At 40.5% G+C, this 118,659-nt stretch overlaps 2 protein-coding genes across 7 annotated transcripts; one reads left to right on the forward strand and one right to left on the reverse strand.

The window, feature by feature from the left end:
* Window positions 1–2,018: 2,018 nt before the first annotated feature.
* Window positions 2,019–111,467, reverse strand: LOC309711405 (transcription factor SOX-6-like). 6 transcript variants are annotated; one of them, XM_082541701.1, is made up of 16 exons: window positions 110,580–111,467; window positions 95,594–95,664; window positions 78,566–78,785; window positions 73,142–73,352; window positions 57,518–57,607; window positions 49,503–49,675; window positions 46,873–46,941; window positions 33,849–33,969; window positions 32,823–32,902; window positions 25,796–25,945; window positions 24,472–24,649; window positions 22,436–22,632; window positions 10,686–10,794; window positions 9,592–9,762; window positions 7,903–8,116; window positions 2,019–4,953 (listed from the first exon to the last, which is right to left on the reverse strand). In XM_082541701.1, the coding sequence occupies exons 3-16, from the start codon at window positions 78,782–78,784 to the stop codon at window positions 4,605–4,607; spliced, it is 2,331 nt and encodes a 776-aa protein (XP_082397827.1). In that variant the 5' UTR covers window position 78,785; window positions 95,594–95,664; window positions 110,580–111,467; the 3' UTR covers window positions 2,019–4,604. The 6 variants fall into 6 exon arrangements, with proteins under 6 accessions (XP_082397827.1, XP_082397828.1, XP_082397826.1 ...); XM_082541702.1 differs by lacking the exon at window positions 110,580–111,467 and adding an exon at window positions 109,229–109,239; XM_082541700.1 differs by lacking the exon at window positions 95,594–95,664.
* Window positions 111,468–113,567: 2,100 nt separating this feature from the next.
* On the forward strand, window positions 113,568–118,166 carry cUnh11orf58 (chromosome Un C11orf58 homolog). Its single transcript, XM_082538518.1, has 5 exons — window positions 113,568–113,768; window positions 114,849–114,932; window positions 115,067–115,127; window positions 115,338–115,447; window positions 117,612–118,166. The coding sequence occupies exons 1-5, from the start codon at window positions 113,715–113,717 to the stop codon at window positions 117,834–117,836; spliced, it is 534 nt and encodes a 177-aa protein (XP_082394644.1). The 5' UTR covers window positions 113,568–113,714; the 3' UTR covers window positions 117,837–118,166.
* Window positions 118,167–118,659: the final 493 nt, after the last annotated feature.

The raw sequence follows: 118,659 nt of genomic DNA on the forward strand, positions 1-118,659 counted from the left end.
TTAAAGCTTCTTAAATCTAAACACTTCAACAGAATTTTACAAGCTACAGCAGAGAAATAACATGAGAGAGATAAAATACTCGACTCGGAAATGTTCATGGCTGCAAACCAAACCCAAGTGCACCTGAACTTTCAGAGAAAACAACTTTCCCCCTGACAAGGAATTTTTCTTGGGGGGGCGTCCTCTTTTTGCCAAAAAGTGCAGTGGAAATATACCGAGTTGCTACAAATACTTGTAGTCCATGAGGAAAGTTTTTGCAGGGAAAACGCTGCTGCCTAATTTCACAATGTAGTTAAAAGAACAGTTAGGAAAAAACAACCTCTAAATCATACGTAGACTTCTAGACGACTTTTTACCTGATACATCACACAAGTGGCACCCGTTGTGAAACATGATCAACTCGACAGGAGTGAAAGGGTCAATTAGTCTCCTTTAAATCAAAAGCATTTCAATGATTAAGCATCATGAGCTCAAAGAGGATGTAGTGTGCTGCAGCACCGTGACCATTCTGTGTGCTTTAATGAGTAGTGGAGCCTCAATGATCATAAACGGGCTGGCTTTGATGCCTCATTGAAAGAGCCTCTCCAACACGTCTGAAGGGGGCTCCTCCTTTGTAATAACAATTTATAATTCTCTTGATCTAAATGCCCAATTGGTGGGGAGAGGGGAAAAAGAAAGGATGTGGTTCTTTCTAGTCTTCAAGACGGTTTTTAAAAATCAAAAAGTGAATTTGCCTAGAGGGCCCAACCAAGACCAGGTTTCCATGAAGAAAGCATCTCAATATGTCTCATCATCCCCCACACACGAAACCTATGAGAAAAGAAAGGTAAATTCAAAGTCTATAATCACACACTTTAAGTTTACTAATAAGTACATTTCTGCCTTATATGAAAGAAACGGTTGCCAACGTTATTAGCCAAGGTGTAGAGCTTTACTGCAAAACATTTAGTTTTCTTTTGGTGTGTGGCTGTCAAGTCATTTTAGTTATGTCCATGAAGTTCTTTGATTGATATAGTACAACTGATCCTGTTATGGAGGACACAGTTTGTGCAAATGACCATAAAATATATCACTGCAACCCACTGTTGCTAGTTGTGCATTTAGCTACCAGTAGCTACAACAACTGGGAAAAGTTAATGGAAACAGAGGATTACATCATTTTCCTTCAGGGATGAAATGTTAAGGGATAAATAAGTTTGTATACATTACTGCAGGAATGTACTTGAAATTATAACTGTGCTGTAACAAGCTACACTAACCTTTGTTGAGGTGCTGAAAGCTTCGCTTATGCTCACACCAACTGTGCACATACGCCCAAAAAAAAACCCTGTCAACTTGAAAACAACTAAATGTTCATCTTGAAGAAAGGAAAAAGGAAATGTAAGTTATGATGACTCGTTTAAAAAGCTTAGCATGGCAACAGTGCAAGTATGATTTCAAACACCCCTCCCAACTAAACGCTATAGCATAGCACACACACACATGCTCACAAAGGAGTGTGTGACAAACTTGCCGGCGCCCCTTGCTGGGTGACGCTACAGTTGATTTGGGAATTACAATTAGATTTATGATGTGGCTGCATATGGCTAAGCTCTCTGTTTCTCTCTCTGAAATGCTGGGATTGGCTGCAGCGAGCACCGGCGCCGTGCCGTATACACCACAGCACAGTCAGAATGTGTGGCGTTACCTCACACACGCACGCACGCACAATGGAACAATAGGCCACATTTACCGTAATGGGCCACCAAAATATAAAGAGCGAGTGGAATAGCTCAACTTTGGAAACAGACAGCCTTGTGTTGGAAATTATTAGATCCCTGGAAAGTAAGGGTACTATTTAGAGCAATGGAAATAAAAATTCATGCAGCACTACCTGTAAAGTTGTGCGCATCGCTTTCATACACAGAACACAATATGTTGGTGGGGGGTTTTCTGCAAATGAACAATTTTACAAAGCATTCAAAAATATTTTTCCCACCCAAAATTAAATACATGAAAAAAATAAAAGCAAAAATCTCAAGTCTTTACTTTTTTTTATTTATATATATTTTTTGATTGTCTTTCTCACCAAGTTGTACTGACACTTTTTAGAGCCAAAGCTGGCTAATAAATACAATGAAATGTTAAAATGCACAATTGGATTTCAAATACAATACTCATCACAAAAAAAAAATGTGTGTGACCAGGAAATGCTATGTTCTTCCTCTGCGGGTCACAACTGACGAGAGCATGAGGTTACCTTTCCAAAGAGATCAGAGGCGATGAGACCCCTTCAGGTGATACTAGAGCTGCGGCAACAAGATCTGCTTAAATAAATGAAATGCTTCCAAAGAAATGGCAATTTACTGGTGCCTCGCATGTACCAGGCTTCAAAAATGTGACTTTTAACTGACTAATATATCATGTTTAAAAATCAAACAACAACTTCACATTAGTCAATACTAAAAAACAAAAACAAACAAAAAAACAGATTCATATCCAGTGCTTAGGATGTGTATGAGACTAACAGAAATGTCTATGCACGAGGCTTTTTTTTATGTAACACAAGCAAAATCAGTGTTCAGTCCCAGCTTGTGAAGCATTTTCCAAGTAAAAACCGCCAGATATGGTCGTGAAGAGAAATTTGGGATCAAGATGACCGAAGCAGCTGAACAGAGCACCCAGAAACCACCCGAGGTCACACGTTTTAAGAATGGAAACATTAAAAATTTCAGAGAATGCTTTGAAAAGAGTAAAACTAAGATTCGTCTGCAGAGACATTTGAGTAAAACAGAGACTCATCTTCAGATGAGTGGAAAAACTTGTGTGCTCTGACTGGGGCGGTGGTTACTGAGAGGCAGACTGGTTAAGCACCTTTCCCCTTCGCTAATGTTCTCTTAATAATTTGCTCATGTTCAAAATACAAATGCAGTGTAGAAAAAAAGGTACCCTTTTGAAACAGCAGACCTATTAAACCCATTTTCTATATAAATAATTTTTTAAAACACAAGTTTGGCATATATTTCCAACATAATGCTAAGAAGACATTTAAAAATTAACAAGCTAATAAAAGAAGTAATATTTGTTACATTTTTGTACCAATGCTAAACACAATACAGTGAAGGGATTTATGATATTACAATTTCTTATCCTACAGTAGGGTCATCCAGGGGTGCACCTTCATCTTCCTATTCCAACTGAATGAACAGATTCAAAGGTTCACTTTTAAGACTAGGGGGATTCCTAAAGTGATATTAAGATAAAGGCTACCTTTACCTTTAGCCTGATTTAAAGGGACAGAAACATTTCTAATACTGCACTGCACTTAATGCATTTGGCCTCAAAGAACATTGGGCAGTGTGGTTTATGGAAGCACTAGTGCAGTGGAATAAAGGAATAGGCGCCTTCGATGCTGCTCTTCTAACTACGTCTCAGAGCCATAGGGTCTGCCAGAGAACGACATTCTGTGTGTGTGTGTGTGTGTGTGTGATTAAGCAAGTGTGATGAAAAAATAACCTCCCTGAGCACTGTTTGTGTTTGGGCCAGGAGGGGAGCCAGCAGTTGATGAGTAGGAACCCACTTCATCAAATAGAAAAAATTGATTGTATAAGACTTTTGCAGCATTGGAAATTAAGACTACAACATCCCGAGTGAATGTGAATGTTTGGCACATTTGAAGAAAATCTGTACAATTTATGGGTACTTACTTACTTATTTAATAATAATAATAATAATAATAATAATAATAATGTAAGGGAATTTGCTCCCTTTATTTCATTGACAGTCTGAAAAGTCCTACCACTCTTTTTGTATGAAAACAAACAAAACAAATAACACATTCACAAGCTGGCACATCATACCTGAGCTGGGATATTTTTAAAAAAGAAACAGTAATGTAAGGTAAGCAGTTTGTCAGAAAAAAAAGTGTGTAGCAAAGAAATCGTAAGAAACAAAAGTAAGACTATAAGGTTACAAGAGCTAGGATTTATATTAAAAACTTTCCAAATTTCAAGTTCCGACAGTCTAGAGTTTGTACAGGCAGTGACCTGTCAGAAAAGAAGTCTATAGAACAAAAAAGCAAAAAGGAAAAAAAAGACAAAAAGTAAATACATAACAATGAAAACTAAATCACTCCTTAAACATTTAAGACCAAATAGCTGTTGAAGACCGATTCCTAATTCTTCGACATCCATGCATGCCCTTTCACAAACTACACAGCAATGTGTTCGTCGCTCGTTTGTTCTTTGTCCCATTCTCTCTCATCCTCTGTTGTCTAACTCTTTTTTTTCTCTCGCTCCTGTTAAGATTGTCAAAGTAGAGGAAAGTGAAGTTCACTGTCAGCTGGACATCTGAAGATTGATCAGACTGTGTTCTTGGGTCACGTTTTTCCTATTCCTTCGTTTTTCCATTTCTTCAAATGGGCGTCCATCAAAGATACTATCCCAGAACTTTCTGAGCATGTCTGAGCTGATTTGAAATCCTGTTGGGGCATGCTCGGTGCATGACGCAACATGTCCTGAAAAGTTAAACTGAAGGTCTCAGTAATAAAATGTCTTTTTAAGAAATGTCTCTGACTATAATGGGAGTTGTTCTCTTTTTTTTTACATCTGACACCCTGAGCTTACTCAGTTGGCACTGACAGCCTCATGTGTCTCGTGGTCGCTGCTATAGTCTGACTTGGGCTCATCCTCAAAGTCCTCATACATGTCCATGTCATTGTCTCCATTATTGGGGTCGCTGGGCAGATCCAAGGCTCCGATCACACTGCCATTGCTGCCTCCTCCACTGCCAGGCTCAGACTTTACACCGTACGTGCTCTGAATGACGGGGATGGCAGGATCAGGACTGGCCGAGTTGCTGGAGCAGTCTGAGGTCAGATGTGGGGATGGTGTAGCTGCTGTTGCCATACTTATGGCACCCGGGTAAACTCCTACACTTCCAGGACTGTTGCCCAGAGAAATGGGTGGCTGAGGCCTGAGTATGAAGGAAAGAAGATAAGGAAGAATTATATTATTTACACAACATAAAATGATCGAAAAGCTTTGTAACTTTTACAGTGTGATTTAAGTCTAGCAGCAATGCTGGAAGCAGTCGAAAGGTGCACAAGGAGATGACCTTGAAGGGGAGATTAGTTCAATTAAAAAAAATGTATTTATTCATTTAAGTCTCAGCAAGCATGATCCAAAAATTACAACGTTGAAGAATGTTAGAAATGATTGTCACTTCATAATGAATGATTGGTCCTTTGAAGTTAAAGAAAAGACACTACGTCCCCGAGCCGCTGAACATCACAAGAAGGACTACTTGTAAACTTCTAGCTGACTGATAGAGATCCATTTGTATTCTTCTGGGAGGTCAAATATGGCAATGAATCCTTAAACCAATAAAAACTGACCTAACTCAGTGTTCAGAACAAAAACTTAGGAAAGAACCAGCTTTTAAAAACACACAATTTGTTAGACTGGCATAAAATAGTATTTTTGTACTAATAAGGTGATTCCCAAAGTAACGATATACTCCACAGTATGCTGTGTGCTCTTTAAAAATAAAATGGACAAGTGGAGAACAAAAACAGGCAGCAGATGGGCAGTATCTGCAAGTCTGAAAGATTTAAGAAATGGGGAAAAAAATCAGCCAAAGACCTGACACAGAACTTGGGAGATGTATCTGTTAAGCATTTTAGACAAAGGCTCATCTGTATGCATGCATGTTTGCTCATACGAATATTTTTCTGAACCTATTTCTCCATTTTCCCTGCAAAGTATAAAGAAACGGAATGGCTCAAGACCTTTGCACAGTTGTGTTTTGGTACAAGCTAGACAGATCAGACACTGATTCGTTAGCCTTTGAACAACATCTGTGAACAAAACATTTATTCTTAAGCCATTTAAGTTCAACCACAACGCTTTTCATCTGGCTGAGCATGTCCTAACATAGAGCTCTACCTGCCATATCACAGCAGCATTAGCATTGTAGATGGAATGGGGGTAAATGCACATCATTCAAACAGGCCCCTCAGGCTCCTCAAATGAACCGCATAAAGTGGGAAAATTACTGTCACCTTTTTCACCTAACAGTTTTCTCTCCTCTGTCTCCTGAAACAATTACTGCCGTGTGCTCTGACAGACTCATTTTCACATTAAGCATTTTGAAATAACACTGGTTTAGCAATCTGGAATGTGCCAGAAACTAGTTGTGTACTGGCTCCTGTAGATGTTTGATTTAGCAACAATTGAAAACCCAGGCCTGGAGAATCTAAGCTTTCCTGCTTAGCGTACTTGACCACACACAGTAAATGTGGCATTCATCCTGTGACGTGTGCCTTGCGCTCATTCCCTCTCGAGCATGTGCTTACATTTCATATTCCACTGTGTCTGTCTGTGTCCAATTTCACTGCCCACAAGCGCCCAGCATTGTCCTAATTTAATAAATGACAAGCTATTAAAAACCGCTCCTATTCAAAGCTGTGGCCTCTGGTAAATCCATCTCACTCATAGGCCACTGTGATGGCTTTAAACACATCCATGACTGGTTCCCATTAAGACAATGCCACTGTTTTTCCCCTTGCTGCACCGACTGCAGTTGAAAAAAAATATATCAAGCTCTTCAGCAAATGTTTAAGAGCTTTAGCAGATAGAACCACAAGAGGTTCCCAACCTTTCATAAAGGGCCCATAAACCTTGATGATCACTCCACTAACGTTAAACAAATGGACGCGGCTAAGAATTCTTTTCTATTCAAACTGAGACATATTAAGGAGGGGAAAAAGACCTCTCGTGAAATGCAAAGTTGGTTTTAATATATTTCTATACAATCAAATAAACTCAAAGAAGATAGATAAAATTACAAAATGATAAATTGTCTTTTTTTTCCTTTTTACTTGGACATATTTGGGGAGAGATGTCCGCTGGATTGAGAGACGACTTTATCGAAGGCCACAGGTCCATTGTAAATGACTCAAATCCATCTAGAGTTAGACACAAAGACTGTCTGTTATCCAAGGCTTAATATCGTCAATGGCTTGTGGTTCTTGATGCAAATGGACCTCTTTAAAGTTTTAATCTCTCAGTTTTAATCAGTCATAATATACACTCTAATGAAGATGTAACAGTGTGAAATAACCCTGCAACCATGCCAGCATTCCTGTCCAAATAATGGCCCAGTATTAGGTCACGAGGTCAAGCTAAATAGTGACATGACATGGCTTAACCTATTTGGGATTATAGGACTGAAGAAGTACCACCGACAAAGTCCACAGGGCTTCAAACAACGATCAGTCTATGAGAAACACCACCATGTTAAATTATGTGGTTTAACTTCAGTTTACAGGGCAATTTTCTTCAAATAAGCATCAAATCACACTGTTATAAAGAAAAGTTATGTCAAATTATACTATCACTGTTATAAAATCTAAGTTCAACATAATTTGGTATAATGCTGTCTAATATATTTTGGATCAAATGACACTAATTGCATTTCCTAGTCAAGCCATAATTCACACATCGTTTAATTAGAGTACGAGTGCATTTGTGTGCTGTTTTATTAAATGTCTCTCAAAATATGGTTTGTTACATCTTACTAGTGCTCCATAAAATAAAGTGTGACCCACACAGCTCTCCTCTGAGCAGCACTGAATGCTGCATGACCCTGAGGGTGCCAACAATGCCAGAACCTTTTCACCACCTCGATTCATACCAGTCACTCTGAAAGAAGAAAATCTCTTCAGTGAGAGAAGGTTCACTTTTGACATGTTTAAGTATTTCAGGAATTTAAATCACAATTACACAGTACTGCCATCTGAAGGTCCTTCCATGAAAAAAAAAACTAATTCGAAATTCAGTTCTAAAACCACGTAACTCGCCGACACGCTGCAGCTTTCCTTCAAACTCGTGCGATTACTCACTTTTTCAGCTTTGTACTCACCCCACAAAGAACTGCCTCATTTCCTGACGTCGTGAACGCATCATCTGCTTGTACTCCCCGATGCGTAGCTTCTTGCCATCAATGATGCAGGTTCTCTTGGGCCGTGGCTTGTACTTGTAGTTGGGATATTTCTCCAAGTGGATCTTGCTTAAGCGGGCCTGCTCCTCGTAATATGGCTGCTTTTCCTGGTTTGTCATGGCTTTCCAGCGAGAGCCTAGAGCAAAAAAAAAATTTAAAAAGCAATTGACACTTTAACTTAGGTTATATTTAAATATTTTAGTGTTACTAGTTAAGAGGGTGACTGAATTTAAATATCTGCACATTACCAAATTTTAGTGAGTGACTAACATGGTTTCAGTGAGTTTTTTCAAAATAGTTTCAGTGTGTGGTGAATCAAAGCTTTTCATAAAATTCCTGCAAAGCAAACATACTGTCACAGCTACATTATTCAGTCACACAAAAGAAGCACCGCTTTGACAATTCTGGTTTCTTCCCAAGGTTGGATGCCTTCCTGTGAGCAGGCTCCATTGAGTGTTTAGCCTAGAAGGCTGTTTAAAACCAGGAGTGGATTACACTCTGCTTCGCTCAGGAAGAATGATACATTGTGTATGGCTTGTTTTCCTCGGTAAGAGGACCTTCTGAGCAAGTGAACAGGGCCATTACTGCAGGAACGCAGCACATCTGTGAAGCACTTTGACAGCTGATTATACACACTCTTCCTTGCTCTTCTGTTTATCGAGGTTTATCACAAACTCTTCTTGTACTTTTGTGACACAGGAAACACAGAAACGTTTTTCTTTCTTTTTTTTAAACTTGCCACCCACCTACTCCCTTAAGTCCAGCTGTGTTATTATTTTAGAGATGGATGCATTGTATACATACAGTCATATACACACTCATAATTCCACTTTTCCTTCTCGTCTTGTCACTGAACCCTAATAAAAATCCAGCAGGAGCGCGCGATTAGGCAATGTACTTAATCAAATGATTTTCCCCTGTAATATGTTTCCACTGTAATAACAAAAACAAAGAAAAAAAAAGCACTTTTGAAAGCACAAAGATTAATCGTCTAAATTCAGGATGCATGTTAAGAGCGCAAAACATCCATTTATAGGACCCCTTTCAGAGACCTGAGTCAATAACACAGATCCACCTTAGAAAAAGCAATTCATTCACAATTCTCAGAAGTAGCATTTACGGCATTCAGCAAGCCTCAAGCTCACTTGAACTCTGCATTGTACGGTAGAAGTCTTAAGAACATTTCAGGAACAACCGTTATGCTCAGCATCATGTGAATGGATATCTGTGTTGAGGAGGTATTTTAACTGAATGCATCCATCACACTAGTCAGGCTGACACAGGGGAGCTCTGTGTGTGGAGTGTTCCAGGCTGAAAAACACACTAGTCATTCTTACAGTACCCACTTGACGGTAAGAAACCCTGTGAACTGCATATAGCGGTAGGGTAACCTAATGAGCAGACAAGCTGACCTTAAACAAATCTGCCGTGTCACTTTACAGTCACTTAGAAAAAGAAAATAAAAAATTAAAGCAAACACTGGCGTATTCTTTTGTACAAAATTTAAAGGAAAGCAAAAGTACTTCGCCCTTACAACACCAGAACAACATATCGCCACAACACTGAGGTTTAGCTTTCTCACTCATCAAACATAAACCCGCAAAATCTCACCAAGGATCTTGCTGATGTTGGAGTTGTGCATGTCGGGGAAAGTCTGCAGGATCTTCCTCCTCTCATCTTTGGCCCACACCATGAAAGCGTTCATGGGCCTCTTAATGTGGGGCTCGCTGTTGTTCCTGCCTCGTGCCTCTCTGAACACCCGTGCCTCTGCGATGTTACTCCCTAAAAAAAAGAGAGATCACTTTTGCTGTATGTTCACCATTAACGAGTTAGCTGTTCATACTTTCACACTTCAAATGCAGTGTATAACAAGGTGCCTGCTTCTTTGACTGAGGCACTTTTCTGTCTTCTTGGAAAGCGTAGCAAAGGTTTGGTGGAGTATTGCGGGCATAGTGTCCTTCATATCATTCCTACACACAAACACACGTGAACTTTGCACATTATGCTTAGTTTGCTTCCTCGTGATATTATCTCAGTGCTTAAGCTCCTGTGTTTACTCCTCTGACTCTAAACTAAACCACAATGAGCACTCCTTGGTGCCTGTAAACAGAATTGCTTTATGACAAACAGGTGTGCTTGAAAAAACATCAGAAAGACAACATTACAAGGAAGTACTTTAAAAGAGCGCGTTTAATGACTACATTTAATTCATAGTACGTAAAAATCAGCTCTTGTGACCGATTCATAATTATCTCTGTGACCATTCGCTACAGAAAGCTTACTGCCCATTTTTGGTTTGCATACTAGGACTGGGTCACAAAAACTAGTGAAAAACATGAAGACAATTCATCCTCTTTTCCTACACTTGCAGTAATATTGACATTTGACATTTTCAAGTGAGCAGAATGTTCACCGTAGTGTCCTGACGTCCAAGATAAATATTTGTATTTTCTGAATACCTGCATTTGTGAGCTTTCTGGTAGATGACTTATTGAGTATTAGTCTTAGTAGGAAGGCCCACAGAGGCCTCTTCTACATTTAACCATGTGAGTTACTGTCACTGGTATCAGTTTTATCTGAACAGGATGTGACTCGCACTCTATTTCTGAAAAAAAAACAACAAAAAAAAACATGCCATTTTGCATGCCAGTAGTCAGAAATGTAGGTAAAAGAGTAGCAACGGGGTAAGAGACAGAGGAACATACCATCTAAATCTTCTGGTCTTGTCAGGTCAATGACTCGATGAACCATCTTCCCAGCATCCTCTCCGAGCTTCCCCAGGTGCTGGCTCAGTGTCTCATAGTGCAGCCGCTCCTACAGTAGAAAAGAAAAAAAGGAGTGGTGAAGTCTGAGGAATACTTTAAAAGCTGCAATTCTTTACTCTGCATTCAGTTATTATTATTTAACCCAGGGGTCGGCAACCCTAGGCACGCATGCCAGGGTTAACTGATGGCACGACCATAGCTGGACTGGCCATCGGGCATACTGAGCATTTGATCGGTGGGCTGGTGGTGATTTTTCGTTTTTATGGGCCGATGATTTTTTGTTGTTGTTGTTTTTTCGTAAAGGTATAAACAATGAAAGGTGGTGGATTGGCCAAATGCTGGTCGGTGTGTAAAAATAACTCAGTTATTTGGTGGTGGCTGTGGCGGAGCTTCCACAGATTCAGTAACATTAGCAAGTGGTGGAGGCCAGCAGGTGGATGAGAGAAAGGGGAGGCAGGAGGAGAGCCCCGAGGCAGCCGCCGAGTGTCAGGTGAACTGAACTTCAGGTAAGAAGTTATGACCTGCAGTCTGTCTGGGTCAGATATAAACCAAGTTTAGGTGGAGTTTATTTTCGTTGTGCTGACTTTTTACCGTCAGTTACAATAACTCATACTGCGTACTAGCTAGCATGACAGAGTTTATATACAGCTGGGTGGGTGCTTTGATGTTATTGATAGTGAACTTTATTTTATTCATAAGGTTAGTTAGTAGAGTTGCCAACCGTCCCCTAAAAAGAAGGAATCGTCTCGTATTCAGAGAAAATTTTACGCGTTTCGTGTTGAGGTGAAAAGAAACACAGTTTGTCCCGGACTTCAGCTAGAATGGAGAGACACAAAGCTGGAGTTATTCTGTCGTTATGCTGCACAGCTGCCTCTTCTTCTCTCATTCTCTCTCTCTCCCTCTCCTGTTGCTACTTCAATCATGAAACTGATCAATGATCAGCTGATCGGCTTTTCTCTCTTGTTTGTTTATCGCCCACTTTGCGCCAGAAAGAGGAAACCAGCAGATGTCGCGCTAAACAACAGCAGCACGTTTAAGCTTGATCAGCTGTTGTTAGAATTTATTTAATATTACTTTCTAGTATCAGCTGATGTTTGCTGGAGCCACAGCTGTAAAAGCTGCTGGTCATGAGGTTTGTATATCTGGTGAGAGGGAAACATGAAGATGAAACCAGGAGATGTCCTTACTGAATCATCAGAGCTGAACAGGTGATGGAGAAACAGGTTTACCTTTTAGTTAACATGAATGAGTTGAAGGGAAGTTGTGAACTGTTTCTGAGAGACAAATAACACCAGGATCCTTTTCTAAGTAGCTGACAGCTGGTAACTGTGCAGGGGCGGGTCTAGCAAAATGTTGCCAGGGGTCCATGTAGGGCATTAACAGGAAAAGGGGGGCACAAAGAAATACTTTCTTATTCTCATTTAAAATGTCTGGTTTTTATTAAATAATTATCTGAAGCTTACAATCAAAGTTTTTATCTGACGTATAAAATCATACATATACCGACAAGACTGTACATCACTGTCACAACAGCATTTGTTTTCATTCAAAGGCTTTATGGCTTTAATACCTGGTGGGCCGGTCTCTAGTCAAAATGCCCGGGCCGATTTTTTGTCCCAGTCCAGCCCTGGGCACGACAATCTGAGAAGGTGCATTAAAAAATACATGGCCGCGCCAGCAGTGCACATTGCAAATTAGTTCACATAGACACATTAGTTGTGCCGCTTCTTAATGATGGTATCTTAGCTAACAACCCAGAGTACCAGATTCAACTTGTAATTGGCTAAAAATCACTTCGCCTATCGGTGAGAAGGACGTTGTTAGCTTTCCACATTCCAACACTTCAGAAGCTTCAGGAGCTTTCCGCTCAGCACAGCATCAGCACCACGGAAATACAGAGATATATCTGTAGACTCGAGACAGAATTCACAATGCGTTTTCAGGACTTTCAGGTGTATGGACCAATGTTTCTTTTCTGATCAAACCAGAAAGCTTTAATGAACAGCTAGATTTGTTTCGCATTAACTGGCTGAGTTAATGCCAGTTAATGCAACATTGAAGCAGCTGGAATCCACAGCTGTGCGTGTTCATGGAGCTGCATTTTCACCTGCTGGACATCACTACCTGACAAGTTTAACTGTCTTCAGAACATTGCAGAGGCCTTATTGACAGTATTTGGCTCTACATATCTGTGTGAGCAGATTTTCTCTCACATGAGTGTCCACAGGTAGCCGTCTGAATGCTGGACACTCTGAGACCTGTGTCTCTGAGTGGGAGACCAGAGATCAGATTAACATGTGTATTATCAAACATGCCATATTGGCCCAGTTTATTTTTCTTATCATTGTTGTGAGGACACCATAAATAGCATTTGCATTTTCTGTTGTACAGTTCATTTGCTGTTATGGAGTTCTTGTTATGGATAAAAAGTGTCTTTTTTTTGTTTGTTTCAAAACAGCTGATAACTATTCGCTGATAGCTGCCAACATCTGTGAACAAATATAATTCTATAAAGTGGTTCTATATAGCAGAGGTGTGGACTCGAGTCACATGACTTGGACTCGAGTCAGACTCGAGTCATTAATTTTATGACTTTAGACTTGACTTGAAAAAATGTTCTAAGACTTGTGACTTGACTTGGACTTTTACACCAGTGACTTGGGACTTGAATTGGACTTGAACCGATTTACTTGAAAAGACTTGATATTTTACCCCAAATATAAAATTTAACATGCATATTACATAGAGATTGAAAATGTGACGTCATTCAGGGGTAAACCGCAAAGGATTCTGGGAACTCATGGCAAGAGGTACTAGCGCACGCAGGCTTTCAATTGAAATCAGTTACACAGCGATAAAAAGAAACACAAAAATGTCAAGAAGCCGTTGTATTATTAACTGCAATAGCCGGTCGCATGACAGCCACGGGAAGCCGACGGGTAAAGAGATCGGTTGTTATCGGATTATGTCGTTGAAGAGAAATTGTTCGAGCCATGTTTCCGAAGTAACAAAGAGGCGACGGGTGTCCTGGATTGCAGCCATTCAAAGAGCAAATATAACGTCCCAGAACACTCCAGCTCACAGGTTAGTCTGCTCCAAGCATTTACACAAAGGTCAGTGTTTAGTAGTTAATACGTCATTTTTCTTAACATAATTGGTGATATAGGTTACAAGCAAGTCTGGCGCTGAACAGAAATTGTCGCGCTATGCTCCTTTATTTATTGTGCATAAATAGTAAATTGTCCTGACACAATATTGTGTTTCGCTTCTGTTATTATGGCACATTGACAAAAACATATACTTTTATTCACAGGATAAAACAGTTGTTACCAGAAATTATTTCCACTACTGATTAATTACCGTTGAGCTCAAAGGTCCTATTAATAAACGGTTAACGAATGTGTATTTATGACGACGATTTGTGAGACTGGTAAACTTATGATACGTACGATGGTCTTTACTTTCTACACGGTGCATTTCAAGGTCCTGTACCCATCCGTCGGTAAACTGTACCTGGGCTTGTTGCAGTGACCGGAAGTTACTAAACTTCATGAGTGTGTGCACTCACTCCAAGAACCGTATGATTATAAATATGCATATAAATATGCTACAATGAGATAGCTGACTTCATCTAACTAGCAAATGTTTTCCAGGCTACGTTGGTGATACAGTTTTTTTTAATATGTATGATATTTTTGTCATGCGATTTTAAAGCCGGTCCTACAACCGCATCCAAGAATAACATGCAGCTTATCTCAGAACTGTCGGTGAAAATTATTCTTGGAGCTAGGTTTAATTGAGCTGCATTTTAAAGAGGTGCAATTTCACAATTTGTGTATATTTTCTAAGTTCACTATTTTGTCATGTGTTGAGAAAAACACAGATTTTAAAATTACATGGTCTAATATTTACATTTAGCATATAACTGCAACATTATTTTTTCATTTTTTTTTTAAAGACTCGAAAGGACTTGAAATTCAAAGTTTCAGTGACTTGAGACTCGACTCTGACTTGCCTGACATTACTTGAGACTTGACTTGAGACTTGAGGATAAAGACTTGAGACTTACTTGAGACTTGCAAAACAATGACTTGGTCCCACCTCTGCTATATAGTGTGTAACCGTTAATATAGAGCGTTATTAAATTTATTGCTAATGCAGTCATATGGCACACTGACTTCTGAGGAAATTTTAGATGGCACTTGTCATCAGAAAGGTTGCCGACCCCTGATTTAACCACTAGATCAAGTTTCCTGCCATCTTTTGAATTGGGCAGCCATCGATGACTTTTTGATGGTAATGACAGTAAAATTAATTGCTGGGTTCAGCTAGCATAAAGGAAACGTCCAGCACTTTTAGCTTTACTTTTTTTAATGGAACCTGAACAAAAATAAGTGATGATGAGTTTTAATTCATGTAATAAACTAATAGGCAAGGCAGAACACCTCGAAGGCTGCACTTATCCTCAGTGACTTGCCCACCTTCCGTTATCATACGCTCCTCATCTGTCACCACCTCTAAGACAAAAAACTCCTACAAGCAGCTTGCCTTGGAGTCTTACAGCTAAAATTACCCCACCACGCTCTCAAACTGCAGTGGAAAACATGGTACGCTCCGCATAGCTACCATACATCCACACTCCTCCTCTTCTCCTCCTTCCCTCCCTCCCTTCCTCCCTCTCAGTTCTCCTCCTTTTTCTGGTGACAGAGGCATTTTGTTTGACGCAAGGAATGGTTGCTGGGTGAAGTCATGCCGCGGTAGCCGCTGGCAGCAGTGGTGGAACTTAGGGGCCGCGTGTATGTGTGCGTGTGCATGTGTGTGTGTGTTTATAGACAAGAGTCAGTGCGGGCCAATGTCAGCACTACAGCAGGGCTGTAATCAGGCCTACCACAGAACATGTGCCTGGGCAGTGCCATGCTCACCGCAGGAAGCAACCGCCTAACAAAGGACTAAAGAAAAGAAAGAAGGAGGGAAGGACGGAGATAGAGAGAGAGTCAGAGAAAAATAGAAAGGAGGAGATGGAAAACGAGTGTAGAGACAAGAATAAGATCTCAAGTCCCCTGAGAGCCATCCTGTGAGCCCAAAAGTCAAAATGAGTCACAGTTTGACTTTCTGTTATTTGAAGGCCAATGTCCTACAGTACATAATTCCTCTGCAATCGAAGTGAAGATGTTTGAAATGTTCCCGGTGATTAGATGAGACCAAATGGAAAAGTAATGCAGAATAGAGTTGGGGATTTGGAAAATGGAGTGGGACAGCATCAATAGAGGCAGAATGATCCAAACTACAGATTAACAGCAGATCTGGGTCACAATTTGCAAATATTCCCTGTGGTTGGTCTACTTTTGGTCTTCTTAAAAGTTCTTGTGGCAAATGCAATAAGGAGCTGTCTTTCCTTTGTTTAGTCAAGATTGAAATAGGTTTGGCCTGTGTGCCTGCTGGTTTCAAACTGGACTGCTGCCTTTTGGAGCAATATTACAGACTTTCTTTCCCCCTCTCTTTAATTGGACTCCATTTGTACTTTGTAGAATTAAACTGGAAAAAAAATAGCAGAAAATAGGCAACAATCACTTTTAAACATTAAAGCTGTGCAAACAACTACCTTAAAAACAAATCACATTAGTGCTGCCACAGTACTTTTAACACACGTTTGCTTTTGCTGGTCTCTCAAAGTGTTGCTGCTGGATGTATGCTTCTAAATTTAAGAGACACCCGACTCTTTTTGTTCTGCTTGGTCTGTTCTCTTCTTGGCATCCAACTCCTCGCGTCCCTTCACTGTTGCTAAGGTAACACTCCAAACATTTTATTTTTTAATCCATACCGTATTGAGCTCATTACCACAGTTACAACTCGCCTGCTGCCAGGATGGCCTGCCTCCAGCTGACCCGCAACCGTTTACTGTCTCCTCCCGGACCAATCAAGTTTGGCAAACTCCTCAGTAACCCTCCCCACTGCCCACCAACCCCCCTCCTGGGGTTTCCTCTCTACTCCAATTTTCTTCATCTTTCTTCCTCTCTTTCCTTCTCCATGCCGATAGAGCTGTCAGTCAGCCCCCTGTTCTGTTTTTTTCAACCATGCCTCCTATTCATAGCCCTTAACACCCCTCCGCCAGACCTCTACAACTTGAGCCTTCAACCCCCAAAAGAAGTAGACACTCAGCTTTATAGTATTTATTATAATGTATATCACTCAGACTATAATTGCACCAAGATTATGTCGACGTTTAATCAAAACTTGGAACCATCTAAGCTTCTGGTTTCACAGGCTCACTTCCTTCAAAGACCAAACTAACCAACAGCGGAGCCAATATAAACTTCTATACAACCATTTCTCTCCTCTCTTTCTCTTTCTTCCAGACTTATTCAATGACAGAAAGCATGCTGACCAACTTTAACTTTGTGTAGACAAAGGGTGTTCTTCTATAATGGGATACTGTTAAATTATAGTCTCCAAAATTTAGATTTCTGGTCCATTTCAAAGCTGTATAAATGCTATGTGAAAGTGTCCAAATCTACGAGGAATGTGTGCAATAAGTTAAAGGGTTCTGAACCATTTGTAGAAAAATATGCATAAAGAGTGTATGATTGATATAAAGTATTTTCAAATTAGCATGCTAGAAATGAATGAAACTCAGTTTGACTGATGTTGTTTTTGTTCACTGAAATGTGTGTATATTTATTTTTGAGTACTGGATATTCTAGATTGTCCAGTCTCCAAGCCCACCTTTGCATAACTGCTCAAAGATCATCTTACAGCATATGACTCTGTTGGAGTACAGCACAGACTGATGCCCCTTAGCCCATCAGCCAATGTAGCAGTTAAATTATACTAGCACCAGAGACACTAGAAGAGTTCATGTGTCCACATTATTTACATCATTATCTCTCCACAGCATCATCCAAACAGAGCAAAAAGGCTATTTGTGCTTCTTCTAATGTGACCTGTACATTTACCATTTCCTTCACCTCCATTGGAAACTTAGAAAAGTATCTGCTCAGAATTCAGTGTGTTTTTTGTACTTTGTATCTTGTGAACGTTACTCTGGGTTTTTTTTAAGCCAACTGAGCAATACTGTAACTAATGTAACTGTGTAGAGCTTATACATGTTTTCCTACATATTGCAAAGAGACAGATACATGATTTGGGGGTTCATCATGTAATATGTAGGTTAAATAATTATAGTATAGTAATTATAGTAATAATAATTACTGTTTTTCTTAATGGCATGTTTTGTGCCTACTCTGATGAAAAGAAAAAACATATATATACATATATATATATATATATATATATATATAAGTCTTAAGCGTCTCTCTCACACACACACACACAAACACACGCACACACACACATGGTTATACACAGTGGCTATTTCAGTGAGCTCTGGCAGCCGCAGGCCAGCTGGAAGCAACGTAAGCGTAAGGTGATACTCAACAATGCCACTAACTGGCCAGGCCTCTCGTCTGTACACCAGCTATAATGACATTAACATGGCCAAGGCCAGTGCAGAGCCAGGACACGCATGCACGCACGCACGCATGCACACACACACACACACACACACACACAAAAAGGAGTCTAGGATCACTTTCAGCTCATAGCGAAATGTCTGTGTCGCTTATGTTTGAAACGAATACTGTGGGACAAAAATACACAAACAAAAAGTGAAATACAGACACAACACACACACTTAGACGTCACCGCGACTCCCTTTTGAGTGGAATCAGTGCGGGTAATAAATAGCTCAACATTCAACATTACACTGAGATACCATTCACAGCACATGCCTCATTCCCTCCAAGGAAGCTGAATATGTTGTGTTAGTACAGTGTCATAAAACAAAAAAGATTTGGGAAGCGCTTCAAAGTTTCGAAGGGGAGGATTTGAGTAACAAATTTATCCATTGAACTAAAAACTACCAACAAATCCAAGGTAAAGAAAAAGAGCTGGTCTCGCTGCCTCCTGAGGTGGAACGGTTGAGTCACACTTTCAGTATCCAGCAAGTTCCATCCATGAATTGTTTAAGACAGAGCAAAGCTTTTGAGCACTTCAGGAGAAAAAAAAAGCACACACACAGACGAAAAAAAATGTTACGTCCCAATGAAAAAAATGATGCATTCAAAGCAAAGAGAAAGAGTCTTTGAGCTCCTGTTGTTAGGTAACGAATAACAAACTGACAACAAACAGCGAGGCTTGCTGTCGTCCTCGAACCGGAAACAATTACTTTGAGAGTTTCCAAGTGAGCTTTTTATTAGGAGGCATGCAGCTATAAACCAAATTACTGCATTGCTTTGGTTTTGTTCTTCTAAAGTTGGAAAATATAGAGCTTTAGAAACACGGAGGGTTCTCCTTGCAGCGCACTCACCTCAATCTGTTGAGCGTTTCAAAGTGAAATTTGTGCAAAAACAAAAAATTAAAAGCATAAACTTATTTCAGAACACTGGTGGTTTATTTCACTGGACCTGCAGCAGGCAACTCATATTAAATCTTAATAAACAATTTATCAGTATAGGCTGTTGTCTAATTTATATTTATGAGTTTCTCAGTGTTTACTAGTATAATGACTTATAAAAAAAACAACTTGGGACTGAGGATAAGTAAAGCAGAGATATATTTTGCCAGATTTTGAATGTTTTCTTCCTGAAGATGCAAGGCAAACAAGTCCAAAAAGAAAAAAAAGAATCAAAACAACCTATCCTTGGAGTGCACCAATCATGACCTACTTGGGGTTGGTGGGTTCAAAGTCTCCCCCCCTAAAATATTAATGAGTTCTGCTCCTCCTCGTTCTCCTTGTAAGCAACATGGGATCAATTGCACAGCAGAATTGGTCTAATCATGTTCCGTATTTTACTTAATGTTTGATCCTCAGAATTTATGATTGGTTGATCAGACCGATTGAAGATGTTTTGGAATATGAATTTCCCCCTGGATCTTGGTACAAAGGCCCTGTCTCCTTTTGCCCAAGGGAAAGAGATGAGCTGGGCAAGAGGTGAGTGTGGACAGGGGAATTCCCTGAGAAAGGGCCTTTAATTGGGCTAAAACCCTGAGGCCGGGATCGCCCCTCCAGGGCAAGTGGAGAGCTGAACTCCATTAAACACACATATACACGCACGCATGAACGCACACACTTACACATACACACTAATCACCTCTTCTCTTAAAAAAAACACCCACTCAGTCAAGGCAGGCACACTAACACGCCAAAACCATCACTTGTCATTGGCCCAGCTGCTCCCTCTTCAAAGCTGTTGGCTTCTGGGTGGCCGTGGAGATGAGAGGAGAGAAAAGAAGTTCTCAAGAGCTGCAGCCCGAGCCAAATGACACCAAATATCATCCATGAATATTCTTCAGACTCATGTACGAGCTGAGAAGAAACCTTGAACTCTGAGCCAATGAAATAGTAGAGAAAATGTGACACAGGAGCAAAGAGTTTGTAGACCCACAGAGGTGTGAGTCTCTGTTTTCAAGTTTGTGTTAAGGAGCAGAAGAGAATACTTAATGGATCCTAATAGCTAGTAGCTAGGGAGCAATAAAAAAATTATTGTCCAGTTCCCTCTCTCCTTACCACCTTGTCCTTCAGGCTGTTGCTGGCAGTTTATGAAGACAGGTTCACATCTTTTAGTGAATGAAAAAATACAACAAATTTAAAAGTTTGTCTGTTAGTGTTGCACCATGAGTGATGTTATGTGCATTGTTAGTAATCTCAATTGGTGGCAAGGTATCAGTATGTTGTTCACGTGTTCTGCATAGTTAGCAAACAGTATTTGACCTCAGAGTCAATGTTCTAGGAAAATAACTCCTAGATTCTTCCAATATGATTTAACAAGACTACTGAGCTTTAATTCTATTTGAACATAAATTAACTCACAAATTGCCTTTTTCTAATCATTTTTAAATTTTAGTTTATGATGTTGTAGAGTTTTTGAGTCCTATTTTAATTCTACGCCAATGTATTCCTAGGGCTGGTCCTAAGCCCGGATACATGGTGAGGGTTGTGTCAGGCAGGAGATCCGGCGTAAAATCTTTGCCAAATCAAACATGCAGATGATTAAGAATGAGATTTCCATACTGGATCAGTCAGGGCCTGGTTAACAACAAGCGCCTGAAGTGCTGGTCGCCAACACGGTGCCAGAGGAAACTGCTACTGCTGGCCCAAGACAAAGAAAGAGGAAAGGGGGAAGGCAGTGAGAGACAAGGAAAAGCAGGAGGTGTAAGGATAGCTGGCAGTGGATTTAACCAATGGAATGGAAGTGGCTCTGGTGAACATGTATATCGAGAAGAGGGCAGAGCATTACAAGAGTGGAGGAATGTGCACACAGGTGGGACAACATGCTATGCAGAAGAGATGCAAGAGATAGCAGAATGCAATGTGTTGGCAGGGTAGAATGTAGCTAGACACATTTGGATGGTAGTTTGCAGGATTACTTTGGAAATCAAGAAATGGAAGGAATTTTTAACCAGACTGCTCAACACAATCTTTTAAATATACTTATTTGGAACCAGCTTAACACAATCTTGAAGAGTCAGAAGATGCCTTGGAAATAGAGAAGAAGTGTACTTGACAGATGATGGAAGGGGTGGAAGGGTGGAATATGATGTTTGCAGATGATAGTGAGAGTAGGGAGCAGGTGGAAGAGCCTTAGAAGAGGAGAGGACTGAAAGTCATTAGAAGCGAAACAGAATATAATTAATGAATGAAATGGAGAAACACAAAGTAATAAGGTGATTATGCAAGGAGTGCAGATACCTGATACCTGAGGTCAACCACCCAGGCAGGGTGGAGTGGGCGGAGACGACTGTCAGGGGTGATTTGTGAAAGAAGGATAGTAGCAAGAGTGACAAGTAAGATTTAAAGATGGTAGTGAGGCCTGCTATGATGTACGATTTGGAGACAGTGGCACTGACAAAAAGCCACGAGGCCGAGCAGGAGGCTTAAGATCCTAAGAATTTCACTGGGACTGAACAGGATGAAAAGGATTTAGAAATTAGTAAATCAGAGGGACAACTCAGGTCGGAAGAAAGTTAGAAAGGCAAGGCTGAGATTGTTTCAACATGTGTAGACGAGGGATCGTGCTGGACAAAGGATGTTGAATATGGAGCGGTCATACAGGAGGAAAGAGGAAGACCACAGAGAAGATTCATGAATTCATGAAGGAGGTTATGAGAGTTGGTGTGACAGAAGAGGATGTCAGAGAGATGGAGTCCCATCTTCCTCTTTGTCCCTGCTAAATCATTTGTTGATGCTTGTAGTTATGCTGCTTGTGGTTTGTGTACGGTCCTTGTTTCCAGTTTGTTTGTACTCTGGATTCCTATTTTGTTTATTTCATTTATTGCATTAGCCAAAGACCGCTTTGTTTTTTTTTTTGTTTTTTTTGTTTTTTTTATATATATATTTGTGTTGAATTAACAGTGCTGATTTTATAACCTCAAAATCTGAAAAGGTATGACTGGAATTGTAGCCAAAAGTATTGAGTATTTAAAAAGAACTGAAAAGTTTATTTAGTTATTTAGCAAATCTTTATGTTATTTATTTGACAGTATTTTAGGACCAGAGCCAAAATTTCTTTTTTAGAAGAAAAGTAATTGCTATGAAACTGCATTCAGTTCATGTAACTCTTTCAGACCTTATCAGTAAAACGTGTGTGTGCATCCTATTATGCATCCAGATGTGACCTGCATGTCCTTCTAACCTTGTTGCCGTTGTTGAGGTTCATGCTGCTGAGGGCAGATAGCTTTGCTTCCAGACTCTGGTGTCCTGGCTGCTGCTGCTGTTGGTGGAGCTGCTCCCTCTGGATCTGCTCCCTCATACTCCTGGCCTCTTGGATGGCCTTCATCACTGCATCCTGGTCCCCAAACAGTGCTGTGGAGTTGAGACTGGACAATATGTCTGCAGGTGGAGAACAGACGAGAGACAGTCGTATGTCACTTAGACTGGCAATACAGCATCGGGGACATGTTCGGGTAGCATAAAAATGAATTGCACACATTTAATACTCTTCTGGCTCTGATGTGAATAACCACTGAAAAGAAAAGGTTATGCCCTTTTTTGACACTTTGTGTAGGGAAAGGGATTTCCAATCAAGCATACATAAATAAACAGATAACTTTTATGAATATACCATATGTACAAATGTACTGGCCTACCTACAAATTGCCAACAAGAGCTGCTCAGTCATGGAAATCCATGCCGTGAAGTTCCCAGCTCACAGATTTTGTGCTGACGTTAATGTCAGAGAAGGTTTGGAGCTCTGCAGTTATTGAACAGGGACCCAAAAACCCAGATCTGTAATTTTACGTGGTCTGCCACTTCGTGGCTGAGTTACTGTGGTTCCTAAACACTAGCACTTTGCAATCATACCACTTATAGTTGATCGTCGAGTATCTAGGACTTAGAAAAATTCACAAACTGGCTTGTTGCAATGGTGGCATCTTACACACATTACCACATGTGGCTAGGAGCTTGACTTTATAAACCTGTGGAAATAGGACTGAAAAGACCTGAATTCAAAGATTAAGAGGTGTGACCCAAGACTTTTGTCCATATAGTGCGCTCATATTTGATCCGTGCTATTACCCAGTGCTACAAATTTCTATTTGAACAAACCAGACTCCAAACTTTTTAGAACTCAGTTTAGTGCTTTTACTTTACTTCGTAAGATTCTACTGATACTAGAATAGAAAGTGTAAGTCCTTATAGTCAAACGTTCAGAAAGGCTGAATACAAATTCCCATTAAATAACATTTCAACTGTATAAACATGAGATTTCCAATCTTATATCAGCTCCAAATGTTGTTCAAGTTTTGTTCCAGGCCATTTGTGTCAAAACATGACTGAGCCTCCTCCCCCTTGTTTAAGCACCACGCTTCACACTTTTGAAGCCGATGCACATTTGAAGAATAAGAGGAAATAAATAAATAAAAGGATGCAAAGTTTCCGTCGCCCTCCTCATTTAATTAGCAGACAAGTAGGAAGCACTGTATGCTTGGGTGGCCGTTAAAATGGGCAAAAAATAACTTTGCAGGAACACAAGCGTCGCGTCCTCAAAGCCACTCCAGACAAGCTGGTGAAATTGTTTTCTGGGGGGATATAATGAGAGGCTTTAGATTGGCCTTAATAACAGATAGCAGAGGTAGGGGCATAAAAGGTCTAGTGCGGGCAGACAATGATGTGAGGAAGCTCTTAAAAACCAAATAACGTGTGCTGGGTTTCACTGCTTCCGCTGCCAGGGTTTTCATTGGGGCTAAATACAGGGCTTTGGACTCCTGTAAAATACAAACACACACACAAAACACACACATACACAGGTCTCCTCATGGGGTTTAGGTGTCTGCAGCCTATCAGGCACATGCGACGCTTCTTGGTTTGTCTGTGGGTGGCTGTGGGAGTGGGAGGTGTTTGGGTGGGTGATGTTTTTGTTTTTCCGGCTAAGTTGAAGGCAAGGTTTTTTTTTTTGCTCGACGTGTTTGCTTTGGGCGGATGTACACTGCAGATGTGAGCGATACATTCGTGCACAAATGCATATTAGTGTTGGTTTGTGTGTGAAAGAGAATCCATGAGCAAAAGTACATCAGTGTTTCGCCTCAGTGTTTTTTCTTTGCAGCATTTACTCTGTGTCATTGTAATTGTAGATGAGTGTAAGGATAGTGTTATTGAATGTTAATGAAATGTAGCAGTGCTAGTAGACTGGGTGGCCCACCCCAGCTAGCCCGTGGTGTTGTTACCTACCCAGGGAGGTGTTCCGGCCCATGCTGGGAATTGGGCTGGGGATGCGGCCTTTGCCCATGCCTGTGGGGCTGGTCTTGTTTCCAGAGAACAGACTCTGTGTTGGGGATGTCGGGGAGCGAAGAGGTTCAGCTGTCTTGGGTCTAGCTGAGAGGTTCAGTGGCTGTGTGGATCCTTCCTCCTGTTAATGAAACAGGTGCAGCATCCATTTATACAAAGTCCTTTCAACAGGAGCTAAATTACTAAATTAGGGTTAATAAAAAGGCTGTAAAGTAAGCGTTAGAAACTGATATAAAGCTGAGCAAACCTGCTGATGTTCTGCAGTGTTACTTGAAGAGCCTTTGGTGATCCTTAAGTTTTTGGCCTTTAATAAATGAATTCGACCGAACAGCTCTTTAAGCCTCCTTACTGCATATAAACAATGGTACATTTGTTTGTGTGATTTCTTATTTCTGATCAGATCTTCATGACCACACTAATCCACATAAAGAATTCTTGGAAAAGGAAAAATAGTAGCATAAAGTAAACTTCAGCACGCCAGCACAGTCTGACTGCGGCTGTTTTGTTGGCAGAAAACACTTAATGAACGTGGCTCTAATTTGGAGTTGAGCCGCAGCTGAGGAAGTTTTGAGAAGGGAAGGAGCACAGAACGAGCTTTCGCGTGGGGAAAGGGGGTAAGTTGAGATGCGGGTGGCGTGCTGAGGGTGGGATGAGTATGCGTGGGGTTTGCTATGGAGGATGAGGAGTTTGGAGGGCACGGCACTACTGTTTGAGTGCGGTGAGCTCCGACGCCGGTCTATTGTGACGCCGGTTGCAGCTGTGCCCCACACACACACATGGCTTCCATTACTGCCTCGTCACCGAGTAAAGATCAGGCGTACGCTGCCAAACAGCAGCCAGCGCCAGTGTCAGCTTGTGAGTGCACATGTGTTTGTGTGTGCATCAGCCTGTGACATTTAAATAAGCTGTTTCTAATTGACAGTGAAGAACACAGGGGCCAATGCACAGCTCATTGTTTCAACAAATTCCATATTTCCAGCTTTCACTTTTACTTTCAGTGACCATCAACATTATTATTACAACATTCGGAGCCCACTTTTTACTTCTTCTATTATGTTGTCTCCGAATTTATCACCATATTTCCCTGCACATACCCATAACATGAAAAGTCTAATTCACTATTGTAGCAAAAGTCAGCAAAGCCATTTACACATATTTAAATATAACATCATCAAGAGAACACACAAGAAGCTCTCGGTACATCTAGACCGGCTCTATTCTCTTGGCAGCGCGCACTCATTTAACAACATTTGAACAAAGTACCTACCTTAATCTGAGAGACAGGGCTGGATGCTCGCTTCTCGCTCTTGAGGGTGGAGGGAGAAAGAGGACTGGAGGAGTTGGGAGCTTGTGGGAGGGGAGCCATCTTGGCTCCTGGTGAGATCTGCATGCTTGCCAGCTGGGCGGCATACAGCTGCTGCAAAAAAAGGGAAGAAACCAGCAAAACCGACAGGCTATTAACATCGCGCGCCAGCAGCTAGTCAGTGGCTTTCCTCTTTCATTCTCTCTCCTCTTTTCTTTTTCATACACACACACGCGCGCACACGCACGCGCACACACACACACACACACACACACACACACACACCTTTGATCCTGTCAATTTCATTTATTTATTTATTTTGGTTTATCCTTTCCCTGGTACTGGCTGCATCCTTTGAGCCAAAGACACACTGTAGTTAGATGGAAACAGGCACGCACACACACACACACACACACACACACACACACACACACACACACACACACACACACACACACACACACACACACACACACATCTACATCTGAAGTTGACAAGAGCATCACACAGATGTAAGATTTGTTTGAGGTATTATTTATCAAGGAGGGATTCCAGCAAATTATTTTTTTATGCTACATTATCTGCAGAACTTTTCTAACAGTTATTTTTTCAACAGATGCTTGGAGCAGCTTGCACATAGATCAGCATCTTTCAGCTTTTAAATAGGAAACAAATGGTACCTATTCTGAAGTTAGGTTTAATAGCCTTGCTTCAGTTTTACTTGTAATAAAAGGTTGGTATTGTCCTGATGTTTCAATGTTTAGTCTTGGCTTTCTTAGCAGAGGAATAACAAGTCAAATAATGTAAAATGAGATTAGGAATATTATATGAGGAACTGCTTCATGGGTCTCTAACTAATCTTGTCACCTCTGGTTTGTTCTTGCATTAATGCTTCAGGCAATTTCTTTACTTACTTTAATCCAAAGCAAGACGACAGTGGCTAATCAGATTTAAGCAGGTGTTCATAGTTTACACCTTGGACCAGTGTTTCAATTGAAAAAATCCTTGAACATAGCAGAGAAATAAAAAAGAAAACCCTCAAAGTAAAAGCCTTTAGTGTTGGATGAAAACATTAAATGACAAAGGGGAAAAAAGGAGAACTGACTTTTCATCCAAGGTACTTAGCAAAAATCAAAGAGTCAAATACTCGGCCCACAGTCCAGGGTCTTCTAAATCAAAGCTAACTGGCCAGACAAACCACTGCCTGAAACCACTGTCAGCCCCTGTCTAAATGCATTGGAGTGTGAGTGCTGGAGTATCAAAGAGCCTGTCCTCAGGAAAACCACCCAGACGTGGCTGGCCTTCAGTAGATTCCCTCTTTTCTTTCTGACTTTTTTTTCTCTTTTTTGCTTTCCTCTCATTTTTCATTACTCTCACCTCATCTGTACTCCTCCCTCCTTCTACAGTTCTGTCTTTATTTTGTCCCGCTTTCTTTTGATCTCCCTTTGACTCTCTTCACTTGTCTTCTGACTCTTAGTTTAGGTCCAGAAATCATTTCTCATATCTTTCCACCCCATCTCCAGCTCTGTTTTTTTTCCCCTTTCTTTCTCTGTTTTTACCTTCTGCCCCTTCAGCCTAAATGACCCCCAGTGTTGTGAGATCTGATTTCCCTTCAGTCAAAACTGCAAAGCCTCCCGGGACCAGAGATCCAAAGTAAAGAAAGCACAATGGAGAAAGAGAGAGAAGGACAGAGTTTTGCAACGCAGACACACGAGACCACCGTCGCTTCACCGCCAAAGCGCCAGGCTCAGCAGTTGGGGCCAGAGAAATTGGCTGGCCCTCTCTCCACTTCTCTCAGAGCGATATTAAACACAAACAGAAGGGGCCTTGCCGCTGAAACAAAGCCCTGATGTCACGCCGCTTATTTTCCTTGGAAGGTACCGGGAGTGCTCGGTCCAACCCCTGGCGATATGAGATCCCTGTAAGAATGTGCCTTGAATGACTGGTGGTGAGGCCTCTCGCGTCAATCAAGCCGACCACAGAGTTACTTCTGGTGATGCCTGATATTCTTACAGCTCTAAGGGGAGCAGGGGCTGGGGCAGACACATGAGTCCTTGAGGTAAAACACACAGTTAGGATCTCACACCCATGTCTGCACAAACACACACACACGCAGTGCTTTTTTCCCCCACAAACACACCCACAGCTTTTGTGCTGCGAGCAGCGATTCTGTCAACGGTTACAAATATGAGGAGGGAACTGTTGAACAAATAACAGACTGACAATAAGAGCTTTTACCTAATTTTTTTTCTCTGCTTCTTCAAGACACTCAGAGATTGATTGTGTACTGGGGAAACCAATCTGCAGCGTAAACAACACCAACCAGAGTTCCTGCCATTCAGCCAACTCCCGAGGGAAGACAATGCTGCAATTTCCTAAATTGCAAATTGACAAAGAGGGCCTCGAAGTGTGTCTCAGCTGTCCAGACTATTTGACTCTTTGGATATCAGTGCCCATTTGACTACAATACAAATCATTAGTCTGTCACTCTTCACACACGTGATTATTAGCATTTTTGCTTTCTCTTTTTTTGGAGGGGGGCTACATCACTGTAATTCTTTAGAAAACAAAGAGAAGGTGATGATGTTTTGGGTGTCTGCACCTCTGTTTGGACTATCAGATCGTAGTCCACCAGCAGCCTCCTCCATGCTCAGACTGCTCTGTCCCATTAGGGCTGAGTGGAGACTCCCTTCAGCTGGCCTCTTTTAGTGTCCAGCTGCTATTGATCTCAGGAGTGCAAAAAACAAATGAGGTTCTGTCTTTTTTTCAGCAGGTTCGTTTGTGTGTGTGTGTGTGTGTGTGTGTGTGGGGGGGGGGGGGGGGGGGGGGGGCATGGCCCGGACAGAGGGCAGACTCTAAATATTGCACTTTTGTGTTAAAAAAGATGGTAAAACAGATAGAAAGAGAGACGGGCTGCATAAAGACCTCTGGTTCTCGCTTTTATCAGTCTGTATCAAACATGTTTCTCGTGTATGACAGAGAAGGTCATTCACGCTTTATGTACAGTGTGTTGGCAGTCGGGCAGAAATCATTACCAGGGGCCACATTAAGTTTCCTCACCTTTGTGTCCGTGCCTAACACTCACTAAGCATGGAGACACAAAGCTAGAGATGCTTATGATTTCAGCAAGAATGTCTGCTAAGCAACTGTATGTCCCTCGCATTAGCGGCACACAAAGAGGGCCTTTCTTCAGCAGAAATCTACTGTTGTGAAGGGTCTATTGCAATGCTCTGGAAACAATTGGATGGATCAAGTTCCCACGCCAATAGTGGAACATTTGTGCTATCAGAATTGGTAGGTCAGTTCATGATGGGTCAAGGCTTGCTTAACAGCCTTTACCAGACAGCTTAGTAATGCAGATTTAGATGATTTATAAAGGTGTATAGATATATATATACAATATAAAACTTTTCAGACGGCACTTTCTGATGGTGACTTTTCCTGTGTGAAATTATTCTTTCTGACCTTCAGTGCTAGCCAGCTGTTTGAATGAGGGCTACAGGGTTCAACTTTGAAACATCTGGAGCAGTCTGACTACAACATCTGTCTATCCTGAACTGAGCATCGATTTGGCATTACAAATGTTTGATGCCAGCTGGTGTGTTTTGACTACAGTATGTAGCAGAGGAGGTTGATAACACAGAACAAATACAATATCATTGTCTGTTTATAGTGCTAACACGATGATGCACAGTTTCCCTTTTTCACAGTTAAAGCTGCATCCAGACTAGAACTGATTTGCCTGTCGTGCAGTACTTTAAACCTGACAGCTGGTATCTGGCTACCCAGGTAACCCTCTAATGTATTTACTACAAGGTCACATGTTAATTAGTGGCATCCTGCGTTTTCAGTGGTGGTCGCTTCAGTCGCTTGCCTGCAAGTTTATCTACGGTCCCGCTCACTTCGCTGTGCCAGTAGTTATCTGTAGCCATTGTAGAGAAGTGCCGTTCGGTTTATATAGTCTCTGGTTGCTACGTCACTCCTGCAAATTTACTGAGACTATCTAAAATTAATAGAATAGGTAAGGCCTCAGTTTGTGGCCTGTCAAGACATCACATCAATTTTACAGTAAATGTAAAATTGATTTGATGTGAAAGAGTAAAAGTAACTACTGTAACCAAAAATAGATTCATATTTTATATCCATACAGATTTTTAATGTATGCATCATCATCATCATAGGTGATGGTAGCAGTAACAGCTGCTCAAATGCAAATATGGATCGATCACAACAGGACAGATGAGCAACAAAATGTGTCAGCTGTCACTGCTGGATGATCATATGTTCACTGCATATTGAAATATTGAAAGCAATATGCTGCAATGTTGGGAAGAGCATCAGAAAGCTGCAGCTTATATACTGAACGCGAATACTGCAAATACACCCAGGTCTTGTAAAAATACTAACTGATATCATAACACTACGCAGGTCTTTTTGTACATTCTGCAGCCCACGTTACTGCCCCAAACGGTGCACCTTAAACATTTTATTGATGCAAATGGACTAACTAACAAGACAAGTACCATTATTAAATCTCATCATCAGGATTTCTTTTGACATTATTGTCAAAACAATATTCAAATATGCTGGAAACCAGCACTCCATCTCCTAAAAAATTCCTCAAATAATTGTTTTTTTCCCAGCCTAAATACTTCCTCGGTCTCGCTGCTTTTTTTCTTTTTTTCTTGGCAGTCTCTGACTTGTTTTCAACCGATGCCTTGATGAGAAACTTCCTCTTTCATTCAGATTGCTCTCTCTGCCTCTTATTCTCTGTGTCTCAGGCAGTGTCTAAACGTGAATGAGTTTGCGTCTCTGACATCACTCATCCTCTTACCTCTCACTCACCGTACAGCTCTTTTGATAATTTCAAAGCCAGGAGTGGAGCCAGGAGTGGAGCCTCCCGGCTCCGATCCCCTCAGCGCAGCACGGCGCTTTGCTAAGTCAATAGCGGCTAATGAGGGCCTCGATAAGCGAAAACCACAATACAAATTGAATAAACTGGGATAAGGATTCTTGTTATATCCAAAAGGCACGCTATGGTAACAACTGACATGATGAAGCAGTATTGTTTGCCAGTGAAAAAGCTCGTGAGGGCTTTTGTTTTTTCAGCTGACGGTAGGTAAAGCAGGAAGTGTTAATGATGTGTGATGTTATGTTGTGAAATTCCAAAGCATCTTTAGGGAGTCGAGGTTTTCTTCGTTTTTATTTCACTGATTTGCCCGCTCCCCTGGAAATGTGCTCTGTGATAACCATTATGGATAAGTGCTATTCTCAAAGCACATGTGTCAAGCAATAAAATATTTGATGAATTGTGTGGGCCAGGTGTTGTGCTGTTGGGTTGGGAATTCCTCTGTGATTCATCATAACAGCTTTTGTCTGCCACAGCTGACAAACAGCGGATAAGAGGGCTAGCATTTTGGCAACCTATGGAGCATCATCTTCAACCAATGTGTCACGTTGCTTTATTGAAAAAAAGAAATCAAATGTACAGGAACTCTATTAAAAGTATGAAGAAAGCTCCTGTTCCAGCTTCTGTTTGTATTTCAAGTTCTTTTAGAATAATGATTTGAGCTTGTATGGAATTTTTTTGGAGGTAGTTGCGAATTTTTTAGAGAATAAAAAAGGTGGGAATTATGGTTAGGTTTATGAAAAAGCAAAATCAGAAAACAAATAATGGCAGCAGACAAATTACTGTGGTTGCAGGTAATTCGTTTGCTTCATTTTTTTTAAGGTCAGGACCTACAAGCTGCACAGAGGACACCTCCAAGTGTGGCATTTCTCTCTTTCTCCCAGTTCTTTTGATAACAGTAGACCTTCTGTCTGCTTATTTAACTATGCAGCCATTGTACGTGAAGTTATCACTTCACATGCAAAGCATCTAGTTCTTTTCTATATTGTAGCTTTTGCCAGAGGCTCTTCCAAGGTTAGGTCTACCAGACACTCAACAAGTTGCACAATAGCCTTGGCTTCTTACTCATGACGTTCAAAACAGAAAAGATTTCAAGCTAGATATAGATTAATAGACTGCTGTGTTCTCTAAGACCGCAATTGATGGGAAGTATTAAATTTTTTTATTTTAATCAACATGTCATGTTATATTTTTTTCTCATTTGGAGTCTTTTTTAAATTTATCTTTTGGTGTTTTTCTTTCTGTTCTTTATTCCTTCTCACTAGACCCTCTCCTGGGTTAAAAGAGGAAACACACAAACAAGGCAGAGGTGTGTCATTCAATACACATCACAAGTGCATAAATGATTTACATATTTCACTCAAAACCCATCTGAATACCACCAGCCCCATTTCTAACCCATCCTAAATAACAGCAAATAGATTCATCTAAACTACTCAGCTAGTTCAATTTTTGCTCTCATCTCAGCTGCTGCTTTTATGTACCTGTCAGTCAGCACTCTGGTATGTTCCCCTAAATGGCGAACAAACAGTCACCCTTTTTTCCTTTGTCTTTTTTTCCAGACGTCATACTTCTGCTGCAGTTGTTTAACTGATTTTTAATGCATTCACTTAAAGACTAGACACAGACTCTGTTCAGTGACTGAATTAAAAGAATTATTAGTGGCACTCTGAAAAAGTATACAGCACAAGTTGGACAAAAACATTTTAATCATGTCATGTCAAGTAAAGTCAGACCTTTGACAACAAAGGCAATAAGATGTTTGAGTCATCGCCAAGTGTGCGGGAGGTTTCACATAATAATACTATTATTAACTGAATCCAGGTGAAAATGAAGCATATCTTACAGAAAAACAGTCACACCCACCAACTTCCACACCCTCACTTTTCATCACTTCATTGTCAGACAGCCTGTTTCTGGTCTTGTTTCAAGTATGTGATCATTTTGTTCTGGTAAGCCATTACTCACGTGTTTTACACAGTTTTAATTTAGAGGAAAAATATCTCTCTATATTCCAAGTAGTATTAAATCACACACACACATTTTTGCTTGTTTGTTTTGATAAATTAGTTTGTGTCTTACCTGTAGTTGTAACGGGCTGAGTCCAGTCGCTGCTGCAGCTGCCATTGCAGATGGAATGAACTGCATTGGGTAATTCTCACCTGTTGAATAACCAAAACAACACATATTGTAGAGCGAGGTCGTGGGGGGTGTACTGCACAATCACTAACCTGCTCTTTACCTTCAGTCAGGCCTCTCTGTCTCTTTCGCTCTGTCTCGCTCTTTGTCTCCTTCCTTACTCTTCTCATGTTTTTATTCATGCCAAATGAACCATGAAGGGTCACAGAAATTTTATTCAAAGGTTATTAACGCTTGCTGTCGGCGCACTCGAGTGCTTGAGACCAGAGCGAGCAGAGTTCAAGTCCAGAGCTTCCTCATTGTGATGCACTCATAAATTCATATATGAGTATGTGTATAACCCCTACTGTTTGTCCTTAAAAGGCTTTCCATGTCCAAGCCTTTGTTGAAAACAGACCAATGTCAAAGGAGAGTATACAATAATAGCTTTTTAATCCCTTTCTTCATTTCTGCCTCTCTTTGCGGCCTCACGGGAGTGAATGCTCATGCAGTAGGAGTAATATTCGTATGACGGGTCAGTGCTGTACTGTGTCAGGCAAGCACCTGGAGGGATGTTTGCAAGAAAGGAATGTGCAAAAGACTTGATGAAAGCAGGTGGTGCAGACAATCCAATGAAGTGCGGTGCATTTCTTTCTGTGGGCGACTTTAAGTGTTTTTTCTTGAGCCTGTTTGTGCAAAATCCTTACGGTCTGCCGAAACGTGCAGTATGCATGCCCTTATTTAAGTGCAACGTACGTGATTTTTCTGAGTGCGTCGCCCTTATGTCTATATTGTTGGGTTGGTGTGCAAAAGGTGAAAACTCTTGGGAGAAAGAGACAGAGAGGGAAAGCGTGAAATTCCATGTTGCAATACATTGGATCTCTGCGCTAATTTTCAGAACATTCCTCACCTGACACATTTCATTAACATAGACTGGGATTCCACTGCGTGTGTGTGTGTGTTTGTGGTGGGGGTGGGGTGGGGTTATACCTGGCTTATAGGACATGCCTGGTGGGAAAAGGAAGCCTTGCTGTGCTGCGGCAGCTGCAGCCAGAGACCGCTGGTCGTGAGGAAACACTGGTATCATCAGAGGAGGCATATGACCCTGGACCTGGGAGAGAGAGACAAGAGATGAGAGATATCTGCCAACTGCTGTATCCATTAAATAATACTGACACACAGACACAGATTCACAGACAACAACAGCAAAAAAAAAGCTCCAAGATTTACCAAAAAACTCAAAGATTTGTAAAGAAGAATAAAAATCATGAGCAATGATAGAAAAGGCAGATGAGAAACGAGAAAATCGCAAATAAACAAGGTAAAGAGGTAGAAACAAAAGCAATAAAATAAAACAGAAAGTCAGCAGAGAGAAAGAAAGAATGATTTAAAATGAGAAATCACAAAGGAAGGTTAAAGTGAGGAACGATAAAGATCAGGATGAAAGGAAGGGGAAGACAGGGAGAAGGGAAAAAACAATGCAGGCAATGACATGATCAACTGGTGCATCGAGTTGAAGAACAGAAGCCAAACAACAAATTAAGACGTATACTCTTAAGAGACAAGTGTAAAGATGCCAAGAAAAGGCCTTTAAAACAAGAGAGAGGTTAACAGCTGCCTTTCATGTCAGCTTGAAAGGCTCTTAAAATCTGTGGGTTTGACTAAGTCAAGACGCCGAGGGCTTGAACTGAAAAGAAACAAATCAAAGATGAGCCTGCGGGACGAGACTGCGTTAAACCACCGGACGACCCCACTTTCTTTCCTTCTATCTCTTCCCTTTATCGCAGTCTTTTCTCTTTTTGCATTTTTTTCCTCTGGTTGCCTCTTCTTTTTCTTAAAAAAATGCCCCCAAGGATTGTTTGTTCAAATGGCTTATTAAGAAATATAATTTCTCTCTTTATATCATTAATAGAGCTCTAGAAGTTACTGGATAACTAATGTTTCAAGTTTAAAAAAAATAATAAAAACAAAAACCCTTGAAAAGGAGAAAGGAAGAAAAGAAGGCAATGTCAAAAAGCCAAAAAGTCCATATTAGGGAGGTCAAAAATCAAAGTCAATCAAATAAATGTCTGATAATAACTAACTTTACTATTAATATTACTATATTTTCTTCTCTGTGATTGATTCCTCAATTAATCAACTTGTGAGGGAAAAAAATCTCAAAGTTTCTTGTCATTTCATGTCTGCTCTTCATTATTCTGGCTTTATCCTGTTTTCAACTTTTCTTTTGTGACTATGTTACACTTTCAGATAAATGTTTTTAGACACTTCCCTCCTCCTTCCATTTCCCTCCTCACTTCAATGCCCTCTACCTCCATTTGTCTCCTTTACTACCAATTCATTGACAACGCTGCCCTCTCCCCTCCCACTGACCTCCCAGGGAAGGTTCATCGCTGGAGCTCAAGCATACACAAGCAGCATGTCGCATGATTACTGTGCATATGTGCAGCGGGATTGCCTTGCTGAATTAGTTGAATAAGATGACCGTCTTATGCGCTGTTCGTGGTTAGTGTGTGGATGGATTGAAAGGCTTGAGGTAGAAAGGTTCAAAGTTCCATAGAGAAGGAAAGAATTATTTCTGAACTTACTGTGTTTGCTCAGGCGATTAATTGATCAACAGGAAGTACATGGACAGATTTTTTTTTATATATACCTGATTTTTTTTTTTTTTTTTCTTTTTTGCCTGTCCCGTTTGGCTCTTTTGCCATCAGAATTGTTGTCTAAAGGCAAAGAAAGATGCCCAACGGATTTACTTTACCAAACTGACCATCCCAGCCTTGCCGTAATGGTCCATTTGATTCACCTTTTATTGTTTATTTTATTTTCACTTACTGAATACGGGACAGACTTGACTGGGCAGCAGGTGAGTAGGGGCAGCAGGTGAGTAGGGGCAGCAGGTGAGTAAGTGACGGAAGTGACGGACAAGGTAAGCGACTCATGTTGTAACTGACGTCAGACGCCGGAGATTTTGGCGGAAAATTAAAGCAAATGGTAGTTTAGATTTGAACAAATTCATTTAAGCTTCAGCATTACCAAATACACTTATCAATTGTCTTATAACTAACACTATTTGTCTAAATAATCTCCAACACCCTGGAGAACAACGAGGAGAGTTTAGAGACTCTCCAAGATTACATCGATCAGTGCTTTCAGGATCTCGTGATGAAGAAGACCCCGTGTGCAGCTTCCCCGGCCAAAGCTGAGACGCCGTCGTCGAAAAGACAACGCCCGGCAGATTCCCCCGGCTCAACATCGCCAGCCGGCAAAGATATTGCCGACATATTGGAGTCAATCGACAAGCGATTGTCCAGTTTCGACGCAAGGCTGTCCTTGGTGGAGATTCTTCACCGAGAATTTAAATGCTTGCGAGAATCCCTGGAGTACAGCCAGCAGCAGGTGGAAACGCTTGCTGCTGAAAATGCCACGCTAAGGGAGTCGGTGAAATGTCTCACAGATAATGTTACCCAGCTCAATAAAGAAAATAAAAAAATAAAAGAAACAGTTATCGATCTACAAGCTCGTAGCATGCGTGATAATCTGGTATTTTCTGGTATTCCAGAAGCCGCTGGAGAGGACGCGGAGACCACGGTAAAAAGCTTCATCAAAACCCACCTGAAGCTGCTGGAGGACACTGTGAAGAACATCGTCTTCGATCGGGTACATCGCCTCGGCCCCATTCGGGCTACGGCCGGGAGACCACGTCCTATCGTGGCCAAATTCGGCCACTTCAAACAAAAGCAACATGTGAAAAGCCGCGGCAGGGAATTAAAAGGAACGGACTTCAGCGTGAACGACCAGTTCCCCAAAGAGATCTTGGAACGACGCAGGGTCCTCTTCCCAATCTGACGCGGCTTCATCCAGAAGGGCTCCCGCGCTGTCATCGCTGTGGACCGGCTGTACGTGGACGGACAGCTCCACCGCGACCCCAACATCACTCCGTGGCTGTATTAACCTCACACCAGATACGAATCAGCTACACCATTTCCCTATCCACTCACACTAACTTGCATTAACATCTGTTTAACTTACCAGTATCAAATCGCATCTTAAAGTGTGATTTCATAGCAGAATTAACACCGTCACTCTCCGTCAGTGATTTAATTGGAATGTTTACGTTTTGTTTCTGTTTTTTTTTTTCTTCTCGTTTTTTTTTTTTTTTTTTTTTTTTTTCTCCTCTCTTTTCCCCCTCTTGGTTTTATGCTGCTCACCCCTGTCCTTGGTTTCTTTCTTTATTCCTTTCACTGCCTCGATCACCTGCTTCGACACTCATCCACAAACATCCTTTATTTCGACACATACGCACCATGCGCTCAACGGCAGCACATTTACATCAGTCAGACAGCGCACACAGTCATATAAGATACACACACACTTAAGCCAAGCCTACTCATATTAGTAACTATGCATACACAAAGTCAGACTCAGGGAGCATCTCGCCACACATTTTTTCTCTCTCTCCTTGTCTTTATTTATGAACAAGTGACGTATTCTCTCCACCTGTCTAAGCGACGCACACAGCATACATCCCTAGTTATACACAAACATCTATGGGTACACTGAGGTTCATTACATGGAATATAAATGGAGCTGGCTCCAGAGAAAAGAGGTTAAAAATATTTAACCAACTCAAAAAACTACAGGCGGATGTTGTCCTATTACAAGAGACCCACAGACCTCTTAGAGGTTCGAATGAACTTAAAACACCTGAGTTTCCCAATGTGTTCTCAGCTTGTTATAATTCTAGACAAAGGGGAGCAGCAATTTTAATACATAAAAATATTAATTTCACAGTACTCGATACAGTTATAGATCCAGAGGGCAGATTCTTAATCATTAAACTATCTATACGTGATAAAAAGCTATGTATTGCAAGTGTATATGGTCCAAATGTTGATGATCCCTCATTCTTTCACGGTTTTTTCAGTGCACTCTCTGAACACTTAGATGGCACACTTGTTCTTGGAGGTGACCTCAACCTTGGACTAAATGAAGACATGGATAGGCTCAATACAGCGGGAACTCAGCGTAATTGGCAGTCCACAAATATAATCAAACAGTATATGAGTGACTTTGGTCTTTGCGATGCATGGCGCTCCCTTCACCCCAACAGTAAGGAATATACTTTTTTCTCACATGTCCATCACTCCTACTCTCGTCTGGATTATTTTTTGGTCAGCAGCTCACTGCTGAACGACATTTCAGACACTGAGATTCACCCTATAGCTGTCAGCGATCATGGTCCTGTATCTTTAACACTAATGCACAAGAATAATACTACGCCAAGAAAAAACTGGAGATTTAATATATCACTACTTAAAGATGAAGACTTTATTAAATATTTTAAAAAAGAGTGGACTTCATATTTGGACTATAATGACACTCCCGAAACATCAGCTTCTGTTCTATGGGAAGCAGGGAAAGCTGTGATGAGAGGTAAAATAATTTCTTTCTCATCACATAAAAAGAAAAAAGAAAACAAAAATATTCAGGAATTAGAAAAAAACATCAAATCACTAGAAGAAGCCTACGCGTCCCACCAAGATCAGGAAACATTGAACAAAATACGCAAAACAAAACTAGAATTAAATGAGATAATTGATTAAAAAAAACAAAATTCTTAGTACAAAGACTACGCCTACAAAATTATGAACATGGTAATAAATCCGGTCAATTTCTAGCAAACCAGCTAAAAATAAATAAAGAAAAAACAACTATATGTGCTGTTCAAGATTCATCTGGGAACACATTATATGAACCGATACAAATAAACAACATTTTCAGGGATTTCTATAAAACGTTGTATTCACCACAAATAAACCCATCTAAAAAAGAAATTGATCAGTTTTTGGACAACATAACTCTTCCAAAATTATTGGACACTCAAGCAATGGCACTGGATTCACCACTGACACCAGGTGAACTCCAGGAAGCCCTGATAAGTATGCACAATAATAAGGCTCCAGGTCCAGACGGCTTTCCTGCAGAATTCTACAAAGAATTCTGGTCGATTCTAGCACCAGTTTTCTACAGAACGTTGTTGGAAATTAAAGAAAAGGGCAGACTTCCATCAAATATGAATTCTGCAAACATTAATCTCCTGCTAAAACCAGGCAAAGACCCTGTATATCCCTCAAGCTATCGTCCAATATCCCTTATAAATGTAGACCTTAAAATAATCTGCAAAGCTCTCTCAAAGAGACTGGAGAAAATAACCCCCCTCTTAATTCATCCTGACCAAACTGGTTTCATAAAAGGTAGGCACTCATCAACAAATACACGTAGATTACTTAATTTGATAGACTACTCATACAGTAAAAACCTAGAAACTACAATATTCTCTTTAGACGCAGAAAAAGCATTTGACAGAGTTAACTGGAAATTTCTATTTGCAACTTTACACAAATTTGGTTTTGGATCCTCTTTCATAAACTGGTTAAAAATATTATATAATTCTCCAACAGCTTGTGTTAGAACAAATGACCAGACATCCTCCAGCTTCTGTCTCTTGAGGGGCACCAGGCAGGGATGCCCACTCTCCCCTTCACTATTTGCAATTTTTATTGAACCACTAGCAGCAGCAATTAGACAGAATTCAGTAATTAAGGGCATAAAATGCAAGAACGTGGAACATAAAATCAGCCTTTATGCGGATGATGTGTTACTCTTTCTCCAAAATTCACAAACCAATATCTCTGGGGTGATTGAATTGATAAACTCTTTTGCAAGAATATCAGATTACTCAATTAACTGGTCAAAATCTACAGTCCTACCGATTAATTGCTCCTTCCATAATTCCTCTTCTACACCACTGCAATCGGGAAATATAAAATATTTAGGTATTAATGTTTCTCCCAAGCTTGCAGATCTAACTAAATTAAACCATATCCCACTTTTAAAGAAGGTAGAAGATGATCTGGCTAGATGGAAATGTCTACCCATATCACTCATGGGAAGGGTTGCCGCTATAAAAATGATGGTCTTACCAAAAATAAATTATTTATTCTCAATGATCCCAACTAAACCGCCACAAGATTGGTTCAGATCTCTAGATTCATGTATGTCCAAATTCCTTTGGAAAAATATATATACCTGATTAATGCTGAAGAGCATTTTGCTCCTCAGAAATGCTCTCAGAATTCATGAGAATTTTCTGAGAAGAGTTCAAAACTCTTTTTTATCATTGTTAATTGGATATCAACTGGCTTTGGGCTATTGAGTAAACCAAATAGAAATACACTGCTTTGTCCATTCCATCCATCCTCTTCCCCTTATCCAATTCAGAGTCACATGGGTGACTGGAGCCTATCTCAAGTGCCACAGGAAAAGATGCAAGCTAGACTTCGGACCGGTCACCAGTCTGTCGCAGGACTAACACAGACAGACAGACAGGCAACAATTTGCACTCACATTTTCACCTACGGTCAATTTAAAATCACCAGTTGGTTTAAAAGTATATAATTGGTTTAAGAGCAGGCTTCTGCGCACCACTTCAGACAACTACATGGAACAGAGCCGTAGTGCAGCAGCCCTGGTTCAAGTCTGACCCGTGGCCCTTTTCTGTGTGTCTTCCCCTTCTCTCATCACTGTCCTGTCTATCTTCACCACTACACTGTATAATGAAGATAAAAATGCTCAAATGTGTGTGTCTCCACACATAGCCCTGCCAAAACAGAGCATGAGCCACCAACTTGCATGCTTGGTCTGGTATGTGTGGAGCTACAAGTGCCACCTGAGCAGCTCCTCTGACAGCACTGATAGGTCACACAGATAAAAAGCCTGATATCTCAGGAGGCAGTCATCACACACACAAGCAAACACACTTGTAGGTCAGTGTACTTTTGAGGCATTCCTATAAACACATGCAGGCAGACAAGAGGGCCGACGTCTTGTGACACAGACAAAAGAGAATGAAGAGAGAAGAAAAACAAGTCTGTGTGTCCGAATGGCTAAAAAAAGAAGGAAAAGAGTGAAGTTGGGGGGTGTAGGTTATAGAGTGGGACAAAATGCCCCCATTCATTGTATTCCTCTGGGAACACTGGGACTGACTGGGGCTGCTTCACTAGCGCAAACACACAAAGATCTCCTTTTACCAAGGAGAGGGGGGGGGGGGGGGGGGGAGGTTGGATGAATGGACTGGGGAAGGTGGTGCTGCAGGGGCCCCCCTCTGCTCAGCCACTAAGAAAACACGAGGTCCCCTTCCTCTAACTGCCCACCAGACACATCGACATACACACCTAGGCAACAAGGAACATGTGTACACACGCAGACACACACAGAATTAATGGTCCTCTTGTGTAAGGGCAGCAAGGTTAGGGGGCAATGAGTATGTATGTGGTCTGTCTGTACACTGATCTGTTTGAGAAACAGAGAAGACAAAGAAACATAGTTGCCTGATTGCAGCAGGTATGCACAAGTGGATTTGAACCAGTGCAACACTAAACTTGACATTCACAGCATCATCCACCGCTGCAAAGTATGCATGTAAAGTATGTAACCAACTGAAAAACATTAAGTCCTGAAGATTTTGGTGATGTTGCTCTTTGAGTCAACTTTAAAATGAACAAGGAAGAGCCAAATCAATATGTTTTTATTGTTATTTTTAAACTTAGGTTTAACATACTGCACATCATCTCACTACCGTTCTGTCAATATTTAATCTTACCTTATAAATATTGCAAAAATATTTCCACCACTGTCCAGTGCATCCCCAAAACAGGCTTAATGTGTAGAAAATTGCACACTGATGTTACTGCATAATACAATAACTGCAGGTTACTGCAATTACTGTAATTTCTGGCATCATTTGGGAAAATTTCCTGCAACAAAAGCTGCTATTCCAGGACTGCCAACAACTGCCTACAAATTAAATTAAAAGAGGATCGACTTATCAAAAAGGCATGCTTAAAGAAAGACAACACTTAGTTACAGCCAGCAAATATGGCTTCAGAGATGCAAAATAGCTTACACAGAGAATAAAACTATAAAAAAACTGGGGGAAAAATACTGGCTGAAACACATAACCACACATATAACAAACTCTACAAGAAGCAAGTGCTACAGCACATGTACACACACACACAAACACACACGCACACAGTAATTAACCATAGGCCTCGAAGAATAGGAAAGTTTTTGAGTTTGATTTAGAATGTGGAAACAGTTGTGATGGACCTCAAATCAGCACACAGCTCCCTTCAGAGAGCAGGACCACAGTAAAGTGAAAGCACCCTAACCAGACTTGGGTCTAATTCTGGGCACTACTATATATTCTCATGGACAAGCTCCTAACCTAATTTTCCTGTAACATCTGAACGTGTTGCACCAGCTGAATAGGTTATAGGTATATTTACTATGAAAGCAAGTAGTTAGTGACTATGTCGAATATTTCTAATAGCTCCGTTTTCAGCCAACTAACAGTCACACTGTGGTTCTGGCTAATTCACTTCTGTGTCGGTATAGGACAGATAACTGTGGGGATAAAGGCTGGACTTTAAAAATCCAGATTTATACTGAATGCAGTTTTAATCAAATGATTTAGTGTAACAAAAGTTTCACTAACATAACTGAGAGCTAACCAAGTGTGAAGCTCATCAGTGGCTATAGCTGGTTTTGGACAATGTTGTGCTTCATTTGGATTATCCAGCTGATATACAAACTCAAGTTAAGATTATACATTATGATTTATATATTACGAAAAGTAGCAATTTTGTTGATGATTTGTTAGCTATAGATACTTGAGGAGCTAATGGTGCATTACAAAGGACCAAATATCAGATCACAACGTGGTGCATCACTCCTTAAAACGAAAGCTGATCAGTAGCTAAGGTGGCCCTGAGAGGCCAAACGGACTGCAATTTAAGAAAACACCAGCAATAAGAAAAACGCTGCAAAAGCACACAAAACACAACCCAAATAGGAAAAAACGAGAACAGAAATAGGAAAAAACAGATTTCCAAAAGCACAAGGGAAGTGTTTCTGGGGAGACAATAACCCGACGGACCAGTTGCAGGAATCATGCTAAGAATTGCGCTGGGAGACACTTAAAAGAAGTGGAGGATCTATCGGTTTTGTGAGGAAAGAACAGATGAGCGGTAAGTATGTTAACCTAGCTATTAGCCTAAAAATCCGACATCAGTATCATATGAATCATGATAAAACACACCTACCATGTTTTGGGTTCCTGCAACTGGTCCGTCGGGTTATTGTCTCCCCAGAAACACTTCCCTTGTGCTTATGGAAATCTGTTTTTTCCTATTTCTGTTTTCATTTTTCTATTTCTGTTTTTTCCTATTTCCATTGTGTTTTGTGTGCTTTTGCAGCCTTTTTCTTATTGCTGGTGTTTTCTTAAGTTGCAGTCCGTTTGGCCTCTCAGGGCCACCGCATGATAGAGTTTTCCAAGGTCTTTTCATTACCACCTGGTTGTTGTGCATGCTTAAAAAAAGTTAGGGTATACACAACAGTTTTAAAGCTGTCCATAAACTGCCTTTTTGAGACAGGGTGTATCACGTGATAAATGCAGAAGTGGGGCTAACACAGTTTGGCCTCCAAGCCAAAATCACCACGAGAGCAGATTTTTTTTTCTTTCACTATCTTGTTACACCCACTTGAGCATAATGAAAACACACTATAATTAAAGGACACAGAATTACTGTATGCTGCTTATAGGATTTTTATTTAGGCGAACACACAGGTTAATAGATTGGAGGGAGGGCCACTGTAAAATCGGGAATTAGGCATTTTCCATAGCTGGTGAGTCCAATCGACGTTATGGGCTTTCCATGGCTTTCCGAGTCATTGTGTCTGAAGCTGTATTTGCTGATGTAGGAGCTGCCTGTCTATCTAAGCCATTTCCTTGCTCCATTAGTTCTTATGCATGTGTGTGAGTGTGTGGATTATTGTGTTTGTGCCTGTTTGTGTTAAGGCAGGTTTAACACCCCGGCTATTTGCGATCTCACCTTACATCAGCACTTTATCGACAAGGGAAAAGCTTTAGGTGATTAAGAGCAGCAGTGATGAATGTAGAGAGGGGAAGATCAAATCTATTGTGATGCATAAATAATTACATCTGAAACTTATTTAGCTGTCACAGACTGCCAGTACTGTGTCAAAATCCTAAATTATGAACGGCGATCAAAACCATATCGTAGCTTGTAGTTCATCACTGTGTAAATAGAAGCCACATTTCAGCAGAGGGCAGCACACAGAAATCACGGCACAGGATAGAACAGAGTTGAAAATATGAAGCAAAAACAATAAGAAAGCAACACTCGGAGACAAGATCTCAAAGAAAGAAAAGGAGGAGGAGGGGAGGCGAAGGAGGAGACAAGAGTTATAAATGAAGAACAGAGAGAGAGGGAGGAGGAGGAGGAGTGCGGCTTTGCAGTCATTAATTAGCCCGTTAGCTAGGGCCCAGGCGGTGCGGTTAGGGCCTGTGCCTTTGTGGGCCTGAAGGAAATGGGCCACATATGAGAGCCATTATAGGAACCGACTTAACAAAGACACATGCCTGTCAGCCACCAGGCTGGGCTGGGCCACTCTGCCCACGGCACACAAAGAGCCCGCCACCACTGTTTGTGTGTCTGTGTTTGTGTGTTGGTGTGAGCACACGCACATGTGAGTGTGTGTGCGTGTGTGAGTTTTTGCACATGTGTGTATGTGCACATGTATGTATGTTTGACTGTGTATGTCCTAATGTAGATAATTTGATATCAAATGGCTATAATATTGTTATTGCATAAGTACCATGTGTGAGTTGTTATGCACGTGCAGGCATTTGATCTAATAACATCTGCTGTGTAACATATTTCTTCATACTTGTGTATATGACTCGGCGTGTGCAACCATATCAGAATGGGGCCTTCGGAAACGTTTCTTTAACCCGTGGACATCCCCCGCTGGCCCTCCACACCATTTAAAACCACATGACAGGAAACCTGGGTCACTTTGAACTATGCTCCCCCACCACACTAGCTGACAAACACACTGACACCATCCTGAAACAGAATCCAGAGAAGCAACAACAAGTTGCAGAAATGGAAGAGGGAAAAAAAGCAGTGGAAAACAGCTCCCACTGACTTTTCATTGTCTTCCATTCAGAAACCAGATACACATAAGTCACAGTTTTTCACAAGTCAGCGCTGATCTATAAAACTTTCAGAATCTATTAGGCGTCCAAAAAATAAATGCTAATTAATGACTGATGGTTGGTTGGATGAAGCAATAGATAGCATGAGCTGTTTGAAAGTAAACCCCATGCAGTTTCAATTTTTGCACTTTTCTAGCAGAAACTTTGTTTAGGTTCCTTATTTTTTCCATCTGGACGGCATCTAGTGTTTCAAATTAAGATATGAACAACAACTGGCACTTCTAAAAAGTGGTTTTACCACACTGAGCCCTATTCTTTCAGCTGAAACAGTAGCATTTGGTCAGCTCCTCAGAGTATTGGCCTGAGAGGAGCTCAGGTCTGGATTTGATAAGTGGAAACAGACCAGTGCACCGCCGCCTGTGTGTTTAAGGCCAACACACATCCGACACAGCGTAAACAGCCCGTACCCCAGTGACTAAACCCTGGAGCTTAGCCATAATAATTCTAACTCTCTGTACAGTAGATGCACCATGTGCTGCTTTCTGCGCTTGGTTTGTTTGCTGACAAATGCTATTGCCTTAAAAATAACTTAAATAACAATAAGATGCAGCACAATTTTTTCAGTGAAAACAAATGTTTTTTTTGTTGCATTCATTTTTGTATATTTATGAAAAAGCAGATTGCAGTAATTCTGGCCTTTTCAAATTCAATTCAACAAAGAAAATAAAAGTGAAATACACATTATGCCCTTTACAACAGATGGTTGCAAAGCTCCACATGATAACACTCTGCTCTCAAGAGCCATCTTCTGCATATCTCTTCATTCTAAAAAAAAAAAAAACATGACACAGTATCCATGCTTCACAGTGTGGAACAGGATCAGAGTAGGAGCTGTTTTTTATGGTCTCACTCTCCCTTGGGGCTAAGAAGGCTAATGAAGTCCAATCCGAGCTTTATTAAGATCCAAGGGTGAGGCCTCATAATAAAAAGATGAAGAGGAAGACGACCAGGGGGGAAAGTAAACCCTCATTAACTATATCACACCTCAGGAGAGTAGGGAGATCCAAAGCTTGGGACCAACAGGGGGTCAAAAGTAGCACGGGATGGACGGATGGCAGAGGATTCAGATTGTGAGCCAACCACTTAAAAAAAATAAACCTGTTAAATTCCCATGTGACAGTCAGCCATGCTGAGCAAATTGATCAGCATTTGGTGCACAGCTGGTGGTAATTTCTTGGTGGGTATGTAGGTAAACAGTGAACACTTCACAAATCTCAGTGCATCAGATGGCTCACTGAAACAGATGTAGGAATAAGAGGAGAAGGAGAACACTGAAAAACTGAACAAGAAGCAGAAGCCAGAAAAGTGAGTTCACACATCTCCCTGCAGGTTTCTGTACACGCTCCACAGATGTTTATCCATTTATGTGCTTAATGGTTAAAAAACGTTACAGTTATCAGGAAATGCTGCAGAGAAAGAGAAAAGAGGAAGAGGATAAGCCTTGAGCACCTTTGGGTATCAATTGCTGAGTAATCAATGCAACAGTGAATGATCCAGCTATAACCAGGGCAATCACTGAGTCACCACTGTGTGTTTTATGTGTGTGTCTGAAGGCTTTTGGTGCTGCTTTCTTAACAGCAGGCAGAGCACAAAAGTAAAGGCCATGACCTCTTGTATTATTTCCGCTTTCCAATTCCACATGATAAGATGATCACGGAACTGCTTGGATAGACAATAATTAGATCATCTGCACAAAGGACAAAAGATAAGAAGTTCTTGGCATCCTCACAGAGATGGACAAGAAACAAAACAAGAGGAGTCTGCAGAGGGCAGGAGGAGTAAACGCAAAGAAAGGTCAAGACTGAAAAAAGGAAGTGTGTGTGTCTGGTTGTATATACGTAGATGTTTAAAGTGTGTTTGGCTACTAACCTGGATCTGTTGCTGAAGAATGTTTATCTTGTGCTGCTGCTGCAACAGCTGCTGCTGCTGTCTGGCAATCTGCACACACACACACACACACACACACACACACACACACACACACACACACACACACACACACACACACACACACACACACACACAGAGCGGAAGAGTGAAAATGATGATAAGAGAAGAAGGATAATCTGTATTTCTGTACCGTGTTCATGTTTCTAAAATATTAAAGAACAAACAGTATGCATACAGTGTGTGTGTGTGTTTTAATTGGAAATGAAAGAAAAGCAATACAGGAAAATGTCCATAAATGGCTTGTCAGAAATGGTATGTTGCTCTTAGAAGTCATGGAAGTAAAAAATAAAAAATACAAGGGTTCAAGATGATGATGATGAAAAATGAATCCAAATCTCTTCCCTTTTATGTTATATCATGTTGATTTACACCGTCTTCTCGTGCCATTTTACATTTTAAGGTAAGTGCCTTACAATACTAAAAGGCAAAATTGTCATCTGGTACTCAAGATGATGATGAGGATGTATCTGTCCTCGACAGGTGGCAGACAAAGTGATTTGCTCTTGAAAACTCTCAGTGAGGTCAATCATGTCTCAAATGCAGTACAGTAAATCAAAAACAGGTAGAGAGACTCTGAGTTATGTGTCAGTTTGACCTCAGATTATTATCTCTAAAAAGCCTCGGCTGGTGTGATGGATGGTGCATCCAATCCAAGCAATTAGCAGTGCAGAAGGTTTATGAACAATTCTCTTAACTGACACTGAATCTGTGAGATTGGCATGTTTACTACATCAGCCAACAACACCCAATGTGCCTGTGGAAGCCTCCCCCCTCCCACACACACACACACACATAAACAGGAGGGGTGATAATTTTCTCTGTTGTTGTTTTGATGTAAAATTCTCTAATGAAAAACATTCAATGTCAGATGTTAAAAGGCCAAGCATCATCTAGTGATTGACATCTGGGAGCGGCCACTCATGAGAGGTTAAAGTCCTAAAAGGGACAGTACGTCCTCGACGTGATCCCGCCCATTCTGAACCAGAAAAGTAAAACAGCTGCCCCTCTTTTTTTTTTCCTTGAGAAGTCGTTTAGTATATTTATTCCGAAATGTAATTACAGGCTGCTGAATGGGAGGCGGCGCCCCATTTGCACACATGTCATATTTCATTAAAGGCAGATTTCTCGGGTTTGTCTGTAGGGCATTATCCTATCAAGTCTCAACAGCCAAATGACTGGCTGATATTGGAATCTGTCTTTCTCTTCGCACTCTCCACTTTGCCTGTTTCCTTTGTAAAGCTGTGAAAGGTGGAATGTGTTGTGATGGGAGGTGTGGACTTGTCCAAACAGAGCCTGTCATATGCCAACCTACAGTAACGTGTCGGCAAACAGTAAAAACAAAGAGCAGCTCACCTAAACACTTCTCTTCGTAGGCTCTCGCTTTCTTTCTCTGTCACACAATGTTTTCGTTTTTTTTTTTTTTAAATTGCCGTCTGGCACCCTAAGAGACGCTTTTGTTACAACTTTTGAAGGTGCAGTCAAAAGACATACAGATACACCTACACGCGTTTTGTTAGGGACATTTTGTTTTTCCTTTACAAGTTGGGTCTCCTTTGTGGCCATTATGTCAGTTATGATAACATTTTTACAATGCGACTTTGGAAAAAAGAAAAGCTTTGGAATTTGAGGAATTACAGCAAAAAATTACTAACTTGTTACTGGAAAATTATTAAATATCAGGGGGTTTTGTGTCGGATATTGTACACTTTCATAGGTTTAGGACCTTCACATTCAATAGATCAAACAGTTTAAGAGGAAGGCATTCACAAGAAGACAATGCTTTGTGTTAAGTCCTGTTGGCTTTCTAACCTCTGTAATTTGAAGTGTATCCAATAGTTGCTATAGGTTAATGTAACCTGGTAATGTTTAACATTTGTATTTAGTTATATGTGCTGTTCGCCCTGTTGGACTAATTTTCTGTTATTTTTAATAATGATAACCTCAAATTTCAGTATTTAGTTGAATGAACAAAATAATATAATACCTGAAAGGAATCAACAAAAAGGAATTACAGAATATTAAAAATGAACTGTTGACAGTTTAAAGCCCTGCCAATCATATACTCAATTTTGTATTTATTTATGTATGTCTTTATTTATTGATTGATATTTTTCATTTAGTCATTAGTTTGCTTCTAAATATGATGTATGCACAACCAGGGCTGTATCCAATTTCTTTTTTTAAAAAATGGGGTGGGGGGGGGACATTAAAGAGACACATCTCTTTAATGTTCCAGCTGTGGATCATTTTAATTAATTATATATTGCTTACTACAAAGTGCATTAAGTATGTGGAAATACTTAAGTACATTAGAATACTTGAGTAAGTGTTCTGGGGCCCTGGTGAAACTCCACCCCCACCCCCCTTCTAGATGCACCCCTGCATAAACACACAGGAATGAACTATGTGCGATTCATATCACCAAACCCTATTCATTATCCTGCACATAGACCAACACATGTACACTATTAATATTAATGTCGTTTTCTTCTTTCTTTTTACCCAACTCTCATTGTACAGCCCCAAACACATCCACGGACCCTTCCTACCTGCTCCTGCTGCTGCCTGGCCAGCTCCATCTGTTGTCTCTGCTTCTCCAGCTGCGAGGCGGCCATCTTTTTTTGCTCATCATGGGCGGCAAGAAGCTGCTCCCTCAGGCTGATCAACTGACCGATCATGGTGGAAAGCTGGCGCTCCTTCTCTTCCAGCGACTCTGGTGTACCTGGGCATGAAATTAGCAAGAGTAGCAATTCAAAGTTGATAACACTGCAAACTGGCTGGATGTTCATAAGAGGTGTTCAGATCCTGCTCAGCTGAGGCAGAAAAATTTATACAAAATCTCAAGTGATCAGTTAATATAAAAAAGACTGGGAGGAAATTTAACGAGTACAAAACAACTCATGAAGGTCATGACAATGTTTCATGTAGTTCTAACCAAAGAGCCATGACTGAAAATAAGTTTTCTTCACTGGCTGAAAGCACCTTGAACATTTTTCATTTATACAAAATGTCCAAACCTAAGCATAGCCTACCCTCAATCACTCAGCCGTTGTTTGGCTAACACAAGCCCTTTACAAACTCTCATTCCTAAAACTCCTGCAAATTAGCAGGCTTGCAGTTATATCTTACTACTTATTATCTTCTATCTTGTCACTGCATGCCACCACTTAGCATCTGCTCCTGAGAACAATTAAATTACTTTGACTTAACCTTTTTAAAATAAGTAGCTGTTACAGCCCTTTGTCGGGTTTATGAGTTTGATACTCATGGGAGGTTTTTTGGGCATACTCCAATGAGAATGCTTTTTGTGTTCCACATTCCTCAGATCTTTTTTTAAACAAAAGAAACTGATGATTTGAACTTTTATCTTAGAACCACATGAATGAAGCAAACAAAATCCACTTTTAATTTTTCACTGGCATTTCCTCATGTGCTTTATTTTCAAAATCCTGATAAGTTATGTAAAAAAAAATCACATTGATCAACTGACCTACTGTCTGTTAACCAGTTTATTGGATGCTATAACTGCTTCTTCTTCTTTTTCTTTTTTTTACATAAGTATAAGTTTCTTTATAACTGCTGGCATATTTTAAACCTTTTTCCAAACTTTGGAACACCCTGTCCTCCACTTCAAAGTTTGTCTGACTTTCAACTCTACTTTTAACCTACTGCTCATGACACCAAGCTCTCATGCGGTTCCCAGTCTTTCACAGTACCTCAAAAACTAGCAAGAGTTTCTCAAGGAGCAACACAAAACAATCCCTCTCAGAAATCCCATTAATAACATCTTTGGGGTGACATTAATAGAAAAAAGGATGGGTACATACAATTTGTCTTTAGTTGGTTGGGCTCTATTTGTAGGGAGTTGCCACAAGCACAAAGAGTGTTTAAACCATCTCCAAGAATTTGTTCTATGGGAGAGACAGACTTCTTGAAGATTTAATTAGGGAAAAACAGGCAAATTTGACTTCACTCTACGAAGTAACAGAAAGTAACTAGAGTGAAGCGTAAACTAAAGCACAACCACACTGAAGTATATCTTGTTTATATCTTGTTTAGAAGTTCTTGCTCTTGTGTGTGTGTGTGTGTGTGTGTGTGTGTGTGTGTGTGTGTGTGTGTGTGTGTGTGTGTGTGTAAGGTCTTGCCCTGGGGCCATGTAGGGATATTGCAGGGTGGCCCCAACACTACCTGCATACTAACAGAGTCTTCATTGTAGTCCTGTCAGGCCCCTATTGTACCACAGACTGCCCCCCAACACACACACACACACACACACACAGAAATTACCCCTCAGCACCCCTGTATCAAAGGCAACATTCTCCTCTTCTTGTCTCTTTTCTTCATGCTTTCATTCTGTCCATTTTTTCTATTTTTTCGGGTTTCCCCCAAAAGACCTTCCCATCAGTTACTCCGCTTCCAAGGCCTGATCCTCCCTATGGTGTATTCTCGCCACTCATCATTTTCCTCTTGTTTCTTTTCATTGTTTTCTTTTCCCACCTTTTTTTTTTCAGTCTTCTTCTCTTACTTTATCACACCTCCTCCTATCATCAGCTCCACCCTCCTTTTATCCCCTCTTCTCTTTTTCCAACTCTCTTGTTGCATCCTGCTCCTTTCTCGCCAGCTTCCTAATTCTTATTCTCCTCCCCTCTTTTCTCATCAGATCCCTGACTTTTTTTCCTCTCTTTATCTCATTCCTCACAGCATTTCTGTTGTTATCACCACTTTTCTCCACCTTTCTTTAAAGTTTATTTTTCCCTTTTCACCCTTCACCAAGAATCTCTGGCGATTCAGTCTGGCAACACTGATAGGTACTTTATAATCTTGTCATGTCTTCAAACTTACACGCTTAACACAGATTCCTTCCTATTCCCTGGCATTCTTTACAGTCAAGTACAGCTTATTGTGTAACAGCAACAACTGCGATTACAGCTCCATGATTCATGTGGATTATGGGTTGTGCATTCCACACGCAACGCCTTGCGTTCCTCCAACACTTCTGGCACCGATAATCATCTCAGATGTTTCCGTTTTCCATCCATCAGGATTATTCCTGACACCTGCCGAGGGGTCCAGCCAAAACAGAAAGCCATTAACTGTTTTCTCACTATGTTTAGATGATTGGGATGATGTGTTGATGAACCAGAACTCTCTTACTTCTGTATGAGGTGTCTGTTAATCGCTTACGTGATGTTTTCATTCACTGGAATCGCATCCCAAGCTTCAAGATTTCATCTGATTATCATATGATGTTTCATTACATCACAATAAATATGAAGGCACTGCTACATCAGAACATGCGCAAATAACTATTCAGCTGAATAAAATTCTTTCTTTTATTATTATATATTCAGTAATATAACGGCTATCTGTGAATCCCCAAACCATATGACACAGTTGTGTCTCAGGCCACTTTTTTAAACACACAAATGCACCAACAAACACATTTGAACACAAAAGCCACACATAAAAATACACACAAACCATCACCCACTCACAGGCTCACACCTCTGACTAACATATTGATGTCTCTGACTGTGCTGAGCTTCTGCCAAACCATCATGTTTTACCACGGGATCTATGTGCCAGACTCCCAACGTTGCTCTCTACAAGACTAAACAGTCTCCTCAAACTTACACCACAACAAACACTCTGACTCTTGACCCCAAGACAAACACAGTCACTCCATGTTGTCCAGAGACGTGCTCGTGCTCTCTGCAAGCCAGCGGCGTGTAAAGATCGCACATCCAGTCTGCCAAATTTCAAGGTTTATTGTAGACAAACAGCTCGCTTTTCCAGACAGACGGTTGCATATGAAATAAAGAAAAAAAAGAATGAAATTGCAATGTGAGAAAGATGCCTTATTTAACTGACTGCTGAATTTGAGTGTGATTATTGCTGCCAGATGTGCCTGCTCATGCATCTGACAGTAGAATCAGACACTTTCCATCCATCTGTTAATATGAGCTCTCTGACTTTGCAGGAAAAAAAAACATGGAAATGTCAAAACCAGGAATCCTAAGAATACCCAAATGTCAAAAAATAGAGACGAGGTAAAGCTGGAAAAGAAAAAAAGATGAAAATGTCCACATACATATCCCCATTGCAAACAGCTAATTCATCATCTGAAACTTTGGTGACACTGCTGAGCTGAGAGGTGTCCAGGTTTTATTCTTTTTCCATTGCAGTTATTTTCTAGCCAGCATCTTCTTAATTTGTTGTAGTGTAGTCTCATGAAGGTTAAGAATATATAAAAGAAATAAAATCCTTCTTCTCATTTTAATTGATCATGTTTTGATAATAGTGTAAATCATAACTGCTGTATTCAAGGCAACGACAATTACAGGAGAAAATCTTTTTTTAAAAAATCCTTCAAAATAAATCGTTACAGTTTTATAATTTTTCAGAGTTGCACAAGATTCGCTAGCATCATCTAAAAGAATTGCACAGCTCTGCTTGATCCGTTCATCTTTTGTCTCTTTTTCTATTAAAAACGAATTAAAAGCAAAGCTATAGGTTGTAAATGGGGAAAAATACCAGTGAACTGCTGCCCTCTGTGACTAAAACAACATTTTTTTGTGATAGGAAGAAGAATAAGAAATTGGAGAAGAGTTGTATTTAAAGCTTAGTGCTAGAATATTATTAAGGAGGATATCAGGACACGGTAATGAAGAGCAACTAAGAGCAAATAATTAGACGAAATGTCACGCACCTCCTTCTAGAGCTTCATAGTGTTTATATATTAATCCTGGGCACATTCCCAGTTGTTTTGCTGTGAGTCATGGTGTAGTGTAGCTAAAAAGTATTTACTCACACATAAACATAAATATATTGTACACAGGCAAACTGAAGCCATACCTGACCGGTAATGAACATTCCAGTAAATAAAAGGAGGTCAATGGGCTTTTTTTACCCTAAAAATAACTGCGACTGAACAAATAGGTCCAGGTCGCTGTGTGAGGAGACACAGAGCAACAGTTGTGTTTGCGTATTTAGGTCAGCCAGACCAGGCTTCTTTTCAACCATCGAGAAATAAAACGCTTGAATTCAGCGAGAGTATTTTCTTTAGTGAGGACACAGCTGGATGAACAGAGACATCTGTGTGCCGTGTTTGTGTGATCATTTGTGTGCGTGCGTGCTGGCACATGCTATATTTATTGGTGTCTTCAACTAACACATAAGAATTGAGTCCAACTTTGTGGATTAGACAAGCATACTCTTGTCTTGTCTCCACTGAAGTGCTATCAAATATTTAAAGAGATGGTAAAGGAGGGTTTCTATCACAGAAATGACCGAAATAACTTTTAAAAGTCACCAAAACTGAATTGCATGAAACACAGATCCATAAAGCTTTTATTTGTCATTATAAGATTAACTTGTATTTTTCAAACATAGAGCATCTTGTAAATTGTTAACCTTTATTGGGTGGGATTACTGTTGGCCATCAGTATCATGACAATAGATTGCACACTAGTGTCTTTCTTCCCCAGGAAAACGTATTTGTATGTTGTGTCCGCTCCAACAAACAAACTAAAAAAAGAAAAAAGTTTAATCCAAATCTATCAAATAGGTGTAAAGTAGTGATATAAAGCACTATGCTTTTAAAAAAGAGTAAATTTATTGAGGAACACACAAGCACTTTAATTGAGGCTACTGAATGATCAGTTAAATGCTATTTAACTGTTATTCTTCAAGTTACAAGAAACTTTTCCTAATCATCAAAAGTGTAATAATGCTGTCATGACTCCAGGTGGATATCAGATATATACTTATTTAAAGCAAATGAAAAAAAAATATGTCAGCTAACGTTCTGCTAGTTCATGCAGTATTAGACAATTAGAATATTTGCATACATCTTTATCTTAATAATAATATTTCCTCCTCTGTGTCATAAAAAAATTCCATCTGAATGCTGCTTTTCATGCAGAAATATAGTCACTTTCAAAGAGGCCGAGATGCTTCTGCATATCCTTTACCAGAAAAGTGGTACGTTTAATAGATTAAGACACATGTGACAGGCACTAAATCTGCAAAGCACATCAAAACAAGTGGAGCATGAGAGGCTTAAATCTGAGCAGGAACGTGCCCTTGAAAATACTTTTTTGTACCTTTTGTAGCTGTCAAAAATGTTTAAATTTAATTAAAATGAACTGATTTATTCATTTTTTATTCCTAATTTAAGTTTTCTATCCTGTGTGTCTCCTCACACAATGACCTGAACCTATTTGATATGGCAACAATGGGACTGATAGTAATACCAATAAAAAAGTAAGTAACAAATATTCATAAAAAGGTTGATTAAGAAAGGTGAAAAGAATCGCTAAATGCTGATTGGCCTTGGACTTGGACTTTGGTTTGAGATTAAAAAAATTGGAAAATCTGTGCAGACAAGAGTGCGTATGTAACTTTCAATTAACAACCTTTTTATATAAGAAAGATAAAAGCATTTGAGGGAAGCAGAGCACGACTTTTGGCTTCTTCTTATAATTTCTCATTTTAAGCAATAAAAGAGGACAGCTGTTTTTGTCTTCATGTACAAAATGTGCCACACTATAGCAACTACACTGTGATTGAATTGAATGTCTCATTTTAATATTTCACAGTGAAAATAGAAAGAATCCAAAGATAAAGATCATTTCTACTGATGGAAATTACCTTCACTTCACTCTTACTTGAATTTCATCTTACTTGCTTCTTCTAGTTTGAATAACTTTACTGTATCCCTGCACTTATCTGACACAAGAGCACTCTCAATGAGTTGTGTAACCTATGCTAAATTATTACTATGCAAAGGGTGATTAAGGGTGTTTATTTTATCTGAATAAGAAGGGTGCTTGTGTAGATGGAGGTAGTCGGTATGACGACAGAGAAAAAGCGTCTGATATGTGTCCTACAATAAAAGTCAATGTCTGTTCTGCTGAAGAAGGTTCTCTGTAGTCCCCTTTTCCCACTTTCCACAGAGGAAATACTTGCCATTTCAGCTGGAGACGATCACAAACGGTTCCTCTCACTGAAGGCAGCTCGACTGCTCTGCCGTTAACAACTTGCGTTACGGCACACAAACAGAAAATGCTGTAGCCCTCGAGACAGAAAGCATTTCCCTGTCTTAATATATCAGTTTTTAAAAGTCATTTGTTTTTCTACCTCATTCTATTTTTATTATATAACTACCATAAGCACATTTTAGAAATTTAAGAAAGCAATTTTTCTTCTTATGTGTGAGTAGTTTAGTCAGACGCGGTCACACACACACACACACACACACACACACACACACACACACACACACACACACACACACACACACACACACACACAAACTATACAGTTCTGTAAATTCAGAGTAAAGACTCTCATTGTTTTTTATTGTTCTATTACTTGTTGTACTAACCAGTCAGCCTCACTGCCTGCAATCGAGGCTCCACACGGCTCTAATATATTACAGGCCTCCTTCTTACGACAGCTCAAAATATGCATGAACTTTACAAAGTCAGGAGATGTAAAACACGCCGGGGAAGATAATTGTAAAAGTAGAAAACCATCAATAATATCGGATCTGCATTTCCGCGTTGAGAACAAGCACTATTTTTCTAAGTGGCTTTGACTTCATTCCTTTTAATAAGCGCTGTCTGCGTCACAAGTGGTAGAGCAGCACCACAGACGGGCAGAGGGTGGTTTCTTCATTGATTTTTAGCCAACATGTAACCTTTCTGTTTTTACTCCCTAAAAACCTGTTTAGGTGTCGGCCGCCAAAATCCTGTGTCAGCAGTGTGTGATATACAGTGATGTCAAGAGAGGTAATACTTGTAATTTCATATTTTACTTATAGTATTTAATGTGTAAAGAATAGCTATTCACACCGATCACCTATACATGATCTTATAGCTTTATTAATTCTAAATTGCATATTATATTGCAGTTCTAAAGCAAAATGATAAGATGTGCATATATATATATATATATATATATATATGCTGCTATTTTCACTTCTGAACACCAGAGCAGGTCGAGAATTCATTGGTCTTGGTTATTTATGCCTTTGTAAATGCTATTTGCTGATGTGGACTACAAAAATATAGGACCATGTGCAACCTCTCCTCTCATACACACCCTTTAATCAAAGGTACAATTTGGAGTACTTAGTGCCACCCTCACTGCTCGACAGGTAAGCCTGGCTACCATTTACTGTGCTGCTTTCATATGCAGAAACATGCAGCAAGTATACACACAGAGCAGAGAATTGCAGCGTATCTAACCGTTTCTTACCCTTGAATTTAGCGTTGCACAACAGTGTCTTTTCTGCGCACGTACCATTAGCTTTTATTTATAACACTCTTCATATTTGGGTGAACCAAAAAGAAAAATGAGAGATTCCACAGATGCTGCAGGTTTTGAAAAAGGCACTACTTATTGTGGGGGGAAAAACACGCTTGCTGTCTTTCTTTTGTTTTGCCAACTGTGGCAAAGGGCACAGTTAAAGCAGGAACAGTATTTATCAGCATACACTTAGCATCTCCCTGAAAGAGAATGTAGATATAGTAGTAGCTGCTATCTTTCTCACTCTTACCTTTAACCTCCCCCAAGAATTCAGTGGCGTTCAAGCGATCCACGCGCTCCTTCCAGTCTTTAGAGAGGAGTCTTTCCATGCAAGAGGGTTCTACAAAAACAAACAAACAAACAAACAAAACAATTAGTTTCTTTTTATCAAGTCTGTTTCAATTTGTAACTTTCAGACAATAGCATCATATTTAAAATGAAATATGCATTTTACAACAGTCCACCTGTTCAGATACTAATGCTGAGGTCTCACAGGAGGCCTGACTGTCGCCCATAAACATAAAACTGGGGAAGTAGTAGAAAGAGGAGAAAATTGGGTGATGATAATAAAAAGTATGGAGAAGACACAAGAAAAAAAAACCTAAGAATGAGTACATTTCCCATCAAGGAGAAGAAAAAATTTCCTCCTACTTTATCTAAAAAAAAAATAAAATAAAAAAATGCAGCAGCTGACCAAATGAGAATGTCTGCATTGTTTAGAGATGGTTGTCTTTTTTTCTCACAATGTGTCTCATGGCCTCAGGATAATAGACATCAGAGACACGTGGTCTCATAAGATTCATAAGGTCCCATTTATTCAACTGGAGTCCTGCTGTGAACTTTACTTCAACAATGGGAACTTTTCAATTCTTCACCAGGCAAACAGTAGAGAGACAAACTTGGTAGAGACAGATATCTGCACATGTGCAAGCGGGATTGTTTGTGTGCCTCTGTCTGTGTGTGCGACCTGCGAATGAAGAAACAGTAAAGTGTGCACATTCTCAGGCATCAGCAAATAAATGTAAGCAAGTATAACCTGTTAAGTCTTGAGGTATATTTTGTGTTGTAATCGGTCTCCACTATAAACCCTTTAAATTTAACAGTATTTGTTTCCAAATGGAGGCAAAAATATAGTTGCTATATCATCCTCATTTTAAAGGGTACCTATGAGGATGGGAGAACATGAAACCCAGTGCAAACACAACTTTTGTAATATTCAGAAGTTGACTTTGTCAGAAAACACTGCTGACAGCTCTCAGCCCTCAGTGTAACAAATTTTTCCAGCGTGTGCTAGAAACACATAAATACGAGCTGTTCTTCTGCTTCAGTCACCACCACAAACCAAAGGTGACACCAGAAAAGCCTGAAATCTTTAAGCATAAGCACTACATTCAGAAATACAGCACCTGCATTACTCACTCTGTATGTCCAATTTCTGCACACGTTACGACACAAATCTTTAAGGTCCTTCATTTGTGTATACACTCTTGTTTTTCTGCCGGCAGGTGTGTCATAGATGGTGTCATGGTCATGCACGGACCCATGAGGAGGCCTCAGTCACCAAGGACATCAAAAAGCGCACACACACACACTCGTACAAAAAAAGGAGACATTCTTGGGTGCAGTGTGGAAAACATGCCCCTAAGGGATTGCCTGATTTAGAATGGTTAAGTCAGACAATAGCTTATTTGTGGTGCCTTTATCCTGACAAAAGACGCGATAGGCATTCATAAGGGCACATGGTCTATTGTGAATGGCTTAATGTTTAGTTTGTGCGTATGGGCCCATTGTGTGGTCATGAGATGCCGTCCACCAGCTGAGCACAGCTTCCTTATTAGGTCCATTAAAACCTTGCATGTTTACAGTCGGATTATGATTGTTGTAAATAAGCTGATGCAGCCGTCCTCGTCACATGGGTTCAATGTAAACAAAGAGGGGGGCGGGGGGCAATGGCACCGACGTAGGGTGGCAGATATATACAGAACAAAGAAACAATTTAAAAATGACAGAAATTTTTTGTGGTGATTTCCCAAATTAGGCAATAAACAGCGGGTATTTCCAGGCAGGCGGACCACATTGAAGTAAAGTAATGTAATGAACATAGCTTCCACCCCCTCCGGACAATGGAATCCACCTGATTTTTTTTTTTTTTTTGCAGATTTACTGTACAAGTGGCTCCACAGGATAAGTATGTGTGTACATTTGGTTCAAGGGGTGATATTTATGGCTGGTAAAGGAGGAAGGCTGTGGGACAGAGGCAGGATGAGGGGCTTTTCTTCTAATCACAAGACCTGAAGACGCCAATGTGCACTTGTGCAGTGCGCCTTGTATCAAACAATATCAAGGAACCCAATTTATGAGAGCACTTAGTGAAGAAAATACAACCTATAACTCCAAGACACATCTGCATAAGTCAACTGTATGTGTACTCTATTGCACAATTTACACTCCTCGTACTGATAAACAGATCAGATGAGGAGACTGTGGGGGGATGAGAGCGGTGTGGTACGAAGAAAGAGGGGACGAGGAAGAGGACAAGAAGAGAGGGATGAGAGAGGATGGAGGGAGATGTTTTACCCTAGATGGCTCTTTATCCGTCACCGCAACTGAGTCAGGGTTCAAGTGGTGTTTAGATTGGTGGGTGGATAAAAATTCCTTGCTGTCCAGAAACAGGCCTCTTTATCAAACGAAGGATAATACGGAAATTGGATGGGTTAAAAAGACGAGGGAGCGGGTGGATGTTTTGGCTGGTGAGGGAAGTAAGGTTACATTAAAAGAACAAAGGGGAAAGGTGGAAAGCAGGGCAGGCGGAGACAATGTTGAAGAGGGAATGATGAAGATGACTGTTTCAGCAATTTGGAAGAATTATAAAGACAAACTGAAGTGGGTAAAAACAAATGGGAAGGATGACATAGAAAAAGTAAGAATAAGGAAAAACTTTGTAAACAATATCAAATAGTTGCTGATGTGTTCTTGATGCTAGAAGCACTCCGAGAGCGCATACCTCCAGCAAGTCAGCTCACTCTCTGGGAGGTATTTACTTTTAAGGGTTTAACAGTATTGGATTTTGCATACATTCTTTTATTTTCTTTGTTCTTTAAACAAACATACTTTAAGACGTCTGTTGTACAGTAAAAGTGCAGCGTGCAGGCTTCTAATTTTAAGTACAAATATTTGTTATTATTATTATTTATGTGGATATAGTACATGTGCACCATGTATGTCACTGTTAGCAAAACTGCTTTAAATGTTTAGTAATAAATATAGAGTGAAAAAAGAGCACAAGTTTATATTAACCGACACCCCAAAAATAAAACGCATTTAAGTTGTTATAAACTGTTAGTGTAATGTACATAACATTACATTATACTGTTAATCAGCTATACTCAAAAAGTATCCCATCCCAACATTATCCCTTTCACCTTCAGGTTAGTCTATTGTCCATGACAGAGAGGTCAAAGGTCAAAAAACACTTGTAAGCACAAGCACAAGTTATACTTCTTTTTTTCAATTTTTGACCAATAAATCCTTCTTGAGTTGAACTTGAAGACCTCAATATATGTTAGTCACATTTTAATGGACCGTTAACATGACCCCCTCTACACGCCTACACAGTTTAACCAGAATTCATTCAAAACTTTTTGAGCTACTGTGTTTACAGACAGAACGACACACAAACACTACCAAAAACATAACCTCCATGCTGGAAGTAATAAAAACTTACTCTCCCAAATCAAAACACTTTAGACATTCCACATCTGGAAATTCCCTTTTTATTTGTTGTAAAATAAAAAATATTTTCAAAAAAGACTTTGTCACAAGCAGGAACAAGTATGGAGAAGAGACAGACAGGTAGGGTGAATGAGCGATAAGATCAAGTGAAAGCGAGCCAGAAGGAAGGCGATGAGGAGAAGAAGCGGCTGAAGAGACGGAGTCGTAGTAAATCAGCGCTGAGGCAGCTAGCAAGCTGGCGAGTGTTTAGGGTAAACACACTTTTATCACCTGTCCCCACGCCAACCTGCCAAGAGACAATGTTTTGGGTGTTTTACATGAGCCACAGGCAACTTACTGTGTGCTTTGCTGTGTGTGTTTTACTTAGTGTATGTGTGGGTATGTGGCAGGCAAGCATCAACAGTCCAAAAGAGCAACTGCCAAGAAATACACAGTGTGCCACAGGCTTCTACTATATGACTGTGTCACTCTCTTCTCACTCTTTCTTTTAGCCTACTTGTTTTTAAAAGTTGCTCATGAAATGAACTTTTCAGCAAAATGTTGGTAAGTAACAGATACGTATGAATAGGAGTAGAGAGCTATTTCTCTCAGCCTAGAAGAATGGCTGTGTCGGAAAAACCACCACTTTCTAACAAGAGAGCTCAGTGTGAAGCCGTGGAATAATCTATCCTGCCAAATCCTTCATTAGTGCAATATTTATCTTAAACATGCTTACAACAGGTGTGCAACATATTCCAATGAAGTTTGTTTTCTAACAAAAATGTTTAGGAAACACATATATTTTGAAAGTTTAGTTCACTCACGCTGAGCAGATTTTAGTGTGAAAGCTTAAAAAAAGTTCCTTTAAATTATCCACATACATCGTCTCTTTCAGTCTCTCAAACAAACACATTATGCTTAGTGAGAGAGCTCGGGAACTCGGAGCCCTGGAGTGTGCAGTCTAAGGCCAATGTAAAGAGAAAAAAAAGCATTAATCTGAAAAATTACTTAATGTAAAAAATAACAAAATCCAGTGTTCTAACCGGTGCCTGGTGTTTGTGTAACACACCCACAGTTAAAAAAAAGAAAAAAAAAACATTTTGTGTCTTCACTTCACTACTGAATGTGTGTAAATGGAAGCTGACAGCTACACTTTGCACTTCCAAATTTATGCCAGTGCTATGACTTCAACTGCAGACCCCACAGGATCAGAGAGAGAGGACAAGAAAGAAAGAAAGAAAGAAAGAAAGAATTTGAAGAGACACAAAATTTAAAAAATACTGTTTAGAAGAAGCAAAGAGAAACAAAGCATAACATTTTGATGTTAAAGAAACATTAATGTTGAAGAAAAAACCAGAGTGAGAGGCAGACCAAGAGAAACAGAGAGCGCGAGCGCAAGACGGCACGAATGATAGAGTAAAAGAGAGAAACAGAGCAGGAGAGGCACAGAGAGAGCAGCTGTCCTAACAGCTGGCCAGCAGGATTGATGTCTGAGTGAAATAAAACTCAACATATGTCCAAACACGAGGAGACGGGCTAGCCAGGAGGAGGAAAGAGACACACACACACCCACATATACGCAAAAACACACAAACGCAAGCATACACACACTGATATGAGAACACTGAAGCACTCCGAAGCGCTCAAACATACATCCACACCTCACACACTGATTAAAGAATGTCAGTACACTGCTGAGACATTTAATTGCACAGAGGGGGGCGCGTAGATAACAGACGCATGTACACACACACACACACACACAATGACCTAGCACTTCTTGCTCAGTGTTGTAAAACCATTAAACTGCAGCATGGTTAGCCTGGCTGCGTGTTAGCACGGTGTCCATTTCACACAAACTATTTTCATCTGTCAGATGACACCCGGACTCTCTTGTCAAAGAACATGGCCTGAGAAAGCAGCCATTGATCCTGACCGGGGGGGGGGGGGGGGGGGGGGGGTGTCTGCAAGTAGCCCTGTGCAACCCTCTTCACATACATCACCCTCCTTGTAAGAAAAACAGACACACACACACACACACACACATTCTTTTGCCGTCCAGCAATATGCTTGCAGAGGGCCACTTGTAGGAGGAACCGCATATATTGCAGATATCATTTAAATCTGTTACATTTATAATCATAATCACATTACAACTAATGCTACACAACAGGACAACAGGACTTATGAAGTCATATATACATATATGAACTTTATTTTTTTTGTTGCAGGAGAAAAAGAAAAGACAAGAAATTCCTTACTTATTGCTTTTACCAGCTCGTCTATCAAATGTCAGAACACTGTGAAAATGAAAATTCACAATTGAGAGACCTAAATTCGGTATTTAGAAACAACCATAGAAACAAATATTGAAAAATGTATTTGACACTCCACATCCAGCGAGTGTCAAAACTCATGCTAAAGAATTTTTATTATCCTACGTCATCATCAAGAAATGCATTTTGCTCCCTGTCTGGTGTAAACCTGTGATGTTGCAGGAGCCTGTAGATTACCTAAACCCCTTTATGTCTACAAATTCATATGGTATGAAGCAGATCTTGTATGAACAAATCAGCTGACTAAACTGCAGTCTAAATAAAACATCGATTGCAACGCAAAATTTAAGAGGTCACCTGAAGACACCACTTTAGTAATGTGTCGTAAATCTACTTGGAATTTAATTGGCATGAAATTTGTCCTTTGACAGTTAACAACAAAGTTTTTATTCATTTACTTTACCTGCAACTTAGACAACGTCAGCGTCCAACATCGCTCGGGTGGGGCTTTGAGTCACATGCTAAAAATACTCATGAACTACTCCCCCCAGCAGTGTAAAGCACTTTATATGATATAAGAGGGGCGTACTGCTGAAGACTGTGGGCTGAAACCGGGCACTGAATTAGATAAAGTATAGTGTTTCTACTGAAGGTGTGACTTTAATACTAGAAAAACCCAGCTGTTGATCCCGGCGGTGCAGTCAGAGAGGTCAGGCCTGCTCTGAATTACTACACTGATATCAACAGCCGCCGCTGCCGCCTGAACGTGAGGAAACAACAAGGTGAAAATTTGTCCTCGAAGAAAAGGTACTGCTTTCTACAGCCTGCTGCACACTGATGTGACAGCAGGATTTGAAGATAAAAGTGAAGGTGGTAGAGCTTAGCCACTTTTGGAAAAGACTTGGACAGATGTCACATCTTACTTGCGGATGATTTTATTATTTAACTTTCAGTTATTTTAAAAAGTAATAAAATACACTTTATTTATTTATCTCCACTCTTTATCTGAGTGATGGAGAATAATTAAGCAGGTCTCGTGGGCAAGTGTTTAAAAACCACCACATACGCCAGAGCTTTGGATTTAACTACACAATTTTGTACATTTAAATAAATCTGTGACCTGCTTTAATTTAAACTGCATTGACTGAAAAGTTTGTAACATCAAGTTCTGCGGATAAAAGAAAGAAAAAGAACGCGTTATAAACAAAATAGCTGGGCTTGACCACACTTAATAGGACTTTGGTTAACAAGAAATTTAGATCTGTATTTTTTTAAATAAATAAAAGAAATTTGAAAATGAGGGCACTTATATCCAGGCAACAAAATTGCTTCTTTGTCAAACACACAGTCCCAAAAGATCAGTTCAAGATAAGATAAGATAAGATAAGATAACCTTTATTAGTCCCACACGTGGGAAATTTGTTTTGTCACAGCAGGAAGTGGACAGTGCAAAAGTTATGACGCAAAAATTAGAATACAATAAGAATAAATACAGTACACAGCTGTACAGAATAGAATAAAATAATATACTATATACAGTAGAATAAAATAGAATAAAAATATACAATAAGATAAAAATAGAATACGAATGCTATATACAACTGAGTAAAAATACAACGATGTCAGAAAAGATTATTGCACTTAGTGTTATTGCACATGTGTGGATGTGTGTGTTTGTTCAGTTAAAGTCTTTGTTGTGGAGTCTGACAGCAGTGGGGAGGAAAGACCTGCGAAATCTCTCCGTCCCACACCGTGGGTGCCACAGTCTCCCACTGAAGGCCCAAGCTTCTGGCTCCACTTTAGATTTAATATATGAAATCTTATCCCTGCTAGCACACACACACACAGACATGAACAAATGTATACACACAGAAAGATGTGTTGTTCAGGCACAATAGAAGTGCTGTTTTGGGTCGGGCCCCCACGGGAGCTGGTTTGGGTGGGGCCTGTGGTTTTGGTGGAGAGAGAGGGGGCTCCGGGAGCTGACATTGAGTCTGGGCTACGTCCTCATTTATTTCACAGCAAACCAAAGAGAAGAAAAGGCAAGTGAATCCAACAGAGCCGTCAGAACTCCAAACCATACCCACCTGCCCCAAGCAGATACTGTCGCATCACAAAAACAATAAAAAAAGGGGGAAAGGACTGCATATGCATGTAATGCAGCTGCTCCTCAAAACATCAATGACAGGAGAAATGATCAGACATACCTCTTAAGAGGTACTATCAGCACGCAGTTTTAACACACATTCAGGGTTAACACTGCCATAAAAATTTTGCTGTGAAAATAGTGGCTGGTTTCTAAGAGTGATGAATCCCTCTGCATTAAAATAATTAAAAACATTTAATTTCATAGTCAGCCTTATTTGAATTTTTTTCCATAAATGTTCTTTGGAAAATGTCTAATATGTCTGTGGTTTAAAGCAGAGCGCAGAGTTCAGAATATGAATTCATTCTAAGGAAAATGACAGAAATTGAAATGAAATTTTTTTTTAAAGTCAGTCTGATTTTACACAAAAACTGTGTTATAAACAAGCGAAATTAATAGATTAGATCATTTTTGTTTAAGAAGAAAATAGCATTCAAATACAAATCAGACTGGAAACGCAGTATCCCGCATATTAATGTGTGTGTGACGGTTTAGTCGAGACAAACAATTTCCATCGCAGTTTGTAACGCAGTGCACAGTCCACATCTTTGAGAAGCCACGTCAAACATGCTCCACAGGCCTCAATTTATCTTGGCTGTGACACAGTCGGTATTTTTTTCCATTACGGTTATATCATGCTGGCCTTCACCAAATTATCAGGATCAAATTGGCACTTTGCTGAAATCCTAGTAAAAAAGGAGGACTTGAGAAAATTGCAATTTAACCTGATTCTTTTGGACAACGTTCAAAACTGTTCCGACAAACCACATTGCATGCGCTCATACCATATGTTGGCTGGCCTACAGCCAAAGTGAGCAGGAGAGGGCTACTGGGCATATCCCACTGACTGTATTTGCACTCAAGACTCACAGGCTGTGCCTGATCATTAGTAAAGAGATCCCTATCAATTACAGACGAATAGATTTAACCCAACCACAAGAAGTCCAGGGGGAGTCAGCCTGTTGCCAGAAACAAGGAAGTACTGACCAGGAAACACAGCGATATGTAAAAGGAGATCAAGTTCAAGATTAAAGAATGACGTTTACTGAATTTTCAATAAAAATCTAGCCTTTTCACAAATGCTGGCCATTGGCTATAATATGGCGAGTTCAGATGAGATGTTTATTGGTGTGGAAAGCTGAGCTACATGCACATATGCACAAACAAAGCCTCTACCTGCACACAATCATATCTCAAGCTGCCAATCCCATAGAGGAAGGCAAACATGGTGCCAGAGCCAAGGCTTTGTTAATTAGCTAATAAGCTTAACTCTCAGGGCCAGCCCAGCTTGCTTGTTAAGCTGTCATCACTACTTCCACCTGAGTGTATGAATCCATAAGCCTTCACACACACACACACACACAAACACACACACACACACACACACAGATGAGGCACATGGGGCACTGGCTCACAGGGCTCACGCTCAAAGTTCAGTCACCATTGCTTCTTCTGCAGCTTAGCTGACGGAACATACAGAGTATTTAACCTTCACACAGTATTGCTGACGAGCAAGGGTAGCACCTAAACTGCTAATAAGATCAAAGATTCATTCATTATAGTTACAAGTGAAATCTCAGAGGGAATGTTTTATTGAACATTATAGCACTCCCAAAATGCCCAATAGTCAGAGCGCACACTCTCCCTCGGGTGGAGGAGTGCGTGCTGCACAGTTCGAGTGGCTGTAACAACAGAGATGTTGAAACATCTTTCAGCAGTCAGAAAGAACCAAGGCAGAATGTTTCTATTGTCACAGAAAAACGGGTTTAAGTGAAGGTTTGACCTTGCTCTGACCTCCTCTTCCAGCTGGGGATGCCATTATATTGGTGATTGAGTGTCCAGCTCTGGTCTGGCCTCAGCACAAGACATAGTGCAGACACCTCCAAAGTGGACAACATAGGCTTAAGCACACAGAACAAGGCTACTAAAAGTGCAGCTTCAAAAGAGCTGCAAATGTTGATGTCACTGTGTATGCGTGGAAGATAAAGTAATGTTTTTTTGTGTACTGATTACACTTTGCATGTAGGTCAGAGTTTGCTGTTTTTACTATGTCTAATTAACATACAGTGGCTTTGACTATTTATTTTTGTGTAAAAGGTTTTAAGCCCTTCTGTAAACTTGGGTTTAAACCAGTTTTTCACATGAAAAAGGTTGGGGACCGATGATATAACGCATTCAAAGCCGAAACAGGACAACGAACCAGAAAAAAAGACTCGAGGAAGTTCCGGCTCCACAGAAATAAATCAATGGAGGCAGACACAGTGACTCACAAAAAGAAAGACAGATTTGTTGGATCGTAGAAATGCATCATCATCTTACCACTAATGTTAGTTTGGATGTTATGCTTTTGCCCATTTCCATATGATGTGAGGGGCAGTTAGTGGCAAATCTGAAACTGCACCACCAGTCAGTACCAAACAGGCTCAGAGTTTACATGAAAGCTAAATGTGTACCTTGAGGTATTGGCTACATCTGGTGTTTTTCTTTGTTAAACTGCATGGATGCAAATATAGTATGGACATGCTGCCCTAATGGAGCATGTTAAATGCATTTTCACAGCAGATGGCCCCGCCCCTCCCTGAACCTGGTTCTGCCAGAGATTTCTTCCTGTTAAAAGGGAGTTTTTCCTTCCCACCGTTGCCACGTTCTTGCTCATCGGGGGTCATTTGATTGTTGGACTTGTCTCTGTATTATTATAGGGTCTTTACCTTACGATACAAAGCACCTTGAGGCAACTGCTGTTGTCATTTGGCACTATATAAATACAACTGAATTGAATTGAATCTTTTGTTGCTAAATTCAACTCCAGTTCGGGTCGGGTAATAAATTAGTCACACAGGTGTCTGTTTTGTAACCGCTCCGGAGTAGTGCAGTGTTGCCGTAATTGGACCTGATCTCATTTGCAAATGAAAGACATGGATTGTACAGTAATTCATACAGGCTCAAGTGTAAGCAGGGATTAGAGTGATGTTAAGTGTTTGCCAGGCACCAAAGCTGCAGTAGGCACATTTAGATGCCTGACTAAGTTGGCACCAGGGCACTTTCCCCATGCCAGACTCCAACACTGCCCCCGGGAGGCATGACAATACAGATAATCATAATTCACTCATCAAAACGAAGGGAACTTCATTGCACACTTGAATGGGTTTAATGTCTGCCAGGCAGTAGCCCAGAATGGCTGGGTTTGGCATTCAGTTAAATGTGTCCACTTCTGAGTGTTGTTTCCCTTTTTGTAAAGAGGCCTCAAGGAGATGAGGTGAATTCAGATTAATAATGGCTAAGAGAAAGGATGTATCAGTGTTCAGAGACAGAGAATTGTCTGGGTTATTACCGTAATTGTTTATTCCAAGCTTTTATTTCCCAACCTCTCCATCTCTTATTTTTAGCTGCAAAGCGACTGAGGATGGAGTATTTCCATTCAACAACAAATCTAGGACCTGCTTTTTTCTGTTTGTTTGTTTAATTCTGATCTTCCGTCACCCTGGCCGTGAACATTTTATTCAGCAACCAGCCTACTAGTCTAATAAGTGCTCTAACGGTATAGAGAAACCCTTTTGTATGCAGAAAGCTTTTGTAGCTAAATCTTCACATAAGACAGGCACAATTCAGCATAAATACAAAATTCTCCAGAAAACACCAGACCTTCACCCTCTTGGCTCCCATGTTGTGAGAGTCTAGTTGAAAATGATGCATTTTCAGCAACTTAGCTGTGTGGAAATACTGCTACCTGACACAGTCTTAAAGACTTCTTGATAAAGCTTTTAAAAGCTGAGGCTGTCTTTGTGTGAAGATATAAATAAATAAATAAATAAATAAATAAAGTCACGCATAGCAAAGCGAGGCCATGTCTATTCAGTAGAGCTGTCACAGGCACTTAGGGCACCTCTGAGAAGCAGACTGCTAACAGCGTGCCGACAGGGGGTAAGCGCAGCACGAGGGCTAACAGCGACATCATCCACACTTTAGCTCCGGGCCACAGTGCATAGGGGTCAGCCACGTTAGGCTAAGTGAGTGCTCGGTGGTTGGATAGGGTCTGTTCCATTTGATCACACAGCCAATCTAACTTGGGAGAGCTCAGCTGACTGAGCCCTTAGCAGCAGGAGGCAGAGGACAAGGTGAGGGGCAGTATTGTTCAGAGCTTAATGTGCTTCCCATTTGAGTGGCGATGATCAAATCTGCTGTGCCGTAAGAGCATTCTGAACAAACTCCATTTTAAGTGTGAGTCAAAGTTAACACACGCGACTAAAGAGCCAGGGGAAAAAAAAGACTTGGCTCAAATGCAGAATTCCTGAATATTTGAATTATACAATAACGCAAAAAATTATCTCTGATCTACTCCACACAAGACCTCAGTATATAGGTCTATTCACCACAATGGCCTTGCACTCCTTTCTGCTTTACATTCTTTTAACAAAACAAACAAATCAGACAGCTTATGCATTTGGAATCCTTCGTCCTCACCAGTGACACAAACGAAGATTTATTTTAGGATGTGAGCAAGGTTGCCTCTTGCAAAAGGATTTTTAAAAAATGTGCTAGAAGTGATTTGAAATGCTCCAGGAGTTGAAGGATAGAAAGAAGATGAACTGAAAAGATAAATGGAAAAAGACAATAATCAACTAGAGAAGAGAAAGAGGCAATTAAAATAGGAGGCAGTATTCAAGCAAATTAACAAATGAGGGGAAAAAAAGAAAAAGGATGTGGAGCGTTATTGCTCATCGGGTTTGAAAGCTCACTCGATGAAGCATTCAGCCTCTATCAATCACCTCATTTTTGACTAAATTCATTAAGAAAAAAAAAAGCAGAAGTACCCGTCAGTCTCCGCAGCTAAGCATTACCAAAGCGCTGGATGAAAGACATTTTTACAATGCTTCTACAAGGATCACAGCAATTCGCATGAATGATTACAAGGCCCTGAAACACAATTACTATTCAAGCAAGCCCTGTATGATTCAGTGTGCCTGGTTATACTGCACACGTTTACCTTGTTTGTTTTTGTGTAAGTGTGTGCAGCATGATCAGTGCTAGTACTGCGGATAATTAGCAAAGAACGAGATGCTTAATATCAAAGTGATTTTGAAACATCACTGCTATTCTTACTGTTACTAGTATTACTGTATCTTTTAGCATAAGCATTGCTTCCATAGTTAACCATCATTGTTGATGATGTTAATTAAACTAGCCTTTTTATGTTACAAACAATGATATAATTATTAGCAATGTTTAATAATCATAAATAATTACATTTCCTTGTCATATTTCATGGAGCATAAAGTATTGAATTTATCAACAGTATATTATGCATCGCATCATGACCCTGTGATGATGCTGCTGACCTGCCCAGGATGTATCCTGCTCCTCGCCATATGAGAGATCCAGCTGCCCCACAACCCTGAACTGAATAAGTAGTTAGGAAAATGATGGACGAATGGATGGAATTGCATCATAGAGGTAGAAATAATTACACTAAACCGCAATGTGTATTTCTTAATGATGAGGAAATGTTATTTTTGTTTTGTGATCAAGTTTTGGGGGTTTTTTTACCAATCAGTAAACTTGTCCTCAGTCGCAACATCAAAAAGTCCATACTGCTGTTTTGTTGAAGTGCCTGGTCTATCAGAGATACACACAATGGTGCTCTTATCACCTATTACATCATCTCATCACATATGGACACTTGGCCAGGACCCATTTTGTTTTTCACATTTTAACACACTGGGAGTTTCATTTTTCAACATGCAAGACTATTGTTGTGAAAGCAAGACTAACTCAGATCCTGATCTTGTAAATGTACGTCAGCAGTCCTGGTGTTTAAACCAACCCAAACACTGAGAGAAAGCAAACGAGTAACAAAGCTACACAGTTCATGAACAGGAAGTGGACTGTGAGCTCCAGGATCCGTCTTGTAAGTTTCATCACACCAACTGCATACTTTAAACATCATTTTAGACGTGCCTTTCATCATGGTACTAGTCATCCCAATGTTTTTACAGATGATCTGCACAGTAGTAAACAACCATGTATAAAGTTTAAAAAGCATCAGTCTCACCTTTACAAGATAGTTTCCAAACCAGTTATTGTCAATTAATCACCATTTCATTTATTGCTAACTAAAAAACATGTAAATTATTTATCATTTAATCATGCTATTATTAGCTGTCGCCCTGAATCACTCATCTGTAGTAAAAGGTCTCTTTGTATACTACTAATATAAGATCAAACAGACTTTACTTTTTTAATATTGTTATATTTCTCTAAGCTGAAAAGGGGTGGAAGTGGTTGCAATTAAACATACAAAAACACTTCAAGAGGGGCCAAGAGCCACTTGATCACAACATCAAGAATATCGGCTTCAGAATGCAGCACACCATGCTCATATTCCTCTCATACAAGGGATATGAAAAGTAATTAAGAGGGAAAAAGGGGAACCTAAGCAAACTCAATGAAGACCTATGTTTACTGAAAGTCTGTTGTGTTGCTGCACAATCACTACACGCAGTAAACAGGAATTTAAGTTTAGAAAACTTCAAAACGAATTAAAAATGGCCAACGTCATTGTACAGTAAGCAAGGTTGGGTGTTGTTGATCAGAAGTATACATGTGGTTCTGAAATCAAAAAGAGCCACATTTAAAGGTGGGCACCTAGCATTTTTATCCACTTGTGTCCTCTTTGATTTGAAAGGAAGGTGTCACAACACTTTTGAAAACACACACTCACAGATGTGAGTGTGTGTTTTCTGCTGCTGAATATGAGAGCAGAATATGAGAGGCAAAGCTTCCTGTCTTGGAGCTTAAGACACCGTGGACTGTATAACGCCTCAGGCCATCCAATCTGGCCCATTTTACTGTATCAATAACAAAGCGAAACCTCTAAATGAGAGAGATCAAGCACTCCTCTGATATTATCGCGATTACTATGTGCACATAATAGTAAAGAGGGGTGTTAGATGGTTTTAGATCTGGTTTGCTTTGGGGAGGAAAAGGGCAAGCTGAGGCACGCTGGGAGACTCCAACCCTTTCCCATGTTGGAGGTGTAGATCAGAGGAGCAGCGGAGAAAGGGAAACCTGTGTTTTCACTGATTGATACTGTGATCTAACGAGTGAGGGATCTGTCAGTTGTAATTTTAGACGTTCAAAGATCTTCTGGAGAGGAAGTTTTCAGAAAAAAAGAGAACAAAATGGTGAGCAAAGGTTGTTGTTGCTTTATGTGGAAGGGAAACTGAGTAAAAACTGCATCACTTCTGTGAAAAGCTAGAATGAAGATGCAGTCCTGCAGTGTGTTAATGTATCACTGTGATATATTCACTCATCTAGATAGCTCTTAACCCTGCAACAAATGAGGACCTTTGCTAAAGTTTTAAAATCTATTTTAATGGAAGACAAACAGTTCACCAATTGTAGGACTAGAAAATGGACAATATGGAAAATTTGTTTGAAATAAATAAAAAAATGTTCCACTATGTGTTTAGACCATTTCTCTAACTCATTTAAGCTACTAAAACTCCCCCAAAGCCCTTCAGGTGAAACCAAAAAACCCACCCAAAGCAGCGCTGTTTCTTAGATGTATAAAGTTATCTTCAAGTTAGCTAAACTGAATGTTTATAAGTGGAAGAGCAGTGTTACTCCACAGCCTGCAGCTTCGAATAAAAGGCTAGCCTGAAATGTAAAGATTCAGGTCCACTGGTGATAAAACATACACACACACATAAACACACATATACACTGAAGACCTTTTTCTTACCGTCTTGCTCTGTCTTGGTCAGCTCCACGAGCTTCTTCTGTTTCAGTGTGTCCACCACGTCTGCCAGGCTCCCTTTGCGGCGCTCTGGCGTCCCAAAGGCGAGGCCAATCACAGGCTCCCCGCGATCCCTTGGACACTCCTCTGGCTTGGTTGGAGAGGTAGAGGTAGTCCGGTAAGAGTAGACTGAGCCACCTTTACTGCTTTCATTGTCCTTGGAAGAAATAGAAAATGAGAGTTCAAACCCACGAGCCATAGAAAGTAATTAAGTACTGCATATCTGTGAGAGAGCATTTCAATTCATGCAACAGTTTATTTTTAACACAGCTCAGACAAATGCATCCCAAAGCTCTTTAATGTATCCCTGTAGTACTATTTGGGAGTGAGCCTGTACTTTATTTGCTCTACTGCGCTTTGCCTGGGCATGGGTCAGCTGGTGCTACATGCCAAATATCAGACTTAGGATTGCATTTTGCAACTGACAGAACATGACGAGCACAGTACTTGATCTATCTGTCATCAAAAACAACATGGTGATACTCCATTACATATCTTTATACTGCCAGGGTCACGTGTGTATAATCCACTGAGACACACTGTGAGAAGGCCAAGCCTGGCAAGTGTTTTTTCAGTTGAGGGTGCTTACACGTAAGGAGCAGCATGACCGCAGAGACATGCAATCTGGTGCTGGTGGAAGTGGATTTGTGGAATAATTTAAAGCCAGTAAAGTGTTATAGTAGTCTGAGAAAAACCTTGATTTGTGTCTTTAATAGATTCATAATATATTCATTAATTACACATCGAGGTTTAACCCTACAGTCACACACAGACATCTCGGGTGATGCATATGATTGTTTTATACCTCTCTTTAGAATAAGAATTAATTCCTGTTTTGGTCAAGGTGACAAAAATCAGACCTTTTGATAATGAATAGAATAGAATAGAATAGAATAGAATAGAATAGAATAGAATAGAATAGGGCCCTGGTTTTCCTGAGACAGGAGGAGCTGGCGATGGCCTCCAGGGGTGGCAGAGGACAGCCAATTATTTTTTTGGGTGGTGTTGATTACCCTCTGAGAAGGCTTCCTGTTCTTAGTAGTGGCCCCTGCATACCCAGCACCAGTAGGAGAGCACACACTCCACTGAAGAGGGGTAGAAGGCCAGCAGCAGCTGGTCCAGGTTATTCTTCCTCAGGACACAGAGGAAGCGCAGCCACTGTTGGGCCTACTTTACCACTGTGGTGTCATCGACATACTTGACGCTGATTGGGTAGGTTGGTGTACAGTCATATGTATGCAGGGGGGACCTTTAGGTGGTCCAGTTTGGTAGTGAGGATGTCTGGTATTATGGTGTTGAACACATAACTGTAGTCCACAAAGAGCATCCTCATCAAGCTCTTCCTGTTCTCCAGACAGCTCAGTGCTCTGTGAAGGGTGATGGTGATGGCATCCTTCGTGGAGCACAGGGGGTGCGAGGAAGGGGTGGCCTCAAACTGAGCAAAGGTGTTGAGCTCCTTTGCAAATTTGAGGCTGCTGTCAGGGGGTTGGGGGCTCTGGCCTTTGTAGTTGGTGAGGGCATGGATGGCTCTCCACACTTGGAGGAAGCCCTCTATCCTCCTCCTGTAGGCCTTCTTGACCTGTTTGATGTCCCTCCTGTCCAGTGTCACATTCTCTACATAGCACTTAATGTAGAAAGGGACAGACTGAGTGAAGGTCTCTAGGTCCTGCTGGTCTAAGATTGACCATGGACCAGATCAAAACAGTCCCGTAGCTGGAGAAGAGCATCATCTGGCAATGTTTTAATGACCTGGGTGCTTGGAGGAGTTTGTTTCCTGAGGGGGATGTAGGCAGAGGTGCGGAGCAGAGAGAGGTGGTCAGACTGTCCTAGGCTGTCACTCTGTAGCCATGCTTGATATTACTGTACACATGGTCCAGTGTACTGTCCCCCCTGGTAGGACACTTAACATTTTGGTGGAATTTGGAGAGCACAGATTTCAAACATGCCTTATTGAAGTCCCCAGCAACAATATGGACACCCTCCGGGTCGGAGGTGACTGAGTGCTGAGCTAACGTTATATCTGATGGGTTTTTGTTGTTTATGGTGGATGACCCCAGCGTGTGTGTCCCACTGTTGTCTGCTCTGCAGGGTTATGAGTTAAGCAAGAGGCACAAGGAGTCTATAATTATCTAAAGATAAGCCCTTCAGGATGACCACATTGTCCCACACAACATCCGACACTTTAGCACAGGTGCTCTAACACTGGGGTTATTTCTGGATACTTTCTCCTCCCCTTACAGAGTGGGGGGATCTCCAAGAACTTTAGGAGGCTTATGTTTCAAAGACAAGGGGCTTTGGCTAACAGCGGGATCTTAAGATGCCCTTGAAATGGCTCCAGGAGGCTCTGTTGTGCACTTTGTCTTTAAGCGGAAGATGGCTCTGTAATGAGGATTACGAGATAGTGTGTCACTCACAGATTGTTCAGGTGTGTTGGCTTTTTTTTCCAGGTCTGCTCAAGAGTTATACAAGCAGGGTGGTGCAAGCTGTAATGTTTGATTCTCAGATCAGAAACTTGAATCACAAAGTTTTGTTTTAAGTTGACCCTCACTGTTGGAGGCTGGTGAGGCAATGAAGTTAAGAAGGGTTGTTTACCCTTCTCTGTCCACAGCACAAGGACCTCCCATGTTTCACTGGTCAGTGGCTGCTTTGGGCAGTGTTGCAGCTTTACCTTATGACTTTTTACAGTTTGAAACATTGCACTTTGTTACTTTCTGGCCCAGCACCACCTGTCCTCTTTCTGAACACTTGAAAAGATTATTTCGTTATAGGTTTTCACCAGTGTCCTGTGCTGGTCCATGAGGGACAATGGTTACACATGTGAGTGTGTAAGTTGGAGATAAATAATAGAGAGAAAAAAGGAAAAAATATAGAGTGAAAATTCAAATATTCATGAAAAGTTTTGCCTTCAGGCAACTTTGAAGTCTGATACCGATGTTAAGTCAGGTTTTTGAATATTGTTGTTAATGAATTACTGCATTTACAGCTCTTATTGTGCACTGGGCATGGGTCAGTATAACTGAGTAACAATTTCAAAATATCTAAAGAGCCATAATCATGATTCAGTAACGCAAGTAATTTTAAAAAATGGGACATTTTTCACCAAAATATTCAACTCTACCACAACAATGATACCAGAGGAAACTTTCCCCTTTCCTCAGAGGGTGAAGCCAAACACATTTTGTCCATTAGGGACCCACAGAACCTGAAGCCAAGTAACTAACACCTTAACAGACACACTCAAACACACATACAAACACACACACCAAAGCAGGCTGTGGAGATGAGAGGAGGCCAGGGGTATAACTCTCTAAACGAGATCCCTCACTGGGCTGCCTGCAGCACTGCCTGTAGCACACAGGTCAGAAAGAACTACCGGTGCATGCGTGTGTGTCTGTGTGTGTGTCCACTACACCTTGTGCTCACTCAATAGTGCAAAGATATCATTAGGCATGAGAATTTGCACACCCTATGTATTCCTGCATCTCACAGGTGTTTTATGATTTGTGAGCCCCGAGTGTGTACTCTGCAGAGGTGTGGACTCGAGTCACATGACTTGGACTCGAGTCAGACTCGAGTCATTAATTTTATGACTTTAGACTTGACTTGAAAAAATGTTCTAAGACTTGTGACTTGACTTGGACTTTTACACCAATGACTTGGGACTTGAATTGGACTTGAACCGGTTTACTTGAAAAGACTTGATATTTTACCCCAAATATAAAATTTAACATGCATATTATATAGAGATTGAAAATGTGACGTCATTCACGGGTAGAACCGCAAAGGATTCTGGGAACTCGTGGCAAGCGGTACTAGCGCACGCAGGCTTTCAATTAAAATCAGTCACACAGCGATAAAAAGAAACACAAAAATGTCAAGAAGCTGTTGTATTATTAACTGCAATAGCCGGTCGCATGACAGCCACGGGAAGCCGACGGGTAAAGAGATCGGTTGTTATCGGATTACGTCGTTGAAGAGAAATTGTTCGAGCCATGTTTCTGAAGTAACAAAGACGCGACGGATGGCCTGGATTGCAGCCATTCAAAGATCAAATATAACGTCCCAGAACCCTCCAGCTCACAGGTTAGTCTGCTCCAAGCATTTACACGAAGGTCAGTGTTTTTTAGTAGTTAATACGTCATTTTTCTTAACATAATTGGTGATATAGGTTACAAGCAAGTCTGGCGCTGAACAGAAATTGTCGCGCTATGCTCCTTTATTTATTGTGCATAAATAGTGAATTGTCCTGACACAATATTGCGTTTCGCTTCTGTTATTATGGTACATTGACAAAAACATATACTTTTATTCACAGGGTAAAACAGGTTTTTTGTATCACTAATTGCCCAGTGCGATTACAGACTGCGGTAAAGTGAGCCGTCATTTGTGAGCCGCGGTCAAGCCAGCCGCCTCCTATCCGCGCGGTGATTACAGCATACAATATTGTTGTCACTGCTACATTTCTGTAATGCTACCAGAAATTATTTCCACTACTAATTAATTACCGTTGAGCTCAAAGGTCCTATTAATAAACGGTTAAGGAATGTGTATTTATGACGACGATTTGTGAGACTGGTAAACTTATGATACGTACGATGGTCTTTCGTTCTACACGGTGCATTTCAAGGTCCTGTACCCATCCGTCGGTAAACTGTACCTGGGCTTGTTGCAGTGACCTGAAGTTACTAAACTTCATGAGTGTATGCACTCACTCCAAGAACCGTATAATTATAAATATGCATATAAATATGCTAAGATGAGATAGCTGACTTCATCTAACTAGCAAATGTTTTCCAGGCTACGTTGGTGATACAGTTTTTTTAATGTGTATGATATTTTTGTCATGCGATTTTAAAGCTGGTCCTACAACCGCATCCAAGAATAACATGCAGCTTATCTCAGAACTGTCGGTGAAAATTATTCTTGGAGCTAGGTTTAATTGAGCTGCATTTTAAAGAGGTGCAATTTCACAATTTGTGTATATTTTCTAAGTTCACTATTTTGTCATGTGTTGAGAAAAACACAGATTTTAAAATTACATGGTCTAATATTTACATTTAGCATAACTGCAACATTATTTTTTCGTTTTTTTTTTTTTTAAAGACTCGAAAGGACTTGAAATTCAAAGTTTCAGACTTGTGACTTGACTCGGACTTTTACACCAGTGACTTGAGACTCGACTCTGACTTGCCTGACATTACTTGAGACTTGACTTGAGACTTGAGGATAAAGACTTGAGACTTACTTGAGACTTGCAAAACAATGACTTGGTCCCACCTCTGGTACTCTGTGCACACACCCACATTTGTGTGAATCTGAGTTATAGTATTATGGTCAGTTTCTAAGCTCTTAGCCTAATTCACTTCTCACCATCACAGCAGGACTGACACTCTCCCACTCAGTGTCTGTTGGTTTCTCTCTGATTGGCTGCAGTTCATCTGGGTGGGACTGGTCATGCAAAGAAGGCGACACCGTCTCCTTTGGGCCGTCGTGCTCATCACCAACCCAGCCTGCACTGTCCTGACCAATCACTTCTGCTTCCTCGGGCGGTGGATGAAAGGGAGGCGTTGCTCGCATGGAAGACATCATTCTGGGAAGGAAAAAAAATTAAGGGTTTAACTTTGGTTTATGAACTACAGTTATGTCTACCAGGATGGATGCTCACTGAAGTGACACATGAACAGCTGCCGACTAGTGCTGCTGTTCTCACAATGATAAAGACTAAAAGATATTTGTCACCAGCCAGACTAAAGCCAAAACCTTCCTGGAAACCGTGATGCATTTTCTGTGGAAAACTGCAAACAATGACACACCAGCACGGGAAAATAGAGCAATGCTCCAAAACAAAAGACACAAAGTGTTTTGTTACATTTTGTTTTGACAGACATTCTTTTCATAACAATATTATCACGATTGGACTCTTCTTAAGTGCTGGAGGTTATTTCGTGTAAATTAGCAGTATCATCAGTATCAAACTGTGCCAAAAATGCAGTTTTCTACTTTTAGTGTGTTAAATAATTTTAGATTTTATTTTTTTCCACCACTGACTGCACAAAAAAAGCCACAAAACACTGTTGGATGATTTCACAACCATGCATTTGAATCGATAATTCAAAGCCACAACTTTATTTAAATGCAGAGACATGAATGTGAAACATGTAATTATGGTTTAGTCACACACAAACAATTTAAAGTACATATCATATTTTTGGTATTTACTCAGGCACTCATGCAGCGCGACTCACATGTTTTCATCCTGAATGTACATCAAGCGTGCAAACACACACAAATCCACTCTCGTGGGGATAATCTATTAATCTATTATGCAGCATCAAGGCCTCTCATCACCTCGGAGCTGTTACAAAAGCAGACGCTATAGGCTGCCGAGTTTAAGTGGAAAAATCTCACTTTTTTCTAATATTAGTCTCAGACTGAGTCGCCAGGCTAATGCATCATTTTCTGTAATGATTTCCTTTCATTTGACTTTACTTGTGAGGACATTTGCTGACCACAGCTAAACCCTGCCTTCCTACGGGCTTAGACGAAAGGAGGTCTAATCTAAACACGGGCTCACTTGTCCTCAACATATATACGAGTACACACAAGCGCAAATACACTAAATACATAAACAATTCTACATTAATAAACACAAATCTAAGCTAAACTGTTAGGTGACAACTGATGGATCAGCCTGCTCTGAGCTGCTTTTGCTGTGATTACTATAGCCGGTGCCACCCACCCTTCCACACACATGCACGCAAATGCATACACACAGCTTCAGTGAAAAACTGATTACTACTTCAGCATCGGCTGCTCAGTAAGTCAGAGCAGGCTGTCTCTGACCCTCAGTCAAATGTCTGAAAGGGCGGAGCGGGGGTGCAGTCTGAATGCACGAGGAGGGAGAAGAAGATGAAAAAGTATTTAATAGATAGAAGCAGTTAATAAAGAGTGAAATGAATCGAGGGAGCAAAAAAATAAAAAATAAAAATGCAAAGACCGGAAAAAGGATAGAGAGGACAGGAATGGGAAGCTCAGTTCCAGCGCAGGTCCAGACTGATTATTTGAGAACTGCTGTGTGTCCATTTGTGTGTACAGTATAGCTGAGTGATTTGCTCAGTGAATGCGAGGGTCGTAATGTTCAGTGCATGTTGTCTCTTACTACCTCTGGTGGAACGCAGCTTCCACCGACTCTGCGATGCAGGAAAAATTAGAGGAGGGTGGATAGTGGCATGCTGTGAAAAGTGAGACCTGAAAATGTTAATAACCATTAATAGTCCATGATAGTCCTATAGACTGAAACCCATCAGAAATACAATGTAACCAATTTTACTGAGAAATTCTATACCTGTTCTCATTTATGTTGCTTTTTTCTTGTTACTTTTTACTTTACTGAACCTTATTATTGCAGTTTTTACTGCAGTAATGAAATGCAGTTTATTTGATGCATGTAGGTTAATCCAGGTGATTTTTTTTTTCAAGCTTTCAAACCCAATTTTAAGTAAGTCTAACGAGCCTTCTTTACAAGTCATCCAAGTTTCAAAGTACAGGTTTTTATTCGTTTTTACAACTGGCCAGCAGTGCCATCCATTCACAGCCAGATTTAAATTTAGTAGAAGAGTGCGGGGTTTGAATTTCTCAGGCCTTCGTTGTATTACACAGCGATATGAGTGTAAGAGCCCAGACAACCAACAAACAGCAAACCATAATCCACGATCAACTCAGGTTATCCAAACTGGAGCGATGAGACAGCGATGGGCAACTGGGGAAGGAGAATACAGAAGACAGCCTATATTTAGCTGACAATATTGCTGGTGCTGTGTTTATGAGGGAGCTTAAGACTTAGTTTCTTGGAACTGGTGTCTCATATGGCCAGGAATGCCCAGACTCTTAACTGCCAGTGATTGGGTTTCTCCATGCAACAGTACAAGGGTTTATTGGTAAGCATGGCAAGCAGGTCTTTTGTGATTAGAAAACGGTGTATTTCGGAGTAGCATGCTATACCAAAAAAAAAAAAAAAAAGATTCTTTTAGTGCATGACAGAAATGTGGCTGATTTTTTACATTTTTCACATTACCTTCTAAAGCTACACTATGAAACTATGAACACATTTTTATATTTGCAATAAAACCATCACAGTGAAAGAAAAGTGTTGAATAATGAAGCCAGAATGAAAGAAAAACATGTGATCATTTTTCTTTGTGTCACTGTTTTCTAAAGACAATAAGAGACTTAGAGAGTTAGGTGTATTTTTTTAGGCATGTTAGACAGCTGGACATGACAGTATATGTTAAAAATCAATTATGCTCTATAACTAATAACTAATCCTTGTTGTCTTTGAGCTGTATGGTCATAGTCGTCTGCACATTTATGTGTCCTAATTTAAAGAAGAAGCTTTTTTTTTTTGGTCTCGACACGACTCATTAACAAAATGTCGCCTGACACGTAGGCAGAAACTGAGTTATTATGACTGAAAAGAAACAACCTTCCCCCAGTGAGACGGACAAAAAAGAAAGTCTTCCTATGCCGAGGCCCTCTCAGGAAACACTAATGTGATGGTAATGTTACACCAGTACCTGAAAAACAAATTCATTTTCACAGGCATCACTCCGAGGCTCTCCCAAAGCCTTTTCATATTGTCAGATATCTAGAAAAACATCAAGACTTTCCCCTGGAAACGGTTCTCCTGCCTAAGATGTTTCTTGGAAAGTGATACTGGTTAGATTGCCTGTTTGATAACTGAACAGAGCATGCACTGTTGAATGAGAAGTCTTAATTGTTCATCCCCGTGCATTTATAGTTTTTCTGCTTTGTTTTCCGTGTTTGCTTTGGTTGTTGTTGTTTTTGTTTTTTAATGTGACTCCAGGAATCCAACAAGCTGTTAATAGCATCATTATTAAATCTTTGTAATATGCACGTTTTTCACCTACTGTCTTTAATAATCACAATAAATGTATGCCCAGCAATTTTTCCTTTTTGGTTTATGGTCCTTTCTTTCCTTTGCTGTCGATGGAAATTTTTACAACCTTTAGCTCTCAAATGCACTCGGCAAATAAAGTGCTGGTGGTGGACAGCTATCTAAGTCTCCTTCTAAAACGTGGACAGTAACTTAGAATCCCTTTGTGTGTGGAAGAAAAACGAAAACCAGGGTCGGTATTTGGCAAGAAAGCGTTGTTCAGATCTGGCCTGGAACCTGGCGACTTGGCAGAAACAATCAGGCATTGTGGAGCGTGGACGGAGAGGGACCTGTGACAGATGAGAGCGGGAGAGAGAGGGCCCCCTCTTAGAAAAACAGTACACAAAGCGCCATTCAGAACCCAGGTCCCTTCTGCCACTTGTGGAGCTGGAGAAGGGCTCCGACAAAGGCCCCCAACTCAACCAATTGGGTGTAAAATCTCCAGCCGTCCCAGCTTTACAGAACTAAGGAAGTGGGAAATACCAAAGAGACAGAGAATAAGAAGAAAGGGAGAAAAAATCAGGAGAAATTGTTAGTCTTTTGGACAGGCCCAACAAGAAAATAAGGTGAAAGAGACCAAACCGAAGATTTTAAATGGAACACTGAGGCCCTTCTCCAAGTCTTTCTCTGCAAGAAAGATGACATTATCAATGGCATTCGCACAATACCATTTTGCATGTCTACACATTATATGCCACTTTTAAACTCAACAAAGTAACGCAGGGAGACGTTTGCAGAAAAAAGTGCTTGATGCTAAGAGCAGAGCAGTGGGCTAGTTTAGCCATGATGTTTAGCATTTTATTGGAGCATTAAACCACACTGCCACTGTCATTAAAAGTTCTCCATTACGCATGGAAAACTGTAGAAGCCATGCATTTCAAGTTTCTCAAAAGTTGTACATTATGACTGGTGTTTACAACAATAAATACAAGAACACAACAAAGCCCAGCAGAAGTGTTTTGGAGGAGACGTTAATGGGACAGAAACTAAAGCATATCAGTAATGTGTGTTTCGTATAAGACTGTAGATACATGTTTTTTATCACCCGTTTACTGTTAGTTTGTCATTTCTGCAACTTTTTCGTCACATTTTTGTCTCTCCAGAAACACTTGGGTCGTATTTCGTGAGGTGTTTGTGCACTTGTGCAGCGTTTTTTCCTATTTTCCGATGTTTTCTTAAGTTCCAGTTTCTTTGATCTGGCATACGTCAACATGAAATTCTGCATTGGCTTTCCAATAGAACATTCTCATAATGAAATTAAAAGTAGATGTAATATAAAATGAGCTGATATGAACCAGAAAAATTTCTTAAAATTCATGAACAACAAACAATATCCAAACATACTTGATTTTGTTCGTTCGCTTTGCTGAAAACGTAAGGAATTGTTTAGTGACCATCAATGAAGTTCATTGAGAATTCACAGGTGTGAATGGGTGATGTGGTTTCTTTCAATGGATAAATAAAGAAAAAGAGGGAGAACTGGACTTGATGAGAGCAGCTCCCCCAACTCCTAAATCTTATGTCTGTCTGGACTCTCATTAGATCATCGCAGAGCGCTGCAAACAGAGGGCACTGTCATAGGTCAGACATGTGGAATGTGAACACACACATGCTGCCCTGTTTTCTCCCAGAGATTTCTCATCATGGGTCTTTTGCCCAAAATAGAAAAGTTCAATAGCAGCAGCAGTTACCCCCCCAAACCAGCCAATTTCATCACTGGCTTAATAGCAAGAAAAGCAGTTTTGTTTTCTGAAACTCCAGCTCATTGGATTTCACTTACAGAGGCAGCTCTGTAGCTGTGCAACCAACAAGTAGCTGTTCTATTTCACTGCTGTAGTTTCGTATCACACGCAAAGGCAGGTACTCTCTGACCTTTTCATGACTTAGGTGAAACAATGAAAGAAGGTATACAGTGGGCGGATGCTGTGCATGACTGTTGGGTCCCAGCAGTGTCTGCATCAATCAGCCATCACAGCCAAATCCTTCCACAAATCTCAGGTAAATAGAACTTATTGTGCGAGTATGTTACACTGAGCGGCTCTGTCAGAAAATATTTACAACCACAAGGCACTCAGAGGGGAAGGGTAGAAGAAGCATTTAGGCAAGGTACAAAGTACAAGTTTAGCTCTTATTTAACAGACTGGTGTGATTCTAAACTGTAAGAATATAATCTAATAGTTGAAAGAAAGCTTTTTTAAATTTCTAACTTTATTTAAACAATGTCATTTGCCTCTGTGAGGGCAGATGACGTCAATTTTTGTCTGCAACAGACACAACATGTTGAAGGTTTATTCATATAATTGGTTTAACAACTTGGTGTAACACAAGTGGTGAAGATGTTGGTATACAGTTTACATACCAGATATGAAATAGTTTGGAGGCAATGTTATAAATGTTTTTTTTAACAGTGCCAACACAGAATTTCCACACTTTCACAAATGAACACAAAGAACACAGGGAAAACCCACACAGGCACAGGGGATAATGCTGCCCAACTAACTTACATAGAAAACATTTTATTTCTATCACGTCTGGAAATAGACCAAACAAACATATTTCTCTACATGAGAGACGGCCTTATTAACTGCTGATTGGTTATAAGGTGTAGTTTGTACCTTCAGTAATATGGTGGCGATGTTAAACTGGTTCCACACAGTGAGATCAGAACTATAAAATGTTCAGTCTGTCAGATGAGCCACTGAAAATCAGTAAAACAAAAACAAAGACAGAAAAAGAAGATTTGGTGGATTTCTGTCATTTAATTAGCATTAACATACCATATCAGGTGCAATATGTTTATATACAATATATTTTAAAATCATGTTAATGATATAAAATTTTACTTGGAAAAAATTGTTGTTGTTTTTTTCCAAGTATCAATTTACAAAACAAAAAGCAAAACAAGAAATCCTTCCTACTTTATGAGAATGTGGAAAGAAAATATTTTTATACTCCCCAGCATGAAAAAAATGCAGTTTAAGGATTTCATCTGTCATCATACGGACACCTGGAGCAAACACAGGGTTTGATGTCTCCATTAGTCCTGCTGATGTAAAAATCTTAATCAAAGCCAACGGTGGAACGGTTACCAAATTATGAATGCATCGTTTGTCAAGTGGGCGTAAACACACTTCATTATGCTCTGGGCCTGTGTGTTCGGCCTCTGTACCTCGATGATGCCGGACTAAAACCGCAGACCCCCAGAAATCCAGAAGTGGCCTTAGTGACCAACACTCTCCCTTGTGCTTTTTATTTTTCCTGGCATGTGAACACACCCCTAGGTAACACAAATACAGTACACATATACATTTATCTACTTCATGGCAACGATACAGCGTAAACCAATGAAGAGACCATTGAAAACCAAAGTCAACACTCAGTGGCTCAAAGGGACTGTTTGTCTGCAGCCCCTCGCTCACAGTAGTTAGAAGCCCTGGTCAGTGTGAATATTTTCTGTTCTAAGGCATGCCTCATAATATGTCGCATTAACAAAGTCAAACAGCGGACGTAATTATACCTAAAAATTTATAGTAACAAATACTGAAGGATTATAGAAGTACAAGGTATCTGTATAAGTTGGAAGCTTCCAAAAACTATTAAGAAACAGACTGTTTAATGAAGCACAATGTGAGGAATACAAAGTAAAGTATGTTTTTAATTGCTAATCGTGCTCAAAGGTGTAATTTCTTGTGAATATATGCATGCATATGCATAATAAATATAAGGCCACATCCAAAAGTTGAATCAAAACTATGAGTCTGAGTATTATGTAACTTTTAATAAAACTGAACATTCATAAACGAGCATATTTTATAGTCGGGTGGAAACAAGGCTTACATTATGATGGCAATTACTTGAGGACCCTTGAAAACCAACACACATTTGTTTCTGTTCTGCTCGTTCGTTTAAATGTCTACACCAGCATGCGCTCGTCTATGATCTCGCTTTCTGCTGACCTCTTTACACCTTTGATTTGTATCAGCTTAAAGCACACACAGCTTGCCATATGACAAACACCTTATGTGAGGTATTATGCTACAGTATATATCTGCGTGAGCTGATGGCACTAATTGAAGCAATTACCTTTGACCTCTGGAAGGCACCAGAAACCTTTGACCCCTTTGGGAATGAACATAACTCCACTGTGATGCACAAATAAGCTTGTTGCACAAGTTTTAAGCCTTGCTGTGCTTTGACCTCCGATATAGTCACTGAGAAGCTGTAAAGAAGGGTGAATCCAATTATCTTAAGAATAAAGACAAAACCATAAAGTCCTTCTTTTTCAGGGAGAAAGACATTAACTGTACTTGAACTCATCCTTAAGAACTGAGTCAATATTAAAGTGTTTCACTCTGCACAGGTGCAACTGGGTGCGGTTAAAATATCTCAGAAGAATGCAAATATATTTACTAAATCAAATACATCAAGGAGATTAACAATCAAATTGGGTTCATTTTCCAGAGGATTAAGTTTCAAAAGTATATTTCAGGGTGACAGCGGCAGTACAAAGTTATCACAGAAGCTTGTGGCGATACAACAGCTGCCCTCACACATGAGCGATCACATTAGCCCAGAGGCAAGCAGCAGAAAAAAGCTTTAATAAGTAATTTTAGGACTCGAGGGTCTCGCTAAGTTTGAGAACAATCATCAGACACGCTCAGACATGTTCAGTGTTCTTCAGTCCTAATTTACTGCATTGGCTTACCCTGTTCAAAGTTATAATTCATAAATTGTTGACTTAAGAGGATATAATGGTCCAGAAGAATTCAGGTCTCAGAAACGCATCACTGATATGACGTGCCGAAAAAACATCCTGAAAAATGCTCTTCGTTAGGAAAAAAAGCACAGCAATCCTAAAAAACAGTAAATGTTTATAGCATCTTTGAACACAAGGGTGAAAAGACATAATCAGTGCTAATACCCAGATACAGTGCTCTGAAAAAGGACCGGACGATCTCAATTAGTGACAAATTCCGTTTGAGCAGATTTTCCGCAATAGTATTTTTTTAAATGCGTCCAATGCTTTAAATGCTTAGATCGTGCCATTGTAATGGAAAACCAAAATCCTTTAAAACTTTGATGCAAACAAAAGAATTAGAATCAAACAAGCAGCTCTAGTGTGTCACATCATCTGCAGGAGCGTCCAAACAGGTGGCTTTTAGAGCACCCGGGAGGCGCGAAAGCCTGCTAATCCTAGATTAGGACTGACAAGTCGTTTCACTGCATGTCCCCATTGTAATCCCAGTTGCTGCTCTATCCGCTGACAATAAGCTTTGTTCCCTATCTGAGAAAGAGCTTTGACGATTTGTTAGCATGAAATGAATGCATTATTCAGGCGCATGCTACTTTCAGTCAGTCAATAAAAACATAGTTTTATTCAATTATTAACCATTTTAAATGCATAATGTGTACAGATGGCCCTACCAAGTCATCTTTGCTAAGAACATGGGGCTTTTCTTCACTTCATTTTGATAGTGGCTAACATGTACACAACATGCAAGGAGTAAAGATGGTGGGAATGTGATTGCATTTTTAATGTATCAGATGCTTATAGATGCATGTAGCCGAAACTGCAAATCCAAGAATATAAAATCTTTACATTTTCCTAAAGTGGAGTTAATATTATGAAATTATCTTTCCGATTAAAGCATACATTGTGTGTCTTCCTCATGCTTTACAGCAACATTGTTGCAGATGTCTGTTCTATGTGCATTTGTGTTCCCTCACATTAACCCTGAAGGTACCAGCAGGGAAGGTTTCAGTGCTGCTTTTTGAATATTTTAAATGTTTCATTCCTTTTTTTTCTTTGTCCAATTGTGTCATTTTTACACTGAATTTACAATGTGGCTCGTTTTACAATAAAAAGCAGCAATAACAAAAAAACATTTCCTCAGTTATTTACATTAACACTTTTTAAATTAAAATGGAAATTTTAAAAAAGGAAATTTTTCAAATGTACTTTTTTAATTACTAAATTCATTTTCAAACTTGCTTGCCATCTGTTTTTTCATAAGAAAGGCTACTTTGTCTACATATGCAAAACCTCATGGTTAAATTGAACATTAAAAACTTAACAGTAACTGTAGAGGTCAAGAAGGCAAATTATTGGTGATACATATATATAAATATATATATATTTCAATGTGTGTATTGTGTGTGTGAAATTATTTAAATGACAGTTATGCATGAAGTGATAGTTAATATTTGATACCTTGGATGAGTCAATAAACACTTGTATACTGTAGCAGAGAGAAATGAAATACTGAAGAGACAGCCCTGTAGCTGGTTTAGAAGAAAACAGGCAATAAAAACAGAATAGGTCACAGTGCATTTTTTTGTCTGGAATATGAAGAATGTAAAAACACATATAAAACTATACACAGCCACAGCCTTGGGTGTCGAGAAGTGTGCGTGCGTGCTCCAAGATCAGAGCCTCTTTAAACCACACAAAGTATCCATTGTCCTACCTTGCAGAGAATATACATTGTTCATGGTGCACAAGGCCTAACTTCAAACTAGGTTGTTAATCTAGCCAATCACAGCAGTCGATGTTCACAATGACTTAAGTCCTTGAAACAGGGCAAATATTTAATACTAAGGTGGAGTTGATCGTTCCAGAAAGACTGATGTCAGCTGTGGACAGTCTATCGATTGTGCATAATATAATGAAATCCATCTTACATTTGTTTATCTGACTAGTGGATGATATGAACATTCTGGCACACAAGCAACACGAGGCATGTTTTCAGTTAGTTTGCAATGGACAGGAAAAGGCAAGTATAGCAGTAAGACACAAAGAAGAAGAAGGAGCTATAGCACGTCTTCCACTGGAAAGCAAAATAACCACGGGCAATGAATCAAAATAATTTACAAAAAGAACTTGGATTGGGTGGAGCGCTTTATGCGAGTGTGTAAATATCCCTCTCTGCTTGCTCTCAGTTCGTGGTTGGACTTGAATGTGACGGTTACTCGTCCAGCTGCTTGATTTTTATCGCATTAAGTAACATATCTGGACAAAGGTCTCACGGGACCCACACAAGAATTTCACAGTTGCTGGAAGGGAGCAATGTTTTTAATACAGCAGAGTTTCTTTTCTGCCTGGTGCCACTGGATGATTCTCGTCCTCTGTACGCTCGCTCTCTCTCTCTCTGTACAGCTGTTTTACTCTCCATCACAGCACTGGGCATGCAGGCTGTAAATCACAATTAGGGGGTTCATTAGATATGGCTGATTTATTAAGACCCAGGGCTTGTCTCTGAGCCTTTCAGCCATATATTAGCTAACTAAAGATCTCATACATAGTTATGAGACATGCTGTTTACTGTATGGCATATAGGGTCATATGCCAATAGACATTAATTATTGAGTAAGACTCCATAGGTTAAATTAATAGCATCCAGGCGATAAATCATTTGGATTTGTGTATTTTTCTTCAGTGACGCCTGTGTGGCACGCTTTTTTTCTGCATATCTGAGCGTGTATCTTTTTTATATAACAACAAACTGGCAGCAGCATCAAAATCTGTCTCTATTATCAGCAAGCAAACCGGCATTTGAAAAGGAGCCAAGTATTTTGGAGCCTTATCCAAAGGCTTTGACAAACATGCTCTAGAGCTGCTCGCCCTCTTAAACACAAGCACATAAATTTGGCCTGCATTCATTTCCCAGTTACTTCAGTCTTAAGTGTCTCTGGTATACATAATACAGCATTGTTACCCCCGTAAATTATCGCATTGTGTGTCAGCTTTTGTCAATTGCCTGAAAACACAAACCTCGATAAGGTGGTGTACATACTCTGAGTTATTTCAATTTAAATGTTCCGGCCTGCTATGCTTCGTCTGCCTGTACTGAATGCCTAAACTTAGTAAAGTGCATCAGAAAAGCATTGCAAAAACATCCTGAAACTGCTAATCAAGCAACTTTTGATTTCGAAAACAGCCTTTCACAAACTTGGGCTGCTATCCAAAAATTGCTTGTGTTATTTCTTGTTCCTCCTTACATACCAGCATGCCTGCTCATCCCGTGTCACCTTATAGGCCAAGATAGTCCTATGATTAGTTACAGCTTGAACAGGTGAGCTTCAACTTGTCCAGACCTACTTATAGTGAAATCCTATTGTTAAGAATAGAAGAGGGTTTACAGACACAGAATAGATGGGAAGAAGCAATAAACAAAGTCTTGATTCCCTCAAAACCCTCACAGTACTTAAAAAGACGCTTATATCATAAGATCAGTCGGACATAGCCTAACTGCATATAGTCGCCTGCAGGATAAAATGAAGCTAAACATCAGCTACGATTCTGTGTCAGGTGAATGTGTGTGATGGAGTCACTCATGAAGGCTTTAATTTTATGTAGCATTTGTAACATTTTGGTTGTGTCAGTTTCTAACTTTTTTCATGATTAAAATGCTAATTATTATTGTTGTTTTCAAAATATTAAAAAAAACTGTAACATCAGCCAGTCATAATTTCTCACCATCAAGTTTACAACGTTAGATGGAACCTGTGTATATTGAGCCCCTTTGGTTTTAAAAAAATTGTTTTTCAACACCAACGTTAAGCTCCTAAGACTCATAAATGCATGGAGCATTTAAAGGTTACTAATCTGAGCACAGGCATGTACTTGGAAACTCAGCACATACTTTCTTCTCGCTGACTCTTGCTACATAACTAATCGAGGGTGACAGAGAACAAAGGAGAAGATTAGAGGATTTAACGTGCGACACACAGCCACAGGTCAGCAGGAGGTTTAGTCTCTAACTGTGATTATGGGCAAGCAGGTGTCATCAGAAGAAGTAGCCAAAGACAGCGCATCTATGCCCTGCTGAACTGCTTGTTTCAGTCCCAGTGGGTCAGGCCTGCGACACAAGAATGTTGTGTAGCTGGTTAAAACTCAGAGACATTACTTAAACCACTGACACTGCTTGAATCTGACAGCTCCAGTCGGTGTAAGCCTTTGTTTGGTACTAAATAAACATTCAAATTTACTCCAAGGACTCTTTTATTACAGTGAAAGGCGCTGTCTTACTACTGCATGCCTAATATAATATGAATAACAAGCTTGTTATTTGTAAAACCGAAGTGATTCCTTGAACTTAAATTCTCATTTCAAAGTCCTTTCTGAAAACTTTCTGTGTATAAAGTCAGATGAATGGATTATGAAACGTGGCTCAGTTTTCAGCTTGTTGTCTCACGAGCTTTGAGAACATTTGTATCATTAGCTATAGTTGTCCAGCTACTTTATCAGCGTGGCCTCTAATTGCTCGACGGCACGGTTGATGTTGACGCTAACCAGGAGCGATGTCATCCATCCTCTCCTGCTACAATGGGGGTCATTGGATTAAGTTCGAGCAGGCTTTGTTAAAAGCTGGCGCAAATCTAATCAAGGGAGAGACCTCAATTATGCTAGCATGTACTTAAATGATCAGATCACTAAATTTGGAGGAGGGGGTTGGCCACTGCAGGAATGCAATCAGCGGCCATTAGGGCAAGTTAATTTTTGCTGATGGCAGCTTTCAAATGAGATGCAGGATTTTACTTTAATGAGAATACTGTAATTATGAGGCTGCTATGCTGTTGTGTGATGCTGCAGTGAACTGTATTCAGGGTTGCTTAAATTTTGATCGTAAATATAAAGCTGAGACAAGTCTCTTAACAGCAAGTGCTTGCACTGCAGGAGAGCCATTGTTGCAGATGTGCTGTTTGCTTTTTGACCTTCCTTCTTTCCACTTACACAGTCAACACAACATTCAAACACAAGGTATTTAAAACCCACTGTTTTTAATGAAGTGTTGAAGGAAACCAAACAGCTGAAAAAAAACACCTCATTCCAGCTACGGCATGTTCAAGAATGCAAAGAGGTATAGAAGCATATTGTCTGGAGAGAATAATACGCTGGATCACTGTGATCTAAGGACCCGGTGACATCTCCTGTAGCACAAACCACAACAGAGAGGCTGACCCTGGCCTCAGACCTCCATGACCCATGGCAGGTAAAACAGAAACCAATCATTCTTAATGTCAGTGAGTTTGCTGGCACTCCTTAACAGGAGGCCCGAGGTCTGAGTGTAGCAGCAGTTACCAAAAAAAAAAAAGATAAAATGGGCAAACACGCATTGGAAACACTTACAGTCCAGACACATATGCAAATAACCATGAGCAGGTTCCTTTCCAGTATTTTTTTTTTTTTTTTGAGTGGAAATTTGCACATAAAAATCACACAAAACCTTTGACACCTTTTTTAATCTATGAAGAAATTCTTAAGTAGCAGCTGAAACACAAAGTGAATAATGGGAATAATGAAAGTGTTGCTTCATTTCACACCAGTTCAAGACAAGATCTGGATATCTGCAAATACTGAAATGTTTCTGTATATTGATGCAAAATGATTTTGTAACTTTTGCAGCAACAAATATTTATGAATATTTTTTGCTGCAACTGCGGAAACAAACTCCCAAAATGATAAAGAGTTACTGATTACTAATGGAGCCAATAGCAGAGGAAATGCAAGAAATATTCCCGTGTGCTAAACCTTTTTTCACAGACACTCGCCACTCATCAGTAGTCTGCAGTTCAACTTTGCCAACTGTGTCTCTGATCCAGGGATTAAAGTCAACAGCCTTCCATGTGAAGCAGGATGTGGATGTAAGAACCAGCTTGATAAATCAAAGGTTAAAATATAGATCCAAACTGAGGTCCCTCTCCTACACCTCCCTGCTTTCTCCCTCTGCCTGATCATCCAGCTTGCGCATTACCTCATCAGAGGAGGATCTGCCTAAAGCCACAGCGGTCACACAACAGACAAAAGCGCTCATCTCCAGGAAGCCGCTGCCGCTGCCTGTGGTTTTGGAGAGAGGAGAAGAGAAGGGAAAAAGTGACTAAGCCCCACGGCTCCTTTCTTCTCTCTGCAGACTTAGGGATAAACGGAGGGATAAAGCACAGGGGGAGATAATATTTAGAGCAGGCCCCATTTCAAGGGCAATAGAAGAGAGAAAGTGGGGTATGAGCTTGGGTGGTTTGGGAAGTAGCCACAAGGGTCGGTCTATAATGTTACTGGCAGAGGGCCTTGCACCATGGACTTATGTGTAAGTGGGGAGGAACTGCTGCTGGCTTGGCCCTGCCTTAAAGCCAGGGCTGCTGCAGCTCCACGAGCCTCTTCAAAGAAAACCAGATGGGTCTCTGATGGGATGTTGATGAGGCATGAGTGTGCAAAACACCAACGCACATACAAGCACAAACACATATAGGAAACAACAACATACATAACACTCACGCATATGTACTCTAGCAGTTCACTTCTCTTTTCCCATCCCTGAAAATGTCCTTTTAAGGTATCCTGTCCACCACAGAAAAGTCATATGTGTGGATGAATCAGAACAGTAAACTAATTGTACAACTTGAAGAGGACACAGAGTTCTGCTAACATAAGATTAACATGAGGTTAACTGCGTAATGTTAACTAAACAACACTAAATGTTGTTAGATGCTGCCCATTAGTAGTAATGCAGCTGAGTTCTCACACAAAGCTAAAGTCAAATGTCGTGGAGCAGATAAGGACATTTTCCTGGGGGAGGCCAAACAGGTAACCTCAGTGGGTTCATTAGCTTATTAGCTCATTTGTTTACTACGAATCATCCCAACAGCTGCTTGCTGTCTGGTAACTTGTCTAACTCTTTGCAAATGACTTCTATTACAGCAGCTATGTGTAACAACAGAGCTCTGAACACAGGGCTATCATTCTGCATAAAGTGGTCTTCCTTACTGCTCATTACGGCTCTGATTGAGATTTTCAGAAGACCACACTAATATCGCCTACAGCTTGAAATCCCGTGCCGTGGACATGGTGTGTCAGTTTATGGGTATATAAGCTCTGATCCTAATTCCCTTATGGAGCATTAAAACATTTTGGATTCACCGAAAAAGGAAGAAGAAAAATGTAGTTTTCCACACACTAAATGTGAACACGCAATAATCGACATTATCCTGTTTCACATTTGGAGCACTGCCCAGTGACGCCACAGACACATAACTGCTCTTCTGATCATTCGCTGGATATTTATAGCAAGTTAAGGCTTCAATTTTTGTAACTCAAGCACACAACATCCTCTTCCTTCCAAAGTCCTGTGAAACAAAGATGCCATAAATCATCGCTGTCACGACAGGATTGGTACCCAATAAAGACTGTGATTTTGTTACGAGGGTCCACTTGTCATCTTACCGTTATGTTATTGGATTTGAAAAGCAATTGCATGTTAAAAGACAGAATAATTTGATTTTGAGTTTGCAAATCAGCTGATGAAATTAAGGATGTTTGATAGAATTATAAGCGAGCCTAAGTCACCTGGGTGTTTTCCCCCAATCTTTATACAGTTCCTTACTTCAGTGCTTTTATCTATGACAAAACAAAATCTGTGAAAGGATTCCACAGAGCCACAATATTGCTCCCTAAATTGCTCTAGTTGATCATTCTTTTTAGTTTAACCAAAGTGGTGCTTTCTTTGATTTTTACTCATACTTCAGAGGGATGAAGGGGTAAGTACACTCAGTAATCAATCCATCCATCTTCTTAACCACTTTCTTCTCTCTTTATCTTTCTTTCCATCCGTAACCTGGCTTATTTATCTTGTGACCTCTTGCACTGGTCCCATACCCAGGTAGCAAACTGCAGTTCTAGTTTGTGATAAAAGATGATCTGACGTACCAGTGACACAAGGGGCACTAGACAGGGCCTTAATAGGTATTCTTAAACAGGAGGATTAGCCAGATGGTCAGATCACTCTTTTCTTCAACCTCTGCCATCTGTACATTTCATATGTCTCTGCTGAAACCACTGAGATCAGCCCCAGCGACTTCACCCGATTAATTTAGGCTAGTGTTACCTGCAGCACTATTTGACTCCAGATATAATCTTTATTGCTCACAGAGAGAAAGTCCATTAAAAGGCACACTGTAGGTCCCAGCAGTGAGAGGTTCCTGGAGTGATGCCTGTGGGAGCCTTTAAAAGACCCCTTTCTTCACCCAAGTGAAAGCGGCAATTGAGGGCACACAGGACAGAACACTACCAGGAGTGGAGGTCTGCATTTGCTGCGAAACAAAATCAAAAGCAGTCTGTCTGTAGCAACGGAGGAGTGAGAGGTGGCTGACAAGCAAATAGCTGGATACAGTTTTGTTAACATGGGCTAGCATTCACACACACACACACACACACACACACGCAACTCAGGTAACACAACCACTGGTGCAAAACCTGGCATGTTCAAACACCAGCGAGAGCCGCTCTGTGCTGCTCTGCCAAAACAATAGTGTTTTCTCTGCAACAGCTTATCATCTGCCTTGTTACTGAAGCTGTTATCCGAGGTGCCAAGCAGTGGCACAAAATCACAAAGAAGCTGGCGTGATACAGTGCAAGAAAGTACTTGTCATGTCAGTGGATGAGGAAAACTTACAGAAATAAGAGGCTTCAGCTCCAACACCCTCTTCACACTTAAGGATGCACTTTAAAATTCATGAACATCACCTAGAATAGAGCAAAACAGACAAAAACAAGGAATATTTTGTCAGATAACATCTATGATGAGATGAAAACTGACATTTTATGTGACCCTCCAGGGCGACAGCCTTGCCATGCAAATCAGGAAATATTTTTCAGTGCTACATTTTTTGCATCACGCCAGCAATGGTTTGACAAACTATGAAAATTTGAATTGGGATCTGTTCTTGGAGCACAGTGAACACTCTCACCCCACCTGGGAGCTCTCTGTAGCGGATGTTCATGACAGAACAGAGCTCCTGTATCAAGTCCGCGGCAGACCCAACAGAGGATCAGTGTATTTCTTTCGCAGCACTTTCCCCTGCACAAACAGCGGCGCACACTGAGCCATGCAAAGCCCAACAAATGACAAACAACGTGATTCTTGTACGCGACTTTGAAGTTTAAAAAAGAAGAAGAAGAAATTGGCTGAAATCTGTCTTAATGTGGTTAGCGATGTCTGATATTTTCTTTTAAAAGCTGATTCCAGCGAGAGCACGGAAAAGAAATCTCTCATCAGGTGGACAGCTCACCATTCCTAAAATAACCCACTCTCACTCCCGAAGCTAACCGGGGGTCAGCCTCATTATAGCCTCACTCACACACACACACACAAGTGCAAACCACAAGCAGTCATTTGCTAAACCGGATAATAACAAATAATGACAACACTTTGAAGGTACCATGATCAGGATGGAGTGAGTCATCACTCTGAGGGAGCCCCAGGATGAGAGAGAGATAGTCATAATTAAGAGAGGAAGGTCATTAATTTATGAAAGAAAGAACTGACCAGGATAAGGAGGCTCTTAAAGAGAGAGTCTGTGCAGACAACGACAGACAAAGCAATTAAACACACCAAAGCAGCATTTTTCTGATGCCGCTCATCATCAAGTCACCCAAACACAGCATCTAAGTGCTACAAAGGGGGCCATACAAACACCCCTTTGATTCTACCATTTGAGCCTAATTGAGAACAACGAAGAAAAAAGCAAACACTGGGCTTATATGATCTTTTATTCATGTCTTTAATCAGCCAAATCATTCTCTCGTAGAAGCATTTTTCTCTCAGGGCACAATTAAATCGGAATCTTATTCTGAACGGAGAAAATCAAAGAAGTTCTGATAATAAAACTGATAACAAATAATGGGTAAAAACACATTTTGGTGAAACATCCCTGCAAACATTTCTGTAAGATGCAACTCTCTTTGTGTGTCTCTCTGTCTTTGCCTTGAGCAGCCACTGACTCAAAAAGCCACTTTCTCAATCAAGTGACTGCGAGTTGGATTCCCCTGAGCAGCGTTCACACTCCGCAGCTCTCGCTGACCCGTCTGAACACGTTCCAGATGTCTGCAGAACCAGTTATTCTGTTTCCTCTCTTTCTTTTTAACCCCCCCCCCCCCCCCCTCTCTCTCCCTCTTTTCCCCCGTCATTCCTCCGTCCACACACCCTGCCACTCATCTGCAGATGGCAGATCTGACACCTGGAGGATGCTGGGTAATCGGAGAGACAGCTGGCTGTCCAGTAGAGGAGCACTGCCGCAAAAAATGCACAGACTCAGCAAAAATCCTGTGTGTAAGGACCCACTGGCTTATGCTGGTGTGCGTGTTTTCTGCAGGATTTCTGCACATGTCCACATGTGCATATGCAATGTGTAAACAGTGCTTATACCCAACGGATCTGCTATAAATGTGTGTACTGTAGAGCCTGAAATATAAAAGAACAAAAAGAGAGCTAGTCATCTGAAGTAAATTAATGCAGGAATTATTTACCCAGTTCTTCGCTGGAAGCAGTGAGCACTCAAATGGACGTTTATAGACCAGGTGACACACACTGGCTGTTTTTATTTTTTCCTTTAATACGTTGTGCTTGCACACTCATGCTCAGTTGCTGCTCTTCACCACTTTGTCAGATCCTCATCTCAGGGAGGACCTGACATAGGAGATCCAGGCTATAGAGCCATTCCAGGCTTCTCCTGACAACTGCAGGAAGTAACAGCTACCTTTTTGGCCCACTGTCCAACAGCTGTAAAATGGCACATGTCACCCTACAGTTGAGCCAGCTGCAGGGGGGAAAGTGTCTGATATTTGCAATAGATACTGAAAGCAGCAAAACAAAAGGTCTGAGACAAAAGACAAAAACCAAAGCTGTGACATCATTGCATTAGGGAACTTTTTTTTAAGAAAAAGAGGTGAGCAATACCGTGCACGAAGATACCCTGTGTTATGTTCACAGCGAGGCCAGCACCTGCACAATGAATGCACGCATTCACGCAATAAAATATGCGCAGTCCCAAATGTTGTCTTGTTGCAGCTGTCAATGCCACTTGTGCAATCGTGGACACACTGGAGAAAGAACAATGGAACTCTATTAGGCGGAAGCGCTCTCAATGAGCGTGGCGCTGCATGAGGCTCTGTGCTGCCACTTCCATGTCTGCACCGTAGGAAACAGTGCATGGTTCCAGCTAATCATATGGGCAATTAAACCAAAATGAGGTTCACTTGACCCATAAATGATGCACTTATAGCGCACACTGCCTCTCTGAGGGCCACTGGCCATGTCATCCAGGCCTTGTAATGTTTCAGAGATTTTTTTTTTTTTAGTATTTTCACTCTGGGCCCGTAAGAAGGGAAACCTGCTGTGTGCAACTATTAGCACTGAACTCTTAAATCTGTGCACTATGAAACTGTGACAGACATATAGACAGTGCTTCTGAGGTTGTATGATTCATTCATCACAGTTTACAAATATTAGTTTGACAAAAAAAACTTTTGCACAAATTATTTGTTCTATGAATTTCAATTTTTAAGAATACTGCTGCTTTCTTTACTCTGTCCTTGAAGCGTGACATCCTAAATGAAACAACGTAGCTTGTACAACAAGCCCTAAAGCAAAACAATGTGCTGCTATTCCTGCCTTTCGCTAAACTATACACACCTAGATATTCAAGCAATAAAGGGAATATGGATGGATGGATGGATGGATGGATGGATGGATGGATGGATGGATAGATAGATAGATAGATAGATAGATAGATAGATAGATAGATAGATGGTTTTAGACTGCTAAAACATTTAGTTAAGTCGAGGAATGGATAATGTTTCCTTATTATGTCAGCAGGAGAAGAAAGGATTGAAGTCTTGCACGTGGGTGGCCAAACTGCTACAGAATTTTTTTTACATTTTTTTTTAAAGGTGCAACAAGGGAAGGGGATGTTTGCATGAGTGAAAAGCCTTTGTGTTCCCTTCACGGAATACCTGGGCGAACATTACAGAAGCTTAAGTGACAACACGCATTTCTCTCCCAAGTCGCTGTTAACATGAAATATTGCTAAAGTTAAAGGTGGGAGGGAGACAGAGGACGGTAGGGGCAAGCGCCAGCACATATGTCTAAACCTCACCCCTCTGCTCACCACCCTTAGGAGATTACATTATGGTGCTCACCATTGTCCCGCTTCTTCAAGACAAAGCCTGTTCCACTGTGCAAACAGCGCGCCTTGGAAAGATTGTAAAAACAAGAGGTGAATGTCAAAGGCAAAAGTGAATAGGATCTCTCCCTTCTTTTGTCGAGCTGGTGAGGTATGCACAAACACATCGCTGCGTGACAGAGAAGAAAGGAGGGCCTTGTGAAGGAAGGAGCTGGAAGAAGTTGGAGCGTCTTCGCATGAAAAGGCCAAAACCGTGAGAAGTTGCCTGCTTGACTCCTGGGCCTATTGAAAACTCCCATACGCAAGCATTTGGATGAAAGACCCCCAGAATACACAAGACATTACTCTGAAGACAAAACACAAAGAATGGAATGGTGACCTCTGGATGCCAAGAACACAGAGACTGCAAAATGCTTCTGTGTCCAAGAGAAGAGAAAAAAAACTAGCACACAATAACATAGTCATCAAGAAACATGTTAATTTACCCCAAAATGATATCAGATGCATGAAGACACGCCAGTCTTTGCAAAGCTTCCAGTGTCCCGGCCTAAAGTCAACCTTGTCACGACCCAAACAAGGCTTTAACTGTCAGGGGCAATTAATGAGGGCGACCTCAGCTCCCTCTAATTTACAAGGCCAGCGCCAGTCTGTAATTAATTGCTGCGTGCATAAATGTAAATGAGTCCACTGGGGAAGTAGAAGGAGGGGGGGGGGGGGGAGGGCTGTCAGGCCAATATTCCAGTGGGGAGCAATCTGCTAGAGAGGGAAATGATTTAGAGGACAGCACACAAATCTGCTGCTCCGTAAAACACGAAGAAGCTGAATGTGAGGGGAGACTTGTTGAGATGGAGGAGGTGGTCGTCAGGATTGATAGAAAAAACAACGGGAATAACTGCGGTGGCAATAAATATCAACCGCTTTATTCCAGTTGTCTTTTCTCCATACGTCCGCTTCAAAGATACGGTTTATCTCATCACCAGAACAAAAAGAAAAACACCATCTCACACTGCTCCTGAGTGCTACTTTGTGGTAAAATGTTTCTTTCTTTTTTCTTTTTTCATGCACACATTTTATTTTATAGAATTCTAAACCATGATGTCAACATTTATTACTTTATTTCTCCACAGTTCTGTAAATTTTTTTGACCTTTCAGTTTACCTCTCTTAGACTTAAAATTTCCTTTTCAGCCTAAAAAAAATAATCACGGGTTAACACACGTGCACACGTTTGCATTTGGGTTGCACCATCCCAGGAACATCTTGTGGGCGTCACAACGAACTTTAGAGGTGGAACTTTAGCAACTTGATGCGACCTCTGACAAATCATTATCCCAACATGTAACCGTTATGTTCCATAAGATTTTGCTGAATATTTCATTCTCTCCGCGGCATGACTCACCGTCCCTAAGTTAGATCTTATTCTCTGGCACAAAGGGTGGTGAAGCATGTCCACAAAGCACATGAAAAATCAAAGAGGAGGCAGGCAGAGGAAACATGTATGAAAATTACAATAGCCGCTGTCATGCATAAATCTCCTGCACAAAGGGCCGCCTCTTAACTTCTTTTGTTTGGGCCATAAACAAACAGGTACAGGAACCATTGTCTGGTCAAAGTTGCACAAATGTGAGGAAAAACAAACATTAGATGCACAATGTAGTGCAGAGACAGCTAAAGACACAGGCATGCGCACACACACACACAGAGACGTGGCGGGCGGCGCAGCAGCTACAGTAACATCTTTACAACATAAGCTCCTTTTCACTACAGCGCTCAACAAAGGCAAATGAGATTTTTCCTACAGCGGGCCTCCAGCAATAACAAGTGACATCACAGGCCCGTCTATGTATGTTTCCCATATTTAACGGGGAGAAACAGCGTTAGCTCCTCCAGAATGATACTAAACAGCTTGCTGAGGCAGCATGTTTCCCTCTTGCAGTGGCAGGCACCATCAACTTGAAGGACTGAGGCAAAAGGCCATTTCATTTTGTCACACAGAGCCAGTGCGACTGCCCTGAGCGCTTCTTTGCCGTGTTTAATCATTTCATTTAAGTTCCTCTCAAAATGTGCCGTTCATGTTAGATGCCATCAACAGGTGGGGCTCCTGAAGACCCTGATGGCTCACAGCAGAGTAAACACACACAGTGCTGCTAACACCAGTCACCATATCGTGTGTATTCTTGTGTGTGAAACCGTCCAGCGTAAATGTCAGCAGGTGATACTGCTGTCCACCCAGCCATCTAAAATGCGTTGGCCCGAGTGGAGGAAACCTGATGTCTGAGCTCGGTCAGCTCGATACCCGAGCCAGCGCCACTCCTCTGCATCTCGTCATCGCTGAACACCACACACCCCATTTCTGCTAATCCAACAGTATGTACAGAACATAGCATGCCATATACAAACAGGCATGAGCCAGCAGAGCTTGTCAAGAGCATGTCGTTAATAAATACACACATTAAAAAAGGGGGATGATCCTTATGTGTGTATGTTATGAAGACAGGGCTCTGCCTTTTCTATTCTGAGCCTCACAGCTGATATCTTGTTTTCTCTCTTTTTTTCTGTACTGCTGCCTATATCTCTCCACTTTGAGCCCAAGTGGTCACCACCATCCTATGATGACAACGGCTCGATTAAAGACTTCTTTATGGCTCAGAAACCATGGCAACGCCCTGTGTAGACAAGCTGGCTGATGACCAATTGGATTCGGTCCTGGGCTCAGCGGGTGGGACCATGTCATCCTGGCCCTCACTACTTTACCACAGGATCATTTCAGAGGCCTCGCACCCCGAACCCTGCTTCCACGCCCCATTACTCCAAACCACTACTAGTGGTAAAAGTGGAGGTTACCCAGCCTGCATTTAGAACAGCGTGACGCTTCTGCAGATGGGAGGAGCAGGAAAGGACCAAATCATAAAAGCAATGTAAACATGAACCCAGAATCCAGCCTCCCTGGGTTTGTTTGCAGCTGTTTCTTTCTTCTTCTTCTTCTTCTTTTTTTGTTCTTTAACTTTAAAGAGGTTATTAATCTCTCTCAGGTTGTGCGGCCAGGAGAGGGAAAATAGAGTGACACTGGCTATGCGGCAAAAAACTACAGATTCCTGAAAAGGCACGTCCCGATTGGCTTCCAAGGAAACTGTGATATATGCTGTTAAGAGTGAAACTATAACTGACAGTAATTTTCAAAAAGGAATTCTGTTCTTAATCAGCGTGAACAGCACCGAGGGCAAATTACGAGCAGAGTGGAACAGATCAGACCCGGAGTCACCAAAAATGTAGATTCAGATTTCACATTTAATAACTCATGACCACGTATGCACGGAAATGACATCTCAGTGGAATCTACTGTGTTGTGCCGTAAATTATCTTATTTTAACAAAATAAGAAACAAAAAACTAATGTGCAACATAAACTATAACTATGGTCAGAATACAAGAGCAAAATGACCTCAAATATAAGTGAACATTTAAAGGGGCACTGTGCGATCTTTACATCAGTTGTCGTGAAAGTCAAAAAGGGTTTAATAAGGATACACTTCTGTGGGAAACATAGTTTCCCTTATTTTTCAAACTTGACCCAAATCATCAACTTAAGCTCAACACATCTGAGTTTCTGTTGCTTCAGTTTGGACAGTTTTTACACTTTCTCCATTATGGAAATAACCCAGTTATTTTAAAAAGAACTTATGCAAGTTTTTCTTGCTTGTTTGTTTTTCTTGTCCATTCCTTTATCCAATCAGATCATGATACGTGTTTACAAAACAGGCTACAAACCATAGATGATAAAAAGATGGATAAAGCTTTGGGTCATATGGATAAAACTTTAATTCTGGTCATTCTAAGTGTCAGAAACGAGGATTATCCAGTTCACTGAACGTTAGCCAATGAGCATGGATTTCAACTGTCCCACCCCCCTGCTTGTCACAACTGGTTTCAAAACACCAAAAGACAAAAAAAATATTCATCTCAAACTTTTGTGTCACAGTGGCTACATCCATATTTTACACTGTCTATCCTACAGACCTTTTTTCTATCCATGTCTCTATTTCTTCAAAATAGACCTAATTACTATGTAAATTTGTTTCCAGTTTATTTGTTTTATTATTATAGTTTGTAATTAGTTTTTTACACTAAAGTAAATTCAACTTCAAAGTATTGAACTAAAGTAAATTCTTTGCTTGAGCCAAATAGAGCAGTGAAGTTGTGACAGCACTCCCTGTATGTTTTGATAAACGCGTTGTATCCCCAAGGATGCATATGTGCGTCTGAGTATGAATGTGTGTGGGGCACTGTCCTATAGCCAAAGTACACATGCACAGTAGCGTGTGGTTCTATTTTGTCAGTATGAGCATCATTTGCCACTTTCAGCTGTTCATCAAAATGCTCTCAGAAAGGTTCATGGACAGCACAAGAGGACTTTCCTCTTGCCACAAACACTTCAACACATTTCTTTTTTTCCCCCATCCTTGGACAGACAGACTTGCAAAGCAAGTTCAATATGAAACTTGCCGTGTTGTACTAAAGTGGCCCTGGAAGCAATCTGTATTAAAAATCAGCAGATTTTTAAAAAAGAAAGAAAGAAAGAAAGAAAGAAAGAAAGCAAATAAATACAGAGCACCTGGGAACGATTTGTGCAACATCAACAGCAGAGTTTCATCAAAGGGTAGTGCAAATAAATTCTTTTGTTTGTTTTAACCTGTTGGGTGTGCCAGAGGGGTGGGGCCTATGTTGCATGACAATCCACAAACAGCAAGCTTTGCTGTTAATTACACAAAAGTGTAAGTGTAAACAGATATTCAAACACTTTCATTGGCTTGATAAAACTTTCCAGCAATTGTTATTAGATATAATTAGTAATTAGATATGGAACCCCACCCTTCTGATTTTGAAGCAGCATAAACTACACAGGAGATGTTTACCAATGACACTCGCCTTTATTCAGTCCTACAACAGTACAATCCACCCAAGACTCATTGCTTTTTTTAAGATGTGAGCCAGTACTAATCATTAACGTTGAAATCTTTCTTGATCAGCTTTACTATTAAATTATAAAAATGAACCACAGATAAATTAACATCTGAGGGTTTGTATCTCCCACACAGGGCATTTAATCCTTGCAAACACAAAAAATAACAGGACAAACATAAGAGTATCAGTTGTGCACTGCACAACTTCAATCTGCAGAACTTTTATATCACCATCACAACAAGTATAACAAACACCAACACAATTACCATGGCCCTAGTGTAGACAATAGCAAAGACTCCCACCAATCATACGACTCATGTCATGACAAAGTAGAGTGCCACAGGGTTTTTTTTGTATGACAGTGTTTTTGGTTTACAGAAAGAAGAAAGTAAGTTCTTTTTCTTTACATTTTTAACACAAAAGTTCCAATCTCTGGGTCATGGCTGATCATCTTTACTGCCAGCCACTTCATATACCTTTAGTTTGGAGTGTTCAATGTAACCCAAAAGGAAAGGAAAGGAGAGAAAGAGGAAGACTGAAAGGCTGAAAGAGAAAGTGGGAATGCAAAAGCAAAGCCGATGGACCAGGAAGGACTTAAAAACCTCCTGGAATTGAAAAACGTGCTTCTCTGTGTGATTTCCTTCTTCTGTAAATTCATCAGGAGTGTAATTGCCAAAGCATCTGCTGCCTCTGCTGCTACAGTCCAAGGCCACGACTGCTGACTGACAGATAAGGAGCCACTAGAGCACTTGTGTCAGTCACCTGGTAGCCCTCTAGCCTTATTAGAAATTCAAAAAGCCAGCGATCAGATAGGCCTGACCAAAAATAAAGGCTAACCACAATCATCTAACTTATCCCGATGTACTCTTTGTTTTTGACATTTACTTCTGGCGTGTGCTGAAGTTTAGGGGGTTGGTGAACTTCAGGAAAAAAAACAGCCATGTCTTTTTCACAATGAGTCAGCCTGTTTTAAGAAACAATAAAGTTACAGTGATGGGTTTTACATAAGCAACACTGAAAAACTACTGAGACGAATCTCTTCTGCTGCAACATTACAGTATATAAAAGAAATCAAATGCTATATCTTCCTGTTTTTTTAATTGTTTTTTGTTTTTTTCTGCTTCTTTGGGTTTTTTGCATTTACTGATTTGTAATGTAATTGTGTTGATTTTTTTTTCACAAAATAAATAACATAATTCTGAGAAACAAATTTAAGTTCATGTGATTTTCTTCCCTTTTTTGTCCTAATGAAAACATCATCAAGTCACTTTTCACTACCTAACATCGTAGTCATCACGTAAATGTAAAAATGTTAGCTGGTTGTTTCAGATGCCACAATTTAATTTGTAAATTGCAACATGACTACAATGCAAAGTAAATAAAATCCCACTTTTTCTTTCACACATATGTCTCCACAGGGGAATCAGAATGACAGCTGCTTCATTTAAGGATGCATAAACATACCTTAACTGGGCACAAAGTGTCTCAGCATTAACGTAAAATACCATCCTGCACTGCTTCTTATGTGTATAAACCATAGGCTGGATTTGCTTGGTGATTTATGTTGCCTCAATAATTTAGTTCTTACATTTCCAAAAATGACTTTTTGCAGCGTGGAGAAAAGGCAGCTCTCTGTTTCGTGTCAGCGGTGATGGTAAGTTTTTCCACACGAGAAAAAGCAAGAGAGCAGCAAGAACGATGCTGCCATGTCCACTGCCAAGTCATTCAAATCTCAAAATGAACCAAAAAAATTACAAATGTTTTTTGTTTTACGAATTCATATCATATGATTAAAAAGAGCTTTTGTTTAAAAAAAAAAAGCAGTAAGAGGTTTAAGGTGGATTGAAGCCACCTTTTAGAAGTTTTCCTCTTCAGGCAGAAGGCCTAGTCTGTGTCCGTGTTAACAGTACAACAACCATTTGTCAAAGCGCTCGTGTAAACCACATATTTAGAAATCTTACTCTATCCATTTGCATGTATATAAGAGCTAATGTTAATGTTGCAGACATCAAAGGTTGGCCACACGATGCATAAAGAAAGAACAGGCAGAAAACAGCTGATGAAGATGGAGAAAGTTTGAGCTCCTCTGTGCATCAAGAAACCCCAAAATAAGAGACGCAGTGAATCTGAGAAGATGCCATAATGCCGAGCAAAGACTACATACTGTATGCAAAAATGTGACATGGACGAGAGAGTGTGTGTCTTGTGTGCTTGCATGGAGGAGATTGTCATTAAGAAGTGCATGTGTCAGGTAAGCTCTTATTTTGAGCTTTTAAAATTGGAAGTCTGGGAGCAGGTGCTGGAGATTCACCGGCAGAAAGAAAAGGTTACCTCGAGACCACCAAAAGAGAGGAGAGAGAAGAATGAAAATGGCACCCCGTTATTCTCTGCTCAGGGGAAAAATTAAGAAGCTGTTTCCAGGGTTATATCATGGTGGAAACATGGGGACGAATCCATAGAGCAGGATGTCCATCCAGTCAGGCCCACATTCACACACTCGCAATGAAGGCACATACATGCGTGCGGGCAGAAAGTCTTGTTATAAATATAGAAATTCATGACAAGGACGCACCATACAACACACTGAAAATCCTTTTATAGGATACACACCTAACTGTGCTACAAGAACACACACACTGCCGTGGTGCACGCTCATGTGCAAAAACACAATGTAATCAGTGAAAATACGCGTGAGAACAATTAGTCACACATTTGTCTGATTTCTTTCTGGACAAGCGCAAAAAACACAAAAGATGTGAAAGTGCACTAAACAAGCATACACATACATGCACTGTGCGCACAAACACACCTAAGCTTCCACTTTGGTTGGGAAACTTATGGGCATCTGCCAGCATGTTTCAAGTGCTCATTCTCTGGGGCCCCAACCTTTCTTTTTCAGCAGCAACACTGCAATTTGGGTGTGCCGTTGGGCCAGAGATAAGTATAGGCTGACTAATATGCACTTAGGACTCAGGGAGAAATACTTACGGCTAAATGTTTAATTTGTGTTTGTACAACACATGTCCAATTTGGGGGCTGGTGTCTTTTTCAAAGAGCCTGAAAACAAATAATTAGGACTCTCCAGATTGGCCACAGGCTTAAAATTGTGAAGAGATGGGTCTCCAATGAAGGTGACTGACATCCTCCAAAAAAACAACATATGGAAACGTTCGGATCTGCTACAGTGCGGTCAGATGTTAGATAGATGTTAAGCTCAATATGCAACTAAAACAACAGTAATGCCAAAGAGAGTTAACTTATATATTATATATATACTTATATAACTTATAGTAAATTCTAAAAATCAAAATTGGGTCTCTTCTGCAGCAAGTGTCTGATTGGTGCCGAAATTCTGACTCTATTCTGTCCCCCTTTTTTCTAACAGCTGTAAGATCTCTTAATCTTTTGCCCCTCCGACTGTGCCCTCTGTCTGCCACTAAAGAGTCTCTCTGAATCACACCACAGGAAAAAGGCCTCCCAGCATCCTTAAAAAAAAGAAGAAGAAGACGTATATGTGGCACATCAAATTAATGCTGGATTTCTAAGTAAGCCCATTTTTCAACGCTTCACAGTGAGACAAATAAAAAGAAGTGAAACCTGAAATTTTCAAACATTTCAGGATTCAGTTGGAAATAAATGTCATGTGATGATTCTTGAATCACAGCTAAAACAAGGAGCATGCCGATGAAGTGAACAGAGGAAGATGTAATTAGAAAATGTGACTGTCCACATCAAATGATGGTGTGATGTAATTAAAATAGAACTAAATTTTTAAAAAAAATAGCTGTGAAAAAACAAGGACGGAATTAAAACATTTGTTTTGTATTTTAAATCTGTAAAAATATTATACAGACTAAATCAAATTGTTTTTTATATATATTTTATAAGGCGGGTGACGATTATTTCCCACGTGCTCGAGATCCGATGGACATTTCACATTGTTCAGCCGCTGTGTTCACGCTTGTCCGCCTGTTGTCAAGGCTGATTCCCACAGAGGAAGAGGGGGAGGAGAAAAAAAAGCCGCAGGTCTTCCGTCAGACAGCGGAGAAAGCGCAGCCATGCAGTCCTGAACAATGTGCTGAATTGGCAGCCTATATATAAGTCTGCCATTTGGACCCTCTAATGCCACTTTACCTTATGAGGGAACTTCAACTCGCACCACCTGCTCAAAACAAAATACCACAAGAGATCGACTCCAGCGGACCCCCCCTTCCTCGGATTGTTTTTCAGACAGACACTCTCACTTACAAGAGAGTTAAGGAGGAGGGCTGGTGGCGGTGTGTGTGTGCGTGTGCGTGCGTGCGTGGGTTGGGGGGGGGGGGGTTATAAATAGTTCTGCCAGAGTCCAAACAATTAAACAACCTGTTGGAAATTGTCATTATTGCGCGTGGGCAGGTCCAAACTGGCAACCTGAGGATCTGTCAAGCTGGGGCGATTCTAAGCGTGAATAGAGGAGTGATTTGATGAGCAAACAAAAACAAAAAAGAAGGAAGGAAGAAGGAGTGAAACAATTAACAATTACAGCAGACAGTGGGAAATTCCGCGTTATTACTACAACTCCCGTAACAACAAGCGATGAAAATATGGTTTCAGCTATTTAGGAATGAGTAAAACCGTTAGCAGGACACTCGGCTTCCTTCTCCAGTGGTTTTTAAACTCGTTCTGTCACGCGTGTGATCTCTCTCTCTCTCTCTCTCTCTCTCTCTCTCTCTCTCTCTCTGAAAGCTCCTTATCTGCCGGCCAGCAGAGGCTTATCTCGGAGGTGTAGCGTGTCTCTAAATACGGGGAACACCCTGAAGTGACTTTATCAGTCGGTGCCCGCCGTTGTCGTGTGCCTTGTCCTCCTGTACTCTCTGTCACATCCCCACCGTGAACTCGAGGCCAAAAGCTTTCACACGGTACACAAGGTCCCACGCTGATCTGCCCGAGAAGCGGGTCTCTCTCCCCGCTCTGAATAAGAAACTTGCCCCCTCTCCGTGTGGCTCAAGTTCATGCACCCACGCAATTAACTTCACACATAACCGGCGCCGTCACTCTGTCCGAGTGTCAGGTGAAACTGAAACTCGTGTTTTCCCAGAAAGTTCAGATGCACTGTACAAAAAGAAAAAACGCAAAAAGCCACGTAAAGAAAAAGATGAAGGGGGTGGAAGGAGACTTACGGACTAACTTCTTATCTCGTGGGCCGTCCCGGGACGCTGTCCTGTCCGGTTGTATTGTCTCGGTGGATCTGTGTGTTGGTGCTGCGGGTCTATTTTCATTTATGGCTCACGGGTTTTTCTAGGATCAGTCTGCGTGACCCCGGAACAGCTCAGGCCCTGAGGACGGGGTTTCTCGCCTCGGTGGTCTGTTTTTCTATCGGTTGTATTCCAGAGCGAGTGGGGAAACGCAGGGGCACCACCACAGTCTCGGCCACGGACGGAACAGTACACTGTGGATGTGCGGCGAGCCCGTGAACGCGCACGAGGACCACAGAGGTCCGGCAGTAGTACCCGACGCGTTCGCGTTGACAGACGAGAGGGCCACCGCTGTGGCCGGAGAGGAAAATGCTGAAACTGCAGCAGCCCGCATCCTCCAGCCGACCTGAGCGATGGGCTGACTTTAAGAGCGGCTTTATTTCTGTGAAGTGTTCTGGAAATGCTGCTTTCAAGTTCACGTTTTGGGCTCTTGAGAATTATCACTCAAGATAATGAGCTCAAAAACTTCTTATGCAAAGTTTTTGAACTCTCGACCTCTTTCTAAATGTCTTTTAATGAGCTCTAAGCCTATAGAACAATTTTCTGGTGCTACAGAACCGCTAATCCATTTCTGTTAATGGTGCGTGACAGGGATGTAGTGGTGGGTGAAGTTTAGCCTGCTTTTCTTGCACGATTTCATCCTTTATGTCTGGAAATAACCTTGAATCTGGATTACACAAACTAAAGGAAGAAGGTGGAAATGCGCTGAAAAATATTGGAAAATGTGTGTTTTGGCATTTTTTAAAGAATTTTTTTCTTTATTGTTAATTTTATATAATATCTAAATATGTATGTTCCGTTTAGGCTCTCCTCACAAGCACGCGGTTTTACAGTGGCTGTTATAAATATAATTACAGGTGAAAACGATTTGCAGTATTATCATAATACAAACAGTGTGAAAACAACTGTAACAGACGGCGAGCTCCTGACAAAGCTTACTATCACTTAATTACAAACCTATTGCAATCTAATTCTGTGACTGGATCCAAATCTGAGTCATTTATGACAAATAAAAATGACTACGGAACTTTTTCCCTATAAGCTCTACAGCACCAAACTTTTCTAAAAGCCCGGAGTTACTTTTTCAGGTGATGCGGTCCAATCACAGTCCTGCTGTGGGGTTTAAGCACAGTCCTGCAGCCCGAGTCTGCGGCTGTCATCGCGGTTTGTTGTGGAGAAGAGATAAGCGGAGTGCGCACGGACTTTTCAAAACGAGCAGCCCCGGTGGTGGCGCGGGCTGACCATCCCGGCGCCTCCACGCAGATGCAGCAGGACGGGTCTTACCTGGATTCAGTCGTTCGTCATGCGCTGTGTGCTTCTTGCAAACTTGACGACTCTTTGGGGGGAGCGACGCTGACAGAGTTTTCGGCGGCGAGAACAGGAGTCAGTGCAAACAGCTTCCAAATCCCGTGCGTAAAGTCACCATCGCTGGAGCCTGTCGCGGACTTTGGTAACTCCGTGTTTGCGCTCCGCCGAGGATCAGAAAGTACACCGGGACACTTCGGCGTCGTCGTCAGAAGTTGCGCTGAGTCACACCGGAGGTCACCCGGAGGATTCTTTTTAATCAAAAGTATTTCAGGTTATTTCCCGGCCAGCGCTGTGTGGCGGCTTAAGTGAGAGTGCGGGGCACTGTCGGGTGAAGAGGCAGAGGCTGGATAACCCCTCCTCTCTCTCCCTCTGGCTCTCTCTCTCCTTCCCTCTCTCTCCCTCGGCTATTTATCCGTCTCTGTCCGCCTGTGTCACTTTCTTTGTTTATGTTTGATGAAACGTAAACCATTCTATATTTTTCTTGTTCACTCCTGTACAGGTACTTTTTACCCCTGACTTTTCTTGTCACCCGTGTCCCAGCCTTTCCTTTCAGTGTGTGTGTGCAGCCTTTGAGCGCACGTGCGTGCATGCTCGCACCAGGCTGCCGGTCAACAACTCACGATCACCCGCGCGATTAAAAAAGGAATAAAATTGCGATTTGATTTCTTTGATTCCTCCGTGATTTTATTCCCCTTGCAAACTTTTTTTCTTTTTTTGTATCAGAAATCACCCAGAACTAAAACTCACGCAGTGATTAGGCTAAGCTGCTTGTTTTATATGGATTAAAAAATATATTGATCAAAAAATGGGATGGGGGACATTTTAGTAAATAAATACCAATGAAAGTTTTTTACTCTGTTTTGCAATAACACGAACATATATATGTATATATAATATATTTTTTTAAATCAATGTATACATTATTTTATATACTATATATAAAATCAATTTGAACATCAAATTGTGCATATTAATATTTCTCTCTTGTGTGTTTGTTTTTTGTTTAGTTGTTTTGTTTGTTTGTTTTTAAATAATAAAAGAGATCTGTAAATCAGGATCCGGCCTATTCTTCATTTTCCTAAAGAAAAAAAATATTTGATGTAAATTAATACATGAGGGGGATGAGATTGGTGGATGCAGCGTTTTAAGCCCATTTACATGAACGAGTTTCCCGTTTAATACTTCGTTGATTGTCCTTCGCAAAAATGAAGTGTGAGGTCCTGTCAGAGGTGTGAGCGCCTCTGGGCTGGGTCTTCTTAATATTTACTCTCGCGCCACCTTTTGGCGGGTTTAGTGAAGGTCGATCATCCTAAACGTAATTTTAAACCAAACGTGCCCCCACAAAGGCGGCTTTGAAAACAGCTACATATAAATATGTGACGGTAGAAAAATATCTTTCAAGCTTTAGTTTAAAGAGATTCCAAGGGAAATGACTAATCAGATAAAAAACATAAATATGTTAGAAACCACTCAGTGTGAGCTTTATTTTATATCTGGCCTAAAATTAACAGCATTGGTAATTACCAAAATAGTTTGTTTTTTTTATGTTAGTGGATAGTTAATCCAATAGTATGCCCTTTAATCAAAACGATATGTTTAATGTTAAAATAACTATTGCTGTTGTAGTCCATGAAATTTCAAAGTTTGAAATTTCAAAAAGCAGAAAAATAGCAAAACACTTTGGGGTTTTTATTTATTGTTAAGATCGCAAAATACAGGTATTTACTTTCATTGATGAATAGAAAAAAATGTTCTAGTTTTTGAATGTTTATTTAATTTCTGACTTCATCTGACTCCAGCTTGTCCAAATTTAATTATAAAATACAATTATAATACAACAAAAACTTTATGTTGAGCGGATTTTTTTTAATCATTATTATTATTATTATTATTATTATTATTATTATTATTACTATTATTACTATTATTATTATTGGTATTATTATTATTTCAATGCTCCTTGGCATTAAATAATCAAATACAGTTGGAAAGCCTGTTTATTTCCACTGCATTTGTGGGTTGAGCAGCAGAGTTGAGTAGCTGGGTTGTGTCCCTGAAAACCTTGCCATAGGCCAACTTCCGGGGGGGGGGGGGGACCATCTCCAGATTAAAGAACAAGTTCCAAGGAGGGATGACAGAAACAGGCCATCAAGTGGGCATCCCAAGAAAATGACATGACAAAAAGACTGTTCCCTCAATCTGTGAGCACTTAGGAACCGCAGGAAGTCTTCTACAGGTCAAGGCTCATAACAACTTTTGATGGAGGCAGTGTGATGGTGTAGGGCGTCATCTCCCTCACTTGAAAAACTAAGCTTGTCATCACAGGAGGCAATCTCAATGCAGAGATATTGAGATTAGATTCTGCAACCAGAGGCAATCATTTGGCCCAATATTGCAGAGATATGGTCTCTGCAGTATTGGGCCAAATGCTATCCTCCAGGATGACAACACTTGTCCCCACAGAGCGGGGTTTACCAGAGGCTGCCTCCAGAGTTTGGGAGTGAAGAAGATGGAATGACCTGCCTACAGTCCTGACCTCAACCCTACTGAACATTCGTGGGAGCAGTTTGGGTGTGCTGTTTATTCCAGAGTGACCAAGCACATTGGCTGACTTGTGACAAATGCTAGTTGAAGAATGGGATGCCACACCACAGCAGTGTGACCAAGCTGGTGACCAACATGAGGAGGAAGTGGCTGACTGTTGTAAATGTGTATGACAATTGACAGAGGTGATAACACCATTTAGGGGGGGGGGGGGGGGGGGGGTAAACAGGCTTTCCAGGAGTATAAGATTTATTGTCAAGAAGCATTGTTACAACAATGCCTCACTTTTTGTGCTAAGTTTCTATCTAAACACAGAGAGAGAGATAGAGAGAGAGAGAGAGAGAGAGAGAGAGACCAGGAAATAACCGCTAAGTAGATTTGATGACGAGTTTTTGTTGTGAGGAGAACTCTCCGCAGTGTGGCGGCACAGAGTCGACACAACCAGCAGCAACACAAACGAAGAAGACTGCACAGGAAGTGGGGATAGCAGGATTGTTGACATAGCCTGCTAGCTTTTGCTAGGTGGCATGATATTTTGTCGATATTTTTCTAAAGTTTTCGTTCACAATGAGCTCTCCAGAGGACAGGCATGGAACAAAACGATCGGCGTCTCCCAGTCAAGTGAGTAAAACGCTTAAAAACGAAACTAGCCCTGGGCGAGAGCTACGAACCACCAGGGAACGGCTAGCGTCGCTGTAGCAGGTTTGCTAACGCTGGGATTCAAAGCGTGATTGTTAGAATAGGAAAGTTTATTGAACTCATTCCCCTTTTTAGGATGACTCAAAACTATATTACATGAACTACGATATAATATTTACTATGTTTTCTCTTTGTTTTGGCCCGAATGTAAGCAGATAATATTTACTTATGTATTTTATTTAGATATTAAAGTCACTGTGGTGTCATTGTTGGGTAATTATCATTTTGTGTATATAAAAAAAAGAAGTTATGACACATTTATTGCTGTCGATGGAGATACGTGTAAGTCACCACTATTTGAACCTGATTTTAATTACTATTATTGATAAATAACACATGCATTGTTTGTTTCATATTGCACTGTTTTACAGAATAAATCCCTTACAAAAAAATAAATTTTTAAAAATGAAACATGCAAAAGACGAGACGATAATAGAATATAAAATTAAAAGAATGAAAAACATTAGAATTTCCCCTTTCACTGGTACAAAGCGTGTTACAGAAATGTCTGAGTGAACAGAGATGAGTTTAGGTTCACAGAAACCTCAGTGGTGCAGCAAGAGCATATTATAAAAAAAGCTGCAAAATCCCAAAATAATGACGCTGTAGTGATATAAGGCCATGTTTATTGTCTATGAGTAACAACCTTCAGCCATCAAATGCTTTGCATCTTTTCTTGAAAAGTGGCTTAAATTGCAACAAACAGGAAAATGCTTCAGGCGTCATGCTAATAAACTAAACTAATGAAAACAGGACTGAAAGCAGGATTGCAGATAATGCACACCTTAATTCATAATTAATGAACAACAAAAAAAACAGGTGAGTTGAGGTGTGGTCAGAAAAAGGGACGTCTAGCCCTGCTGATCAGAAACATTTATGACTGTTTCAAAATAATCTTTCTTTTTTTTAAAGGTAATGATATCAGAATCATGTTTTTGATTCAGTCTGGCTCTTGATGCTCTTGTTTGAACATCCACATGATGAGAATGTTTGCCTTTGCAGGATGGGGGTACACAGTGGGCCTCTGCTGATTTGGGAAGCGATGAGAGAAAACAAAAGTTTTTACGGCTGATGGGTGCGGGCAAGGTTTGTTTGTGTTTTGATTCATTTTATTGGAGACTCACAGACCAAAGCAAAATAAAAATAGGCCCTGTTACTTCATGCTTCACTGCCTGAAGTTGTGACAGTTAAGGTAAAGTGGGACTGTTGCTGTTTTACAGAAAGAACACACTGGGCGTCTTGTCATTGGTGACCACAAGTCAACATCTCACTTCCGCAGCGGTAAGCTTGTTATTTAGTTTTTGGAAAATGTGGTATTAGCTCTGCTTTCGCAAACTGTCATCCTGCACCTCTCACACATGCTGTGTCATCCTTACGCCCAAAACAATTAAATCGGCTTTGCTACCACACATCCGCCGCACAGGTCTATCCATTCTTGGATAGAGCTGTACTGGCTGGTTGTGCCTGCTGTGACTGGTGTCTCCTCTGCAGGTCAGGAAGATCAGAAGATCAATGAGCAGCTGGAGCTGCAGTACCAGCAGGGAATGGATGGGAAGTTGTCAGGACGCAACCGGAGACATTGTGGTCTGGGTTTCAGTGAGGTGAGGGGTCATACATGCTAGACTATATAGAAAAAAGGCAGAAAACAAAGGTGTAGTAGATCCAGAAACACTTACTTTTAATTATAACTGGATGTTATGCTAAATCCTTTAATTTATTATGTGCGCATCCTGTAAAATCTACATATCTTTTTTTCACTGTCTAAGCATAAAAACGTATTGAAACCAACCTTAGAGCCACAGAGGGATGCAGTTAGTATGTTGCTGTTATTACTTCAGTGCCAATACCCAATGAGTCCCAGCCCTAATTTGCACTCGAAGGAGATGCTCAGTGTTATTCACGTCAGTAGTCAGTGGTTATTATGATGTTGTAGATGACTGGTGTAGTAAGCTGTGTTAAGATACAATACAGCTGCATATCAGAAGCATCTTGTTTCAGTTTTCTAACTGGTTAGTTTGCTATTCTTCTGAATCTCAGATGACAAAACAGGCAATGCTTTGGATGACTCAAATCATTTTTAAGTGACATGAAATTAAATGATTTGTTATTCATGTTTGTTTTAAAACTGCAGCTTGATGAAGATACCGAGCATCCAAATTGTAATACTTTAAATACTTTAGAGCAGGGGTGTCAAACTCAAATACACAGTGGGCCAAAATTCAAAACTGGAACAAAGTTGCGGGATAACGTTAATATTTATTGAAATATATTTATTCCTCCAGATATAAGAATGAATCTTTTCTTATGGACTCAAACACGTTTTGCTGAAAAACTTAATATGGAACAAGCAAAGCTTAATACTAAACGATATATATATTAGCTGTATAATACCAGTAGGCCAGCTCTGATAGTAATTTGGTATGGCTTCGCGGGCCAAATGTAAGTAGGCTGCGGGCCAGTTTCACACCTATGCTTTAGACTTTAAGATTTGACAGATTTGGAGGTAACTCTATATTTCTTTTCATGTAAATGTTTACATTCCTAAATTGTATTTCAAGTTTTTGAACTACAACTCTCCATTTTAATTGGGAAACCATATTTTGCATATTGCATTGCTGATAATAATTTGTGACAAAACAATTTGGCAGAAATATCTGCCAAATTGCAGGCACATCTGTTTACACTCTGGACTTTTGGGATATTCTGTTACCAGGCAACCTGCTTCCATGTGAACAGAAGTAATATCCAGTGTTGGGAAGGTTACTTTTAAAATATATTCCATTACAGAATACAGAATACATGCCCCAAAATGTATTCTGTAACGTATTCCGTTACGTTACTCAATGAGAGTAACGTATTCTGAATACTTTGGATTACTTAATATATTATCATGCTGTTTACAACTACATGAATGTACTATTGCTGTGTGATTTATTACTATTACTGAAGGTCCGCGACTCCGAACTGTAGTAAAGGGACCTCTGACTAATGCGGTGGGGTCCCTGTCGGCTCGTAGCCGAAAAATAGCTTTACTTTGTTGTGTGGGTCAACTTTGCTTGCGAGAGACAGAGAGAGACGTTGAAAGACTGCTCCAACGGAACTTATTGTTTTTGGAGGAAAACACGAACACGGCGTACAGTCGAGTCTTAATAGCATACTTACAACTGGGCTCGTCAGGCACTCTTCTTGGCTGCAGTGGTTATTATTATATTTACATGCTTCCAGCTCCCGTTTTTCCTCGATGACAACTCGTACCTTTCCACTCCCCTTTTTCTCCCTCCCTCGCTCACAGACACATAACGCGTATGGCAGTCCATTCTCCCTGCAGCACGGACTACACTGCCAATGATGCTACATTCTTTAGAGCTATACCGGTAGCATTCTGCCTATTAGCTTAGCACAACAACAACAAAAAGGCCTCTATCACCCAGGAAACACGCAGAGAGAGAGCGTCACCCTGTAACCATGGCAACTGTAACGCTGCCACCTGGAACAACAGAACACAGCTGTCAAACAAAACCCAAACAGTCCTGACCCGCCACAATATGAAACAGGAAAGTACCGCAGTGTAATCCATTTATTTCAACAAAGTAACTGTATTCTAAATACCACCTTTTAAACGGTAACTGTAACAGAATACAGTTACTCATATTTTGTATTTTAAATACGTAACGGCAGTACATGTATTCCGTTACTCCCCAACACTGGTAATATCATACTAATACTAATTATAAGTAAATCATCTTTTGGCTCTCTTATCCTCAGTCTGAAACCCAGCCAGAGTTGATCCCTTCACCACCAGTGGATGGACAGACAAAAGAAGCTGAGCCAGAGAAGTCCACCAGTGAGAAAGAGCCCACAGAAGCTCAGGACAAAGGCAGCGATCCTGAGCCGGAAGAAAAAACTTCAGAGGAGTCTGAAACCAGCCCGGACAGTAGGAACGAGGAACTGAAACACGACTACAAAGCAGCTTTTGTGAAATCCTCGTAATGCTGATGAGACCGGCAGGGAGGAATTAGTTTTTGTAATATTATGTTTGTAAGTTTTGGTGTTAAATGTTGAACGGTAGGCCGTCATCCATCATAGAGCCAATCGTTAGACTACACTCTGGTGTGCATGTCGTCAAAGAATGAAGTCTGCAGGCTGAGTGGCAGTACCACATGATCAAGTTTTTATTTCGTTTGGACATTTTAACAGTCACTGCATTTGCCATGAATTGTGCTGAATGAAACAGGATTCCCTGGCATTAGTTTTGATTGGTATACAAATGGAGAATTTTGTGTTTTCTTGAAAACCAATAAAAATCATTTTCAGTTAAAACCGTGGTGGAATATGAGATTTATAGGACTGAAAAATACATTTTGAACATTCTGTTCAAAACTGCAGCCAAGTCAATTTTACACTCATTTTAAGTGTCTCAATGTAAAACCAAAATATTGTCTCTCTTCAGCACGATTTTTTTTTTCTATCCACAGTTTTGGGCATCAGTATTAAAGCTTGAGCAGCAAAACTGCACCACATTTGTTTTCCAATAATTCATTTGAGAAAACTTTAAAATTTCCATTTTGGGTAAAGATTTAAATTTTCATTCTTTTCAGATTTGGTTGATCTATTATGGAATAATGAAAAGTCACAATGTGACTAAAAAGTGAAGAAATCTGGTGTCAGAGTGGATCGCAAAGAAGTCCGTAAAATCAGTGAAGAGAATGGTGTAGAAAATACTGGTTGTGATTTTCAGGCCCACATGCAGGCCTGTGTCCTAATGCAGAGTTATTACGATAACGTTTTGTGCTGGATGCAGTAGAGCATCTCC

The sequence above is a fragment of the Aulonocara stuartgranti genome (assembly GCF_965226115.1).
Source record: "Aulonocara stuartgranti genome assembly, chromosome: 7".
NCBI classification, from domain to species: Eukaryota; Metazoa; Chordata; class Actinopteri; order Cichliformes; family Cichlidae; genus Aulonocara; species Aulonocara stuartgranti.

Coding starts and splice junctions, on each gene's coding strand:
- LOC309711405 (XM_082541699.1), bottom strand. Junction 49,676..57,517: donor ATTCTTGGGGGAGGTTAAAG/GTAAGAGTGAGA, acceptor TTTCATGCCCAG/GTACACCAGAGTCGCTGGAA. Junction 8,117..9,591: donor CAACATCAGCAAGATCCTTG/GTGAGATTTTGC, acceptor TTTTTGCTCTAG/GCTCTCGCTGGAAAGCCATG.
- cUnh11orf58 (XM_082538518.1), top strand. CDS start 113,715: ATGAGCTCTCCAGAGGACAGGCATGGAACAAAACGATCGGCGTCTCCC. Junction 113,769..114,848: donor GATCGGCGTCTCCCAGTCAA/GTGAGTAAAACG, acceptor TTGCCTTTGCAG/GATGGGGGTACACAGTGGGC. Junction 114,933..115,066: donor GGCTGATGGGTGCGGGCAAG/GTTTGTTTGTGT, acceptor GCTGTTTTACAG/AAAGAACACACTGGGCGTCT.